This window comes from Diadema antillarum, unplaced genomic scaffold (genome assembly GCF_040938485.1).
Source record: "Diadema antillarum isolate AM-2024a unplaced genomic scaffold, OU_Dant_1.0 seq00000926_RagTag, whole genome shotgun sequence".
NCBI classification, from domain to species: domain Eukaryota; kingdom Metazoa; phylum Echinodermata; class Echinoidea; order Diadematoida; family Diadematidae; genus Diadema; species Diadema antillarum.
The window spans coordinates 23,839-168,017 of NW_027271777.1; the positions used below are offsets into that span (position 1 = coordinate 23,839).

The 144,179-nt window shown below is 39.1% G+C and overlaps 3 protein-coding genes across 3 annotated transcripts in view; 2 read left to right on the forward strand and 1 right to left on the reverse strand.

Annotated features, from left to right (window-relative positions):
• The first annotated feature begins 28,109 nt into the window (after window positions 1–28,109).
• Window positions 28,110–56,469, forward strand: LOC139741380 (propionyl-CoA carboxylase alpha chain, mitochondrial-like). Its single transcript, XM_071651963.1, has 22 exons — window positions 28,110–28,241; window positions 30,443–30,517; window positions 31,444–31,560; window positions 33,390–33,503; window positions 34,349–34,402; window positions 35,217–35,385; window positions 36,908–36,986; window positions 38,845–38,947; window positions 41,169–41,263; window positions 42,381–42,463; window positions 43,816–43,883; window positions 45,615–45,758; window positions 48,060–48,203; window positions 49,020–49,095; window positions 49,630–49,740; window positions 50,415–50,517; window positions 51,651–51,756; window positions 52,515–52,613; window positions 53,282–53,335; window positions 53,962–54,102; window positions 55,443–55,520; window positions 56,148–56,469. The coding sequence occupies exons 1-22, from the start codon at window positions 28,164–28,166 to the stop codon at window positions 56,214–56,216; spliced, it is 2,160 nt and encodes a 719-aa protein (XP_071508064.1). The 5' UTR covers window positions 28,110–28,163; the 3' UTR covers window positions 56,217–56,469.
• Window positions 56,470–73,490: 17,021 nt separating this feature from the next.
• Window positions 73,491–116,805, reverse strand: LOC139741381 (uncharacterized). The gene is made up of 18 exons (XM_071651964.1): window positions 116,559–116,805; window positions 99,390–99,431; window positions 95,854–95,927; window positions 94,204–94,272; window positions 91,069–91,138; window positions 87,886–88,024; window positions 86,414–86,479; window positions 85,435–85,558; window positions 84,613–84,712; window positions 83,343–83,401; window positions 83,075–83,139; window positions 81,381–81,530; window positions 80,755–80,797; window positions 79,556–79,670; window positions 78,224–78,311; window positions 76,061–76,130; window positions 75,153–75,256; window positions 73,491–74,216 (listed from the first exon to the last, which is right to left on the reverse strand). The coding sequence occupies exons 1-18, from the start codon at window positions 116,803–116,805 to the stop codon at window positions 74,093–74,095; spliced, it is 1,749 nt and encodes a 582-aa protein (XP_071508065.1). The 3' UTR covers window positions 73,491–74,092.
• Window positions 116,806–137,477: 20,672 nt separating this feature from the next.
• Window positions 137,478–144,179, forward strand: part of LOC139741379 (translationally-controlled tumor protein homolog) — a 22,530-nt gene continuing 15,828 nt past the window's right edge. The window contains exon 1 of the mRNA XM_071651962.1: window positions 137,478–137,583. Within this exon, the coding sequence (XP_071508063.1) occupies window positions 137,556–137,583 (28 nt within the window). The 5' untranslated portion in view covers window positions 137,478–137,555. The remainder of the gene's footprint in view (window positions 137,584–144,179) is intronic.

Consider the following 144,179-nt stretch of genomic DNA (forward strand, 5'->3'; position numbering starts at 1 on the left):
CAGTTGAGTAATTTTCATCTTTATTTCAGCATTTTTTGCTCAATTTCTATTCGCGCATCCTCGTGTCTGTACCACCTACCTTTTAAGCTGGTATCTCACTGAGCGGCGAACGTTTGCGAACGTAGCGAATTTGAGATTCGCCAACTTTTCTGACGAATGTTTGCGAAAAATCAAAGTTCGCTTCTGCCATTAGCGACAGTTAGCGACTTTTAGCGATGTTTAGCGACAATTAGCAACACTTTAGCGAATGTTTGCGAAAGTGTTTGCGAACACAGGTGGCGACTATTAGCGACTGTTAGCAAATGTTAGCGACAATTTCGCAAATGTTAGCGACAATTTTGCAAATGTTAGCGACAGTTTTGCAAATATTAGCAACTGTTTGCAAATCCTTTGCGACAATTTTGCGAACCTAGAAAAGTACCAGGCGATTGTGTATAGTAAGACCCATAAAACGACATAAAACCTTCCACTGAATTCAGATCTCTTGTGACAACCGTTCAAGATGGATTTCCAAGATATGGAAATAAATTTCTGCCAAGAAGAGGCTCAAGGTGTTGCTTTCCTTGAAGAGCTGCTTTGTCAGGCTGCTGCTACAGCTATTCTCTCTAAAAAAGAAAGAGTGAAAATGTTCACTCTTGAAGAAGTGAATAACAGAAAAGAGTGAGTTTCAAGTGAAATTAGAGTGATTTTGGAGTGAAAATGTTCATTTTCACTCATTTTTAAGTGACCTCAGGGATCACTCGGGATAACTCCAAGATTTTCGAGTGATCCCTGAGGTCACTCCAAAATGAGTGAAAATAAATATTTTCATTCAAAATTCACTCCAATTTCACTCAAAACTCACTCTTTTCTGTAATTCACTCCTTCAAGTGTGAACATTTTCACTCTTTCTTTTTTAGAGAGTTGTGCAGCATAAGAGAAATAAAATAAGGAAAAACAAGAAAGGAAGAAGAAAAGAAAGAGAGTCAGAGAGTGCTTGATGCAGAGGACAGACTTTAGTCAATATGAAAAGCTTTTGAAGCAATTACAATCATGATGGAGATGTCAAGAGCTTCAAGAACTTTCTTAGAGTGGAACCTTGTCTGTTTCAGAAGCTTTTATATAGGAACCATGTGGTTACTTGTTCGCTAGCAGTGGCGAATCATATAAAAACGTTAGCGACACCGTATTACGACCGTTTGCGAATTCTTACGAGTATTTTGCGAATGTTTGCCAATGTTTGCAACTGTTAGCGAAAATACAAATTCGCAAAGGTTCGCAAAGAAATTTTGAACATGTTCAAAATTTCTTTGCGACAAGAAAAACTGTTTGCGACAATAAAAACCGTTTGCGAACTTTCTTGCGAATGTTAACGAACCTTTTGCAACCGTTTACGAACCCTGGCGAATTCCCAAATTCGCTACGTTCGCAAACGTTCGCCGCTCAGTGAGATACCCCATTTATATGAAGGGATAGCGAAAAGTAATTACCATCACAAAGACATATCTTCCTTTGAAAGGGGCTGGTGATTATACAATGAGACACGAGTCAATAAGCCAGTTCAGAGATAGCTCATGTGCACATGGGTACAAATGACCTTTCATTTTTCTCAGTTGGTTAGGCACTTCACTCAATTCAAAGCGACATAATGCAGCAGCTTGCCCAACATAGCAATTTATGGAACTCATATTCCAACAAAGAATGAACCTGTGTAGATGAAGTGACCAGAATGATTCGTCAATCAACACTTTGGGAAGCATCTATTTCATTGTGCTGTTTTGAATACATTAACAAACTTTTTCTGTTAACATTGCCAAATACCAGGCTTGCTGTCAGGTGGATGTACTGGCAGGCGCCATTTATAAGGATTCCATGAATAATCATAGCATTACAGATGCTTATCTCAGTTAAATTAAAAACCAACCTGTCTCTCAGTACAAATGACCCTTTTCTGCTCATGCTCAAACTGGAACCCCGAACTGGCTTATTGTCTTCCTATCTGAGCGGCAGATCCAGTTTGCCACATGCTTCAAATATTTTTGAGCGGCGGCTTCGAACATCTAGCAAAGGAAATAAGACGGTTGTGACTCCATTCTCCAGAACCTCCTTGCTTCCATACACACCCATTCACTTCTGTGCAAAGTTAAAGTTTTGTACAGAGGGTTGAAAATAGAGCAAAATCTGAAACCTGGCTGAAAAATTAATGTTTAATTTAATGAAACTGAATTATGCTGTCATTTTGAAATTGCCTCCAACAAAATTGTAAACTATTCAGCTATTGCTCATATCAATGTCAGCGTTATCTGATATATAGTTTTTGAACTATTAAGCATCAAAAGTGGGAAATGTTTTTTGTAACACCTAATATTTAGGGGTGTCATTTTCCAATATGTAATCGATATAGTAAGTGGTTTTTACATAGGATAGCGTTGTGTCTTGGAGTTTGAGTTGAGTTTGCATTAATTAGTATTTCGGCCCTTAATTATCGATCATTAAAATCCGTATTTTTGTGTCTCATTCTGTTCTACATTTTCTGAATTTTGAAAGCAAAATAAAATGTGAACGACATCTGTTTGGTCAAAAAAAATATGAATTCAATGATATTTCTATAAAATGGTTTTCCGAGTTTTTGCTGACTGTTGAGGTGAGATGCTTGAAGTAGCAAGTATTAAGTACTGTAAACATGACGTTAGTCATTCTTCGATAGGATGGATTTACTTGATCGATATCTGAACATATGACGCTCGTGGGGTGAAGACGTGTCTCGCAGCTCTCTCCTCCTCCCATAGAGTTTTTATAGAATTTTGGACTTAGACAGAGGCCCCGCGGTTTTAGTTCGGCTTGTGCATCGCGATGGCTTCACAAACGGGGATAAAGCGGCCACGTCCTCGTTCGAGCACTAAAGGTGGAGCTAGCCCAATTTACAGCACCCCGGAGAGTCCTACACTCCTCCCCTCCATACAAAGACTCCTTGAAACTCAGCTTCAAGCTCAGACGGAGCAAATTCAGGAGAATATCAAGGGACTGGAAATGAAAATTGCAGCGGAGGTTCGCCAGATAGACAAGAAGTTAGTAGATTTAACGAAGGCAGTTGGCTTCAACGCGGAAACCCTAGAAACATTACAGAAAGACGTGATACCAAAGATACAACATAGAATGGAAGAGGACAAGAAATCTATCGAAGAGGAGCTGGACAGAGTAAACGCCTACATATGTAGGGAGAATTTAGTGTTCATTGGAGTACCGGAAGCTGAAAATGAAAATGTGGAGAGCGTTTTGGCCAAGTTGCTGTCGGAAAAGCTACAAATACCCCGCGAGGAAGTGGAGCAAATTGAGTACCAAAGGGTACATCGTCTACCGGCCGCTGCAAGACCGCGCCCTATCAAAGCGCGGTTTCTGAAGTACAAACAACGGCAGATGGTTCTACGAAATGCGAAACACCTGAAGGGAACACCCATCTACATCACGGAGGATCTCCCCAGACGGGTCAGACGCGAACGGCAGTCCCAGTTACCGGCGCTAAAAACCGCCCGGGCGGCAGGCAAGCTCGCGTACTTTTCCCGGGCAGAACCTTGGAAGTTGTATGTCGACCGGGTCTTCCTCCCAAAAGAGCAGCAAGTGAGTTTTGTCGAGCGCTGGGGGAAAGGAGAAAGGAGGATTCAGCTTCGCACCGAGCCTGCAAGGAAGAACCGTCCCGACACTTCGGCAATGAGGCAGCAGCAGCCGCAGCAAATGGATGCAACCGCAACTACAAACGAAAGGATGGAGGTAGGAATCAGCCGGGAAGAAGGAGGGCAAGTGTAACTTAGATTATCTGATTTTGAATATAATCTTAGAGCATAAATTCTCATGATGTTTTTGAGGAAATACCGCCATAAGAATGTTTTTGAGCAGCCGCCGCAGCAGTAGGTATGAAAGACGCCTGACGGAGGAGAAATGACAGATGCAGGTTAGGGATTAAACCAAGTACTTAGTTTAGGATGTTGTTGTTGTTTTTTTTTTAATTCTACGAAAGAGACAGTTGATAGATTAATAGTCTGATGAAGTTTTTGATGAAAATTACCGAAGAAAAGCAAGTAAGAAGCAACAGAGACGAACACAGGAAAGTTTGGAACATTACTGACTGGTTTTTAGATCGGCTAGGCAAACGATAATGTTTTCCCTAGCGGAAAAATCATCGGATGTATTCATAAGACATTTTCACACGACGAACTTCTGAACTCCATCGATATGTGTTCTGGTATCAGAAAGGTGGTAAACTTAAATATTTGTATTTTACCCTTTTTTCAAAGATATTTCTTTTTTTTTTCTTCAGTTTGAACTGAGGAACCATGCACATTTATAAAGGGAGGATGCATTGGTCTGGAATTTGAGTTCATTATGTAGAGGTGTGTTAGAACTGGATATAGCGAAAGAAAGGTATGTTTACGTGCTTATCTCCACTTCAGTATTAAGAGAGAGAAAAAAGAGTAATTCAGTTGGAATAAATGGAAATGGAATAGTTCAGGCATGTAAACAGTGCTACAGGGAATATATGTATATTTGTTCTGGAGAGAAGCAAGAGAGATGGGAGGCAATACGTTTTCAATTGCAAAAGTATAAGGAAAAGCTGTTGTTAGTTTTTTTTTTTGCGGGTATTATACTGTTTTGAAGGTTGAAGTAGTTAAATAATATTTAATTAGAAGACGAGCTGCACGAGATAATTAGACCTTGTTTTCAGATTCTCGTGAAGCTAAATTCGTGGGAGGAAAGAGTTTCTTCTTGTCCCTTTTGTTTTCTATGAATGCGTTAAAGATAAATATATAGGTTGGATGGGATCATTGTGATAGCAGGGAGACTCTGAGGAGTCTGCTTGCATTAGGAGTTTAGATTTTGGTCTAGTGATTGTTGGTAGAAGAGGTTTTTGGAGTGGAAATATTTTTCATCTCCCTTTGAAAAGGACATGCATATTTTTACAAGCTAGGCGTTGTAAGTACATACAAGATAACGAAGGCACATTATTTAGTATATCAAAACGAATTGCGGTATATTTGAGTTGTTGCGTTAGTAGACTATAGTGCGCATCATTAATTTATAGTAATATGCGCACAGGTAATGTTTGTTTGTTTGTTTGTTTGTTTGTTTTTTCTATGTGTGTGCTTGTCTTGTTGGGGCTCAAATATCGATACATCTAAGCCAGTGCCCCCTGGTTGGAAGTGTTTGTATCGTACAGGATTTACACTCCATGAGTTATTTGACCGGTGGGCTTAACTATAGGCACCTATGTTTTTGTATTTAATGGTCGAGAAAGAATGCATCAATGAAGGGCATTTCGCATCTGTATAGTTCCTCAGAAAGTGTATCCACGGCAACCAGTGCACACAGAACGGGTTTAATTGATTGGATCAACTGTCATGCTAATTAGAAAGGCTCGATGCCGGTGTTTTTGACTTGGGGTGCCACAGAGTTTTAGAAGAGGAATGTGCATTAATGATCTTTGAAAAGGTCATGTACATTCTTAAAAGGACATGTGTTGCAAGGGTAAGTGCACATCTATTGATACTTCAAGTCAGTGCCCCCGGGGTGGAATCTGTTTGTGCCGTACAAGACTTACACTGCATGAGTTACTTGACCTGTGTATTTAGCTACGTCTATTATTTTCTGGTCGAGAAAGTATGCATGAATAAAGACCATTTGGTTTAGAGTGTATACTCCAGTAGTCCCTCAGAAAGAGTAAGATCAACGGCATCTAGGGCACACAGAACGGGATTATGTCATTGGATCAACCGTCATGTTAATTAGAAATGCTTGATGCCGGGTTTTTTATTTTGGGGGTCACAGAGCTTTAGAAGAGGAAATGTGCATCAAGGATTATGCAGATTTTTCGTTTTGAAATGATTCCGGGAGGGGTGGTTCTGGGAGCGGGAGCTTTTAGTTGATGTAAGGGTGGTTTTGGTATTTGTACAACTCGGTACAAGGTGTCTGGGCCGTTATAATGGCCTATACTCTGCATGTTGTGTAATTTGACCTGGGTGCTTAATTATGTTTCTTAGGTTTGAGAAAGTATGCATGAATGAGGATCATGGTATAGAGGGCATGGTTCCTCAGAAAGGGTAGGATCAATAGCGAGCAACCAGTGTGTATACACCAATGTATGTCAGCAAGAGAAACGGGATGCAGTGCACATTTAATAGTAAAAGTAATAATTTGTTGCAGATAGCGTTAACTGGTTATATACAGTGTATATGATGAAGCAGTTAAACAGAAAATTAGCACACGGAGTTGTATAAGGCAACCAGTTTTTTTTTCTTTCTCTCTCTCTTTCTCTCTCTCTTCCAGATTGATATTAAGTTAAATTGGTGGACTGGAAAGATTTCTCATCCCCCTCCCCCTTTTTTTTCTTTTTTTATAAATTAGTTCTAAAGATAAATAAGTTAGGAGGGATTTCGGAGTAGCAGGGAGACTTCGAGGGGATTTCTACATTTCTTCTTTGCTTTTTCCAGATTTCGGTTTAGTTGAAAGCAATGGTTGCTTTTGGAGTGGATTTTTTTTTTTCTTATCTCCTATTGAAATGGTCATGTACACTCAAACAAGCCATGCTGCTGTGTAAGTGCAAATTGTGTAACAACGCATATGCAGTATAAAGGAAATGGTTTTTGGTATTATGGTTGCAATAGTGCACATCAGTAGTATTATGATGTCTCGGGTGCCATAACTTAATTCTATTGTTTAGGACAATAGAATATGAAATATGAATATGAATATGAATATGATAGATCGATGAGTTATGAAATATGAATATGGGATATATAAATATGAAATTATGAGTATGAATAAGATATAAAATCAAATTAAAAAATTAATCAAATAAATAACGTGATAGGAGAACTGGAAAATGAATGACGTCACTCATTTAAATATTCATAATGACGTCAGGAGCTTTATTCATTTGCATAAATGACGTCATAGGTTGTTTTGAGAAGAGAAAACAATAAAGAAAAAAAAAGGTGTATAGTGAATAGAGGGTGAACGAGTTGGGGCATGAAAGTGACGTCATGACATAGAACGCTGCATGAAGGTGTATGTCAGGAGGATGTATAAATTCTCGCAGTCGACCATACTTGTTATCACTTTGCAAAAGGTTGGTTTAGTCATAAGAGGTATATCATGTCTCAGTCTGACGTTGATCCTGATAGTGAATGGTGCAAGGAGTTTCAAAAAACTGCGGAGAAAGCAGACCTACTCATGCTGATAGAGTACCTTACGTTGGTGGAATTGTTCAAGGAACTGAACAAAACCCCATCGAGCTACATCGACCAGTTAGTGTCGGACGACCCACAACTGAAAGTTCGACAAGCGGCTACGTACTTGGACCCTCAGAAGGTAGCCAAGTATTATCCTCATGCAGCCAGGGTGATGTGGATGAATCCAAAACTGATGGATCCATGCATGTTTACGGAGTACATGAAATATCTGCTCAGGAACGAGACAGTGGAGGATCTGAAAGAGAGACGGGAAAAACTGGCTCGTCACCTCGAAGGACTGGACGCCGCTGTGCGCGTCGTGTACCGTGCTATGGGGGAGGAGAGCGACCTGTCAGACAGCGTCATGAAGACATCATCGCTTTAGATACTTCATGGAGGGATGTCTTGTCAATCATCATTCGACAGACTACTACAAAATCCTGTTTAAATGTGGATATGTCAAGAATATTTTCCACTAGTCAACGCATCATGGCATTGGAAGAATTTGAAAACGTGGAAATTGTCGAGCTAGAACCAGACGACTCATTCGAAGATTTCGTCAAGATTATACTTTCAAACTGTATTGGAAATGAGACACGAAAGAATGTACTGGAACGTGGAATGACAGCCGTTTGTTATTTCTTGAAAATGTATATGCTTTCTAACCTGGAGGAACGATGTAAAGATGAACTGTTACTCTTGTTCACGAATGAACTGCGACGATATGATATACCATGGCCCTGTAAACCCCCCAAACGTAGTAAATTGCACCTGATAATGCACGTTATATTAGATGGGTTCTGTCAATTGTATACTGTGGATGTAAACAGAATAGCAACTTAATTTCATGTGTAAAACATTTATACGTATATTTCCGACAACTTGACTTTTTTATGTAGACTAGGTGATCAATAAACACATAGCATTAATGTACAAACACTTGCTTTCTTCATCTTTTTATATTCAGTGTCTTTTAAATGAATGGGGTGAGTGACTTGCTGTTCATTGATGAGTTTTGTCAGAGGAGAGAGAAGACAGGAGCATGGCGTCGTTAGACAACTTATTACGTAAAATCTATTACACGGCGTCAAACCAGGGAAGTTTTTGTGGAGCAACTAACTTGTGGAGAGCGGTTAGAGAACGAGGAATTGAGAATGTACCTCTTGAAACTATCAAAAGGTGGTTAGAAAAGCAAGACACGTACACACTGCATGCGCCTGCGAGAAAGAGGTTTGTGCGAAACAAAGTTGAGGTGAGAGGGGTCGACGAAATTTGGGAGGCTGATTTAGTCGATGTTCAGAACTTGAAAAAATATAACAATGGATACAGATACTTGTTAACTTGTATAGATGTGCTGTCAAAGTTCGCCTGGGTCGTCCCACTCAAAGATAAAACGGGGAAGAATATTGTTCAAGCTTTTCAGAAAATTACCAGTGGCGATCGCGTTCCCGAGATGTTACATACAGACAAGGGAAGTGAATTTATGAATAAAGAAGTCAAAAAATTCCTTAAGAATCGAGATATCCATTTCTTCACTACGGAAAATGAAACAAAGGCATGTATTGTGGAAAGGTTTAACAGAACCTTAAAAGCACGAATGTGGCGGTATTTCACTTTTTCTAATTCATTCAAGTACATAAACATTTTACAACAACTGGTCAAGGGGTACAATTCTACATTTCACACTAGCATTCGGATGAAACCGCTGGAAGTAAACATTGAAAATCAGCAACAAGCCTTGGATGCTCTGTACGGGGACAAACGTCACAGACGAAGAAATGTTATTCCCAAAGCGAAAAACTCTTTCCAATTCAAGATTGGGGATCAAGTTCGTATAAGTAGAAATAAATTGCGATTCGAAAAAGGATATGAAGCAAACTGGTCTGAGGAAATATTTACCGTCAGCGCTCGAAAGTCAAGGCGGATTCCAGTGTACAAACTAAAAGATTACAATGGAATTGAGTTAGACGGCACATTCTACCAAGACGAAATTGAAAAAGTGTCTAAAGCAAAGTATGAATTATATTCCGTTCAAAAAGTGTTAAAGACCCGAAAGAGAAAAGGAAAGAAACAATACCTAGTTCGGTGGAAGGGGTATGGCAAAGAATTTGACAGTTGGGTAGATCGGATTGAAAATCGTTAAAAGTTAAAAGTTTCGCATACAGCCCTCATTCTCTCTATTGCGAGTGAAAAAGGAAGGTTGACATGGGTTCGCAATTTTACATTACTCTACCGAGTAATAGCTCAATGAAATATTTTCCGGAGAACAAGACATGCAGATATTCAACTAAATTGCACAGACCACTTACTCTAAATGAAGACTACGAGGTAGGGTTAGCTGAAATACAGTTTCAAAATTCATGGTACAACGTGAGAGAGGACAACAATTGGTTAGAGATTGTTACTTTCGACGAGAGTGACGGAACAGACACAGCCGTCCCACTGTCGTTCCGAGTAAACATACCAACTGGATACTACTTCACTGGTGACGAGCTGTGTGATGCGATAAATGATGTTTTGCCAGACCGACTTCAAAGAAATGTTGAATTTCATTACAAGAAGAAATCAAGACGCTGTAAAGTCGAAATACGAGAACACTTAGAAATATTGATGTCATGTCATCTGGCTATGATATTGGGTTTTGAACGTGAATGCCGAATCACTGAAACAACGATGAGTCCGTTACCAGTAGATGTCCATATGAATTTTCATACATTTTATGTCTACTCTGACATTGTTCAGTTTCAACATGTGGGTGATGTAGCTGTTCCCCTTTTGAGAACAGTCGCGGTGGTACCCAATAAGAGGCATGAAAATATTGTCAACACTTACGCCTCTCCACACTACGTTCCTCTGAAAATTTTCAGTTTTGAGACTATTGACATTATATTAACTACTGAAACGGGTAATGTTGTTCCATTTGAACGCGGGAAAGTCATAGTGAAACTACACTTTCGTGAGCGCTCTTCGAATCTATCTTGAGAATGGTGTATGTTAGATCATTTGGAAGAAGTGTCAATCATTTGTCTAGACCCTTCCATTCATATCAACGTGGTATGGGTATTCCCGTCTATAAAGGAGCTGCGATACAGCGAGGTCATGGACTGGGAAGTTTAGTAAAAGGCTTATTTCGTTCCGCTACCCCATTACTAAAAAAAGGAGCAATGGCGTTGGGACGAGAAGCTATGACAACGGGAATGAATATAATGCAAGACACATTAAGCGGTCAATCGTTTAAAAAAGCTGCTAAAAGAAATGTTTCAAAAGCAGGCAAGAGAATGGCTCACAAGGCTCTAAATGGTGTAAGAAGGAAGGTACAGAGCGGAGGAGGTAAATTTATTTTGGTTAAAAAGAAGCAACGAGGTCGGAAACGTGTCATTCGAGTTAAAGGAACCCGTGCGAAAAGACGTCGTCTTGATATTTTCGATTAAACCACGCCTATATCCTTCGTGTAATAAGCAATCATCATGTCTCTGCTTCACGAGAAGAGCGACGCCTGCTGCAAGTCAGAATTGGACATTTTTTCTGTACCATTCACGCAGATGAGCATCGTGAAAGGACCGTGGGTGGAATATCACCCAGTAAGCAACATCACCGACTCCGGCCCCATCGAATTTAATATCGCCGGTACTGCTGAAGAATATGTGGATTTGTCACAAACCATGCTCCATGTACAAGCAAAAGTAGTGAACCCAGATGGAACCAATCTAGCGAACGATGCGCAAGTTGGACCAGTCAATCTGTTCCTGCCTTCACTGTTTAGTCAGGTAGACGTGAAACTGAATGAAACTTTAGTGTCACAGCCATCAAACACAAATGCATACAGAGCGTACTTGGACGTGATAACTCACTACGGACCCGATGCATTGTCTTCTCAGATTACTCAACAACTTTTCTACAAGGACACTGCTGGACATATGGATGTTGGGAACCCTTTTGCAACGGGAGGAGATGCTAATTTAGGACTGAAGAAAAGACAGACGTTCATCGGCACGAGTAAACCGGTCTCTTTAATTGGCCCGATATATGGAGATATCTTCTTTCAAGAAAGGCTTTTACTCCCAGGAGTGGATATCAAAATTAAACTCATTCGTAATAAGGATGCCTTTTGCTTACTGTCTTCACAAGCTGTGATCAAGTACAAAGTTATGATTGAAAAGGCCTCCCTCTACGTTAGAAAAGTAAAAGTAAATCCATCAGTGATGCTCTCACACGCCAAGATGATCGAGTCTTCACCTGCGAAGTATCCTATCAACAAAGTTGATGTACGCTCTTTTACAATTTCATCTGGAAATATGTCAGTGAACAAAGATAATCTCTTTCTAGGTCAAATTCCAAATCGGATTATCATTGGATTTGTTGACAACGACGCCTATAATGGGAGTTACATGAAAAATCCCTTTAATTTCAAAAATTTTCATCTAAGTTACATTTCAGTTACTGTCGATGGTGAACCCTTACCAATGAGACCCCTCCGCCCCTAGCTTTGGAGAGGGAAATGGTCAAAACTTCATCGAGGCGTACAATACTCTGTTTCTAGGAACAAATCGTCTATTTACTGACAAAGGGATTGCTATAAATAGAGAGGAGTATGCTAAAGGATATACATTGTACGCGTTTGATCTCACCCCTGACTTAAGCGACGGATGTCACTTGAATCTAGTCAAGGAAGGAAACGTGCGACTTGAAGCTGGATTTGACCAAGCTCTACCCAACACCGTAAACTGTATCGTGTACTCTGAATCTCAGGGACTGATTCAAATCGATAGAAGCAGAAACGTCGTCTACGATTTCAAAGGGTGAAGAAAGAGAGGGGAGGACTATTACATCAAATCACCTTATCTGTCATGGATACCCATCAGATTACCTACGCTTTGACTCGTCATCAAGCTACCAAGGCGTATTTCAGGGGAGTTTATGCCCTAGATGAGATTCCCCGTGTATTAAAGCGGGAAAAGAATTGTTGCATCGTGAATTCAGACACGAGTGACAAAAAGCGGTTCCCACTGGTTAGCGGTGTATTTTGATGGAAACAAAGGACAGTTTTTCTGTTCATATGGGAATCCGCCCTCATTTTACGACGATCGCCTAGAAAGATTTATGGAGACATTTGCAGAAAAGTGGAACTTTAATACAAAGAGGCTTCAGGGAACTTTTTCTACTGTCTGTGGTCAATATTGCATTTACTATTTAATCAAAAAATGTGAAGGGAAAAGCCTGCGAGACATTGTTAATGTATTCGGTAAGGATTTGCATTTAAATGACGAAAAAATTAATTCGTGGTTTAATCGAAAATACAATTCAGCCTTTCCAACGCATGATATTGGTTTCACATTCACTCAATTTTCCCGTAGTTTTGAAGATCGAGAAGTCAATACTTAACACACACGCACACACACACACACACACACCCAATAGTCACAGATGCATGTATTCAGCACTGGCTCTAACTCAGATTCATTCATGGCTGTGGAGACACGTTATGAATTCATTCATGCATACTAAATATCTATTCCGTATTAAGAGGTTGAATTCAATACACAAAGCTGTCTCTTTAATAACGAAAAATATGAAAATATTTTTGTATGTAAATGTGCTTGTACTTGTTTTCTCTTTTTTAATGGTATGAGATTGTTGGAAAAAGTGTTGTAAATGTAAGTTTACATCTTTGAGTATACTACGTAACGACCGTAATAGAATGTGTACATAATCCTTTCACATCCGTGTTCTATTCATCATTTATTTCAAACGTAATGTAAGAGCTAGTCACTTAATCACTGACCATGTCAATATTCTAAGGTCATCTTAGAATATCCACATAGGGTTACTCTCTTTTCACCTCCTTGTCTCATGCACTATCCATTTCAAACGTAATGTAAGAACTAAATAATGATAGCATGCTCTGTAAAATAAGTGATATCAATTGTACTGAATATGATTTCACTCCGAAACCAATAATCACATGATCAAATCTTAGAATATGGACATGTAGGCCAACTCTTTCTTTCACCTCGCTATTTCATGCAACCGTACACTCATTCCACTCGTAATGTAAGAACCAAATGAAGGTAACAAGCTCTGTAAATCATTGTATTGAATGTGATTTATACTCCGTTTACAATCAATAAATATTACATATTATCCCAATCGATGTACAAAATCTTGTTATTTGTTGTCCTATATACATAGACATAACGAATTAATGAGAAAAGTAAAAGAACAGACACACAGAAGATTATTTCGAACTAAGTACAATCTATGTAGGAAAGAAAAAATGTATCTAGGTATCAACCACATTCTTATAATCAATACAAATAACTTTAAGCATTATTTTTTTTTTCTTTCAAGATGGTCTTGTGCATACTCCTTTGCTAATTATAATGATGCACAAATAATTCGCAGGAACAGACACACACAATTGAATTCTCAATATATTCCTCATAATTTCAATATGAGATAAGCCCTCACAGCAACGATTTGTAAATACAGATAGCGAAAGGAAATGAAATAGAAAAAACAAAAAATAAGCAAATCAATCAATAGATAAGCCTTTCACTCATTTTACGTTTACAAAGCTGATGCCTCATATAATACATAAAAGTCAAAATTTAAAATTATTGTAAGTCAGTTCATCATATGATTCAACATAATATGAAGATACTTTATCAGTCTACCTAATGTATCGTCTGACCATTTTTAATACTCTTCCGGTCATTTGGTCATTCGGCCTTTTGGTCATTTGACCATTTGCTCATTTGGTCATTTGCTCGTTTTTGTTTCAGTGTGAGTTATATGGGAAACTGAAAAAATTACAGTCTCCATCACACATTTTCAGAGGAAAAATATATACATTAATCAATCTAAGTAATAGTAAAAACTATATCTATTTACAATCAAAATGATATCACAATATTTTTCAATCCGTTTATGAATATGCAGTCATATTCACCATAAACAGAACCCCTGTGTAATGGGGTCTAATCCTCATGGGATTAGAGAATAGAAGGGGTGACTGAAACCATTATTTATTAGGGGGATTAGAAACTAACCCATTTTTTGCTTTGAGAAATACCACTTAAACTCTCACGTTTAGGTTTGTCTTTTGCACTACCACGTACTCGCGGGGCCACCCTTTCTTCACGATCTACCCGACTTCCTCCTTCGTCTGCGCTGTCCATACGCTTCCACCGTTGTAGGTCCTGTCTCCTCTTAGGATTAGTGAGAAATGTTTCTGGAATATTCATCGCTGCCAGTATGCGCATGAATTGTTCGCTACCTGTGGGAGAATATCCTCGTCGTTCACGGAAAATATCGTACATCAAATCGCAAACATTACTCCCACGAATTGTGCGCCCATCTATGACAAGCTGACCCGCAGAAGTCCAACCAATGCTAGGATTGGTTTTCAGTTTCTGTAAAAGATGAGAGGCTCGGTTGACGTAAGATTTTGGAATATGTCGAATAATTTCCAGTTCAAGCGGATCAGGTTCAATATGTTCGGGCTCAGTTTCTGTCACAGTCGATGGTTGGTCGGGAGAATCTGCGGACGAAATGTCTCGAACCTCAATAGACAATGGTTTCCTCGCAATTTCGCCCGACTTTAAAAAATTCTGTAGATATTGCGAATACATATTGGCTTTCTCATGAACGTCCAAATCATTCCTCTCTAACACCAAGCGCATCTTTTCGTCCAGTTCATTTCGGTGGTGGTTCGATGACGATGAAGAAGCTGCTTGCAGTGTTTGTAACATATTAGGCGGAACAAGGACCATTTTGCGTGCGTGTTCCATGATTGTCTATACAGATTATTTCTTTCCGGTAAATGCTGTCGCTAGTGCTCCCACCGCTGGAACCACGAGTCTCATCAATAGGGGTAAGAGAAATCCACCGCGTTGAGTTAGAAGTCTCTTCCTTTCTCTTAATGACGTGGACCGATCAGAGAGCTTTCGTAACTTCTGTTTATGTTTAGACAGAGTTCGCTTCTGTGTCGGTGAAATTTTGATATTACCGTTAATGACGTTCACGATGCATTCGCAAATGGCGTCTATCAACCCTCTGTCAGCGGTTTTCAGCAGGGCCCTTCGCTGTTGAGCTGTACAGTGTGCCAATGTCTTCAGAAGAACCGCATGTGTCTTGATACGACGAGACATTTTTAAAAAATAACGAGGTTAAGATGGGATCGTGCTCTTTATACTTTAGGAAGATATGCGAACTGCGTTTCTCCAGGAAAAATATTAGTTCTCAGTCTGAAGTCTTCTGGCGTGTCGGGTTTCAGATCAATGAAAAGGTAGCCATATTGTTCGTGGGTAGCATCGGCATACGCATCCTGGAAATACTTGGTGCGGCCTGGATACATTTGACGCCCTAAACATGATACTTGCATTTTATCTCTACTATTCTTAAACAAGCAATAATACTGAGTATTTAAGGAAATTGTCCTAGACTCTTTTCCGTTTCTGTACATATTTTGGGTTAGATAAATCAAACTTACATTTCTATGGTGACATCCCTTTGTAAAAAGAGCAGCCACTTTTCTACTATCACTAACAACATCCATCAAATCATCAATTATAAATAACGTGGGTCGTGCGTTGTCAGTAAATGCATAAAAGTCTTCTGGTAGGTTTTCGTGAAATTCAATTTGAGGAATCTCATGCATCATTTCAGCATAATCCGTTTGAAATTCCCCATAAAACCAGACAATTTTTCGAGGAGCAGGGTTAAACATACGCTCACGCTGTTTAATTAGTCTTTTGACAAAAGAAGTCTTTCCCGAAAAAGTTGGTCCGACAACGCACATTGTAAAGGGATGTTTTAGACGGACATCCATGGTAGATCTGTAATCAAAATCAACACGAAAATACTATAAGAGTGCAAACATTAAAATACAAATATTTGAGTTCAAAGTGAATGCGATGTATATTTACAATATAGAGATGTGGGTACCAATATTCATGACTTAAAGCTAGGAGCAGTTAAAACAATTACACATGTAACTACTGTCCCCCATCAGGAACGTCTTCACATTCATCCAGCTGAAATATAACTGACGCTTTCTTCAGAGCTAGAAGTGTTTAAATGGGATAAAATTACAGTCGAGTTTGTCATGCCTTGTTTCTCAAGAAGAATGTCGAGAGAAAAACTGACAAAAATAACAACTATCAGTAAAATGGTAATCAAAATATTCATACGACACGTGTTGTACGGAATACGCCTCACAAAGTCACGATGCATTCTTAAAAAAATCATACTATCCATTTTTTTTTTTCAACACTATCTCAACCTCAAAAATAATACAACCTTACAGATCTAGAGTCGGGGACTAAATGAGGCAGCATTTTTTTACACCGGTGTATATAAAATACTGGTTATGAAATATCCTTATGGCCATATGGTAGGGTTTTGGTTCCATCTCCAACTCGAACCCTTTTAGTAAAGACTACCCTGTAATCTTTTTTAGATTCGATTGTGTGAATCGTCTTGGTTTTGGTGTCTCGGACAATTTTTGATTCATGAATGGTGCGTATTTCATCGCTTTTGGACATAACGAGTTCTTTGAGTGTGTCATGATTAATGACCATAGAATTAGTGTGGTTCAACGTGAACCCCCGCACCTTGCACACTGTGTTTCCTTTGTTAGTTTTGTAACTGTAATTCTTCGGTCCACCACACACCCACGTGTGAATGTATTCATCATTAGTGGGGTCGATTTCATTTGTGAGATCACCTAGGTAATCGCCAGTCTTTGGGTCAAAGGGTTCGAGGGACTGATTCGTCTTAAAAACAACACTATCAGTATCATAATAGAGCGCCCTCTCTTCTAAGATTTCCAGAATTGAATACAGCTTCAATCTAGCCATTGCCGTTGTAAAGCTCGCTATCACTATATTAGTATTAACATTTTGCTCTACAAACCCGCGGGCGTTATTGTATTGCACTTCTATCATGTCTTCATTGATAACCCACATGTCATGGACTGTAACGGAATCATCTCTAAAATACCGTAATAGTTCCGCTGGTGTTTTGACATATTTCGTTTGCTTATGATTATTCTTTTCAGCAAGTTTACCCCATAATGTATTTAAGAGCAATTTTGAAATGGCACGCATGCCCGGATTCTTCTCGATACGGTCAGGATCTAACGATACTCCTTCGTGATTGTGATATTTTTGAATGTAATTTATCCTATCGGATTCTGTCTCGACACTAGCTGGATAGCCCGACGACTCTTGCTTTATTTTCATGAAAGTATCGATATATTCCGCAAAAAGGCCCCCCTTGCATTCCCGTTTGTCATACTTGGTATATCGATCGAAGTGCCATACTTCAGAAATTTTGATATCGTAGTATCCTTTTTCTACTGCCTTTTTTACTTCTTCTGACACCCAAACGCCTTTAAGCGCTCTCTCGCGGTCCTCGTGCGTGCACCGAGTTTGGTTCAATGACTCTGCGCATGTAGCACACAGTGGGAAGGTGAGTTTACCCGAGGATCTGTAGGGGAGGACAGGGTGATACAAATCTTTGGGAGGAGTTATCTCACACTGGATGAGGCCAAACATTTTCTCGAGGGGTGGAAAGTTTGAGCGGATGATTCGAGGGTGGCCAATGGGGTACTTTCCAAATTTGTTTATGAATGGATACAGAGAAGTAAAATCATAGTATAAAATTTTTTCACCCTGTTTTGCCTCATCAAAAAGTGAGCATCCATCAGTCCTACCACCAAAAAAAGAATCTCTTGGATTGAGGGGATTTTTGAATTTTTCGTGAAGATGCTGGACGCGGGCTTTCACAGCAGGATCTTTGATCTGCATGTCCCATTCATGCTCCCAGATGTAATGTACTATGTAACCTGCATTTCGGAGACGGTAGATTCTTTCCATAACTTCGTTATGGAGTTGACTCATTGATTTGTTACATCTTTTGTTGATTGTGAAGGGGTTAAAACATTGACTACATCCATGGTAAAAACAACCTAGAAATTCAAAAATGTGCTTTTCCTCCCCTACCTCGGCATACCCGTCCACATAGCGGCCATGAACCTTGCGCTCCCCACCAGTAAATGCATATTTGATATCGATCCCTCGTTCCTCAGCTTGATAATGTAGCCATTTTCCAGCTTTAAGCGAATGACGCTTAGGGTTAGAATAACCGTCGTGCGGAATAAGGGCTATCTTGTTCGGTTTTAGAAAATTACTCCTGTAGAGATAATTACACGCGCTCGGAAGGGTGAGGCTGCGTAAGAAGGGATCGATGCCATCGGGATTAGCTTCTGTGGCACTTATTGTCTTGAAATGCAGGCGAAATAATTTACAACTTTCATGCAGTATTTTTACATCGCTCTTGCAGTACCCCAAAATTTCTTTTTGAAAATCAAACACAAAATTGTCAGGAAGGCTATCGTACCATGCATCAAATTCTGTCTTCGCTTCTTTCATCATGGTGTTTGTCCCGAAATATTTCTTATCGGGAATGGGACCAACGTAATTTTGATTATCTTTTACGTTAAACAGATGTGGGAAATATCCCTTCTTCAGCTCTTTGATACCGAAAGTTTTTGGAAGTTTGGCCAAGCCCATTTGGAAGAAGTTTAAGCTATCTTTAATTACGATTTTGGGGTCTTGTGTGCTCAGACACATGATCTTTCCTCCATTCATTATGACTTCGGGGATTATCCCTTTACGAACGAGGTGATTAAGAAGGAAATATGTGTCATACGCCTTAGCGTTGTGTGCAATAGCTATTGCCTTGTGGTTATCTTCTGACAACAACCATGTACAAAATCGTTCCAGGGTGTCCTCCCCCTGAAAAGTGATCTCTCTTCCTTCATCTACATTACCGCACCAAAGACAGCCCCACCCATCGGGAGTTACACCATCCATACAGTTACTACAATCCCAGGTAGCGTGTACTAGATTAGGAACATGAGAAGTGGTATTCTGGGTACATTCAAAATCAAAGAAAATATATCTCTGTGGGTCTGGCAAATCAGCTTGCGTGGTAGGTTTTGATTTCTTTTTTTTTCTTTTTCATAGCTGCAAGTTCTTTCTCAGCCTCTGTGGGGACGTAGTATTTGCTTTCTTTTGTTACTTTCATGTAGCATTCATGGGTGGGTCCATCGACATAATCTTTACATGTTTGACAAAATATCTTGGAACAGTCATGTTTATCAAATATGCCTGGAAATACTTCCGAATCAAACACGCGCGCACATTTTAGGCATTTACGACGGGTCTTACAGGCAGTTGATCCCTTGAAAATTGTCACCGAATGAGCTTTAAAGCATTGCTCAGTGAGGAACGTCATGTTACAATCGGCGCACGTTCGAGGATCGCGTTTAATGGGGTCAGTGCGATTGCAATTTGTACTGAAACAATCGTAGCAGGTATTACAACAACTGTGAGTTCTGGGATCGTTGTAAACTTCATGGCATTCTTCGCACAAATGCTTGACACACAAGAATGCAGAAACATTTTTGACTGAATACTGCTCATGTCTTGCGAGCCTTCAGGCGATGGGGCTGATGGCGTGTTATACACGTAGTTGTAATAACTCTGCTTCATTTTTCTCTCGTTCTTGTAGGACTGTTTCGTCTGGTTGACAAAATTGTGTCTGTTTCCTTCTCAGAGGGAAGGAGTATATATAACCATATATATATATATATATATTATACGAATGCACTGTATGTATAAATCACACGTACTCCTGCACACCTTCATGCAGCGTTCTATGTCATGACGTCACTTTCATGCCCCAACTCGTTCACCCTCTATTCACTATACACCTTTCTTTTTTTTCTTTATTGTTTTCTCTTCTCAAAACAACCTATGACGTCATTTATGCAAATGAATAAAGCTCCTGACGTCATTATGAATATTTAAATGAGTGACGTCATTCATTTTCCAGTTCTCCTATCACGTTATTTATTTGATTAATTTTTTAATTTGATTTTATATCTTATTCATACTCATAATTTCATATTTATATATCCCATATTCATATTTCATAACTCATCGATCTATCATATTCATATTCATATTCATATTTCATATTCTATTGTCCTAAACAATAGAATTAAGTTATGGCACCCGAGACAACATAATACTACTCACATCAACGTATAAAAATAAACAGGTGATGGGGTTTATTTGTTGGTTGGTTGGTTGGTTTTTTTTTTTTTTTTTAATGATTGGGCACATCTATTGATACGTCAATGTCAGTGCCCCTGGGTTGGAATCTGTTTGTGCCGTACAAGACTTACACTGCATGAGTTACTGACCTGTGTGTTTAACTACATCTCTTATTTTATGGTCGAGAAAGTATGCAGGAATGAAGAGCACCTTGCTAAGAGTGTATTGTTCCTTAGAAAGAGTAAAATCAACGACAACCAGTGCACACAGAACGGGTTTATCTGATGGGATTAACTGTCATGCTAATTAGAAATGCTCGACGCCGGTGTTTTGACTTGGGATGTCACAGAGCTTTAGAAGAGGAAATGTGCATTTATGAATATGCAGATTCTTTCGTTTTGCAATGTTCTGGAAGTAGCCAGAGGTTTGGGCGCGCGAGCTCTATTTCATGTTAGGGTCGGGTTAGTATTCGAATATCTCAAGGGTTATACCAGAGGTAATGAAGTTTGGGTTTTGTAGGCACAAGGGTTCACGGGTATGAGCACTCGATAAGCCAAGGGCTATCAGTATGACATTTTGTAATGCATGCATACTCCACACGTGCAGATAAGTTTGTGTTCTGTTTGTTTAAAGCAGTGAACAGATGCAAGATATATAAACAGGGAAGGTTTCATTTCTTTTATGTTTTAATCACAGATTTTTTTATGTTACTGCCTAAGGTCTTGAAATGTGTGTTTCGGGAAATGTGTGTATCAAGGTATATAAACGGGGTACTTTTCATTGCTTTTGTGTTTTAATTACCGATGTGTAAGTGCAAATTGAGCAACAACGCATATGCAGTATAAAGGAAATGGTTTTTGGTATTTTGGTAGCAATAGTGCACATCAATGTATAAAAATAAACAGGTGATGGGGCTTGTTTCCTTTTTTTGCTTTCTCTATGATTGGGCACATCTATTGATACTTCAAGTCAGTGCCCCCGGGGTGGAATCTGTTTGTGCCGCACAAGACTTACACTGCACGAGTTACTGACCTGTGTGTTTAACTACATCTATTATTTTCTGGTCGAGAAAGTATGCAAGAATGAAGAGCACTTTGCTAAGAGTGTATTGTTCCTTAGAGAGAGTAAAATCAACGACAACCAGTGCACACAGAACGGGTTTTTTGATGGGATTAATTGTTATGTTAATTAGAAATGCTCGACGCCGGTGTTTTGACTTGGAGTGTCACAGAGCTTTAGAAGAGGAAATGTGCATTTATGAATATGCAGATTCTTTCGTTTTGCAATGTTCTGGAAGGAGCCAGAGGTTTGGGGGCGAGAGCTCTATTTCATGTTAGGGTCGGAGTAGTATTGAATATCTCAAGTGTTATACCAGAGGAAATGAAGTTCAGGTTATGTAGGCACAAGGGTTCACGGGCATGAGCACTCGATAAGCCAAGGGCTATCAGTATGACATTTGGTAATGCATGCATACTCCACACGTGCAGATAAGTTTGGGTTCTGTTTGGTTCAGGTTGTGAACAGATCATGCAATATATATAAACAGGGAAGGTTTCATCTCTTTTATGTTTTGATCACCAAATATTCATGTTACTGCCTAAGGTTTTGAAATGTGTGTTTCGGGAAATGTGTGTATTAAGGTATACAAACAGGGTACTTTTCATGTCGTTTGTGCTTTAATTACTGACTTTTTATGTTTCTGTCTATGGTCTTGAATCAAATGTGTGTATCGGGAAATAACTCAGGTGCAATGTGTTTAGGGAGGAAAGCCGGTTAAATACATTCTAACATGGATTAATGGTTTGGATGGAGGCCATTGGTCAATGTTGAGGTAAAAAGTGCTGGGTTATATTTTGGCGGGCAAGGAAGACTTATGTTTGGGGAGCCCGGCTTGCGTAAGGGTCAGGTTGTATTGAACAACCCATGTACTCCTATGAAGTTTGATAGGTACGCATATACATGTATGATGTGTATCGGTATGAAATTTGTAATGAACGCAAGTTTCTTATCTGTTTTATGCAGTCACAATAGGCACGGTATACAAATAGATGGAAGATTAATTCGGTCTGTGATTAATTATTGATTTTCTAGGTTAATGCCCCCAGTTGTGGAAGGTACTTTCGTGTATTTCGAGTTTCATCATGTCCGGGCGTGTCGTTCTATGTGTGAGTCCGGTTATTATAGTTTGTGTGTTTATGCTATTACGTTAATTAGTTACGTTTTGTGCTGGATTTAGGGGCGTAGGGAGATAGCATGGAGGAAAATGTATGTGGTAATAATAAGCACACCTTTGTGCAAGGGAGGCGTGGTTTTATGGACTTGGAATTTTTTTTTCTTCTTTTTTTTTGGTGCGTGTGTATAAGGTTTAGGTTTAGTGTATACGACACACGGGTAGTGGGGACGTTATGCACATCGGTGAGTAGGGTGATGATTAGTTTTGGGTTGCGGTTATTGTTTTTAAGCTGTAGGGATAATGCTGGCATGTGGTGAAGGGCATTATAAATAAGTTTTGAGAGGATTTTTTTTCCTTTCTTTCTTTTTTTCTTGTTGGTAAGAATTTAAAATATGAATGGAGGGGTTTTTTAACGCAATGTAGTGCGGGGGAGGAGGAGAGGCTGCTGGAGGGTACTGAGCTTCATTGGTGTCAGTACGTGGATTGTAGGGTTATATTTCTTTTTATTGGGGATCCAGGTGGGGAATTGGTTAGATAGGGTAGGTTTTGCTGGGTAGGTATAAGGGTTAGGGACGAGTGCGTTTTTTTTTTCTTCTTCTTCTTCTTCTTCTTCGTTTGTGGGGTTTTTATCACTCTTTGGTTACCAGGGGGCATTTCGTGGTGGATGGTGAAATGCACATCAAATTTTTGTTACGGATTGCTGTCGTGGTCACTCCCGTCAGTAATCTGAGATTCACTTTTTTGTGTGTATATGGCGCATAATAGAGAGGGGAAAAGTAGTTATGTTTCTTTAAATGTTAAGGGATTAAGAGAAAAGGGTAAAAGGCAGAGAATTTTTGCTTGGTGTAAGGAGAAAGGGGCAGATTTTATATTTTTACAAGAAACATATAGTACAAGAGATGTAGAAGATAAATGGACATCGGAATGGAACGGTCAATGTGTTTATAGTCATGGAACCTCCCATAGTAAAGGAGTTTTGATTTTGGTTAATTCGTTAGTAAAATTGGAAATGAAAAAGGTGGTAAGTGATGTAGAAGGTAGATATATATTGATGTATTGTAATTTGAAAGGGTTAAGATTGATTTTATGTAATGTGTATTTTCCTGTTAGAGGAAAAGAAAAAGAGCAAATACAAATGATAAAGAAGTTAGAGGGACAATTGAGGGAAATGAATAGAGAGGGGGTATCTGTTATAATGGGAGGGGATTTTAATATGATCCGTAATGAAGAGTGTGATTATGTTGGTAGAAATAAGTCAATTTGTCAGAGTAGGTTTAATTTGGAAATGGATAATTTTATGGAAGTATGGAATTTAGTAGATATTTGGAGGAAGAGAAATCCAACAAAAAAGCAATTTACATATAGACAGAAAGTACCATTTATGCAAAGTCGATTGGATTATTGGTTAATTTCAGAAGATTTAGTAGACTTTGTGGTTAAATGTGAAATTATGTCTTCAATTGCTCCGGACCATTCCGCAATAGGGTTAGGGTTTTTGGATATCCGGGAAAATCAAATAAGAAATAGAAGTTCTTATTGGAAATTTAATAACAGTTTATGTAATGATATGGTTTATGTTCAGCAAATGAAGGAAGAAATTTTGAAATTAAAGAGAGATTTACAGGAAGAGATTCAGGATAAAAGAGTACTTTGGGATTTTTTGAAATGGAAAATTCGTCAGTTTACACAAACATACTCTAAGAAAATGTCTAAAAATAGAAAGGAAAGTAGAGAAAAATTGGAAAGAGAGGTAGCAGAGTTGGAGGATAGTCTGATATCTCAGCCAAATCAAGAAGTATGTAAGAGACTTGAAGAAAAAAAAGGGGAATTACAGGTTAGTTATGATTATGATAAGGAAGGAGTTAAGATTCGCTCCCGCGCCTCTTGGTATGAAGGAGGAGAAAGAGATGTGAGATATTTTACGCAATTAATGGAGTCAAATAGAAGAAAAACTAATATACAAAAATTGATTAATGAAAAGGGTGATATTATTTATGATGAAACTGGTATAATTAATGAAATTAAGGATTTTTATAGTAGATTGTATGCTAAATCAGATGTAGTTTTGAATTCAGATAATGTGTTTTTTTCTGAGGATTTGCCCAGGTTATCCGAGGAGTCCAAAGATTATTGTGAAGGGTTAATAGTAGAAAGGGAGTGTATACAGGTGTTGGAAAAAATGAAACTGAATAAATCACCAGGGAATGATGGGTTAACGGTTGAATTTTATAGAACATTTTGGCCGGTTATCGGACAATTAGTAGTAGAAGCTTTAAATGAAGCGTATCATAATGGGGAACTATCGGCTTCCCAAAGACAAGCAATGATTATTTTGATTGCAAAAGAAGGTAAAGATGTTTTGCAGATTAAGAATTATAGACCTATTTCTTTATTAAATGTGGATTATAAAATTCTTTCTAAAGTTTTAACAATGAGAATTACAGAGGTTTTAGAGGAAATTATAATGGAAGATCAATTGGGGTTTTTGAAAGGTAGATATATAGGTGAAGCAATACGTATTATTGATGACATGATTTTCCATACTTCCCACTTTAAGTTACCAGGTTATTTGGTTGCAATTGATTTCGAAAAAGCCTTTGATTCCGTTGCTCACAGTTTTTTACAACAGGCCCTGTTATATTTTGGTTTTGGACCTGTATTCCGAAAATGGATTTCTACTCTTTATAATAATGCTCTTAGCTGTGTTTTTAACGGGGGTAAATCGACAGGGTATTTTAAGATAGAAAAGGGGGTTCGACAAGGGGATCCACTGTCACCATATCTGTTTATTTTATGTATCGAAGTGTTAGCGCATTCGATAAGAAAAGACAAGGAGATTTCAGGGTTATGTTTTGGAGGGAATGAAGTTAGACAAGTGCTTTATGCGGATGATATTACATTTTTGGTACAAGATTTTGAGTCAATCAAGAGGATTGAATTTATTTTTGATTGTTTTCAACGGGTCTCTGGACTTAAACTTAATAAAGATAAGATAAAAGTGTTAGAATTGGGAAGTAGTAAAGATAGTACTTATGATTTTTCTTTTGGACAAAAAGTGACGGAGTTAAAGATTTTAGGGGTGTATTTTACTTTGGATCCAGAGGTGAAAGAAAAATTGAATTATAAAGAAATACTTAGTAAAATAAAGAAATTATTAATATGGTGGAAGCAACGAGATTTGACATTAGTTGGTAAAATTCAGTTATTGAAGACTTTTATTTATTCTAAATTGATATATGTGGGGTCTTTAACTCCTTTGCCAGAATGGGTATATAAAGAATTGGATTTGGTTGTTTGGGAATTTATTTGGCAAGGGAAACCAAAAATTAAAAAAACTGTGTTGGTATTAGATTATGAACACGGGGGAGTAAAATTTATGCATTTTTCATCATTGATAGACGCTCAAAGAGTAATGTGGGTTAAAAGGTTATTTTATGGTAAACAAGAAATGAAATGGAAACAATATTTTCAGTTTGTTACTAAACATATTGGAGGTAAATTTATATTTTGTTGTAATTATTTTATTTATCTTTTGAATTTGTCTATACCGGAATTTTACAGGGATCTGTTGAAAACATGGGTGAAAACAAGGGATTTCAGGGGTAATTATAATCAAATAAGGAAGGAAGTTTTGTTTAATAATAAAATGGTTCGCATTGAGGGAAAATGCAGTTTTGATGAAAAATTGTTTTTGAAAAAATGTTTTAGATTGGAACATATAATGGATAGGAATGGTAAATTATTTTCGGTTGAATATTTTTATAATAAAGGATTTAATTATTTGAATATTTTGAGTATTCAAAAGATATATGAAGCGCTTCCAGTTGGTTGGAAAAGGAATATAGAGAACACAGAGGTAGAGAAGAATACAAATGTAGATGAAATGACTTTTATAAGAAATGGGAAGGAAATTCCTCTGGAAAAGATTACCTCTAAAGACATTTATGTTGAATTAGTGAAGAAAGTAAGTGATGATTCTTCGGTGATAGAAAAAATGAGAAATTTATATTTTTGTGATTTTTCTAATAGAGATATAAAATGTATATTTAGTAGGATAAGAAGTAGCACTTTGAGTTCTGTTTTGAGGGATTTTCAATATAGATTATTGCATGGAATATTGTATACAAATTATCAATTATTTCAGTTTAAGTTCGTAAATGATAATTTATGTTCTTTTTGTCATAAAGAGGAAGAGACGTATAAACATATATTTTATACATGTGATTTTGCTAGGAAAGTTTGGGGAAAATGTAGTACTTTCTTTGAATATGTTGATTTGCAACAGTTGAGCTGGGAAGAGATCTTTTTTGGTATAGAGCTACCAGATAAAGGAAAAGCTCAGTTAGTTAACCATGTTATAATTTTGGTGAAGAAATTGCTTTTTTTAGGAAGGAAAAATAAGACACCCCCAACGGAATTTTTCATTAAAAGGTCTATAGAGCAGGATAGGTTAGAAGAAGAAAAATTAGCAGTTATACGTAATACGTTGTCAATACATTTACAAAAGTGGGAAAACTGGAAAAAGAATTGAGAATTTGCTTTGCGTTTATTTAACAGAGTATGGTCTGCCGTACATCCACCAGGAAATGCCTTTTCCACGCACTCGTATTAAGTGTTATAATGTAAGTCAGGACACACAGGTTTCAGTTGCTTTTGAGGTTTTGTTGGGATGGGGGTTTTGGAAGGGGGAGGGGGGATGGGGTGGGGTAGTAAGAGGGAGAATGGACGGGGGTATTGAGTAGTGGGGGGGATGGCGAGGGGGTTGGTTTGTTTTGTTTTTTTAACAAAAAACTTCAATCAATGGATATTGATATTTTAGGTTGGATTGTATGAAAGCTGAAAAGAAATTATTTTTGGGGTAAGTGATTCAGTTAATAGAATTTATTATGTAATGAAAGAAAAAAATTGTTAAGAGATTGAGGAATTAATAATGTAAAATTAGAAAAGAAGAGATGTTTATATATGGATTGTGTATATTGATTGTGACAAATATGTACCAGAGTGTATCAAAACATGTTAAATCAATGTTAAGTTTTGATATCAGTTTTGCATCCATTGATGAAAAGGACTATAAAATTGGTCCGGAGATTTCTGTATCAATTTATTTGTATATTATGTTTCCATTGATGAAGAATAAAATATTCTTTAAAACAAAAAAAAGAGACGACTATCAAAGTGGCCCAGGAAGAGAAACAGGCCCCAGGTGCTGTAATTCACCCTAATTTTCACCGGTAACGTTTTGTATTAGTGTGCATTAATTAGTATTTTGCGTTAGTTTGCATTAATTAGTAGTTCGCATTGAGTTTACATTGAGTTTGCATTATTTTGCATTAGTTTGCATTAGTTTGCGTCAATTAGTAGGACCCAGTCGAGGGTATGTGTCCTTTTTCTCTTAGAAAAAAAAAGAGTGATGGATTTGGGGGGATTCTTTTAGTCCTATTCCTTTATATCGATGTACATGTGAGACGTCAGGTAGTATGCACCTAAACTTTTGAAAGCCAAGGATGTTCACTTCGGCGGTGGTGACACTATTTTCGTCACGTGATGATGAAATCTGAAAAATAAAGACCACTACTCTTTGTATCGATCAGCTAGCAAAAGCTCGGTATAAGTATCGATCCGGTTGATGGCCTGCTGCTGGACACGCTGGGCAAGAATACGATGGCAGCCTACGTCGGTCTCTCGAGATTGCCGTTGAGGCGCGGAAAAACGTTGATTTTGAAGAATTTACATCATAGGGTTTGTATTATTTTTTTATAATTCATAAATTTGATTTCTTCTCACATAATGCATGCATATTATTCACATCATAAGTGCTTGCGAATCAATAATTTGGTCACGTTAGAAAAAGTTGATTGTGGTCCCACATATCGTGTTTCATGTAGGCCCCTTATCACTGCTTATGTATTTAATACTGGGCAATTGTTACTGTAGGCCTAGAAACTACTGTGAAATAACGTTAGTAGACCACTCTAGTTTCTGTTTCTGTTCCAGTTCCGTCGGTATATCCTACTCAGAATTAAGTGTACTTCACTAACGTTGTAATAGTAGTGTATTTTTACTAGAACTCTTAGACCATCTAGAAAGTTCTAGCTAGATCTATTTCTAGTCTACTGTCTAGACTAGTCTTCACCGGAATAAATATCGAGACACTTCAAAACACAACTCTAACGTTAGGGCTCTTTACACTGCATAGTACAGTCTAGTCTTACACTTTAGGCCTACTAGAATCTAGTAGGCCTACAGTAGTAGAACCTAGGTTCTAACGTTAGTACAAGTAGATCTAGTAGTATAATACTCGACGATCGACCTCTCTAGAGCTAGTTAGAAGACTAGCTAGGTTAGTAAATTTAAATAAAACTAGACTAGATGTAGACTAGAGAGACTAAAGTTTCTGTTTAACGGTAACTTTAGAATATAGAATTTAGTAGAAACTAGAATATAGTATACACAGTCCTATCTGCCTATCACTGTACATACGACGGTCTCAGGTTTCTACACTTCAACTAACTCAACTGCGACCAGCCCGAACGCGAAGCATTTGGTATAGGGATTCTAACCATGATAACTGTGTTCACACTGGTACAAGGAGCTCCCCGGCCAGGGTTACACTTCAACCAACTAGCAACCGGCGCGGCGGAACCAAGGGGTTGTAGGGCCGAGATCTATTTGTTGAAAAAGAGGGGGGGGGGGGGCAGTGAGCCCCTCGGCCCCCTACTTTTTTTTTTCACAATAGGGCCTAGTTAAGTACATTCATTAGGAATATCTACATAGGTTCTAACCACTTTGGGCCAAGCTTTTGCTGAACTTGCAAGTTGTACCAGAGCGATTTTCTTTTTTGTCAGCTGATGAAACATTGAACTGAAATGGTATGTGGGAGTGCAGGTAAGACCTTTTTTCTTTTTTTTTTCGTCAGCTGAAGAAACCCGGAAGTGGAATCAAAAAGTTGCGCTTGCGCACCAAAAATATATCGGACCAGTAGGTACCCAGTTTGCATTTTTTACTGGTCTATTCCTGAAAAAGTTACTGGTCCGACAGTGATTTTTACTGGTCAGGGACCGTCGGAGCAGTGCCAGTGTGCAGCGTTGCATACAGTAGGTTGACCATACAGTATACTACTCATCGACCGCTTTTTGATTAAATATCTTGTGAAATATCTTAGAAAATATTCCTCAGTTTCACCTTACTATTATTTCACCATGGCAGAAAATATCGCAGATTCATATTGCAGGCTCAGATTGTTGATTTGTATTGTACGCACAGAATTCTCAGTGACAAACACTAGTGACATTTTTTACTGTGCACCATACAAGCTCATCATTTTAATCGACTGCCTGTTCTCCAATGATAAAGCATGTAAATCTAGTGAATGGCTGATATGTGTTAACGTAAGTTATGTGTAATTACTAACAGGATTTTCTTCAATTGTTTTTCCTCCTTTTCCTCAGGTTATTTACCTGTACCCTCCTTATTTCTCTTGATTTGTGTTTATGTTCGAATGTGCCAGTGTATTGTTCCCCATCCTATGCGTACTTTATATAAGAAAGCCATTGGGCGAGGGTGTTCGATCCAAAAATAGGTGGTCAATGGATAGTAGACTTATACTATACACGTGTACATGATACATGGTACATGACTCCGGCCGTGGATACAGTCACACCCATGTTGCTTGATGGCGGAGACGCACGTGGCTGTATACACTGCCGACAAGTAGTGTTTGCTTACATGTATATGAGCATGTAATTGCTTCATTAGTGACCACGTGAAATGCAAATTTTAGTAAGATAAGGTATATTGTGGCTACCAAAGGCCACGAGACAACCATTCACTTAAATCTTGTATACGTATAGATATGCAAAAATAGATATTATATGCATGTATTATATGCCCACACATGTACATGTATTAGACAGCTGCGTCCTACTGTATCTCTCATACAGCCAAGTCAGAGAGCAAATGGCCAACTTGACCACATCCGCTGTTATACTGTGGCGCCTTGGGATCCAAATGAACCAGTGAGTATGCTCTTTTCTCTTGAAATACTCAGCCATAGGAAACAATTGGGACAAGATAGCCTGTGTTACAGGAGGAGTCCATACGTACACTTACGTTGCCCCTGCATTGAAAATAGTTCCAGGGCCCCTGCAGGGAGGTGTGATCTTACAACATAGAAGTTGGCAAAAAAAGATTAATAATAATAATAATGATAATCAGGAAGACCTTTTAAAATATATGCCAAGTTCAGGTCCCTCCTAATCATACTGTTGCATGTGTTTTGCCTCTCCAGGTAGGTACAATGTATCCTGCTGCAGAGCCATTACATTGCTTTCTATCTGCTCTTTCATCTTGCCACACTGTATGTTTTGCCTCATTCGCAATGATTTGTAGATTGTCATCCAATTCAGTTCATGGTTGACCCTTGCCTTGCTTTGTTCGGGGATTGACACATCTGCTGAAGTGCTTTCTTTGCCAATCGGCATGGATGTGTGAAAACCAACATGCAATGAAGAGAGATTACTGAATTCACTTGATCCCTATTGTGTCATCATGACCTACCTGTTGGTCTGAGACAAAATGTTACACCTGGGCCCCGTTTCATAAAACTTGTTATCAGTGACAACTGCCACATTTCTATGACAAATTTGCTCTCAGCCAATCAGATGCAAGAATTTCAGTGGCTTGTAACAACTATCACAACTTGTCACTGATAAGTTTTATGGAACGGGGCCCTGAACAGGCTAACTTACTTACATTTAGGTCATGTTTTGAGGAACTATTAGAATGCGGATGAAGGAGCACAGCAAGTCACAGCTAAGTGACTAGCACAGAAAAGGGTAAACTTGACCTAGGAATCCATCCATCAGACACTGACAGTAATGAGATAGTGATGCATATTTTAACAATAAAGTCTTTCATGAGTTTGATGATCTTGTGATTCCAGACATTTGACAAGGTCATGATAGCAAACCGTGGAGAAATCGCGTGCAGAGTGATGAGAACGTGTCGAGCCATGGGCATCAAATCTGTCGCCATCTACAGCGAAGCAGATGTCAATGCAGTGAGTATGAACCGTTTTGTCCCTGATTACAAACATTGATGGCTGTCAGTGTTGATAGAGTTCAGCTGACTGATTTTGATGTTGCTGTAAGATATATTACTTTTTTTACAAAAGACATCTTGCATTTGTTATACCTATCATAGTGCACAATATCAAGCATTTGAGTATACTACAGTTGTAGCTAATGCTAACTTTGGTTACAATATAAATTCTGAAGGTATGAGCATGTGCAATCATTTTTCTATGTTATATGATTGCAAAATATTAAGTATAAGGCACTGATGAATGTAAATGCACACACACACACACACAAAATGAACGTAACATGTACTCAGCCATATCAAATTTAGTTGGAATTGAAATATCATTTTGAGGTCCTGTCACTTAACATTATGTGAAGATGATTATATATTTTTTCTGCATTTTTTCAGGCTTTACTGCACCCTGAACTTCTGCACGACACTGAGATATTCTATCCAGGAATCTTAACTGCACATATTGAATTGTGAACAAATGCATATAATATATCAAAGTGCAAATACCAGGGCACACATGTATACCATATACCTTGACTATATGGTCCCAAAGGTCATGTGTTTTACATCCTGGATGTGTTTGAAATAGGGTCATGCATATGCCACATGCAAATCATTCTGCATTTACAGATTGCTCCTGTACATCAAGTTTAATGACTCTATTTAAGTGTCCACACATGGCATGTATAAATGTTTCTTTCCAAATTTCTCAAGTAAACACTTATCAGTTTAGAGAGAAACTTTGAGCTGAACTTTATATATGTCACGTGTGACACACAGCATTTTATTTAAACGTGAACAGGAGGTGTGCATGTACATGTAAGTGTGTGTGGTGTGTTGTGTGTGTGGTGTGTTGTGTGTGTGTGTGTGTATTTGAAATGCAAACACTTGAGGCAAGTTTACTTAGTAATTACTGATCATGATATACGTTACTACATAGGAAGTTATTGAATTTCTAACACAATCTAGACTAGTTAAACTGAATATGAATAATCTTAATTACACCAATTTAGATCCCATGTATTTCTATTGCTCTGTCTTTCTACAAGCTGAACAGCTTCAAGCTGAACAGCTTGGTAGTGCTCAAGGTTGATTTAAGCTACCACAGAAAAGGAGTAGATTAGAGAGACTCATACTTGTAGCTCATGTAGCTCATGTTCTTTCCTGTAGCAGAATTGTGGTAATGTAGCACATTTGCTATCTACAGCATGGCTGGCAAAGTAAGTCTCAAGTGCTTTACAGAAAAAAGGACAGTATAGTGGGATGTTTATGTGTCCAAAGATTTCAAGAACAAGGCAAAAATACACAACTCAGTTAAACATTGAGAAGTGTTATTTTTTTTATCACGGTCTGTCATGATTAAAGATGAAATATTCTCAACAAATTGTGTTTCTAATGTTCATAAACTGGATATGTCTGATTTCAAGACATCCATACAAGCCCTGCTTCAGACCAAATTTTCTTGCTATTTTTAAGGCAAATGTGTGAAAGCTGTTGAGATGAGAAAATTACCATTTGAAAAGCTGCATTATATAAAGGGTGGTACGATAAAAGACAATTCAAGTACATGTTTTTTTTAACCTATTCCAAACAGTTTATTCAATTTGGAATGCATCTCTGATGGTAATCCTGATCCACCTTCAAGTTTCCTTCAAGGCAGTGTAACTTTCTGTGAACCCATTTCTACCAGTATCTGATCTTGTGATGTTGGACAGGAATTATTAGGTAAAGCTATAGCTTTGGTATGGTTTCCCCAAGCATATCATTGCTTGTCTTTCCATTCTACTGTGACAGCTCCACGTGGAAATGGCTGATGAAGCAGTTTGTGTTGGACCAGCTGCCTCCACAGAAAGCTATCTCAATATGGACCGCATCCTCCAGGCGATAGAAGAAACGGGCACCCAGGCGGTGAGTAAAGCTGCAAGAAAACATCAATTGAAGGACTAGGGTGAATTCATAGCTTCTGTATTTCACAAAATAGTCTTTAGTGCATTCTGTCTTTTTATTACCTACCACTTCAATTCCATTGGCTTTCTGTGAGCTGTTGAAAGTATTAAATACCTTAAGTAAAACATGTTGGTGATAGTTATCTACCCCCCCCCCCCCCCCCCCCCTTAAATTACGTTTGTACAATTTTCCGTGTTGAAAGATTAGACAGCCTATCGCTGCTTGGAAAAGCCCATGTTGTAGAATACAGTGAATGAATATTTTTTAGTATCAATTTGTGAATTGCTTGGAGAACAGAAATATATGCATATAATTTTGAATTCTTTCCTAAACAGTTCCTAACAAATTCTGGTATTTCATTCAGAATTATATATAGAAATGCAGCTTGTAATTAAATGAAGTGTGAAACTTTTCTTTGCCTCCTAATTTCATCTTGGAGCTAAAGTCGCACCGAGCGTGACTTCAAAGCGTAGTTCATTACATGTCTCATTGTAATGCTTTCGGACCCAAACATGTGTTTGCATGGATTTCAAAGAGCTGTCACTCCATCTACATCACCTCTCTGCAAAAGCCACTGCAACGTGTGTGATGTGTGTGGTATGTGGCTGATACCCACTTACCTCAAATGATAACAAGTAAGCCATTTGTGTAGAAGTGCCATGGTTAGAAAGGAGAATCCTGCTAATGAAGTAAACCAGGCTATGTCATGCATTAAGCATACTTTATCAAACATTTTGCAGAGCATTTGAACACTTGTCACATGTGATTTCTCTGTCTTATTTGACTTTTGCATTGACTTCTGGCAGGTTCATCCAGGATACGGCTTCTTGTCAGAAAATATGGAATTTGCCAAGCGATTGGTAAGTGTTTACCCTTTAAAAAAAGATCTGACTAAACAAGCAAAGAGAAACGGTGTATCCATATTATATGATTGTATTGAACTATTAGAAGATTCACTTTCACCTGTTGTTTTCATAAAGTAGAAATGCTACATTATAGTTACCTGCACCTTGTTCTTTTAGTTTCACTATGCAATGCATACTTCTTTCTTTTTTCAGTTGCTCCTCAGGTGAGAAAAGCATGTCTTTATTGAGGAAATTAAGTGATGTCTTTTCTTATCTCAGAACTCATAAAGAAGCCAAGCATATCCCCCCCCCCCTTTCACTCTGCAATATAGGTACATAGTATGTACATTTTCTTTATCAGGACCCCTTCATTCAGGGGGATCACCATATGGATGTTATGTAGTCCTAGGAGTTCATACATATGTGTGTGTGTGTGGGGGGGGGGGGGGCTTCTGAGAAACCATTTTCAGTGCCCGCTCAGTACGCTTGCAGTCAAACATGAAATTTGTGCTTTTTGTCTTTAGTATCACACTTACAATCTAGATAAGAATTGTTGTCCCCTCCAATAACTGTTAATTAATTTATGTGCTGATAATATCTACCAGAGTCCATTGCATCACAGTGCCCCCTTTTTTTATCTTTGCACCCCTCCCCCATGCAAATACTTCTGTTCTGTTGCCTTTGCTCCTATTCAATGGGGCTGAAATATATTTTGTGTGTTTTTTATCTATTTTTTTTTTTACTTTTATGGTTTAATTTCTGGATGACTATTTTGATTTAGATGATGTTCGAATGGATAGTTACCAGTGAACTTGACTCTTTCTTTCAGGCCGATGCTGGCGTTGCCTTCATTGGTCCAGGCAGCCGCGCCATTCAGGCGATGGGAGACAAGATTGAGAGCAAGCTGGTTGCCAAGGCAGCCAATGTCAACGTCATCCCGGGATACGACGGGGTGGTGAAGGACGAAGAGCAGGCGGTGGAGATTGCAAATCAGATCGGTAATCATGACAGTGGAATGTGCTTGGGGTTTGTGAGATGCTGCTGTAATGTAATCAGTTTCAGAATTCTATGCTTTTCCTAGAAAAGCTGAGTATCATCCAAAGACAATCAATCTTCTGGCATGATAAACCCTAAAGCGTGATACCAATAAGCCAGTTCGGAGTTCCAATTTGTGCATGATCACAAAAAAAGGTCATTTGTACCAACAGGCATGTTGGTTTTTAAATTCATTGAGATAAGCATCTGTTATGTAATGATTATTCATATAATCCTTTTAATATAAATGCTGCTTGCCAGCACATCCACCTCACAGCAAAAGTGGTATTTGGCAATATCAATAGAAAGAGATTGTTAGATACAATCAATGCAAATTAATGAAATGGATGCTTTCCCAAATGTTTATTGAGAGGTCATTCTGGTCATCTGGTCTATGCAAGTTCATTCTTTGTTTGAACAGCATTGATGAGTTCCATAAATTGTTATGTAAAGCTTATGCTTAATCGCTTTGAAAACGAGTGCCCTCTAACCGATTGAGAAAAAACAGAAAGGTCATTCGGACCAATGTGCCCATGAGCTAACTCCGAACTGGCTTATAGTCATTGACAACCAGAAGAACAGGGTGATGATGTCATGTCCAATCAGATGTACTGTACACTCTGGTGTATTTATCTCCTTCATCATGCTGTAACCTCCAACAACAAAACAAAACAAAACAAAAAACCCTCCAATGACCTTTGTCGTTACAAAGCATTTACATTAATTATCTGTATGTCCCATCGCAAAGCAAATCAAGTACATTAAAGGGTTAGTATGGTATTGGATGAGGTGAGGATTTAGCTTTTAACTTTTTGCAAGATATATAGACTCCTCTTTATGAAATGTTTAAGAGCATACAATTTTAAGACAAATTCAAAGTTAATTTGACGAAAATCGGTTTTGAAATGGCCGAGATATACAAAAACAAAGTAAAACAAAGCAATCCTAATAAAAGATGGGTCCCACTTTTTATTAGGATTGCTTTGTTTTTGATATCTCAGCCATTTGAAAACCAATTTTCATCAAATAAACTTTTAATTCCTCTTAGAATCATACATTCTTCCATATTTCCTAAAAGGTTTCTCATTATTTCAAAAAACATCATTAAGAAATGCAGGAAAAGTAAAACCCCTCTCAACCGAAACTGTATCAACACTTTAAACTCTTTATTGACTGCATGCCAAACTCTTTAAACCTTTGGTTTAGTGTGACAATTTCCTGGGAACTCCTTGCAGGGGATGATAGTGTTTCTTTTTTGACGTTATTGAAAATGTAATGAATTGATTAATGATGATAGATTGGCAACAAACTGCTGGTAAAGTCCAAGATTACTCAGTGTGTATGCTATAGTTAAAATCATTCTCTTCTTTCATAAACTTTTTAGTCCAACATAGTCTAAATTCCTGGCAGCGGCTGTTTGTACTGCATAATAGATACTATGTGGATGCATGTACTTATCTAGTTTCCTTTGATGCGGTTTCCAAGGTTACCCTGTGATGCTGAAAGCCTCCGCTGGAGGAGGAGGAAAAGGAATGAGGATAGCATGGAATGATGACGAAGCAAGGTAGGAAGAACATTGCAATAGAATATATTCAAGGACTTTTTTATGCCTCCGCAACGAAGTGGCCGGAGGCATTATGTTTTCGGGTCGTCCGTCCGTCCGTCTGTCCGTCTGTCCGTCCGTCCGTCCGTCCGTCCGTCCGTCCGTACGTCCGTACGGCCGTCCGTCCCGTTTTGTTTTTGTCAATATCTCAAGAACCGTGTGGTGGTTTTACATCAAACTTGGTATGAGGGTATATCCTTGGGGGATAATACTTTGTGTGGATTTTAGGGTCACAGGGTCAAAGGTCAAAGGTCACAGGTTATTTTGTGAAAAAAAAATTGAAATTTCATGTTTTTCTCCATATCTCGCAAATGGTTCAAGGTATCTTCATGGAACTTAGTATATATGCTTGTACCGATGGGCAGTGATTATCTAGGGAAGTTGGGGGTCATGGGTCAAAGGTCAGGGGGGTCAAAGGTCAAGGTCAACTCCTCAAAATATCACTACTTTCCTTAAAATGCAATATGCCTGAAGGTTTTTTTTTTAAAAACTTGATGTATGGCATGTATTACCCAATGTATATATTTGGGGAAGTTTCTTGCCAAAAGGTCAAAGGTCAAAAGGTCAAAGGTCAAGTGAAAGTGCTAAATTGCACTTTTTCCTCCATATCTCGAAAGTAACTCGAGGTATCATCATGAAACTTACATATTTATGCATGTTCAACCTAACAGTGATTCTCTTTGGAACTGTGAGGTCAAAGGTCAAAGACCAGGTTTAGATAATGCTATTTTCCCATTTGATACTGAAATTATACTTTTTCTCAATACCTTGAAAATTACTCAATGCATAAACTTATAAAAGGGTCAAAAGTCAAGTAAAAATCATCAGTTCCCCAAATACCTGCACTCTGACATTTTAATCATTCATCCAATTGAACCTAGTTCTAGGAAAGTGAACATTCAGCACATTTGTGTCAAACCTGTCATTTTAATATTTTGCCAATTGTGTGAAACTGTCATCACACATTGTCAAGACATTGTACTATAGGCCAGAACCATGCATTATGGCGGAGGCATATCAGTAGCCGTAGAGATATATCTAGTTTTTAATTAAAACCAAAGTCTGGATTTCATGCAGTTACTGTACTTACAAAGAATTGATATTAATTCTTTAGAAATGCATGCTTCTACTTACAAAACAACCGTCTTCATAGGACTGTTTAACAAGTCACAGCATCATGACTCAATGTCAGTAAAATGAGACCTTTGTCACTTTGAAAACATGAACATGCATTGTCTACCTTAATTTCAGCTTCTGTACTTCTTTACTCTTTGTTGCTCTAGTTAGTTTCCTTTGTCATGATTTATAATTTTTTAGTGTGATTATGATTTACTTTGCATGATGATATTTTTGTGTACCAGGTTTTATCTGAAACTAGGTAAATTAGTGCAGTCTTTTAATCTGATTTTTTTTTAAGGTACTGTTTACCATGGAGAGCAGTGTGTTAGAAAACATTTGAGATATCATTTGATGCATAAGTTTAGGTCAGTTGTATCACAAAACATCCTACCATGTAAACATTTTGCAATAAAGCCTTAGATATAAGGAGATATCAGTATTTTTCTCAATAAACTGTAAATGTAGACAGTTTTGTCTAGAAACATTTCTGTCATAACTATTGTTCATATTTTGTATATTCAACAATACTTAACATTGATTACACTGATTCAAATTTTTACATTGGTTGTTTCTCCCCCTGCCTCACATTTTAGAACTATTTTGAAGCACTAAAGCTGGGTTTTTGTTTCATCTGCAAATATTAAATAATGCCTTTGAGATTAATCTTTTTTTGTGTGACATTTTCTCATGAATCTGACAGAGAAGGGTTCCGACTGTCGTCTCAAGAGGCAGCCTCCAGCTTTGGGGACGACAGACTGCTGGTAGAAAAATTCATAGATAATCCAAGGCATATAGAAATCCAAGTAAGTATCAATGCCAGCGCAATACTTGCTCACATTTAGATGTCATTTGTCCTCATAATGGTTACTACTCAGAGGAATTCATTTGACCTCAGGCACAAAAGAAGAACATGAAACATGTCTCAATTCCATGCAATTAAAAATGTGTGAAATTTGTCTTACCTGGTCAAGTGCAAAAGAAAAAAACAACTTGCGTAAAATATCTAATTTTACAGTAACCTAACAAGGTAAAAGTGTTTGAAATACATGTATTCTCAATTTCATCCTAACCACGACAAGCCTTTCTGTTTTAAAAGAAATGAACCAAACAGTGAAACTGAAAATTAGAAATATGACTGAAAGAAAGAAGAAAATAAAGCTTTGACATTCAGCAAAATGATGGAATAGGAAACCAGCCCAATCTGACATTTAAAAGAAAGTAATTATACACAATGTAAAAAAGGCTATTTAGTTCAGTGAAGACGGATAAATTCAATCTGAAGTTTATATCAGAAGAAAATAGTTTTTGGAGGGTAAAAAGTGATTTCTAGTGCACTTCTTCATCACTAACATATGGCGCATAAGCCATTTCAGAGTTAGCTCATGGGCACATTGGTACGAGTGATCTTTCTTTTTTCTCAGTCGGTTAGGGGAACTACATTCATTTTCAGAGCAACATTATGCATATATAAGCTTTATGTACCATTTTATTGGATTCATCAATCCTGTTCAAATAAAGAATGAACTTGCATAAACCAGATGACGAGAGTGATATGTCAATTAACACTTGGAAAAGCATCCGTTGCATTATTTTGCATTGAATGTATTAACAATCTCTTTCTATTGATTTTGCCAAATATCTCTTTTGCTGTCAGGTGAATGTGCTGGCAAGCAGCATTTATAAGGATTACATGAATAATCATTACATCACAGATGCTTACCCCAGTGAATTTAAACACCAGCATGCCTGTTGGTAGGAATTACATTTATTCTGCTCAAGCCCAAAGTGGGGAACTCTCTACTGGCTTATTCTCTGTAGACTGCAGAGTGATTTTCTATAATTGCAAAAAGATTTCAGTGATAAATTGAAAGATATTGTAAGTCTGCTATTTTGGTGTTTACTTTGCTGTATATCTTGTTTCCTCTTCTTTTGTTACATGTCTAGACCTTGTATTAATTTGCATTAGTTTGCTTTTCAGCACTGCCTTGCAGTCTGACATTAATTCAGTCATGTTAATGATATTCAGTTGTCACCTTCATCCCCATTGCTTCAGATACCTTTCCTCTTCTTCAGTTTTGTCACCTTCATTCTTTCTCTATTCAGGTGTGTTCATTCATTTCATCCCACACCTGATTCTTTAGCTGAGCCCAGACAGCTCCCATTCTTACGTAATCACTCCCTCCTACTTCTATCATCTCATGCCCTTCTTTACCTATTGGTTGATTTATTGAATTAGACTGCTCCACTTTATTGAATTCCTCCACTCTATTTATTTCTATTGGTTGTTGTAGATAATTTTGATATATGTAAATATTGTCTATGTAAACTATGTTCCTGCAGAAGTTTGCTAAGGCTGCGTTCACATAGAAGTATTCGGTATTCGCTATTCGCTATTCGCTATTCGCTATTCGGGCACCGAATACACCATCACCCGCACTGTCAACTCACCATCCCATGCAGTGAGGATTTCTTCCTCCTACATCCCAGCAAATCTTATTAACAATTTCTAAACTGCATCAAAATGTCAGTCTACGTGCTTATTTTTGCTAAAGGGCAAATCCAGACCAAATGTGTCATTATTTCATAAACGAGAGACGGTATACGCTGCAAGAAAATCGAACAAGCTCGATTCCCACTTTGCTATACTTTTCGCAGCTAATCGGTACTTTCGAATAGTGCCCTCCTATGTGAACCGGTGTGAGGAAATCCTATCGTTCGCTTCAAGCTATTCGCGTGCCCTCGAAAAACGAGCCCGAATACCCGAATAGTATACTTCTATGTGAACGCAGCCTTAGGGTGAGTTGCCCCCAGAATAATCAGAGCACCACCAGACTTCTTTGACTTCAGTTCATCTTGTTTGCGTCATCTCTGAGTTCTCAACATTTAGTTTTCTTTTCTTCTTCAAGTGCATTGAAGTTTCAAGATTGAGAATGTCGCTTGATAATTTCTCAACATTAGTTTCGACTCACTACAACATGATCAGGGATTTGATGGAGCTTTTTTTTTTTCATTTTTTCATTTTAGGTACTGGCTGATTCACATGGCAATGCAATTTACCTCAATGAAAGGGAGTGTTCCATTCAGAGGAGAAACCAAAAAGTGATTGAAGAAGCACCAAGGTTTGAGTACATTTCATTTCTTTTTATTTTCCCTGAGCAGTCTTAAATATACTGTAAAGGGTGTTGCATCATACTGAAATGTCCGTTTTTGTGTTGATTTCAGGAATTGTGCATCACAATTGATAAAGTCATATATTTTTGTTGTTATTTTATGTTGCAATGTTCCAGATAATTGTACCAAAATTATGCTTCATAATCTTAGCGGCTAAGATTTTGTTGTAATTGATATTCACCAATCTTTATTGTGTAAGGTCATTATTATGAATAATTACTCCCTTTGAAAGTAATCTGAATTTTTTTTATTTCAGCAGGTAGCTGAGTTCACATGTTACTTTTTTCTCATTACTATTTTCAAGATCAATCCATGATTCCATTTCATCTTGTTTGTCTTGAGCTGCAGTATATATGTTCCATCTATGAAATATTACATTTTCCATTTTCTTATATATTTGTTTTTTGTCTGTATCTGATAGAGGAGAGGAAAGCAAACTTGAAGTCTTGTATGATACAGTCATATCAATCACAACGAGAACAGACACCTGTATATTCCTTCTCTGCTCTTCTGATGTCTTTGTTATAGCCAGCGTGGATGTGATACAAGTCAATCCATTTTAAGAAGAATAAAAAAAAAGATCATAGTAAAACAATGTTAAAAATGGCATTAAAGATGCTTTCTAGAAGCAGTCTCCTGAGACCACTTTGTGAGACATGTGATATGTATGTAATTATCACTTTGCTGTATATGCCATACTAGTATATTTTATGAGGTTTTTATTTACGCGAATTTTTCAAGTAGGTTGCCATTTCCAAACGCATGAAAATATTAACTCTGATGCCGACGTGAATGTAATATGCACACATACATTTCTCTGTTCATCCTTGTACTCCAAGATATCAAATTTAGCCACTCCCAAAATTGTTGGGAAGTCCTGATCTACAAAAAAAAAAAATTGACACTTGCTAGATATATGGCATATATAGTAATTTCAATCAAGGGCATCCAGAAGAGCTAAACGTAATATACACCTTAAGCAGACAAGAGCAGAAACATGAGCAGCTACAAAAACAGACTGACACATATTTCAGCTTCTGTTTGTTGCTCTTTTCATCCTTACAGTACCTTTCTAGATGAGTCCACCAGGCAAGCCATGGGTGCCCAGGCAGTGGCCCTGGCCAAGGCAGTGGACTACAAATCAGCAGGTGAGGATATCACATGTTATTCAACACCCACAGAAGTAGAGATTCTTGCTATCCAATTGGTTGAATCCTCATCATGTGACATTGGCTTAGGACCATTGCATGCTGTTGCTGTATTGTAGAATGTGCAGTTTTTATCAAGCAGTTTTGGACAGCGCAGTCTTACATCATTCCTTTACATTTACTCCCCTGTTGGGTCTTGATTAACTTTAGAGTTTGAACCTGTGCACTCCTGGGATACCACAGTAAACATGCTTTTGCAGTGTGCTCTCAATCAATGAAAGACACACACTCAATTACTGATCACTTCTTCATGCAACTGTACCATTTGCCTTTCATGAGAAATGTTTTGCCCTTTCTGTACTGTAGTCAGATATCAGTGTGGACCACATTCTTATGAAGTATTGTATAAAAAAATAGTGAATGGTCTTTACGTGGTCAATGTGCAGTGGTATAAGATTTCTCATTTGGTGAAAGACGTGGTGTTCTATTCCACTAGGCTCTGCTTCATTTGATAGAGCACCTTATCTTTCACCAACCAACAAGTCTGTTATGAATATTTGTGTTAATTTGCCATCTGCATTAGGAACAGATGTAAGGACATTTTGGTGTAAGAACAATAGTTTGCCTGTGGCTAGTGAAAAAATACATGGTAGCACGTGAACACATACATGTATGATAATTTAGAACACTCACTGGGTTATAATATATCTGTGTGTGTTTTTGTGTCCCCCCCCCCCCCACCATGGGATTAGATCCCCATCACTTCTCCTTAGATATCTGCCTTTTTACCAGTCCTCAGCTGTAGCTTTAATACTGCTCTGAGTGGGGTGTCCCCTAGGGTAGCAATCCACTGTCTGTGTGTTTTCTCTTTTACCTAGAGCAACTGCCATGGGCCAGAGCATAGTAGCCCAAAACTTGCCTCAGGACCTCCCCAACATGATGTTCCTGCCTTTTGAGACATAAATGGAAAATATCCTGCTGCTGCATGCAGCCTGATCCAACTTAGCTTACCCAGTACTGGATGTGACGCAAAATTTCTTCTATTCACAGCGAAGTCATATTAATTTATACAGTGTACATATTTCCTTCTCGAATATTTACATGTATACTGCGTCTCCTGCAGCACCGGCTATACTTTAGCAACTGTCAGTCTATCTGTGCTGCTCTCTGTCTATCTTTATATGTTTGTCTTAAGGATCGTCTGTCCATTATTCAGTATTGATATCCGCGTGACTGTACTCAGAAAATTTCACGTTCTGGATGTTTTTTTATGTATTCTTATTGGTGGCTCTTCCTCCTTGATAATATTCAAGATTACGTCCAAATTATTTTATCTCTGCTTATCTGAACAGGTACTGTTGAATTCTTGGTAGACTCCAATCGAAACTTCTACTTCTTGGAGATGAACACAAGGTTACAAGTAGGTATTTTCATTGTACACGAAGTAGAATAAGTCGTAAGCAATATCAGCATTTTGTAGCCCTCTGCTTATCTGGGTGTACAAAATACAAACATGTGGGTATATGTACCAAAGTTTTAAAATGCTGGTACATATTTTTGTTATGCTTCCGCAACGAAGTGGCCGGAGGCATTATGTTTTCGGGTCGTCCGTCCGTCCGTCCGTCCGTCCCGTTTTGTTTTTGTCGATATCTCGAGAGCCGTGTGGTGGTTTTACATCAAACTTGGTATGAGGGTATATCCTTGGGGGATAATACTTTGTGTGGATTTTAGGGTCACAGGGTCAAAGGTCAAAGGTCACAGGTTATTTTGTGAAAAAAAATTGAAATTTCATGTTTTTCTCCATATCTCGCAAATGGTTCACGGTATCTTCATGGAACTTAGTATATATGCTTGTACCGATGGGCAGTGATTATCTAGGGAAGTTGGGGGTCATGGGTCAAAGGTCAGGGGGTCAAAGGTCAAGGTCAACTCTTCAAAATATCACTACTTTCCTTAAAATGCAATATGCCTGAAGGTTTTTTTTTTTTTTACTTGATGTATGGCATGTATTACCCAATATATATTTTGGGGGAAGTTTCTTGCCAAAAGGTCAAAGGTCAAAAGGTAAAAGGTCAAGTGAAAGTGCTAAATTGCACTTTTTCCTCCATATCTCTAAAGTAACTCAAGGTATCATCTTGAAACTTACATATTTATGCATGTTCAACCTAACTGTGATTCTCTTTGGAACTGTGAGGTCAAAGGTCAAAGGCCAGGTTTAGATAATGCTATTTTCCCATTTGATACTGAAATTATACTTTTTCTCAATACCTTGAAAATTACTCAATGCATAAACTTATAAAAGGGTCAAAAGTCAAGTTAAAATCATCAGTTCCCCAAATACCTGCACTCTGACATTTTAATCATTCATCCAATTGAACCTAGTTCTAGGAAAGTGAACATTCAGCACATTTGTGTCAAACCTGTCATTTTAATATTTTGCCAATTGTGTGAAACTGTCATCACACATTGTCAAGACATTGTACTATAGACCTATTAGGAGAACCATGCATTATGGCGGAGGCATATCAGTCGCCATAGCGATACATCTAGTTTTCTACTTAATATAATTTCCTACCTGTTGTGTGTCACTCAGACAAACTGCCAAGTGTAGATATCATATTTTTATGTGTGTGGGTGTGTGTGTGTGTTTGTGTTTAGGTGGAAAATATTAAAATAGTTTGAACTCTACATTTCATACAGATATTTCCCATATTTGCCAATATCAGAGAAAAACAGTAACTTTAATCTTCTAAAATTGTGTTGCCAATTTAAAGATTAGTTATGACCTCAGCATCAAGAGGCTTTTGAAACTTCCGCAATGAAAACAAACAATTATATTTTGAGCAACGAATGGTTCAAGCGAAAGATAATCTTTCACTCTGCCTCATGAAACGCTAACAAGGAAAAGTGAAAGTTGTAATAAAAAGAGATGGCACCTAGGCCAAACATTTTGCACAAAGTTTAGATCAAATACAAGTCTCTGAATACTCGGGTCTGATTGGCTGACACCTGACTTATGTTTGATTTTTCTGACTTAAATTTGATTGCATCTTTAATGCAACAGTACCCGGACCACAAAAACAAATATTTAGGGGACTTAATGGGTTGATAATTGTAATTCTTAAATCTGTTTTAATGGTTCTCATACCAGGTTGAGCATCCCATCACAGAGTGCATCACTGGGGTAGACCTGGTCCAGGAGATGATCCGCGTTGCCAAGGGCCACCATCTCCGCTACTCTCAGGAGGACATTCCCATCAATGGCTGGGCCATTGAGAGTCGTGTCTATGCAGAGGTGAGGAACACTCTGCAGGCATTTTTGTGCCTCCGCCACGAAGTTTTGCCAGAGGCATTATGTTTTCGGGTTGTCTGTCCGTCCTTCCGTCCGTCTGCAATGAATTTTGTGGACAGCGGAACTAAAAAACCTTTTGAGGTATCCTAATGAAACTTGGCATGTATATATGTATTAGGGGGTGAAGTTGTGCCTATCAACTTTTGGGTGCACATGCTCAAGGTCTAAGGTCAAAAGGTCAAGGTAAAATACGTAAAATTTCACTTTTTCCACCATATCTATTCATCGCCTGAAGATATTTTCTTGAAACTTAGTGTATACATGTATTACCCAATTAAGATTCTATGATGAAAGTCTGGGGTCATGAGGTCAAGGTCAAAGGTCAAAAGGTCAAGTAAAAATATAAAAAATTCACTTTTTTCTCCGTACCTTGGAAATTGTTCATGGTATCTTCATGGAACATAGTATATATGTATACATGTATTGACTGGCAGTGATTATCTAGAGAATTTAGGGTTCATGGGGTCAAAGGTCAGGGGTCAAAGGTCAAGGGCAACACTTCAAAATGTTACTATTTCCCTCATACTTATGCAGTGCCAGCAGGATTATTATGATTATTTTTTTCTTGGTGTATGCATGTGTATAACCCAATAGAGATTATCTGGGAAGTTTCTTTTTTTTTTCTTTTTTTGCCTCAAAGTTCAAAAAGTCAAAGATCAAGTGAAAGTGGGCAATTCCGCGGTTGGTAATGTTACATTTGAACAAATTTAGATATTTGTTTTTACTACTAAATTACCATTTATTCATTTCAAGTCAAAATTATGTCAAAAAATGTTCATCCTTCCCAGGTTTATGATAGAGAAAAGAATGAAACAATCCAAGAAATATTAGAATTGCTATGGCAACCTAAAGGGCTGGTTAGTAACGTTACGAAAAAAAGGACATGACAAAAAAATCAATGTCTTGTTACAAAAAGTGTGCAAAAATTCATGTTACTTCAAACAAAGTGTTGCATTGATTTCCATTATGGCATCATGACAAATGTTCACGCAAATTTTTTTAGCAGTTCGACCGATAATTCTTTAGCTAGACCCCCAAAAGCATGGTTAGTAACGTTACGGTTAGTAACGTTACGGTTAGTAACGTTACATTTGTCAGGAGTGATTCTGCAGGTCATTTCACCCTTTTGTAATTTACAAAATGTCACAGGACTTCTGGAGTACTTAAATGTATTCATCTTTTACCCTTTAGCAAAACTTTGAGGAAAAACTGTAATTTGCATTTAAGTGAATTTCAGCATCCCCAGTCCCACATGTACATTTTAAATGATGGTTTTAGATCTCGCAAAATCAATAGATACGAAAAATAAAATCTACTGAATTTGAAAGACCTTAATGATTGATGAACATCCATGGCATTAGTTGATACCTATATTAAAGAGTAAGATAAATAGGCACATTTCTTTTATCCATGTCATGTCCACCTAACTGCGGAATTGCCCAAGTGCTGAACTAACTTTTTCCTCCATATCTCGAAAGTGACTCAAGTCATCTTGAAACTTACATATGTATTTATGCATGTTCTGCCCGACAGTGATTATCTTATGAATTTTAGGGTCAACGTCCAGATGAAAGTGGTAACAATTTACTATTCAATACAGAAATTGCACTTTTTCTCCATACCTTGAAAATTACCCAATGCATAAACCTATGAATGGGTCAAAGTCAAGTTAAAGTCCTTAAATCTCCAAATATATGCTCAACACATTTGTGACAAACTTTTCATTTTAATATTTGGCCAATTTTGTGAAAATGTAATCACACATTGTCCACATGTACTCTAAGAGCTATTAGGAGAATCATGCATTATGGTGGAGGCATACCAGTCGCCATAGCGACATTTCTAGTTGCAGTTTGGAATCCATTTGGTTTTATTTCAAAAGTTGCCTCCCCCCCCCCCATTAACAATACCATGCTAGGATTTACCCTAATACTGTATACGCCATATATTTAATGAGTCTAAATTTTTGCAAATGAGGACTTCCCGACGATTTCACGAGTGGTTAGATGGTGGTTATTGTATATTAATGATTTGACTTTCAGAGTACAGAGTGTCGGGTCTATTGATACTGTCAAAAGATTTTATCATGTTTTTCAAACTCAGTTTAATATTAAACTTGACTTCTCTTCATGGATCTTTGAAGCTGTCAGGGCATGTAGTACTTGAGTTATTTGTGATTCTTGTGAAACAAGGAACTCCCTTGAAATGATTGCTGTCTTCATCCCTCCCGTTTCGTTGAGACAGGATCCTTACAAATCCTTTGGTCTTCCGTCTATTGGTCGTCTCCACCGCTACTCAGAGCCACTCCACCTGGACAGAGTGAGAGTGGACAGTGGCATCAAGGAAGGGAGCGAGATCAGTATTTACTATGACCCCATGATCTCTAAGGTAGGTTGCTGACCTTCTACGCCCATTGGTCTCTGATGGCCGAATTCAAAGTCACCTTCTGTATTTCTGTCTTGTAACCACCAGAAGGAGAATTACAGCTTTCTGTTGTCTTATATGACATGGTTACTGTTCATATGGGAGTTACAGTAGGATGATATTTCCTGTATGTCATTATTGACCCATCTTATCATTGTGTGACCAGAGAACAACGCGAATTTATGCAATTCAAGAAAACCATGCCTGGGAGAATGACACAGATGCTGGGAGGTTCATAAGTATAAAGCACACCTGTGCGCCTTTGCTTCTTTCTCCAGGGCGCACAACGCAATGCCACAGAAATTCTTTCTCTACAACAGGCTGATTTTTATGAGATTTTGGTTAAATTTGGTTGTTGTGATTAGAAATCATACAATATCAGTTACAAATTCCTCTCCCCATTATATTCATAAAGCCCTTTGTTCATTCAGAAGCTGTCTGAAAGAACTACAATTTCAGCCAGTTTACTTAGAATGAGATGTGGTTTTCATTAATAGTAACCATACATAGGTTGCACAAAGTAATGTCCTTGAGTGAACATAACTTTAGATGAAACCAGTGAATCAAAGGAGACAAAAATGTATCGGCCCAAGAATAAAGGGGCATGTCATCAACATTTTGAAGAGTGAAACGATGGAAACGAATGGGCAACATACAAAAGATGTCATCAATAGGAATAAAACTCGGACAAAGAGCTTTAAAAATTGATGTCTTCACTTTTTATCTCTGATGGAATATTTCAGCACACTTGGTTTATTCTACCATCTATTTTTTTGTTAGTTGGTGACATATGGTAAAGACAGGAGTGAGGCTATGGACACCATGGTGAAAGCTCTGGATACATACGTCATCAGAGGTAAGAATTTAATAATCATAGTCCCATTATTTGAAATTATGCATGTGCACAGAGTCAATCTATCTCATAATGCACGATTTAAATATGAACTATATGGTTTTGCATGAAATGCCTTTTGTAGCAGTTGTTTGTTTGTAAAAGTTAATATCACATGACAGTTCAATGTATTAATTACAGCTGCCTTATCTTTCCATCTGTGACCTGAAATTCATAATTATAGGCTTATCTCTCACTATACCTTTTAGTATTGCTATAGGTATAATCATTTTTAGACTTAGTAGAAGTTGTGATAGTAGTAATGTTAGTATTAATGGTAGTAGTAATAGTATTAGAAGTAGTTGTAGTAGTAGTAGTAGTAGTAGGAGTAGTTGTTATCAATTTTTGCCTATGAAACACTTGCAATGAATAATTGTATGCAAAGGATGCAGCCACCAAAGTAGATAAATGTGGTTTCAGAGGACTTAATGAGTTTAAGCTGGGATAAGGATCTATTATGGCCTTTGTTATTTCCTCTCATCCCAACCCAACCACCAGGAGTGACCCACAACATCTCACTGCTGCAAGACGTCCTGGCCAACCCTCGCTTCCAGTCGGGCGACATCAGCACCAAGTTCCTGCAGGAGGAGTACCCAGAGGGCTTCTCAGGTGAGGCAGCTCATCTTGGATTACCCCAGGGTGAAGTCAGAGTGGATGCATGGCCTTCCAGTAGATCCGGGGCTAATCAGTAGGTCGCCATTCATTATATGGCATCACAGGCCTGTGGAGTCTGGCAGTGATAATGAGATTGTGGCACAACCAAAATATGTGTATGAAAGTTACAAAACCAATGCTCTGTGGGTTTACATTGGATCCATTAAAAGTGATCGAGTAGATGATGGATGGTGTGATCGAGGATACAATTCTCTCATCAATCAAAAGACTGATTGGTTGATTGATAAGTTAATTGTTGATCATTGGATCGACAGATTGCAAAGTTGTGTGGTTGTGAGATTGGTATTCTTAAAAAGCTGATGGATGGGTGGGTGGATAAATCAATGGGTGGATAGACAAATGGATGGATGGATGGATTGATTGATTTACTTTCATGCCTGTCAATGCAAAGGTGAGACAAGTCTTCCTACCCTATTTTTGTGTCCTCTTCCAACTCTTGCTGCGGATTTGTTTGATCTTGTACATTATTAATTTATTATACCGACATTGGTGGTGGTGGTTGTTGTTGCTGTTGTTGTTTCATTTCATTTGTATGTTTGATTAAGGCTAGCCTTTGAAATTAATTTCCAGTTGAATGATGCCTCTCCCACTCCCATTGCTTCATCTAGGCTGGAAGCTGAACCAAGCTGAAGAAACAAACCTGAAGGCAGTAGCCAGCTGTGTGTACATCCTCAGCCAGTTCAAGGCACAGCAATTCCTCAATCAGACCAGGTGAGAGAGCAGAAAAACAAACAAAAACAAAAGCATAAAAGCTTCTCCTGGCATCAGATCTGTCAAGGTGTCCAAATCATTGAGCCTAAAGCAATGTGCTTAGTCTTTTTCAGGACACGGCAAAGAAAGAATGGTGAATGGTACATATAGGGCTTCAACATGCATCAGTACCAAAGTTTCATTTTTGCACCATCTCTTTATGCAAAAATCAGCCTGCAAACAGCTTATAACAGATTCCTCTCTCATTAATGTGTAAAGATATTAAGCTAAGCAATCTGTCATTCTAAAAAGATGATGCAGTGTAAAATTGGGCCTAATCTGTTGACATGCTGTTAGCAGTGAGACATCTGTAAATTCTGAGTAGGTGATAACCCCATTGTGTTGTGATTAATTCATCACATACTTTCTGTTTAACTCTTTATGTGCCACGGAGGAAACCCCCTGTGTGCCACATTATTCTGAGACAGGAAGGTAGTCATGCTTTGAGAAAGAATTCTGTTATTCCAATTTGTATAACTTCTACAAATTTCTGTTAAGATGGGCATAATAGCAAGCAAAGTTAAAGAGGAATGCCAAGCTTTGTTTGGATATAAATTGTTTGACAAATTTATGTTCAATTTTTCTTTTGAATGACCACTTGCTACATTACTGTAAAGGCATGACTTCTGCACATAAAACCGTGACAGTAACTTAGAATGTACGAGCAAATGTAGTTGGGAACACAGTTTGATAGTAATCACCACAAAGAATGCAAGCCGTATATGAGAGGAACAAAAGCACGAGACAAGCTTTCATTGTGGCACGGGATTAGCAGTGATTAGCCGATTTATCGATCGGTTTTGGCGGCTTCGTTTGTTGAGCAGAATATGCGAACGTGGCACATAAAGAGTTAACACTTACCCAGGTATTGTGCTTTGAGCTCCAGTTAGCATGCTGGAGTGCTTTGTTTGCAAGTTACCTTGAAACTTCTTGTCAAGGAATACAAATGATCTCGTCCCCCTGATCCCTATTGTATCACCATGGTCTTTCTACTGGACTGAGAAACATTGCTGCACCTGTATTCATACTGATTGCACTATATCCCTGTATGATTTGTGTTTTAATGCCACAATCTATCTCTTTGTGTTTTCTAGAGTGCCGACCTCCCCAATGACATTTGGAGATTGTCACTTGAGTCTGGTGATAGGTGGAGAGAGACAGGATGTTACCGTGGCGATGGAGGGGGAAGGAAGGTTAAAGGTAAGACCCGTTCATTGCAGGGGGGAAAAAAAGAGTCAACAAGCCTTTTGTAGATCAGAATTAAATTCTGATTGCAAGTAAAATGTGGGCTGAAAATATACCCTATGATAGTCACAGGGTAGAGTACAGAATTGGACTGTGTATCCTGATGGTGTTAGATCCATGGCATAAGATCCATTTCACAAATCAATCTGCTTTACACAAGTGTTGTCAATATAATTGCATAGTTACATTCTCAGAATGTGGCTTCCATTGATGCTCCTTTGGTCTCACTCAAGTGGCACCTCTGCCAGATACAATAGGGAGCTCTAGATTTGCAGCACGGATGCTTGAGACGACGCTTGAGCTGGACGTTCTCTCCCCGCGTTGCGCTGAAAAGTAGCTTTAGATTATGCTGGGACCCAACGTATAAAAAATAAAATGGCGCCCCATATGATCAGTACATGAAGTATCTCTCTACGTCGCAAATTCTGCGGACGTAAAAATAGCCAAGAACGTGTAGTGAAAAACTCAAGACGATGCGAGCTAAAAATAGATCGACTTGACGCACGCTTCTGCGCATGCTCAGAACATGTTTTTTTCCTCTGAACGTCCCGGTCGCGAAAATATAAAGCTCCCTAATATATTTCTAGAGACAGAACTCTTTGCCAAAGAAGCACTCAGCACCATAACATGTACCTTTAGTCCAGTTTGTGTGTAAGAGAGACCTTCATGACTGACTGCTGGCCAATGTTCTCTGTCTCTCGCTAATTCATCAGGTGACCATGGGTGACCAATCGCTGGACGTCAACATTGACTGGTCAACGGCCGATGATGTTATCACACCGACAGTCAACGATACTTCTCTGTGTTTACAGGTGAGCTTTATTTCTCTTCTACAACCTTCTCCCGTGCAAAAATTCTAACTTGTGTTTTTGGAAGTAATTTCACCTCCATTTGTATCTGTATTTGTAAAAGGATGTTTATTCTACATTCAAAGATCTGTACTACTTTGCCACTGCAGTGTAGAAATAAATGCATGGTTTAAAGGGTTATAGGCTGCATATTTATTCATTCCATTTTATTGATGTAGCATTAAAAGGGAAATGCTGGTCTAAGAAAGTTTTATATCTTTTTTTTTGGGGGGGGGGTGCTTCTCTTTTCTCTTTTTTGCTTTAACTACACATGCCAATGAAATATCTGAAGCATGGGTATAATTTCTGTGAAGCAAAAACATATTAGAAATTGACAGAATTTATCTGGTATATGACTTCCAAGTTTGACTTTGGTGTGTTTTTGCAGTTTAGTGATAATTTGTTCCGTGCTTAATGCTTCTCAATTATTGGGTCCACTTTATGGAAAGCCTACCCATGTGCATACAAGATTGCATAGGACAGGTCAAAAATAAGCAATGACAATCGTGACTTTAACCACTCGCGAAATTATCAGGAATTCCCAATTCGCAAAAAAAATCAGACTTGCTAAATATATGGCATATGCGGTAAAACTTTGCAGTGTACAGCGTTTGCAAATTTGTTCATTTTAGGTGATATCATGTGACGGTACAGGAAATATTCAACTCCAATACAGAGGCACTGTGGTGAGTTATAGCATTGATTGTTTTGTTTTGTTTTGTTTTGTGTTGTTTTGTTTTGTTTTGTTTTGTTTTTGTGAATTGCAACTTAATTTCATTGATATGTGACATGGTGTATTGATTAACATAGTGTATGTACATTTTGATTTGAAAGGCTGTGATGTGCTTTTAGTGTGTATGAATTATGGATATTTAAATGCCAATTGATAATGATGTTGACATATTATGTTGAATATTAAGGCCATATTGTATGATGTGCTTTTAATACATATGAATTATGGATATTCAAATGCAATAATGTTGACATATATTGGATGTAATTTAATTGTAGAGTCTATTTTACTTTTGATTTTACTATACAGTTTATGACTTCGTGTATATCCATATGGTCATCTATCTCAATTCTTTGCACCTCAGACTGCATTACTGCTTTGACGTTATGGTAATGTGCCTCCACATTGATGAAAGAGAAAGTAATTTGTCACGTTACTGATTATTGGGGATAGGCCCTATCAGTGGACTCTCCAAATTTTTGAAACATTAAACTACCACAAAATATATGATGTAAGATGTATTGTGATAACATAGCAGACATCACAGATAACTTTGCACCCTCTGTCTTCTTGCACAAGTTCTCCATAGCTGTGATGCGACAAGAAGCAGCCGACCTTCAGGCTCTGATGCCAGAGAAAGCCAAGCCAGATGTTAGCAAGGAGGTTGTCTCCCCTATGCCCGGCAAGCTTCACACACTCCATGTAGAAGTGGGCCAAGTGGTGAGTGTCGGCCTTGGGTCAAGGGTCATATTTACAATGAACTTACTATGGAACAGTGTTTCTTAGCAGATGGGAGCATGTCTCCCCCATGCCTTGCAAGTTCCACTCTTTCCATGCAGAGGTGTGACGAATCATGAGTAACCATTTATACCCGGTATTCGATTTCTAAGACCAAGCCTCTACATTTAAGAACTCCGGTAGTCAAATGTCCTCGGATCAGATTTTGAGACAGAGATGGTCACACACTCCAAGGGATATCTACGAATGTAATGGGTTTCCAGGAAATCTGTAACCTCGGTAGAAGATCAACAATTCCATCCTTTGTCTCTCATTCTATCATTCATATTTTTTCCATCCATCTCTCCTCCACTCAATCATCCATCTCTTCATTCCATCCTCTTTTACTCTTCCATTCAAATTTCCATCTCTCTTTCATTCCATCCTTCATCTCTGCTTCACCCAATGTCCTATCTGTCTTCATCTTCTGTCTCTCTTCACAATTTGTTCTTCTATCTCTGCTCCATTTTATCTTCCATCCTTATTCCATCCTCCATATCTCTTCTATTCAGTTGTACATCTCTCCTCCATTCAATCACATATATCTCTCTGTCATTCTATCCTTCCTCTATCCCTCATTCTCTTTCTCCTCCATTTCTCCTTCATTCTCTCCTTCATTTTTCCTTCATTCTACCCCTTCCCCCTCTCCATTTATTTTCCATTTCATCAGCCATCTCTCCACCATTCCATCCCACACTCTTCCTCCATTGAATCTTCTATCACTCCTTATTCCATCCTCCCATCTTTCCATTCCATTCTCCATCTCTCCTCCTTCCCATTATCCATCTATCTTCTATCTCCTTCATTCTACCCCGTCTCTTCTCCATTCAACTCTACACTTTTCCATTCCATCCTCCACCTCCCCTCCATTTTACCGTCCATCTCTCATTTTTCCATCCTGCATTCTTCCACCATTTAATCTTTTATCTCTCCTCATTCCATTCTCCACCTCTCCTCCTTCCCATTATCCATCTTCTATCTCCTTCATTCTACCCCGTCTTTTCTCCATTCAACTCTACACTTTTCCATTCCATCCTCCATCTCCCCTCCATTTTACCGTCCATCTCTCCACCTTTCCACCCTGCATTCTTCCACCATTTAATCTCCTGTCTTTCCCTCCATTCCATCATCAATCTTCTTCCCCTTGTCCTTTTATTTCTCCGCCATTCCATTCTCCATTTCTCTATCCTTATTCCATCCTCATCTTTTACGCATGCAATCCTTTCTGTGATCCATCCATTTATTCCTCTGTCTTATCTCAATTCAATTTCCTTTGCCTACAGGTTGGTGAGGGACAGGAGGTGTGTGTGGTGGAAGCCATGAAGATGCACAACAGTCTCTACGTCTCCAGGGATGGAAAGGTGAGATCATACTGAGAAGTCTTGATTTTCATGTTTCCATTTGGTTGGATCATTACTTCAAATTTACTGAAGCATGCTGTCGATCCAAGGGCTGGTTACTCATGACAGGGAATACTATGTGATGTGGAAAATTTCATGAATTTTGCATGCTGCGACACTACTCTCAGAAAGTAAGAACATGATTTTTGAGAGATATTGAAATATTTGCGAAATATTGGAACTACTTTTTAGCGGTCCCCTCCAAATTTTCAACCTTACTTGAATTATCCATTGTATAATAGATACATTGATTAATTCTGTATGACTTGGTTTAGATTTTCCTACTTTATCACACAGCAATTTACGTACAGATGTTATTATTTGAAATACTGTGCATTCAGATAATCATGTTGTGTTTATGATTGTGTAAAATTTTGTGTTGGAAATGGGAGAAATGAAGAGAAATATGCCGAAGTACTCACAATCATTGTCATCACTTACACTTGGACGGTCATCAAACTAATGCCAAATCATAAATCAGTCCACAAAATGTCTACACATTACTACTATAGGACATTCTTTTGGATAATCTAAATGTCTGTAAATTGTGATGGTCATCCGTGTCTCTATGTCCATTCCCTGCTCTAGGTCAAGACTATCCACTTTGTGGAGGGAGACAGTATCGCCGAGGACGATGTTATCATTGAACTGGAGTAAGCCAACGTGAAAGACTTACCGGGTGGAGGGAGTAACTCCTCATCTTCTATCCAACCTTGGAGTATCATCTTGGTGCAGCGGTGTGTGGTGATTGTGACTGGAGCATGTGCAAAACCCACAATATCATCAAGGGTCAAAGGTTATCTTCTCTCCCAGAGTGTATTTCCTAACCATCACCTGAAACTGGAGGCAGTGTTTATACTTTCCAGCAAGGCTAATGTCTACATTAGCGGTAAAGGTTGGAGTTTTGTGTTACAAGGAGCAATAAATGTACGAAGTGTGAGTACAGACTTATCTTACCCAGCAATACATAAATTTTTTTTTACTGTTTCGTCCTTTTGAGAAAAAAAAAAGAAAGAAAGTGAAGTGTTCAAACATATACCACCTGTATGGAAGGCACTCAAATGCCTAAAGTTCCAAATATTTGTATTGTGTGCAGTGTATGGAATTCAGACTATCAGTGTACATCTTTCACGTTTGGAGTGGCAGTTATCATAAAGTCCATCATTCAATAAAAGCATCCAAGAGATTTTACCAAAGAGGAGATTTGTGATGTATATGATGACTATGTTGTGTTTAGTAACCCTGAGATGGCTGTTGCCATGACGACATCACGACAGTATTTTGTTTCAGGCATATTTGGTGAAATGAATGCTTATGAGAAATTCAACATAATACTTTCATGTCATTGGCAGGAATCTACTAAGGTGGTTTAACTGGTTATGTAAATTTGGGGTATGTTTCATCCTAAACAGTAAGAAAAGTTGAATAGTGACTGTGGGCAGAAGCAAGGTACAATGATTTTGTACTTTTCACTAGAGGGCATTATGTGAACCACCTTCGTGAAATCAAGCCATTATGACTAGGATATGCTGAAGGCACAAATAAGTTAGATGGAATAAAGACACAATTTCTTGGCACATTGCATCTGACATGCATCCTGATGTGAATTTAAATTCTTGCATCATACATGACACTGTGACAAAAAGAGGGGGTAAATGTTAATTGTCATAAGATGGCTTATGCCTGTAGAAGGAAGAATCAATTGTTAAAAGTTTAAAAGCTAATCCCTCTGAGCGCTAACTGGTCTGCCAGTACAGTATCAACAGAGTCTTTCCGTGGAAATTATGTGAATCCAGTCAAGTCTGCCGTTGTCATGACAACAATGTGATGCCTTCATGTCAAGACAAGAGAGTCCTCACACAAAGCCAATGTAAATCAGAAGCCTAACAAAACTATGATGATGATTGTGAAAGCAAACAAAACTAACAGTGAGTAGGTAGTACAAGTTCTGCCAAATATAATCTACCTCTTGACAATTGTTATGTTCAACACTTTTGCATAGCTGGTGGATGTAAGTTTTCATTATATATTTTGAGGTCAGTATGGAGAGTTTGTTGGACACCATAAAAATGGATTCTACCTATCTTTGCTTTCCATTTCTCACACACCTGTAAAAAGGCATCCTGTGAAGGCATCACATGAGACTGAATGCCAGTGGCCATGAAGATCATTTCTTGAGCTTCTGTTTCATTGCAATTCTATTTCAGTGCAATTTCACATCTTGTTCAAGTTGACGGAAATGAATAGAATGGAATCAGATAAGCAGAAGCACAGAAGTTCCATCAAAATTGCACTCAAAGTGGAAAGTTTTGGAGCCATAAAATTTGCATGTTTTAAACCAAATGAAATGGTGGTTCCTTTCTCACGGTTTATTGCCACTTGGTCTACTATCAGATGGTCTACTTCCCAGTTTGTCTAATACCACTATGGCTAAACTCACTTGGTCTACTATCAATTTAATCTACCGGTAATGCCCGTTTGGTCTAGTTCTCACTTGGTCTAATACCCAGTTTGCCTACTTATTGTTTTGTCTAATGACTAGATGGTCTAATTGCAGTTTTGTCTCCTTGGACTTTTTCCCATTTTGTCTCATAAACTGTGGGTATTAGACGAAATGGACATAGCCCATCTGGAAATAGACCAACTGGGAATGAGGCTAAGTGGCAATTGGAATAAATGGTCATTAGACTAACTGGTTGTAGACGAAACAGGACTAGACCATGTGGGTTGAGACTACATGGCTATTAGACGAAGTGGGAGTAGACCAAATGATAAATCACCCTTCCTCACATGTATATTGAAAGGAGGGATGGTGTCATTGTTGCGCACAAGTACGCCACAATGACCTCGAGCTTTGAAGGCACCACCCACAGACAATGGACTGGTCACTTGACAAACATTGCAATGTTTCAGTTGCTAGCATTCACACTGCCCAAAAGATCAGGAAGATTGGTGGGGTTTGGGGAAATTTCCCTAGTTTGAGTGGGAAGTTTTGTTGGAAGTTTACAGTCACACTGGCAAAATTTTGACATCTTAAAGATCACAATATTTTATCATGATCTTTTGCCAGTGTGACAACGGCTTTACATACATTTTTTTGATAATAGGTAACTTGGATGGATTTAGATGATAATACTTGGGAGAGATTATGATAACACTGCAATTAAGAAATGTTAGCACTTTGATGGTAGATTCAAATCGTCATGAATTATGTCACTGTCTAGTTCCAGGAAATTTGTTTCAAGTATACTGCACCTTTGTGAGCTGGGGGAACTCTGACCTTGTGGACATTTTGGGTGTTGTTCTGGTATGGGCAGATCAGTTTGCGATTTGAGATGACTTCATTGCTGAGGTAGATTGAATAAGGATTTTAGATAATTATGTTGGATGAGATTGGTGTATCATTGTTGAGCTTTTAAATGCCAATGCATTTCAGTTGTATTTGTTGGGCCAGCACATGGGCAATGGGCAGTGTCACATGGCATTAAGTTTTTTTGTTAATGTATGGAAGTTAATGAGTAGAGTTGCTTAAGTATTCTTACTAAAGAATACATTGTGATATTTGGTGATGGTATTTGAATTATAGTATTTAGGAAGGCAAAGACACACACTGAAAAGCTTCCGTTGATGGTTATGGAAATCTGTATGAAAGGAGGGTGGTTATCAGAAACTTGTCCATATAATTACCAAAGAATTCAGTATCATTCTCAGCTGTTGCAGAAGGTGAAATGGCAGTAAGAGCCAGAATTTTATGAACATCAATGACTACTTGAAAGTATTCTGTGAGGAGATGAAATTATGAGAATTTCAGGCCAGTTGAATTATTGAATGCCTGAATACAGGCCATTCTAGCTCTGCCTTTTTGCCCTGACTGTGAATGTAATACAAAATCAGTGTGAGTAAAAAACAAAAAAGTGTTTGAAGATTAAAATGGTACAGCCCTATGGAATTTGGACACGAGCATTTTCTAAACTGAAATGCTGTTGCTCATGTAATTGTTAATCCCATTCAGCTGAATATATGTTGGTTGATTTCACTATCTCAAGGACATGTACATGTAGCACAAAGCAATACTGTGAAATGGGGGATTTTTCTGTCACAGTACTGAGCTCTGCCCCAAACTGTACTTATGCTTTTAAAGAGATGAAAGTACTGACACCAAACCATACAGACATTTGCCGAGGATGACTGTTTCATATTTTTGTTTGTTTTGTAATTAATGGATGCCCTCTTTTTGTGTCCAATTTACGTGACATGAACAATCCACCATGTAAGAAATCTACACATTTTAAGGGAAATTTTACTACAATAAGGATGGCATGGCCATGGTCTCCTTACAAAGTGATGCAAGGAACAGCAGAGCTTCCAAATCTCTGTATTCTGCAAGAGACTCCCTGAAAACTTAAATATCTCTGTGGTGTTGTGACAAAGGGTACCATTGTTTGAAACCTCCCTGTTTGGGAAAGTATTTGAAGTACTTTCGTTCGTGCAAGAGTACTCGGGAGATGTGTCACTCTGTCAAAGCCTCCTTTCTGAACCGTTGATCACGTCTTCCATTGTGGCAAAGTCCTCGTCTTTAGGGTGTGGTGGTGCTCCGCTGGGCTCTACCCTCACAGTGATGTCCTTCCCAGCAAACTGTAGATTCCTCCAATAACTGTCCCTGATTCTCGACATTGCAGCATCAAACATTGCGTTCTCCTTTTCGAGTTTCTCCTCCACTGATGGCCTCTGGCGATTTGGTGGGCATCTCTCTCCCGTCAGCTTAGCTGGCAAGTAGACTCTTGTTAGAGTGCAAGTGCATGGGGGCTCAAAGATGTTCTACTGGGTTTAGAGCAGAGTCACCTGATGTGTACAATGTCACGACTATAGCGTCCAAGTTCATGAGTTGAAAAAAGCAGGTGTAGTAGAACTTGTTGACCGCATGATTTGGGTTGAAGTCGGGGTGGCCTTCCACTAGGAAAATCAGAGCCCTCTTCCCACTAGCAACTAGGTTGGCAATCCTCAGCGGGCATGCCATGTCGCTCATGTATGATGCAATGTTGTTTGCAGAGTGGAGGCTTCGGAGGATGGCTGTTGCTCTACTCTTTTTCCAGGATTTTGGAAGGAGCAAAATAATGAGAAGAGAGGAAAGCGAAGTTATTGTAACATGTAATATGGATATCATAAGAAACAAATAATTGCTTGTGTAATCAAGAATATAGATGAAAACATACATAATATACATACATAACCAATCAAGAATGTCCTCATAACTTAACCCATATTGTGAATGAAATGCAGTGCCTTTAAGGGCATATTCACATTATGTGATAAAACCTTAAATTGGAAATTAAACGCTCTATCCTGCTAGGGAAGTGTGTGTTTAGAAAACAAAGCATCAAACAGGTAAATCATCACATTCTTCATAGCAACCAGGATGAGATTTAATGTCAGACTTTAAAATCCGTTTCTAAAGCAGACATACACACAAGGTTATATGTCTGCTCCTGGACGGAAGGATTTCAAAACTAACCTGCTTGTGAAGAAATGTTCTTAGTCTGTGTAGTTGCTGCCCTGTAACAGTGTGCATGTGATGTCCCAGCTTGCCCCTCAGTGAGAGATGTAAGGATGACTTTATTGTAAAAGCAAGATAAAAATAAAATGTAGAATAAAAATGAAAATGAAATAACCACGATTAAAATTCATTGCTTATTGGGGCGTATGCACATTATGATATATTAATCACAGTAATGATGTATATGAGTAATTCAAAAAACACAAGCAAATAGTCTTTATAGGGTTTTGTAAATGTTCCAAATAAAATGAATCACACATTGTGTTGCATGTTTTGCAACATGTCAGTCATGAGTCCATGTTCAAAATCATCAGAAATAATAATGAGGATACTGTGTCTTACTTGAATTTATCTCCCCCAACTCTCAAGATGGTCTTTCTTGTAACCGGTACTTGGTGCGGTTCCAGCTCCAAGTATCCCACTGGAGTTGTCAGATATCCAGGATTGAGAAAGTTGACTGGGCAGTCATTAGTTGGGAAGAGATGGTCGATTTCAATTCGTCTGTGGATGGCCAAAATTTCTTCACCAACTCTGATCTTGTTCTTGTTGTCTGCTGAATACAGAAGCTCTTTCTTTCCAAGTTTTTTCTGCCATCTCTGTGGTGTAGTGCATACGTGTTGAGCAGAAGTGGCTGTTGTCGTTGGGTTTTCACACCGAGTTGTCCTTTCTCGGAACGTGTGCTTGGATGAGCCCCTTGTATGATGCTGCTGAGTGGTTACCCTTGTTCGGAGGCTGCAACATCCCAGCGTTCATCCCAGGACCTGAGGAGAGATAAACCTGAATGATATCATTCAATTAAAAATTAGCATTTAACAATTAATAGCAATAACATAACTTTTGCAAAATTACTGAAATCTGTCCTATGTATGCATCTATTCTTATGTTTGGTCGTGAATCAATCACATTCCATAGTACTGTAATAGCTAAAAATCTCATCAGAAACAGGCGCACTTTGAGTTTGGGATGACCTTCTTTCAAGCATGGGATGGTTGCGAGAAGATGATTTTGGCAGTAGCATTACAGAGGTGCCACAGGTGATCGGATGATTTTTACCAACCAAAATTTGGTCGGAGCACTCAGCAGGCAGCGACCACAATGTCATCGCAATTCAGTGCAATGGTGTGACATGCCAGCAAAATGGTGAAATACAAATAACAAGTGGCCTGTTTATCCAAATTTCTTTCCATGAAATTTATACACATAGAGGTAGGTGTCATCTTCTGCAGCATCTACTTCCTCTGTGACAAGATTCCTTCCCTTGTATTCTGCCATGTATTGTCTTTTTCAACCCTCACTTTGGAAAGCAACCCTTTTATACCTGGAAAAGACTAGAAAGAATTGTACATATAGAGTTAACTATACAAACCCTAGTCGCTTTTTTTTTTTTTGGCAGCGACTGGGCTGTGTATAGTAAATGTACAGTACATGTATGTACCTGTAGATTGATGAATGAATTTTCTTTTAACCCATTGGAGACTAGTCCCAAGTATACTTTGGTAGATTTTTGTTTAAAGGGATCGTACAGTTTTGGTTGAGACCTAATTTTAGGTTTCTAACATTTGAAAGAGCATGTAATTCTATGAGGAATTCAACTTTTATTTCATGAAAATTGGTTTTGAAATGGCTGAGATATCCAAAAAAGAGCGATTCTAATGAAGTGTGGGACCCTCACTTTATTATGATCGCTTTGTTTTACTTTGAATTCCTCTTAAAATGGTATGCTCTGTACTATATCATAAGTGTTTTCTTGTTATCTCGCAAAAAGTTAAAAGCCCTATTCTTATCTCCACCAATATTGTACCATCCCTTTAATATCACCTGTTAGGATGTTTGCGACACATAGTTGCTCTGTGGAACCTCCTGATTTTGATGCATGAAGTCAGCAGCCCCTGGAACAGTGTGCATTTTACATGGCGTGACATATACTCAACTTGGTCTGCTGTTCTTGCAATGAGATACAATGCCTGGAAAACCCGTTATAAATAATGTAACCCATGAGAGTGTAACCTTGGCAACCAAGAATGGGGAATAGTGACAATCACAAATGATTGACAGACAGTGCCACATTATTCTTACCATTTACATTTATCTCTGACATTATGGCCCGAATTCACGAAGGTGGTACAAATGAAACTATGGAGTGCCAAGTGTCGCATGGATTATTTCGTTACGAAATCAGTCATTTCGTCTATGAAATGATTATTTTGTAACGATATGACAACATTTTGTAACCATATGAACATTTCGTCCACGAAATGATAATTTCGTTATCGAAACGGTCATTTTGTCGACGAAATGACAAATTTCGTAACGAAATATTCCATGCGACACTTGGTGCTCCATGGTTTTTGTCCATGGTTTAAACCATGGTTTCATTTGTACCACCTTCGTGAATTCGGGCCTTTATGTTTTATAGTAATGCTTTTGTAGTACAGTGAGTTGGAAGTATTATGATGTAATGCATTGCACTGATTTAATTTTCTATTTTGTTTTCATGCAGAAACTGGCTGAAATGTTTGTGATGAACTATTACCAAGTTGTAGCTCTGGCACAATAATATCATTATCTTTCTATACACACCACCAGACCTGTTATTCGAAGACTTTGTTTTTGATGCATTTGATATTACAAAAAATGTACTGAGCGCTACCAGTGTCAACAAAGTATATGATTTTGTATTTGGACTTTTTGAAATGCCAGATGGTACACTATAATTGCACATATGGTATATGATGTAATGATTAGTGTAAAGTACATACTTTTGAATGTGAATTATTTTCTTGCAATTACATGGTAGCCCTCCCTCCCCCCCCCCCCCCAAGAAAAAGAGATAAATGAATAAAAGCAAAACACCAAAATTTCAGTAACAAACTAAAGTACTGCACAGACAGGAAGCAATATTTTCCATTGTTGTGACTGCTAGGCTAACAATGGTAGAGATAATAAAACCAGCGTGATTCAGTTGCTGGACTGAGGCAGTAACTTTGTTACAATTACAGCCACCACGTCCCCCTCCTAGAATATAAAGAGTTTATAAGTCTTTATATTAGTAGTCATAATTAAAGTTCAAAGGAAGCGATGTTGGAAATCTTTTATGCACAAAGGCTATTGTCCTAGAATCCATTGTTCACAGAAAGAACTTTGAAACTGCCTGTTCTGTGAATCACCTTGCAAGTTGAGATTGATATGTCATCAGTCGTATATTTTTTTCGCAGTATTTGTAAGTCTCTACTGGAAATGGACTGGTACAGTTGTGCATGTACATTTAATGGCATTGTATTCATGTTCATGTTCATGTGTCAGTGTTTTGTTTTGTTTTGTTTTGTTAAGTTTTGTTGTGTTTCCATCTTTTCCTGTGTACATGTACATCCAAGGCAAAAGTTTGTCAATCCAATGTCTTGCTCTCAAATTGCACAAGGGTTGACCAACATAGCAACAACTAACATGTCTACTATATACAACTTTATTTCCCACTTTGCTAATAGAAATAGATGTTAACACCATCTGAACAACTTCTTGCACTTGATAAAAATCACTTTCATACATGTATTGGAACACAATTCTTTATCAATATATGGCAAAATGCTGCATGTATTCAGGACACTAAAGTTTGCCTTTGCAGTAAATGTTATGTGAAAGGCAAGGGATACTGTGAAACATGCTGAATCAAAGTCAGTAAATGTGCTACGAGTTTCGTTTCGCTGTATATATATTTTTTTCAAATGGCTATATACACTGTATGTGAAAAGTCTTATGTGATACTAAATACCTTTTACACTGTATGGTTCAGTGGGAAGGTCATCCCAGTGTGTCTGTGGAAATGTGCAAAATCACCAAAAATAGTGTGCACTAACTTGTAAAACTGAGAGTATATTGTAAGCATCATTAAAGAAAAAAACTGATGTTAGAAATGATGCCGGACAAGAAGTCTTTAACCTTGCAAGATATTAAAAGTTCTAATCTGAATATTCATGTTTCGTTCTGGTTATGATGAAATAGTAAAGCGTGAGGCATATTCAGGCTGATTGGAGGTATGTATAGTGAATGATACTTTGTTCCATGTTGTGGGATGTCTATATAAAAAAGAAGAAGAAAAGAATAAACTACACAGTGTGGTGTTTTGAATAGTAATTGTCTGCATTGAGAGATAGATTAATGCATATTGTGGAGATGTGGTCCAGTGGATTGTCCCCTGCACTTTGGACTAGAAAGCCCTGGGTTCAAACCCTGCCACGACACTTGCATCGTAGAGCGAGACCCTTTACCCACAGTGCTCCTCTCGGCCCACGCATAAATAAATGGGTGCCTGGTTGACAGCTGAACATGAAAGCGGTTTGATTTACCACTTTGGTTGGTGTGTGTGCCATACACTGGCAATCTGGGTGGCATACTGTAAAACGTGATATATTCGTGGCAGCGAATTGGAGGCGATGGCCTTTTTCGTGGCATGAAATTTTTGCGACTTGCCACTGGCGTTCAATGCATATAGTGTAAACAAGAACTCTCGCGTGCATTTTAATTATCGCGAAATTAAAATGCACGCAAACATTCCTCGTTTTACAGTATTCAACTGAAGTCCGTGTTCATACAGAAAACAAACAAGCATGAGGCATGTAATCATTTAACCATCTTCTACCTCACAATAATAATTATTATATTCCACATACTAAGAATCTTGCTATAGGATTGGTCAAGAGCTGATCAAGTGATAAAGCGTAGTTTTGCCCATCACATCACCTGAGAAGAACTAGGTCACTTGATAGTACACAGTACACGGTGCAACGCACTTTCCTTTCATTGTTTTGTCATCTATAAAGACAGCTGTTTGTTTTGCTGATCTCTGGCAGTCCATACAGTCTTAACGCGAGATGAGTATGCGCGAAATAAAAGTGCGTTGCACTGTGGACTACCATTTAATTAGGTCACTTGATAGTACACAGTGCAACGCACTTTCACTTCAGTGCCGCGCGGTGCGTGCAGCAAATTCATTGTTTTGTCATCTGCGCGCACATGTAGCCTAAGCCCTAAGGGTACCTAAAGACAGCTAAAACGGTTTCAGATGTGGAATAAAGTGGGAATTTCTTGGACCCTAGATGTGGAGAATAAAGCAAATAATCAACTTTTAGTTTCAGGCAATGAGACAAACTATCACTTCCTCGGCGATCTGAATGTTTACGCTATCTTTCCTCAGCTGCGCTTCGGAAAGATAGCTACATCCAGATCGCCTCGGAAGTGATAGTTTGTCCCATCACCTTCACCAACGTTGATTATTTGCTTATTATTGTGAAGCAATGATTATTATTATTGTACCGGTAATATACAAATAATTATCACACAGTCATATACACTTGTAACAAGCAAGCCTTTTAAAGGGGAAGTCTAGTCCAAAAATAAGTTAGTCTGATATAGAAAGAGTTCAACCTTACGAGTTCAACAGTAAAAAATGTGACTGAAATTGGATGAAAAATAAGGAAGTTATGAAATTTGAAATTTTCCTAATTTCTGCAAAACAGTTCTTGTACAGTCGATATGAATATGCATGTGAGTGAGCTGGCCATGTCATAACCTCACAATTTTCACAATTTTTCACTGATCGCGTACAAAAAAATGATGAAAATTCAATGTTTCTGTCATTGAAGTCTAAAACATGTTTAATATTTTTGAGGTTGAATAACTAATCAGAATAGTGATCAGTTAGATGTATCAGGATTTGAGACTCGGGCATGATTGCCTTTGAATGACAAACTGGAAATTTCAAAGTTTTATGCACAAACTATATGGCAAGTTGTGAGGGTATGACATGCCCACTTTGCCATTTGCATATTCATATCGACTGTTCAAGAACCGTTTCCTAAAAAATTAGCGAAACTTCAAAATGTCATAACTTCTTTATTTTTCATCGGATTTCTATCAAAATTTTACTGTGGAACTCGTAATATTTTACTCTTTCTTATCAGACTAACTTATATTTGGACTGGATTTCCCCTTTAAGGGTTTCACTCAACGATTGGAAAACTAAAATATTGAAAAGACTCACTTCGATACCATGAGATTGGCGCAGAAACATTAAACGTGCATGTGCTCACAAACACACACACACGCATGCACACACAAACACAAACACACACTTGCATGACAGAATATAATTATTGTAGACAAATAAGACATTGGTATGATTTAAATGCTTATACCAGATAATGGCAAGAGAAGTGTCTCATACAGTCTCTTGATATATTTATTCATGAACACAAAAATATATGGCTAACATTGATAAAACATGATTTACTGTACTTCAAAAGCATTCTCAGCGCCCATTACAGTACCTGAATATGATAAAAAAACACATCTCTGCAACTGCTGCTGATCGGCAAAATTGTCTTCAGAATACAACCCTGACAAACTTACATCAGCACACTGACAGTACATTCATTACAAACTTTGACAGCACACTCTCATTTGTTTGGGGTTTACAAACGCTCCTTAAAGCATAACACAGCTTTGGTGCAAGCAACATGCATTTTGTGTACAGGTATCACTCTTTGGTAGGATTTAACAGATTTCATACACTTTGCCAACACATTTCTGTATTTTTAGAAAACAAGAAGAACTGGTAGAGCTGTATTTGTATTGCTAGTTACTGTTGCAGCAATTATATTTAAGCAGTGGGAGCAAGACTTCTTCCCCCAAGGCAGATGCTTAGTCAAGAGATTTGAATGAAATGTCATAATGTACAGCAATATTCTGACATTAAGAACAAGGTGTCTAAACTGAAGTAATGCCCATACCTGAACATTAACATTTGTTCCTCCTTCCCATACAGCTGGCATGACTTCAAGTGTCTAAAGTCAAGGTAATGGCCATCCCAACGTAAAAAGATTTACTCCTCCTGAGCCAGTTCTGCTGCTTGGCATGACTGCTGCTTTGCATGCAGTCACTGTTCACCTCATGAAAATACTTTAATAAAGGCAGATTTTAAGGTTTGAAATAATTTTTCTTGAACACCATGATCATTTATCGTACTAGTTACCTATTGCCATATCTGCACACTTGCTGCATGTTACACACATTTCCCTGGAAAATGCAGCATCAGCAGATCCACAAAAAGTGGAGGAAAAATGTCTTTTCTAGACTTGCATTATGTAAGTTCAACAAAGGGAATTAGCACATTAAATTAATGTTTGTTTTGTTTGCTTGTTTGTTTGTTTTTTTTGCCAGGGCAATCCTAAAAAAAAAAGAAAAAAGGAAAAGGAATGAAATTATGAACTCGTTGATCAAACTTGTAATCATAAAGCGAGTGTCTTAGCCCTAGCTGCAGCACAACACAAGGGGAACCAAATACTTCACTGCACATACCATATGGGCGGGATGACCCAGGAGACTTGGGGCAAGTCACAAGTTGATCAAACTTGTAATCATAAAGCGAGTGTCTTAGCCCGAGCTGCAGCACAACACAAGGGGAACCAAATACTTCACTGCACATACCATATGGGCGGGATGACCCAGGAGACTTGGGGCAAGTCACAAATATTTGACCTATACACTTAAAGACTCTACGAAATAATCATGTTTCTTTAGAAAGTTTCATAAATCCAATTATAAGCCATTTCATAGCATGCGTGTGACCTTTCAGGTTATGAATGATAGAATTAATCAGAGCTAGATGGACATCAGTAACCACAATTCTTTTAATTGCTCTTAGAGCTATGAACATGTGTGAATAATGCCTTTTGTCTCTGGCTTGGAAAATAATACACCATTTCAACAATATTCAGTATGTGCATCACAGAATTTCCTTTGAAAAAAAAAATATAAATAGTAACAGAGGCAAGGTGTACAAATATCTGCACTCATAATATAACACTCGTAGATCTGCTGTACTTACTGGCAAGCTGTAAAAGTGGTAACTTCTATGCGATTGATTTTTCCAGGTGAGCCAACATCAATGAATTCCCTTGTTTTAAATAAGATATTTCTGTACAAAATCTAATATCTCTAACAGTATTTGCAAGTTGTTATTTTACTTTACCATTCAGTCAGTACACTGACTTGTTTTTGTGACTTGCAACAGCCATAGACAGAAGTGCTCAACACTTTTTCGCCCATGGCCTCATGGTTGCACAAATGACTTTGAATCATGGTTTCCTCCAGTTTTCATTATTCTCCCTCGAGAGTATTGGCATGAGTGTTGATATGCATATTACATCAGATACACAACTAGCACTTCTAGACAAGACTGTGACAACTTGTCGCAACATTGACAGATGCAACATGAGCACAAACACTGACAGTATGAACTTAAATACAGTCGGGCGTGACAAAATCTCACCAAAATACAGCTTTATCATAACATTTCACTAAATTGACATTAAGAACACATGGGATATTTGAACACCTGGGAAGCACAGCAAAACCCTGTATGATACAAGTAAAAACAAAGCCTTCACAAGTACATACCACCCTGGAATGTAAAGACATTTGTCATTATACTACACAACTAGTGATTAATCACATCAGATACTACATTGTATAGAAAAAATTGCTGCTTAAATAGCAAATCCCTCGCAAATCTCTAGAAAATGTTAATGGAATTATAAATTTGTGTCACCTTGAGTAGTATCAAGTTCAAATGAACTTCCTATCAATTACTCACACTTACAGTTTGTATTTTTGTCTTTGTTCAAATTAAGGACGAAAACATTTTTGCATGACCTCCAGAGCCGGATGTGACTTTTCAGCATTGGGGGGAGGGGGGGGGGGGGCTGCAATCTGGAGAAAATGTCACTCAGAAGTTGTCACTATTAAAAATGTCACTAAGGCCAATTCTGTGGTGTTGTGTAATGTTAGACAAGGTCAATTTACTTTGATTCAACATCTACCATACTTACCAAGTGCAATTTTAGAGGGATTATATATTAAAAACTGCAAAGAAGTCAATTAGTGTGACAGACCACTGCATCAATATAAAAATAGTACATTTTTCTGTAAATGCAGGCTTCAAGTAGAGAACCCTAATAATTGTCATACTCAGCCCATAAAAATAAAAATTATTATGTGCATTCATGTACCTTGTGCTTATCAAACCCCCTGTACCCTGTCAGTACCACTGGCCAAATCTACACTCAATGATTTAGAAGAATTTTACCAAAAATAGTAATGGTCACACTTGCTTTTCCTGGTTGAGCTCCAAGAGAGTATATGCCTCAATTTCTATGAATTACACTTCAAGTTCTTTTTCTTTAATATCTTCTATGACTGAATTCTATAATACATGATATGGAACATGTTCCCAATAAACAACAATATTTGCACTGGCAAAAAGGATGGCAAAGGATTCTGCTGACATTCTAAACCACTACTTTGACACAGCCTGAGTCTAAAATCATTATGAAACTAATGAAACATAAACCCATGAAGATAATACATCAAAAAATACAAAAATACTGTGATAAGCCAATTCCATGTCTAAACACTACAAGATGTAACAACAAGACCAAATACAAAATAGACTATGATATATATATATATATATATATATATATATATATATATATATATATATATATCATTCAAAAAGTTTATACTATATGACATAAAAATTCACTTCATTTCAGTCATAACTCTCTTCTGTTTCGTTTTCTGTGTCTTATTTTCTTCAATCCCCCAGATTGGTTAGATCGATGTTGACTAAAGTTCATGAAAGAAGTGTTGCATTTTCGCCACTTTTTCATTCTACAAATAGTGAACCCAATCTTGAAGAGATCGACTGAATAACTGACAGTGACTGCTCCTCAGAGCTTCACCATTCTGCACAATTCTGAGGTACTTGGAACACATTGTATGGCAGCACACTTGTCAAAACGCACCATTTTCATTATACATATTGCAAGTACTGATAAATCATTTCCAGATCATTCATCCTTTCCATGCAACATTGCACTGATTAATTACTCTCTTCATTACAGATTGCTTCTGAAAAATACACATTTTTCTGGGAGGCAATGCAAATATATGACAGATATAATAATTAAATCACTTTCCACGAGACCAGCCATCACCCTTCCCTAATTGGCCAAGGACAAAATGTAGTCAAGGCTGAGTGGAGCTCAGACAAGATCATTCAAAAACAAGTGAACACATTGCTACGGAATCCCACGCAATAATTGAAATTTTTTCACAGATAACAAACCAGAACCACCTGTATACTGACTTCACACTATTAGTCCCTCCCACACTTACATAAAATCCTCCTTACATCCTGCCATGTGTCATTAATATTCATGAGCCTCCACAACATATACATATTCACAAGATGTTGGCATAACTGGGGTAACAGTTATGAGTTGTTTCTAACACAGTATCAATCCTTTGCTGCACACGTTCAGTCTATTAAAAAAATAATAATAATAATAATATCACAGAAATGCAGCAAAATATTGCCACAGGCTTCTTTGAGCCACTCCTGCTGAGTTGGAATGTATGCAAAGACTTACAAAATTACATTTATTGTCAGAGTACGCACTTCTTTTAAAGTGCAATTCATTCCATGTCCAAGCTGACTGGTATGAATAGGATAAAATCAAACAGAATGGTCAGAGTTTAATCAAAGTCAGACATAGCAAGTTATGTGAGTGAAGTTTCACATGTTTCAAACCAATGTCACTCTGGTGTCTCTGAAACAATGTGAAACATTAAAATTCTAGAGCTTTATCAGTCATACCTGAATATAATGAAAATTTATCATTGTTTTTAACATTTCACTCCATTCAATAAAGTCAGCTCGAGTAGAATTGCATATCAATACACATCAGCACTATTGTATCACCAAATATTGCAACAAGAGATAAAGCAAACAGTAATGTCCCAAGAAACAGTAATTACCAGCGAGGAATGTGTCAAACAAATGGCAGTTTCTTGAGTTTTAAGGGCAGTGCATCCCAATGGGAAGATAAAATTGTATGCACGTATCACATCAGGACTAAACATAAAAAGGATGCAATATTCAATCGCAGTTTCCTGATGTCCTCAACCATGCACAAATGCAAAACTAATTACCTACCTGCGTCTCTTTTGTTTGCTGTGTGTGTGTGTGTGTGGGGGGGGGGGGGGTGTAGGAAGGAGACTGCTTAAAATATCTATCGTATCTCTGCTTGCATTTTTCCTTGAAGACAGATACATCCTACATATAGATCTTGTAGATAGACCACATTTTTTTTTAAGTACAAGACTGACAGAATCCTTCATAATACACTCATTGTTTGATGTCTATCCCTGTACAAATTAACAGAATATTCAAGTTTAAGAAAAATGAACATGCCAGTTCTGGGTGTTTTCCACTCATACACAACGATAATGCAGTGTATCAGTAGCTGTACTTGGCTGGTACAGCACCATTCCATGCTATGCTAACTAGCCATGATATGTGTATAAGGCTCTTCTTCCCTGTACAATTCATTTGATTCTGCCAGTCTGCTGCTGTAAGGCATATTCTAAAATCAACAGCCTGAACCACAACCCCACCTCTATAGAATTAAAGCAGGAAACAGGTACTACAGTTTCTAGACAAAAAAAAAGGGGGGGAAATAAATCTAATACACTGTAGGCAGTAGCTGATTTGTACACACACCTAAATCAAAGTTGTTGGCTTCAGATGAAGAAGTTACTATTGCTAAGCATCAGTATTTTTTGGCCATTAACATGAAGCCCGTGGAGAAAATATTGCCCTCACTCAAGATGTAAAGCAATATGGAAAGCAATGTATTCTACTCATGTTCTTCATTAAAACAGGAGAACAGCAACACAAAAACATAAAATGCATCTTTGGCATGATATGATGTCCCTAAAACTCAGTTACAATATGCCTCTCCATGGTTTTATGAGCACATAACCTGCAAATACATTAGCAGCATAAACCCATACACCAAAATAACTTCACGTAATACACAGTCTTGTACATAAATTCAGAATTTCCTTGCTTGATAAATGCACAATATGCAACAATTATCACTTTTTTTAATTCATTAATTATTCAATATGGAAATGAAAAAAAAAGACCATCAAAATTGATTGGCAAATAAATGAACAGATGAATAAATTACAAATAAATAAAAATTAGCTTGCACAAATGAACAAATGAATAAAATCTTCAAAACTTTCACATTTTAAGCAAAACGAGGTGCCTACTAGAGTTTTAACAAGCTGCCTCCTTGCCACTTGCTCTTTTCCTGAACAAGCTTCAGGGGTGTCGGTAAGATTGACCAAGTTGCCTTCTCACTCGTTCTGTATGCACAATGCACCTACAACATAATTAAACAAGATGCTCAATGGCCTCAATAATAACGCGCCTTGGTGAAATTCAACAAGTTCCCATCTCTCTGCATGTTTAACCTTCAATGTAATTAGCATAAACCAGCCACTCTAAAAAAATGCTCCTCTGTGGAGGCTGTCTGTATTCAAATATCTCACATGTCTGTGATGGGTTTCAGCTAGGCATTGGATAGAATTCATGCCGGTTTGATGTCATGTTTGTTGGCAGGATGCCACTTCAAATTCTTCATTGTGCGAAAAAGGATGAAACAGACCTAAAATGATGTTGTCCCAAAGAAGCAAAGAGCCATCTTATCTACTTACGCTTAAGGAGATACACACAAATGCATGTGTGGGACTACCATGGTCTCAACCAATGAGCCATATGGTCTATGAAAGATATAATGAGACTATCACAGATATTTACACTTCCAGTTGAAAGAAAAAATTAGAATATGTGGAACTGATTAAAAGTACATGGAGTTGATAAAAGGATGAATCCTTACACCAAAGGCAAATTTCACCATGTTGTTCTTTGGCAGTCAACAAAAACACTTCAAAAAAAAAGGGGGTGGGGCAATCTCTCCTCCCTTAACGATATTCACCACATATACCAGCATCCAAAAGTCCACATTGAGAACCAAGGGGGAAGATGAGGAGGGATTTCTCAACACATTCAGGAGAACCACTCAATGGCAGTGAGAGTGATGTCATAGGCGACAGCAAACAGGAAGTAGACTGCGATGGCATAGTGCGTGGGGTAGACTAAGCGGTGCACTGGGTACGGTACCCTGAGGCTCCTGTTGGGGTAGACGGGAAAATAATGTGAAACATGCAAGACTATGCCAACTCTAATGTCTGAAGAGAGAAAGCTGAGAAAAGGGCATAACTGGCCCTCTTCCAACAATTCACTTGTGATAAAAAGACTATTCAAAAAAAAAAAAATGATACGATCATATCTTCACTATCAGCATTGTATGAAATACAGCTCAACTACCTTATTAGTCATATTCTATGCTCAGAACATATGTTCATATCATGAAAAATCCAGCACATGTCATTAAGATTATGTCATCAAGAAGAAACTGAAATAGCAGCCTATGTGTACTGTATACGCTATAATTTTCGCGTACATAAATTTCCGCGAATTGCCGCTGTCACACATTTTCGCGAGTGGTTAAATTCGTAATTGGGGGACTAGACAAAATATGAAGTGGCAAAGAAAGTGTGAATTTTCAACTTACTAGCAAATAAGAATGATACTAAAGTTATACACTGCATGAAAAAGACTTGCCAAACTCTGTGAACTAGTAAGTTAGAATTCAACATTTTGAAGTGGTTAAGTCCATCGCACTAGATTTCTGACGAGTGGTCCCCTAGATTTCTGACGAGTGGTCCCCTTGCGATAATGGATTGGCTCTCTACAGTATTCGTAAGTAGACGTGGACGTGCGTAAACAAGCTTAGCCAGTATGGTTTGTTCGGTAAGCCGTGACATGGTATACTAATATTACTAGTACTGAAATGTTTGTATCATCAAGGCAAGGGATTCATTTTGGAAGGTAATATTTTCGCTTGTTGTTAATTTCACGAATAGCTCCCGACTCGCGAAATTCGCGAAAAGAAAACCCCCGCGAAATATATAGCGTATACAGTATCATATCAAAAAACATATTCAATCAAATAAAGGAATATATATTTCCAGAACATAAAACAAAAAGAAACATTGTCACTTACCGATATTTCGCTGAGTGGCTCTTTCGTATCATGAGAAAGATGAAGAGACCCGCCTCTAGATTAAGAAGCAATGATGCTATCTTGTCTAGCATCGTTACAAAGCCCTGCATCAGAAGATAAACAATGTAAAGAATGCCATCAAAGTCACTCCAAAGTTCACATCCTTCCAAAATATGCAGACAAAATAACAAATGTATGCATGGGTAGACAATATGCATGGAGTGTAGAGTGCCACAGTAATAACAAGTAGATTCCATCCAGATTACATGCAGAATCCATTGCCAGGCAATGTTTGTACAACAGGCAGCACATATGTGGTGTGGTAAAGTTATTGCAGTAACTATACCATTGTGTGAAATGTTGAAATCTCATTATCTTGGCCTGTACCAGGGCACAACGTTGTACATTCATCAGCTCCTAATCGTCGATTCATGATTTCTCCAAAAGTTTACAGTTGATATGGAACCTAGTCTTAATTCCTGGGCAGTTAAGAGTTATATGGTATTGAGGTTTAGGGGAGAGGTTTCTGTAAAAGTGGATATTTTCACACGAATAATTTTTTCCAATCTGCCAGGTAAGATGAATTTAAAATGTTTTTAATCCTGTGCAATCAAGACATATGTAGTTGTACATACAGCAAGCAAAAATCTTGACGTTTTGATTTTCGCGCTGGTTTTTGGTCAATCGAAATGTGTGAAAATCTCCACACCACAAAAACTTACTCTTTAACAGTACCCTTCTCCATAACAGGAGTTTCTTATATCAAAAGATTTGAATTATGTTCTGCAACAAGAAGATATCTTATCTTCCAGACATTGCCAATTTGCTGCTGTCACTCTCTGAGCATTTTAGGCATGAAGTAAGAGAGGAAATGAGATGGAAACAACAAAAAAGCAAGAAGTGCGCACCCTTGGGTCCAGCATGGCCACAGCAAACACCAGGCCAAAGACGAGTAGGCTGAACAACGGTCGACATATCCTGGACATTAAATGAAATCGGCAAAAGGTCTAATCACTGTCAGCACTGTAGAGTCACATGCATTTCACGTTCAAGTCATGTTACACAAAAATATTATACATGCATTTCTCACAAGGTGAAGTCAATACCAGTTAAAACTGTGTAGTGCTTTCTGCCAGTGTTTTCAACCAGTGCTTACAAAAACAAAAAAAAACCACACAAAAACAAACAAACAGATAAATAAATGATTATCAAGAAAAAAAGAGGGTCCTGAAGTAAGGAAAATCTGATACACAGTCACCACTCAAGACGAAGGGGAAGTACGTAATCAAGAATACGCCCAAAATAGGTTGTGCAGATCAGATACATATTAACAATGCATCAGCTACCATTCTTTCCTACATTTCTCTCTTCTCTTTTTCCCCCCTCCTGGTCATACCTTCATCTTCAACAAAGAAAAATTAATTATTAGCAAGAAAAAAGAAGAGGGTCCTTAAGTGAGGGATATCTGATACACAGTCACCACTCAAGACGAAGGGTAAGTATGTAATCAAGAACACACAGAAAATAAGTTGTGCAGATTAGATACATATTAACAATGCATCAACTACCATCTTTCCTACAATTCTCTCTCTCTCTCTTTTCTCTCTGGGTCATATCTTCATTCACCTTGATTACAATTTCCTGCAGCCATGAGAGAAATTGCCTTTCAATGTACATTTGCACCTAAGTGTGTCAGATAACGAAACTAAAGCTATTCTGGAATTAAAGTGAAAACAAAGTTCTGGTAAGGGTTTGAGAACCCGTCTGGAACCATTTCATATTTGCTTGCAATATGTCGCAAGAGTCTACAAAGAAACTCTGACCTGGCTGACGCAGTTTGCCCGAATGATGAGTCGTTTTGGAGTATTTTCAGAAAAATAATATAAGTCGGAAAACCGACTCTTATTCCAGAAGGCTCCAGACTAACTCGGTCTCAGGGAAAACTTGACCCTATTTCTTCAGACAATTTACACGCAGTTCGTGATTGCCATATTCTACTGTATAATACCAAACGAGGTCTGACTGGACAGACAGGAAAGTGCGTGCAAATCCTGTACAAAACAAATGGACAGCACGCGGTCCTCAAACCTATACGCACATCACCTTAGTTGCTGAGATGCGCGGGTCTTTGAAGTTTTTGCTGTTGTTTATCAAGCGTCTTTGATTGTTTTTACAGGTGCTTGAGAGGCGCACACTAATTTTGCATGCGCGCCAAAGAGGTTTTTGATGTGCGCGTTGTAACAACTCGGACCATTACTGCAAGTAGCCAGAACGCGAAGCGCTACAATGTAGTTTATACAGGCCGCTCCCATAGTACAACACTGTACAATCCAGAGGGACAACCAATACAACTCAGCCCGCCGTCAAAGCGAGGCCGAGTTATCCCCGAGTCAGAGTTTAGCCTGACCCTGTTCGGGTAAGTTCTGAGACTGAACCTTTTTGGTTAATATTTTGCATTTTCATCGTTACCCATCGAATATCTTGTTATTACAGCGTTATTCTGGCAATTTCCTAGGCATACGTTCACATTTGGGAGCGAAATTTGACAACTTTTGCAGGCATACCAGAACTTTGTTTTGGCTTTAAAGGGAAATGTTTCCTCAAACTGATAACGGAAATATGTGGATTCACTAAATGTAGAGAAATGGTAATGATACAAGTGGTCAAAGTTTTGGAAAACTCTCACAACTTGTTCAAAGGTTATAAATTTAAGTTATTACAGCAAGTTTTGGTTAATTAATTCCATGCCTATATAATATCGGGACTAAAACAAGTTGTGATGTCACAATACAACAATACTTTGAAAATAATGAAAAGAATTACACACAAGTACTGTTTCTGACAGATGAAAAGTACATATTCCCTCAACTATCTACTGATATACCTATTAAAGGCAATTCTTTTTCTCCATGCCTTCTAGAGGTACTAGGTCAAGTGCTCTTCTAATGTCCTGGTAAAAATTATCATCCTTTTAAACCTAAATTCCATTATCATTTGTCATCAGTGGTCTTCTGCTATTTCAATATTACATATAAACTTAATTTGAATATGCCATTATTTGGGTAGATTACCTCTTTGGGCAATACTTGATCTTTGCTGGTACTGTATTGCCTTTGTCCACCTTGTCCCATGCCATGAACGCATCGAGCCATCCGAGAACTTGTGAGGGGAGATAATACAAACACAATTCAACATCATTAAAATGCAGACAACACTTGATTCTCAGCTACTATCCAAGGATCCTACCAGCACATCTCTGATAATCTACTCACCTCTCTGATTCATCCTTCTATCTTATGCTTTCTTTTACTATGAGTTGTTACTGTTTTTCTTGTTTGGTTTTGCTTTAGTCATTCAGACTCTTCCTGGAAATAACACTGTTCGTGCAGCACAATGGCTTACATTTAGATCAAATATGGAAACATTAGACATTTCACATCCTTTGTTTGTTGTTGTTTTTTTCACATAATTGCACTGTAGTACAGACTATCATCAACTTTTCAGTTATTGCTCGAAAATTATGGATATCACAGCTAACACTACAGTAATAATGCCGGAATAATAGTGACATTGGAAAGGGCCACTTTGATCACTATTTACATAAACTTCACATTTTGGGACTGAACAAAACTACAACTTTCGAGAGTGTGATGATAGCAACCAAATGGTGAGATACGACAGAGATATTTAATAATCATTTCACAGCAACTTTTCATTTACTGTTAGAGACTTGAGATTATTACAGCATATATTGGCATTGATATGGTAGCATAAAATTTCATTTTAATAGTGTTTGAGACTGAAAGATACTCCATTCATGGGTATTACTACAGGCAGATTTCTTTCATTATATCAACATTTCCTTATAACCAAACAAATAAACAGTAAAAAACATAGCGCCCTGTATCTTTACTTCGTTGTAACCAGAATTTTGTTATAACCATGTTCATTGTAATAGGAGTACACTGCAGTAATGATCATGTGGAAGCCAGGGTTCTTGAGAGTACCTTTGATCCTCATCAATCCTTACTGTGCTTCATTCCCCAATCACCACCGATGCCTGAAAACTATGTGTAAATGTTCATGAATAGAGATTACCTAATCCCCCTAATCCCCATATGGCCTTCTGTTGGTCCTAGGCACAATGTTATGGCTGAGTGGATTAGCTAACTTGCAAGTACACAATGTAAGGTCAAGTTTGGAGGAATTATCTACTAGCTACTATCTACTAGCTTGGACACATAAATGGTTATATCTGTATTCTCAAGTGAGAGTCACAGCTGTCATAGGCAGCCTACATTAGCATGATAATCATCCTCAGCCAACAGTGAATTTGGAGATGACATGACTGCTGGCATCAATATTCACTTCACAGTTTGAGGTTCAAAGATACCATGGCTTACATGAGTGTAATAATGCTGACCCAATGGTGAGATAGGACACAGTTATACTGATCATTATGAAGAGCTCTACCAGAACAGCCACCCAGGTGTACTGGGGGTAGTCTTGCTCCAAGATCTAAGGAAAAATAAAAACACAAACAGAGGGAGACTGACCAGAAATGAATAGAATAAATTAGTGGAAAAATAAGCAAAGAAAGTGGGATTCCATCGAGATGAAATCCCATTTTCTTTGCTCATTTTTCCATGAAACATAAAAACAAGACAAGTTTGAGTTAGAACCAGCCTTTTAAAGGGACTGTACAGTACTGGGTGAGGTAGGGATTCATGTTTTGAACATTCCTAAGTGAGATAATGAAAAGCCTCTTATGAAATCTGAAAGAGCATGTAATTTTAAGAAGGATTCAACGTTTATTTGATGAAAATTGGTTTTCAAATGGCTGAGATATCCCAAAAGTGCAAATAATAAAAGGCGAAATGCCACTGACAACTTTATTAGGATCTCTTTGTTTCACCTTGTTTTTGGATACTTCAGCCATTTCAAAATCAATTTTCATTGAATAAACTTTTGATACCCCATAGAACTGCATGCTCTTTGACATCTCATAGAGTGGTTTCTGAATATCTGGCAAAACGTTAAAGCTAAATCCTCACCTCGACCAGAACTGTACACACCCTTTAGAGCCCTAGTAGCTTTATCATATACACAAGTAGAAAATTCAAACACATAACATATTTTTTGGTCTCAGAAACAAAGAGGATGAAATTTAGTTCTCTCATGTCTCAAAGATAAATGTTTTATAGTAATGGAAACACGTTAATCTACACAGCTCCTAAAAACAAGATTTTTGTGGTCTGGTGCTGTTACTGTGTGTTACACTAATTTATTACTGCTATTCATTATCAATGTTTCACAGGGTAGAGTACAATTTTTTTTTTTTTTAAGCCATTTGTAATTGTGTGCTTCAGTTGTGGAATGTCCAAGTGCATATTAATAACTGGATCTTTAGCTGATACTTGAATTGGCAAAGTTCCTAATTTTCTCTCATATTACAATTTTTAAAATGAAATTCGTAGTTTTTGTGCAGATTTAACTATTTTCAGAAGCTTCATCTAATCTTAAGGGATACAGTGAAATAGATTAAATTCCTCCTGGGCTAGATTGGTTGGGCAAAATTATACACAGAGACAAACACACTTACTGCTATGAGTGGAATGGTTGATATTTCTCCCTCCCTGGCTGACCTGCAGATTATAAGACATGTATTGAGGAAAAAAAATAAATCATGCACGTCATGAAGATTAACATGACTCTAAAACTCCACGATATGTCATGTAATTCACAGGTTTTGTCCAAAAAATAAAGTCTTCAGAAAAATTTATTTTTGGCAAATTCATCAGACACCACTAGTGACTTATGACAACAGGAGAACCTCATATCATCCGACTTCATCCTAATATACTATTACAAGTTTAAGCACCATTTGAATGGCATTTTTTTATTCTTCATGCAGGTTTTGATATCAAAAAGAGACTGTCCATACCACAAACCTTGTTGCAAAAAGACTGTGTAGTAAATAACCTGCCAACAGCATAGACTATACAGTAGATGGTTGCTACAGTCTATTCACCATTGAGGATGGACTGATTTTGCTGCAACAAGCATTTCCCATAGACACCTGCACAAGTATACTCGGGAATCGTCCTCAACGGGTTAAGAAGCTATATTGCCAATTGACATTCAATACTCCATTAAAGTGATAACGTTTGCCCACGGTCTCAGAAATTCTCAGAATCTTCTCCGAGAGCAATATGACATTCCACTCACTTTTCTAATGACAAATCTTCTGCACATGGTGAGGCTGATGGCGTGGTGAAAATCTCCACTATCGTAGTGTTGCCTGAGATGAGAATGTCCTCAGTGACGTGAGTTATGCACGAACTGAGTTGAGGAACAATATCAAGTACTGCCCAGCACCTGTCCACCAAATCAATAACAAAAAATATCAGACCTGTGTGCACGTACTGTATATAGGCCTTCTGATGACATACATCAAAAAAGATAATGTCTCACCAGGTTTGTTAGGCAATCTGTAATACACAATAACAGATCATGTTTGCTTTGAGAAGCAGTTAATAATAAATCAAGGCTTGCTAAGCATAAATACACAAGAACAGATCTCAGACTGCTAAGTAGTCTATAATATAAAAGAAAAGATCTAAGTTTCCTAAGCAGCTTGCGATAGACCAGAACAGATCAAGTTTGCCAGGCAGTCTGTCATATACCAGAACAGTAAAGCAGTCTGTTATACACCAGATCAAATCCAAGCTTGCTAGGTCTGTTAGGAATGTCTTCTACATTGTTGGTATTGGGGAAGGGGGTCAATTTGACACCACCCCCCCCCCCCAGATCTCGGCCGCCGATCACACGATCGCCGCAAAATTTTCCCTGAATATAGAGCCGGATGTCAACTACAAGATTACATGGTCATACAATAGAAAAATGTTGATTTAATATTTTTTAATATATTAATTATGTATGCAAATTTATGCATGAAATCATATTTTTACCTATAACTCCATCAAAAAGACTGAAGGATTGCTACATTTTTGTGTCAGAGTTCCTCAAGACACATCAAACAATTTTGTTTTAAAAAAGCGCAATCAAAATCATTTTTTTTTTGCTTTTCATTGTTTTGTTAATTTCTGATGAATTTTAATGTTTTTTTCGATCTTTTGTTTTCTATTGTTTTTTCCCCAACATTTGTTGCAGGCACTTTTTCAAGCTTATTTACATCAGAATTGATTAATTTCAATGGTTAAAAGGTGAAATAATCTAATTTATATCAATTAAACAAAAAAATACAATTTGCATTGGATTTGCACACGAAATCATGAATTTGAGCTGTTTTCAGGTTGACATGCATATGCCAAACATTGCGTAACTTCAGAACGGTGTACCCAGTCGTCGCAACTTTGGTCTCACAATATGCGGGAGACCAAATTTCATGAAAAAAGTCATGAAATGACGCGGCAAAATCTTTGCGCGTTGCGGAATCATGGCGCGAAATATCGAGGGGGGTCAATTTGACCCCCCCCCCCCCCCCCAGTTAAAATAGGGTTAACCCTACAAAATTATAATGTGTTGCTTGAAGTTTTATTTATCCATTCTTCCACTCAGATTCCTAAATTCCCTAACAGAGAAGTGTAAAATATGGCAATTGCTTTTGCAAAGGATAGTCTGGTTGAATTGAATGACAACTTCTGTTGAGATGCCATTTGATGAATGATACTATGATGTCTGAAACAACTTTTAAATTGATGTTTACCATAATGGAGCAATCTGGCTTTTAGTGTCGCGCTGTTTTTTTCCCTGACAAAACACTTCCATATACATCATAAATTTGACATGAACCGTACTCCTTAAAGTTTGCATACATTCACTTATTTTGAAAGATTATCACTTGTAATTCCTTCCGACCATGATCAAACAAATAAGGTGCTATCACAAAATTTACTCACCACAAAACATTTAATACCATACATGTTGTAAGACCAGCAAATACAGTCCACCAAAATAATTGAATCTGTAGGACAAAAGAACAAGAAGATGAATCACAAGTTTGAGTTGCTTTCATTTGTTGTTGTTTTTTATTCAGTTTATGTTGCTATTTGTTACTGTTTTGTTTTGTTTTTCAATAGCACTATATATTGTTCATTGCCCTTATCCACTACGGTAACAAACAGTCCAAAATTCACCACACAAAGCCAAAATATAAGTTGGACTAACCTGTTTTCTTGAGTAGTCTATTCTGGCATACATCATTGGCATTACATTGCACACACCACCTGGAGAAAAGAGAACAAATGTGATGGTAATGTAATGGTAATGTGTTGTATGCAGACACAGTGTTATAACTTATAGCTGTACCACTGCAGCTTTATCCTACATACAACTTCCAAATATGATACAAAAGGAAAACATCAAATAGTGTTACATTTATCACATTAATTTGTTTCTCTATTACTTTACTTGGTTTGTTTCTTTGCTTGTTTGTTGTTGTTGTTTTTTACCAGAAGTAATGTCTACAAAACAACATTACATTGATTTAATAAATTGTCTATAGCAATACCTGCCTTCTTTAAAGTAGAAAAACAATGTAGCCATGTTTGAATTGCTATTTACTTTTAGGTCTCAGAACAATATTTTCATGAATCATGGCCACTGCATGACAAATTAAAGGGGATGATGAATGCAAATTGTACATACTCCAAACCCATATTTGAATTAAAAGAGATATGAGACTGAAGAGACAGGGCGATTAGGCTTCCTTCAAAGTTTGCAGCCCTAAATATGCAAATCCTCTTTAATGTTCATTAGAGTTCAGCCAAAATGGCTTTTGAGAGTTTAAAGAATGTGTTCCACGCCTCATCCAAAGCTCTCTCCTAGAATAAAGCCTCTTGTGGATGAAAGAAAAAAAAAACAGCTTTAGTGCTTTAAAACAGTTCTTAAATGTAAGTTGGGGATGAAAATATCCAACATGAAAAATGTTAATCATATAATCAATGCTAAGTATTGTTAAATTTACAAAATGTGAACAATGCTTTTATTAAAAACTTTTGTTGGGGGATGTGATGGTTTATTGAGAAAATTAGTAATATCTCCTTATATTCATGGCTTCACTGCAACATTTTTGTACTTATAGGGTGTTTTGTGATACAAATGAACTTTACACACACATCAAATGTGATAATTCAAACATTTTTTTTTTAAATAATTGCCTCCAATGATATTTAGTGGCTGTAACAACAAGGACTAAAGGCATTTGCAATATTTCCATTTTAGTATTTTGCATTGTCAAAGCTACTTTCAGCTACCATAATGAGAAAGGGTTGCATTCGAAAGAAAAACTGTAACAATGACACCATAATGTTGAGGTGTGTCTAAAATAAAATCTCATCATTCACACATGCAGCCACGACACATGCTTGCATGTTCTGCAAGAGTGTGTAGAGGATGCTCTGTGAAAACAAGATGACTATTGTGGGATGTTCCTCACCTAGAGCCACTGTACCCATGAGGAAAGGTGAACCCATGTAGTGAAAGTCATTGGTGATGGTGTTGGCTACTGCTGACCCCACACCAAAGGTCACCACCACCTATCACAGGAGGAAGAAAGTAATAGTATCAAAAACAGGCTTTGCACACCACAGTCTTTTCTTTCCATTTTCCATATTTCTCTATTTTGTACAAACTCTACAGAGTTAACTTCAAAAGGAATTTTGTTTGTTATTGTTGCTTTCATTCTTTTAATTAGTGTCTCTGATTAAGTGTCACTGACTACAAACTTATCCCTAGGTAAGAACGAAATTAGACAAAATTTACATAGGATCTAAAATTGATAAATTGAAATCTACAATGATTTGTAAATCTGATGCTGTCTGGCACTCAGAGCTTACAGTTTTATCCCCTTTATCTCCCTGGAAAGCATACAGATTCCAATAACAACAGCAAAGAACAAGTTTGCTGGATTTGCGGTTTTGATTCTTTTTTATTTTGTTGTTTTTCAAACATTCTTTCATTCCATGAAATCTGGTGCTAACAAAGATATTGATGCCAGCAACTTTCTTCTATACGACATCACAACAATATCACATCCATAAAAATTTCTAACAGGTGTCAAGCAAGATGACTGAACATTGATGTAGAAATATTCTTCAAGAGCAAAGGAGCAAAGTTTCTAGCCTCATGGCAAAAGAAAAGGACCATTAAGCAGTGGTTCTTCATCATGCATGATGAATGCACTTTGCCATGGGAGGTATATGTAAGTCATGCAGTATGAGCATCATCTCCTGAGCCACACCCCAAGAGGTGGTCTCACCGTAGCAACGAGAAGACCTCCCTTGGCCAAGGTGAAGAGGGAGACAACAGGTTGGATGATGCGCTGGGCAAAGACGATGCTGAAGGACAGCAGCCACACAAAGACTGGAATGATGTAGAGATGTCTGCGTGGTAGATAGTCGGGACAGATAAGAGAGAGTAATTGTCCGCCTTGCTGAAATTAAAATTCTTTGGGATGCACAAGAGGTACAACCCCAACTGACGGTTGTTTCATTTGTATGCAAAACACCAGCACAGAATTCAGACTCGCCTGGAACTTTTTGTGGAGCTTTGATTAAGCTCTGTGCTCAACATAAGGGACATCAAACTTGGTAAAATTGACTGTGATTACGAAGGTCTTGCAAGAATTAGTCTAGCTTTTTAGACCCTTTTCTCCACACAAGATCAATCCTATAGGAGTGCAGGGCATTTCTGTATGATCAACATCCAGATTCAAATGGCTGTGCACAGGAAGATTAAGAATACCATCTTGACTTCCTGACAGTCTAGCATATGCCTCATATTGTAATATGAGTGGTACAATGTAGGTGAGGAATGTCTGGAAATGAGATTATCACAGCAATTACCACAAACATTATACTCATACACTATGTACACTGGAACTGTCATGAAGGGGAACTAATGCTTGCATGTAATGTATAGTATCCACGGATCTAACTTCAGTTCAACAGTCAACTTCATTCTACATGTTGGTATTACCAGTGTAAGATGAAAAAGACTGATTTCATGTTGAAGAATCAAGACACGCGAAAATGAATGTGACATACACATATACATTTCTGTTCAGTGCAGGACTCCATGATCGCGAACTTGACCACTCGCAATATCGTCGGTATGTCTCGATTTGCAAAAATTTAGACTCGCCAAATACATGGCGTATACAGTATTTCACTCAAAAAGCCATTCCATCATATGAAAGCAAAGGTATTCCCTAAGAATTTGTACAATGAAAAACTCACTTGACGTGGAGCAACTGAGCATAAGCCTCACTGCCTGCCAAGGCATAGCTGATCAAAATAGAAACACTGTATGGACAGAAAAAGAAACATAAAAATATATAGGAAAATTGAAACTTTTATCACGACAAAGGAACTTCCTTTCTACAAACTGATTATGTTAGCATTCAAGAAGTGTGCTAAACATGATGCATTTTAAATACTTTTCTCTGTGCTCATGATGCTTGCTCAACAGAATAGGACAAGTACAATCACTGATGTTATCCTTTGTGGAGCAAATAAAGCGGAACTGATCCCACTAACAATAACCAGACATTGGAAATGTCGACGGGTCCAAATCAACCAATTTTTTTAACCCGTTGAGGACGAACTGATCTTGCTACAACATGCATTTCCCATAGACCCCTGCCCGAGTATACTCGGGACTTGTCCTCAACAGGTTAATTATACCTCTAATTGGCTCTTGAGCAAGATATCTCATTGGACATTATCTCTTTGACAATAGCGTCTGAAACATTAACTTCTTCACAAAACACCTGTAAGACCAATACCTCTCCACAGGATTGATACTCCACACTATGAATACCCTTTCTCTTCCCTTCAAGTCAAGTTCAGGCCATGATTTTATCAAAGTGGAAAGGAAATGATTTCAGTTAGATTGTCCGGACAGAGTGGTTACAACAAGAGAAGGAGAAGGCAAATTGAGTATTGTAAAGATTGAATTGTCCATCATGAGAAACTCAGTGCTAAAGAAAAAGGAGATCCACAAGAAAGATGTTTATATCAAAATTGAAATTAGATACTTTTTTTTTCACAATAAAGGAGAATATCCAGTGTGACATCATATATTGAAATGACATTGTTGAAGTGTCCAAGAACAGTGCTTTACAACCACACAATGACAACAAATAAGCCAGTTCGTAATTAGCTCATGTACAGACTGGTACAAATTTTCTAATGACCTTTCTCTTTTCTCAGTTGGTTAGGCACTTCACTCATTTTCAGAGCGACATAATGCATAAGCTTGCCCGACGTAACATTTAATGAATTCATGTTCAAACAAAGAATGAGCTTGCGTTTTAGATCAGGTGATCAGAATACTCCATCAGTTGACAAGTTAGCAGACATCCATTTCATTGTTTTGTATCAATTGCAAAATACCATTCTTGCTGTCAAGTGGATGTGCTCGCAACCACCGTTTAGATAAGGATCACATGAATATTCATCGCATCACAGATGCATAGCCTATCTCAGTGAATTTACAAACCAAAATGCCTGTTTGTACAAATGACCTTTTTCTGCTCATGCGCAAAGTGGAATTGCGAACTGGTTTATTAACAGCGACTTTATTGGGAATTGCCTCTAGATGGGAACATAGTGACCAAAGAAGGCAAAGCGACAAAGCCAAATCACCCAATGGGAGTGACTTACAATTAAAGAAGGAGAAAATATATCAGTGATAAAACATGACTTACAACTGGAGGAGAAGGACAACGTCAAAGGCCTGCCTCAGCCCCTTTCCCAGGAACAGTGATCCCATCATGTGTAGGTTAGGCTTGGCCACCTTCCTCGCCACTTTCCTCAAGGAATACCTTGAGGCAAACTTGGATGCACCTGCAAAAGGGAGGGATGGAATGAAAACAAAGAGACAGAGAATGTGACAGGAGACTTCCTCTCTCTATCTCTGCCTCCACACAAATCGAGTCCTATCTACAGATTTGCAGAACCTAATATCCAGCATTAAATCAGCAATGAATCAATCAGATATTGATTGAGGCAAAGTATTTACCCAATGAGGCATCAGTCATGCTATACCGTATGTCCCAAAAAAAATTACAACGGGGCCCTACGCAATGATATCTTTAAAAACATTGCATCAATCTAAATACAAATTCAGGGTATGAAACTATAACTCATTGCCCACATCTTACAGACTAGAAATGTCGCTATGGCGACTGATGCCTCCGCCATAATGCATGATTCTCCCAATAAGTGTATAGTACAATGTCTTCACAATGTGTGATGACAGTTTCACATAACTGGCAAAATATCGAAATAACAGGTTTGTCAGAAATATCTTGAATGTTCACTTTCCACAAACTGGGTTTGCTATAATTGTCTATTAAAGAGTGCAGACCAACTGTACACATATTTGGGGAATTGAAAATTTTTACTTGACTTCTGACCGACCTTATTATAAGTTTATGCATTGAGTATAATTGTCAAGGTATGAAGAAAGAGTGTAATTACAGTACAAAATATATCTTTTTTTTCCCATTTAAACCTGACCTTTGACCCTTAACCTTTGACCTTCTGGCTGGAAATTTCCAAGAGAATCTCCATTAAGTAATACATGTACATACATTAAATTCTAAAACTAATAATGCAATCATTGCATAGTATATGAGGGAAATAGTAACATTTTGAGGAGTTGACCTTGACCTTTGACCCCATGACTATTGACCAATGACCCCTAAATTCCCTAGATAATCCCTGCCAGTCAGTACATGCATATGTACATTGTACCAAGTTCCATGAAGATACATTGAACCATTTGCGAGAAAAGTGATATTGCAACATTTTCACCTAACCTTTGACCTTTTGACCTTTGACCTTATGACATGAAACTCTCTCTGGAGAATCTTCACGCAGTAGTACATGTCTACACTAAGTTTCAAGAAAATAACTGCGGGCATTGCATAGATATGGGGAAATAGCAACATTTTTAGCATTTGACCTTGACCTTTTGACCTTTGACCTCTTGTCAATATCACTAAAATCTACTCAACTAATTGTCCCATCATACATCATCCTTGGACCAAGTTTGGTGAAAGCTGCTTCATCCAGTTTTGAGTATCACGTAAACACATAAATTTTAGGATTTGACCTTGATCTTTGACCTTTGACCTCTGTCCAATTTCACTGAAAAACTTATCAAGTAATTGTCCCATCATACATTATCCTCCAACAAAGTTTGGTGAAATTTGCTCCATCCAGTCTTGAGTTATCGCGTAAACGGATACAATTTCTTGATTTGACCTTGACCTTTGACCTTTCACCTTTAGCCGATTTCACCCAAAATCTTATCAAATCATTGCCCTATCATACTTCATACTTGGACCAAGTTTGGTAAAATTCCAGTAAATATTACTCAAGTTATTGCGTAAATGAAAGTGGACGGACGTACGTACGGATGTACAGACGTACGTACGGACGGACGGACAACCCGAAAACATAATGCCTCCGGCACCACTTCGTGGCGGAGGCATAAAAACCCCATTCGATTTGCTTCAGTGGTCAAAGAGAAATGAGGAATTTTGTAGAGGATGTCGGGAATCTCTTTTGTCCAAGTTCTGTCTATTGTTCACACACAAAATCATCGAAGTGCTAAACTTGGAAGAATCAGACTCATGACATGCTTTACTACAATCCCCATTTCTCTGTGACCGCTTCACCAAATCGAATGGGGATTTCTGCAAAATAGAGCTAAGATGTTGTGTTTTAAGACCCTGAAGTAGCATTGAAAAAAAAATAATCATATTGGATGTTATCAATGCAAAAATCTGATTGTAATTTTTGTGGGACATACTGCAGTATGTCTCTCAAAAATTACAATCAAATTTTCGAATTGATAACATCCAAAATGATCAACCTGACTAATTGCTACTTCGGGGCCTTAAAATATAACATCTTAGCTCTATTTTGCAGAAAACCTCATTCAATTTGGACAAGCAGTCACAGAGAAATGTAGATTGTTGTAAAGCATGTCATGAGTCTAATCTTTCCAATTTTAGGAATTCAATGCTCTAGTGCGTGAATAATAGACAGAGCTTGGACAAAAGGGATTCCCGACATCCTCTACAAAATTCCTCATTTCTCTTTGACCACTGAAGCAAATCGAATGGGGTTTTCTGTAAGATGTGGGCGATGAGTAGTTTCACACCCTGAATTTGTATTTAGATTGATTCACTATTTCTAAAGATATCATTGCTGGGGGTCCCGTTGTAATTTTTTTTGGGACATACTGTATACCATCTGAGGAGATGCACAATTGATAATCCAACATAAATTAGCTCCAATGCCTAGAGTATACTACACCTTGGGGTCAACTCATAATGCAGTTCCAATAATGCTTTCACACTGTCATTCATTAAACTTGCCTGTATTTGAGAGCCAAATTATACCAATGCAAACCAAAGGCAGAAGCATTTCAAGGAAAACCACATTGTGGCTGAGACAGACAGAGTAAGTGAGATATGAGAAACTTGTCATCATACATGTATATATTTCTACCTTAATAACAAAATACTATAAAACCAGAAACATTCACGGCATGAAACTTTTGCAAATTGGAGCCAATGGCCTTTTCGTAGCATGAAACTTTTGCAAATTTTTGACAATGTAAAAATTATGGGCACACCATACTGTGTAGACACCAAAAAAAAAAATCATATGCATTACACTTTCACAAATTTTGACTATAAAAAAATTATACAGTATTGTGCAGACAAAAGTTTTGTGTGCATTTTACATGTACTTTTGCAAATCTTGGCTCCTAGCAAAATTAGCAAAAGTTTCATGCCAGCAAAACATTTCCAGTTTTACAATTTTATAGTCATTACGGTCTGGATGGGTTTGAACCAAAGACAAGGGATTACCACTATGAATGGGTTCATCATCATCTGTCAGGTTTGTTAGCGGGACTTGCTGCTCCTCAAAACTCAGTCCCTGAAAGATGAAAGGGAGAACTCAAATGGTACAGGTATGTCAAAGCACATACAGTATATAATGGTACATACATACGCACATACACATGCTCACATACACACACACACACACACACACACACACACACACACACACACACACATATCATGATAGAATTTAGAGAGACTATTCACTCAAAGAGAGAAAAAAAAATCACATATTCCACAATTCAACACATCAAGAGGAACACAAACATGTACAATTTAGGTCCCCATTTGGATCCATCCCACCCCCTTCCCTGGGTCCCCAGGGGGGCATCCCTGATTCCGCCATGAACAAAGTCAAAACAACAGTCATCAAATGTAACTAACTCATAGTATTAACTTAACTCTATCACTTCTGGTTCTAAAGCAGAAGATCTTTAAGATTCCTTAATTTGGAGGGTTGGGGCCCCTGGGGCCCCAAGGAGGACAGGGTGACCATTTAAAGGAATGAGGATTCTATCCCCCTTGGGATGCTATCATGTACCTGCCAATTTTAATGAAAATTCATTGCGGGGTTTTCAAGAAGAAGATGAAAATGTACAACTTGGGCCCCCATTAGGACCTCTCCCACCCCCTCCTCAGGGTCCCAAGGGGGGCACCCCTGATTCTGCCATGAACAAACTTGAAACTGCAGTCATTAAGGTACTCACTAGTCATAGTAATAACTTAGCTCCATCACTTCTGGTTCTAGAGAAGAAGATTTTTTAAGAATCCTTAATTTTTTTTTTTTTTTTTTTTTTTTTTTTTGGGGGGGGGGGGGGCTTGGCCCCCACTCCCCCCTCCCCCCACCCCCGGTGGGGCATGGCGTCCATTTGAAGAAATCGAGATCCTATCCCCCTAGGGATGCTACCTGCCTAGTTTGGTGAAAATCCGTCATAGGGTTTTCAAGAAGATAAAAATGTAAAAAGTTTAAGCACGACAGATGACGGACACCGGATGAAGAGCGATCACAATAGCTCACTTGAGCCTTTGGCTCAGGTGAGCTAAAAACACGAGTCAAAAGCAAATTACTGTATAAGTGCTTTGTTGTGTTGGTTTGTTTGTTTATTTTTTGTAGCAGTTTTCCCCAAAGGATCAAGGAATAGAATAACAAATAGCTTATATGTTGTATGTGAGTTTCCCACAGCCACAGAGCAATTGTAGTTAATGGGACACTGTCCCTGTGGATAGTAAGGAAATCAATCAAATCTCAGCCCTATGCAAACAGCAATCAAAGTGGAGAAATGAATTTAACATGGATAGAACTCCCTTTTAGTGTGACTGAACAAACAACCTTGTCACTTGAGATATATGGATACATAAATTATTTCTACAAATATCCAACCTCCCCCCCCCCAAAAAAAAAAAAAGACAGAAAAAAATATATATATAATTTATATACATGTGTGTGTGTGTGTGTTTGTGATCAATGCATACTGTAAAGAAGCAAGAAAAATTTGTAGCACGAAATTTTTGCACACAGGAGCCGATGGCCTTTTTCGTATGAAGTTTTCTGTGAATAGCCACTGACATTCAATGCTTTATAGTGTCGACAAGAACTTTTGCGTGCATTGCTCTAGCACAAAATTAAATTGCCCATGAAATTTCCTGGTTGTACAGTAATTTCTTTGATGGTAGATGCCCATTTTGTAATACGTATACACCTAAAGACTTATTGGTTCTACTGATTTTTGTGGTGGCAAAATATGCATGTATGTGTTTGTCTCTATTTTAATTTAAAGAAAGTCCCACCTGTTGGTACATGACAGTTACAATAAATATTATTGACATCACCTGGGAAATTATGTTACTCTGCCTTGGGCACCTGCTTCAAATTTCAAACAGATTACACTACATGTACAATGATTCTAATCCTTCTCTTTGCATCATCACTTGCCACTCTCAAGCCCTCACGTCCTCGCCCTTTGCCCCCACCCCCCCCCCCCCCCCATTTCCCCTACCTCTTGGTAATACTCTCCCCTTTCCTTCTCTCACTCTTGCCTCACTTTCTCTCCTAGCTGTTCTCACACTTACCCTTCATCTTGAACTTTGCCCCTTGCCCCTCCTTTCCTCTCCACATGCCTTCCCCTCCCCACCTCTTTGCCCTCTTCCTCTCATCCCTGACATGCCACCCCTCAATTTCCTTCTCACTGAGCTTGCAAATAAGATCCTACACCTCTGAGGAATGTTACAATGAGGTTTGAATAATTTATTGATGGGTCGTTAGTTATTAGTCCTCTAGTGTTGTAAAACCTGAGCTATTTTTACCAGACTGCATTGGGTAATACACTAGCACCAGAAAACAGTTTGCACCAGAATGTGTCATATAAAATGTAGACATCAGTATAAGTACTATATTGTTCATTTTTCTTTATTTCTGGTTAGCTTGTGATGATTCTAAAGTACCCCCCCCCCACACTCACACACACCCAAACACACACACACACATGATTTGACTAACATGAAAACGATTAAAACAAACACATGAGCCATAATGCATGAAAAGACAGACTCTGATATAAAGTTATTATACTATCATGAGTCAAGAGAATATATTGAAAGATACAATGTAAGCCCTTGTTTAAAGTGGTTCCATGACATTTGCTCCTGCAACAATTGCTCCCATGAAATACCTGCACGCCATACCTGCACGCTAAGTCAAACATACCTACCTATCCAAAAGCATCACCCTAACCTTAATCCTAATCTTCACATCAAACTAAACCTCACACCCAATCATAAACCTAAGCCTGACCCTAAGTCTTTTGGAGAAAATAAGGCCGGAGCAGTCGTTGCGGGAGCAAATGTCGCATCACAGTTTCAAGTAACTGCTGTACTATAACTTATTCATTTATTGTCATAGCCATTTTTGCCAGCAGACCATGACCCCAAAAGCTATTGCACTCATGACAGATTAAAAAAAAAAAAGACGTCTGACCATTGCATTCATGTTAAGCTCAAAAAGTTATTTCATTTACAAGTATCATTATGATACTCTTAGTGCTTCTCTTTCTTCTATGATGACAATAAGTAGATAGATCAACAGATGTAATGTATAAATACCTTGTGCTTCTCTATGTTGTAGGCATGGACCCGCTGGAGCACATCAACAAAGAAGTAGATAAGAAGTGCCTGGAAATATGAAAAAAAACCACAAATTTCTAACAGTGACACATTTCATGAACTTCAAATATATTCTGCAGGAATTTTGGCAATACCTTAATAATGAAGGAAAGTATTTCAGAATTTGCAAAATCTGCTTTTAAAAAAAATAACTAAAAAAAAGATATGACCAGATGCATTTCCTTTTCTTTTCTTTTTTGCTCAAACTAAAAAAGAAAAAAAAGCTTTAAAAAATTGAAAACATTATAAAAATATACAGTCCGACCTTGTTTATCCTGCAATTATTTTTACGGATCTCTCTATTATCCTGATATGGATTGGCACATGTCTTTGCACTTTCAGTGGAAAACACTGTAGCTAGAAAAAAAAAACACAAATCAAGAGGTAGGTGTCTTCCCACTTGTATTGAAAATCATTTACATGTTATCTCAGTTACAAAACATGCAATTACCCTGTTATACAGAGTTGTACATGGTCATAGTAAAGAGTAAATCAACAATGCCTTTATCACAAACACAATATGCTTAAAAGAGTTGTGCTTCAGCTTTCAGTTTCTTATCCAGCCATATCTTTCATCCGGATGGGTGCCAGTCCAGACATTAATGGAAAACCGAGGATGGACTGCAAAATGAAACCTTCACTGGAATTTTTTTTTTTGTTAGAAAGTGAAAAGGATTCCTGCACAAAAAATGCATCGACTTTTGTTTCTTTTCCTCCCCCCCCCCCACCCCTCTCCCACCCTAATATTTGCGAGTAACAAACAGTGTTTTCGATCTACTGCAGCTGTTTCATGACAAGCAATCTCACTTAAAGACCGCATTATGTAAACTATCACCGGGCATGATTAGTTGTTCCCACAGAAACACATCCACAGAAGGCTTCCCCCACGGCTGACAATAAATTACAAATGCATAATATCTGAGTAAAGCTTGCCCAGGAGAGGAAGTTAAAGGGATGGTAGAGTATTGGTGGAGATGTGGATTGAGCTTCTCTTACTTTTTGTGAGATACTAAGAAACCACTTATGAAATGTTACAGAGCGTACAATTCTAAGAGGGATTCAAAGTTATTTGATGAAAATCGCTTTTGAAATGGCTGAAATATCAAAAAACCAAGTAAAGCAAAGCAATGCTAATAAAAGGTGGGTCCCACCTTTTACAAGGATCCCTTGTTTTTTATATATCTCGGTTATTTCAAAACCAATTTTCATCAAATATTGTATTTGCATAAGCTGTTATTTTTGTGGACAGATATTTTCGCAAATGAGGAGGTCACAGACATTTTCGCGAGATGTTGTTTTCACAAATGAATACCGACACTATAGTAAATGTACTATTCCTCTAGCTCATGGCGACATTTTCGCATGTTGTTAAATTCCTGATCCAACTGTGATTCACGAAATTTGCAAAAATTAAACCCTCGCGAAATAACAGCTGATATCGTAGACTTTGAATTCCACTTAGAATTACATGCTCTTTCCTATTTCATAAGAGGGTTCTCATTATCTCACAAAAAAAAAGGATGCAAACCTGAAGTCCCATCTCAACCAAAACTATACCATCCCTTTGGATACGAGGGAAACTCTCTTTACCTGAACCACAAAGCCAATGAGAAAGGAGACCACAAATGGTGTGAAGCCGGAATGGGCCAGAGTGACCGGCAGGCCTGTTTGGATGGCAAAGGAAATTAAAAGAGAGATTGCAAGAGATGGATAAAGAGTGAAACAGACAGACAGACAGACAGATAGTGACAGATCCACAGAAAGAGAAAGAGAGAGGGATGGACATAGGAAAGGCACGGAGAAAGACAGATGAAAAATTAGAAGAGACAGTGGAGCAATATTTGCAAAGAAAGAGGTGAATGAATAAGGAGAGAGAAGGAAGGAACAACATTATACAAGAGAGAAGAGAGAAAAAAAAGCATGAGGCCAAATGAAACTGATTGTATATTTTTTTTTTCTTTTTTTTTTTTTTTTTGGGGGGGGGGGGGGGGGGTTGTCAACACAATGTTATCTTCCTGACACTCATATTTCCACATGTATCCAGAATTCTTATCTGGTCTTTGAATGCAGACATCAACACTCCCAATTAGATTTTCATGTTTGTTTATGTTTTTTCACACTTGGTAACACTGCCTTGGTAATAGAATGGAAATATCCAGAAATCCAAAAGGTCAGTCACCAGCAGTTCTGATGTATGACAAGATTAAGAAGCATAGTTCCTTCATAACTCACCAAATCTCAAGGAATTAATCCACACTGATTTTTATGTCATGATCAAAAAAGAGAGATCAATACAATGAACACAATCTCTCACAATGCTTATTTTGATAGTAAAGTACATAATGAACATTATCTGTTTGTCTTGGTTTTCTCACGATTTGTCACTTACATCTATCTTTATGTCTCATGAAGAAAGGGAGATAGCAGCAAAGCAAGTACGATACCAGACAGCACTGGCAATGTCAACACAGGCTTTGAAATATATTATCACACCAGGGAGGACAAACAGAGTGAGGAGACAGTGAGATGGACAGGTCAGATTACATCTATGCAAATTACTCAGAATTCCCTGAATAACCGGCTTTCAACGGTGAACGGGAAGTGGCTGTTCATGCAGCTGCAACGGTGGACAGCAAATGCTCTAAATCCGCAAAGCATAAGATTCTTTTCGCCTTCCCAGGCAGCGAGAGGCTCTGCCACACGCGATGTTATCGAAATAAAACAGATCAATGCCCTCCAGAGCACAAATATTTATTGCACACACCATGGTGATGAGAAATGACTGTTTACTTGAAAGGGACACTGAATCCACATTCTATCATGATTTGTTGAATCTAAATGGCATCTGTAATTGACCATTTTAATTTCCTTAAATTTGGAAGGATTTTGTCAGTTAGGTCAACCAGTTCAACCATCCTTGATGATGGACAGATTTTGTATCAAAAATAATTCATCTCTCTCTGTGCCTCCCCTTCATTCTCTTCTTTTGTGACATGAAAGTCACACAAATCATGACTTGTGTGTTTCTACATTTGACAAGCTGCTAAAACCCAAAGCATTCAAATCTCAAATCTTGAAAGGACTACTAATTTGACCACATTCAGCAACAAAAATCAGGAGGAAAGGCCTTTACCTCTACTTTTTCATGATTCTTTTTCATTCCAGAAAATCCACACCAAATAGCCAAGTATTTATATTTCTTAAATTGGCACACCAGAGCCACTCAAAACTCTGATGCTACAGTAAAAGGCCTTTATGAAGACTACAAATTCACCAAACATTGAGCCTGAATATCTCTTCTGCAAGTGGTCTCCTGTGTTTTTCTTATTACCACGAAATACTATGTTACCCAGATATTTTGCATCACTACATTCACATCTTAATTTTACCTACATATCTCACATTTTTAATCTAAAGAAAACATCTGTACACCTACAATGTATCTGTAAATAGACTGTACTTATAAGTCATGTTTAACTGGTATTCATTATCTAAGCATGTTGCATTCACAAGTTTGTTACCCAGTATATCATTAATTTTGTATGTCATATTTGAACCCTCATAACCCAAGGGGGAGGGGTCAAAAGAGTCAATAAAAAATCTACAAATCTACAAAATTTTCACTCTTTACTCTTCTAGGAAATGATATAACAGGAAAGATTGATCAGTCACAACAGTGTTGTATCTGTAGCAGAGGAATATAAGTATTTTCAGGAAATGGTTTGAACATTTTCCAACTTTCTGAATTGCTCCAAGTCTGTTCAGTCCTCACATCCATATACACAATGCAAACAGACACACCTATCAAGATTAGCTTCATACAATTGGGATTACATACACAATTTGTTGATTTTTGTTATCAATGCAGCCCCCTGTTGCAGAGAATTCTTGGTATCACCATTACATAGAAAACTTCTTCACGTATGCTAAAAGCCATGTCACAGATGCACTGTGTGATTCCTTTGTGCCATTGTCACTTCCTGTTGTTTTGCTCGCATCTTAGTTCCAATGCAATCCAATAATAATAATGATAATAATGATAATAATAATAATAATGATAATGATAATAATAATAATAGTAATGATAATAATGATGATAATATGAAATATTTAAATGGCACTTAATACCAACATGTTTCAAAGTACTTTACAATTATCAAAAACAAACTAACAAACAAAGAAACAAAGATATACAAATAATCAACTATACATAATTATCAGTTCTGTTCTAGAAATAAATAGGTTTGAAGTTTCTTTTTTGAAACTGTCCATGGAGGTGGAGGACTGAATATGAGTAGGGAGGTTGTTCCAAAGAAGGGGGGGAGGCACCATAACGGTTGTGGGTGTAAGGGCCAAGTGTGAGCTAAGCTCAATGCAATTTCTGGCTGCTTTTCTTTAAATGAGGGGCTACTTTTTTCTTCGCTCAGAATTCAACTAAAAAAGTTTAACATTTAAAAATTGTACTGATTTGTGGTCACTTGAGTCATAGTTAACTACTCCAAGGCTTCAATGTGCTGGTCACATGATGGAAAGCGAAAAAATCTTCAACAAAAAATACGGGTGCTGCTCGTCATTCCGAAGGTTCGCTATTCCGAAGGTTCGTTATTCCGAAGGGTCATTAATTCGAAACACACAAATTCCCTATACCTAGAGGTTTGTTAATCCGAAAATGAAAGAGGGTTTGTTAATCCGAACATTTGTGGAGTTATTCCGAAGGTTCGTTTTTCCGAAGATTCGTTAATCTGAAAATGAAATTCGGAACAATGAACCTTCAGAATAACGAATCTTCAGACTAAAGAGCCTTCGGAATAACAAACCTTCGGAATAAAGAGATGTAACCAAAAATACCCCTTGATAAAGTTGGAATGTGGCCTGAGCGCATATATGCAGCCAAAGCCAGGGCAAGTTTGTCCCCTGAGCTATCCCATAATGCAACTAAACTGCTGCTCTATGCGAGGAACCTAGGTACTGGCAATACCAAGATATACAATAAACACTTGCATTCAAAGTCAAGGTAATCCAATCTCAATAACTATTCTGCAACAAGCTTAAAATTAAACAAGTTCTTGAAGCCAAATATTAATTCCAACTACCTCTATGATAGACAAGTTTTCTATGACACTTACCTAGAATACCTGTACCAAGAATGCAGGCAATGGTCACAAAATCTGAAAGAAAATGACACAAATGAGTTCTTTGAGGGACATTCATAATATCTGCCATTAGATTTGTCTAAGTATTTTCAGAGATCAACATGAAGACCCACACACAAGGCTATGAATAGTAAAAGGATCAGTACTTGCTGGATTGAAAAGTGTTCTCTAAGTGTCCTGGATAAAACATACGAGGTCAACGAGGCTTGCTGCCCATGTAATCCCATATCCCCATCCGTACAACAATCACCGCTAGCTACAAAGTGTATTTAAACCCTGTAATGTGGGCATACCATGACATGGTAAGGCTGGCCTAGCTTTGATATTTTCGAGAATCCCCATAACAAATTGTGTATTTAAGTTTTATCACTGATCTCTGTGTTTACATATATGTACACACACAACCGATGAATCTCAACTGAAGTCAACCATTAAAGGGAAGGTAAACCCAAAGAACAATGTGGATTGAGTGAAAGCAGCAACATTAGTAGAACACATCAGTGAAAGTTTGAAGAAAATCGGACAATCGATGCAAAAGTTATGAATTTTTAAAGTTTTGATGTTGGAACCGCTGGGTGAGGAGACTACTAGAGGATATGACGTATGAGTGGACAACAATACAAAGAAAATATAAAGGAATTTCAACAAAAATTCACTTTTCTAGAATCATGCAAGAGCAATGGACCAACCGCTTTCAGAAAGCAGGGGGAATAATTGCTACCCTTAACATATGTCAATATCAAGTTGATGGAATTTGTAATTTTCATGAAAAATGAATTTTTGCAGAATTTTCTTTATATTTTCTTGGTATTGTTGTCCACTCATACGTCATAACCTCTAGTAGTCTCCTCATCCAGCGGTTCCAACATCAAAACTTTAAAAATTCATAACTTTTGCATCGATTATCCGATTTTCTTCAAACTTTCACTGATGTGTTCTACTAATGTTGCTGCTTTCACTCAATCCACATTGCTCTTGGGGTTTATCTTCCCTTTAAAGCTGAGCGTACAATTTGACGCACATACCAAATGTATTTCGCTAACTGTGCATGGTGCTATTTGTGGCTTTCAAATGTACTCCGGTGGGCAGCAAAAGAATCAAGACACCCATAAATCCCCACACTACTACATGTAGGTCTATAACTATTGTTGCCTATTTGGTTTCAAGGGTCCACTACAAATACAACTGTAGGTCTTTAAAGTTAGCAGTATTTGCAGCCTTCTTTTGAAATTAAATCCTCCTCAAAACCATGAATTTGGCCCTTGGTATAGCATGTGCCAATCACTTAAAGGAGACCTCCAGATGCTTTTCAGATTCTTACATTTGAACAACTAAATATTAGTCATACTGAGGACAGAGTTTCAGAATTTGTGATAATTGGGATAAAGAATAAGAATATTTTCAACATTTAGGGCAAATTGCAATGAACAAGGATGATGACATGGCAGAGTCACCATAAGAATGCATGAGTTGGGGCTCAAGGAAGCAGAACAAAAGAAGAAGGCAAGCATAGATTATACACAGGTGAACTCGCAAGCAAACAGTATTGTAATGGAATTACATTGCTACATTTCTGAAATTATGTGAACCTCCTATGTCGTCATCATTGTTCTGTGTAATTTGTTTAAGGTTTTTCAAAGTATTGTTTCTCTGCTCAAGAACCACAATAAATTCCACAAATCTATAACATGGTGTTGTCAATTTATGTACAACATGATGTGAAATTATGAAAATCGTCTGGAATGTCTCTTTAAGCATTTGTGACCCGCTATAGGGTGCAACAAAAGGATCCTAAAGTCGCGGGAGGACAATTTTCTCAAAATGACATGACATTATTCCCCTACTCTTTTACTTTAATTTCATATAGCACAACTCATAAAAGTACTCGGTTGCGGAGATACAGTATCAATGATTTTATTAGCGCATGTCAAGTGGTTGAGGAAATTAGAGTTTCGAGAAAAACGCCTTCAAAGTTTTCCTTCCGATGCTATCATGATCAAGGGGAGCGAGACGGTTTTCAACGCTTGACAATAGAAGGTATGCTCACGATAGCGACCTCTGCAATATTCATTCAAGCTTAGCGGCAACGGTCTACACACGACCAATCAGTAATCAGGATGCCACGGACTGACCAATAAGATCACTCCCTCGTTGCTAGGGGCGGAGTCTAGCTGCGGCGCTAATTCCAAATCTTCGGACACGTTTCTGTTATACTGAAAGTCAGAAAATCCTGGCCCAGAGAAACATATTGATTTCTTGCCTTTCATCTAATCATTTAGCTTTAAAATTTTGGCAGATGATAGACAAAACATAAGCCTACAAAATTATGCCAAAAACAGAAATCCGGTTGTTTTGACTAATTTTGATGTGACTTCAAACTCGATTTTCTCGGCTCAGCCGTCAGCGACTTTATAATCCTTTTGTTGTAGCGGGTCACATTTTGTCTCCACCTCCTCCAGGGTAAGTGTAATACATGAATAGTGAGAGTGCTAGACAAAGTTTTGAAGAAAAACAGGTTCACTTGTATCAGGTGCAATCAAAATAGTTTCACATCTTCCATAGATGTATAACATTCACATTCTTTTATTCTAACCTCATAGAGCAAAATAGATACTGTAAAAATTGACATTTTCATTCATCATGTAGGTGCTTGGCCTGGCAATATGAATTTCACACAGTTTGATTTCACAAAACTAACACATCTGAAGTAATAACAAGTAAACAATTCATGTGTTTGAATTTGGGGGCAAAAATGTGTCTCCTGAAATGTGCAAAAATTCCACTTTTACAGTACATTTGTAGATGAGAGACTCTCTTCCATGAAAGAAAGCCACAAACATACCCACCATAATGCACTATGGCATGGTAACATTATTACCACTTCCATTAATTTCAGTGTGCCATCTTTTCACACCCTTCTACCACATACATGTACGCTGCACTGTATAAATTAAAGACGTGTACACGATTGCTCTTAGACATGAGAATATCATGTGTTTACATTCAGTTTAATAACATACACTGGACATTCTAACACACTAGCTGATTTCTCTCTCTCTCTCTCTCCTGAATGTTTTCAACATTTATAGACAAAGAGCTTTTAAATCAACACATAAACTGTCTCATGTGATATTGAAGCAGAAGACAGGTCAACACCTTTGAGGCTGTGCTTAATAGCTGTCTTATTTCAAGGGACCCCCCCCTTCCCACCACTTGTTTCATGTATCATACATGTAGGGTCCACTTTTTTATGGGTCACACTGTCTGCCAGTAGGTTGGCTACCTGGATGCCTAGACACGACTTCTCACTCTTCCAGCCCAATTCAACCGTGTTCAGCTGCAACTGTGAGGCGTAAAGCACCGATCAATAATTCCTCAGGATAAAGGGGGGGGGGGGCAGTTAGAACCCTCAATGCTGCACCGTACTGTGCCCATCTACCGGGAAAACACCCACAACAATCGCACTCTGTCGCTGTTATTAGATCAGAGTCAGCCTTAGTGTTCTGCATAATTATAATATGACTTCAGGTGGACAGCAACACCACACTGCCCCGCGACTCTCGCGATTGAAGACACAGCCAGTGGGGACCGGGGTGAAAATAACACTTTTTAGCGCTCTGCATAATTCTAGCACCAACTCTTTCCCATTGCAACAACTAAATTACAGAGGATACACAATTTTCCAAGCCATGTCAGCCATTGACAGGCTTAGGGAAATACAATTTGTACAAGAACACTGAAAGATTTAATTCAGTGTACATATATTACATGTATGCCACCTGAGTGCACATTCTTACATATCTATGCATCATAATAATTTGAAGTCTCAAAAATGCTTAAATTAGAGCATACATACGACAACGTTGGGTTTTGTTTTGTTTTGTTTTGTTTTGGTTTTTTAATGCAGTCTCAGAATATGTAGTGTATCTTATTTTTCACATTTCAGATGATATCCATTAAATTTTTTACATCTGGGTCATTCCATGGGGTTGGGTCTTCTCTAGATTTTCATGTTGTGTAGGGAATAAAAGTCATATTCTGAAAAATTTATCAAATAATTGTCCGTGGTTTGCAGTTATTCTTGGAGAGAAATGTGTGAAGAATTATTTGATGAAAAAAAAACAAGCCTGTGTACAAATGTATTTTGTCTATGACTGTTTCACTAATGATGTCCCATGGTTTTTTGTGGTTTATGTTGTGACATAAATATATGCCATTTTCATGGCAATGTAAAACAGGAATAAACAACCTTTCAGCATTATGCCTATCATCATTAAGAGAGGCAAGGTGACTTCTACAAAGACTGTAAGGCACATAAACATTTGTAACAAAATAAGAACACCAGAGCATCTTCAAGCAACCTCATACCTATGTTACAAACGATGTCCATGGCAATTTTTGTTGTAACATAGGTATAGCATGGTTTTACATACACTTCCAATCATAATATAATTAGAAACTTTATTTCTATAATGAGATTTATATTTCAGGAGTATTCTTATCCAAAAATTAGCATCAAAATCCTCCAAATAAACGAGAAAATACGGAACATATCACTGTACTTCAGTGCGATGTCCGGCCTCTTCGTGTAACGTAGGTAAGGAAAGACGCGTCTCGCGATAAAAAGAAGAGCTACTAACTTCAGCAATCGTATTTATGTCACTGGCAGTCCTCCCCCAATGGCAGAAAAACTACTCACAGCCAATATACACCTACACCCACTTGTACCTGGACAGCGCAAGATCTGTTTTTCTGCCGTTGTCCATGTAACGTAGGTACAGGAGTTTTAATGTTTCTGATGTCAATTGGTAAGCTTTTACGCTATTTTACGAAAATAATAACATTTGTCATATTCTGTAACTCTATTAGAGGAAAAAAAACGACATCTTAACCTCTGAACTGGCCAAAAATACTGTGGACGATGATACTGTAGTCCCACATACTGAGATATTTGTTACAGGTTCATGTTCATAATTTTGATTGCCAAATTTTCTGTCCATGCCGGTCTCTGCAAAAGAGGCATATATTCCTCTCTTAGAAAACCATACAAAAGTATATCAGTGTATCTTCACTGCAATATAAAATTGTTTTACCTCCTGACTATTGTGAATTTTTGGACCCTTTTGTCATTAGGTATCTACCAAGGTAGACGTGCTAGAGAGTATTAATCACTATATACTAGTTAGAAAACGTAGATGTCCAGACTGCATCTGAACTAGAGAAATAGAGTTTGCCTTATTTTGCTGGTGATATTGAGGGAACTAGGAGCTGTGAAATTCTTTCTCTTTAACAGATTTACTTCGAAAATGTCAATGTTTTCCTTCCAAGATTTCACTGATCTGTTAGATGCTCTGATGAAGTTGCTAACATTTCACAAGGATTCACCATTTCCATTCCATGTTCACCCACTGTGAAGTCTCAAAGCTAAAATGCCAGTGTCCTATTCAGTTTGGGTAGGTAGTGGGTAGGAAAGGCTTCAATAAAATTATGAACCCCAATCAAAATTGGACTATTATTGCTCTACACTATCATTCAAAAAGAGGCCTAGTATTATTTTGGGAGTCTATTAAGGACCATAACCGTAAACGTAACCCTGACCCTAGCCCTAACCTTAGCTAGGACACTGGGGGCAGCGACCTGCCCTTCCTACAGTGTAGCTTGCATCTGAAAACAAGTTTTTAGCATATATAATTATATTTTCCTATGTTTTACATGCTATATTATTATTATTAATATTTACATCATTTTAAGCATAACCCATTTTTTTTTTCAATTTTGGTGGGAGGTACACATGGAACTCTAGCTAATGGGTATACCAAGAGGTAGAATGTAAGCAAAATTGTTAAAATTATTTAATTCCATTCATAAACACACAGATACATCAACAGGAATATATAGTCAACCCCGACAAAAATTTTCTTTTAATTTTTTTATTCTATTTCTCTTTACACCTTTTGTTCAGTTTTTTTTATGAATCTGCCATGGCTCCTCCTCTACCACCGCTACGTGTTAAACTACATGAAAGAGTGAAAAGGACACATCCACAGCACTCCACAAACAGAGAGGAAGCCGACAAAGCAACACCCAAGAAGAGCGAATGTAACAAACTAGACAAGAAGAAAACTGCACAGAGGGAAAATGGACAGAAGAAAAACAAAAATCGAGGGCTAAATGGACATTGGACAAAAGAGCAGAAATTAATTTCAAACAAAGAACATGGAAAAGACAAGAAGACTTGTCTGATTTCTCTTTATTAGTTTTCTTAGTTAGTTGACAACTAGTTGATGATGTTGTTAGTGTATATTAGGTCAAATTGTGTAAAGCTTCACTTTCTTCTTCTTCTTCTGATTAAGTCTGCCTTCTTTCATATCAGAGTTACAAAGAATTGAAGTCTGTGTAACATAGGTATTGTTCCACAGGTGTGCAGTAGATATAATTCCAAAGAACTGTTACAATAGTGTTATTTGTGGGAACATACATAAAGTCTATATGTGTAGGTTTTAACATCTCACACCACAATAAAGGAAATCAGTTGATATGTCGTAGTGTACCTATGTTACAAAGACATACTGTCCGTGTAACATAGGTAGTACACCGTGGGCGAGGTTGTTGTCTGAAAACCCCTGATTATAACAATAAAATCATGTTTTCACTTGAATACCCATACAAATCACTTGCTTCAATTGTGGTGCTTTTAAGAATATTGTCATTGTATCACTCTTGATGAAAAAGTTAAACCTTTGATTGAAATTGTTAATGGTTTGTAGAAAAAAACATGTTAATAAAAGTGGCTTGCAGTTGACATCAGAACATACAATCTTACTAATAATGATCTCATGCGCCTGTTAAATAACATGTTGATGTGCTATGGACGAAAAAAACGTGGATGTGTTCATTGTTATCATTTCAGAACACAAAATGATGAAGGATGTCAACAAATGAAGTCCGTGTAACATAGGTATTTTGCCATACCTGTTTACCCATGCTGACTGAAAGTGTGCGAAGTAATAAACAGATTTCTAGTGGAATATGTTGAAGAATGGGAGTAACAAATCAGGGGGAAAAAGGAAATTTCAATTTACCCAACTTGAATTTTCAACTTGTATGTCACAATTTCAGTCCCAACCCCATGGAATTGCCCATCTCTTCAATGAAAACAATCAAATAAGCCACTTCAGAGTTAGCTCAAGAAGACGATGGTATGAATGACCTTTCCTATTTTCTCAGTCCATTAGGGGCACTTCACTCGTTTTCAGAGTGACATACAATGTAATGCGTTGATAAGCTTCATAACAATTTAAATGGATTCAACAATCCTGTACATAGAATAAACTTGAATAGACCAAATGACAAAAATGATCCTTACACTTGGGAAAGTGTCCTTTTCATATTTTTGCATTGAATGTATTCTATTAACAATCTCATTCTATTGATATTGCCAAACACCACTTTTGCTGTTAGGTGGATGTGCTGGCAAGCAGCATTTATTGGACTACATGTACATGAATAATCATTACATCACAGATGCTTAAATAAAATCCCAGTATATTCAAAAACCAACATGCCTGTTGGTACAATGACCCTTTTTCTCCTCATGTGCAAAGTAATAAGTGCGAACTGGCAAGTCTTTTTATTTTACATACAATAAAAGAAAAAAACTTAACGACTTTCCCTATGACTGCCGAAATCTATGTTCTCCTGCCATTACATTCCCAAGTTATGCATTCTCTGCAAGACATCAAGATGTTTGAAGTGTTCCTGGGCCTTAAAAATAAACAGTTGAAACTAACTGTAAGTTGTCAAAAGCTCAACATACAGAGTTGTCCAACAGACCAGGGAGGTGGCACATGTCCCTGAACAGACTCTTGCAGTCACCTGTCTAGCATGCACACATGTACACATGTACACTCTTTCATTTCAGTGTTGGACAAATCAAATAAGCCTTAATCCAGCAGCATTCTACATGCTGATGTTTAAATTGGAGAAGTTCGCAGATGTACTGTAAATTTCAAACATCAAGCTTTTATTCACAATAAACATTTTTTTTTTAATGTGTAAAACCCTGAAGGCAGGTATTTTATAAACTGCAACAAACAAATTACTCTCTCATTTAACTCCACTTTAAATTAAACCAAGCTTTCTTCATAACAAATAAAGACCCATTTCATTATCACGTTGATGCTAACTTATGAGCAGCAGAATTAAAATAAAAGTGCTTGGACAATAAGTTCCTTTTTGTTTGGGTGATCTGCTAATACTGAGCCCTTTTACTTATAAAGTCAATGTATTCCTTCCTACACTGGTCGAATAGAAGTTAACTTTTAATGCTTTTAGTATAATCTACAAGTGTCAGAAAAATTGTTGGAAAATCTTGATTGCTTGAAATGCTGTTCTGTACACAAGCACAGTACGAATATGTTCAGCGCATACACTTAGGGTCTAACATTTGGTCTGAATGTAGCCACACAGCGGCTCTTTCTATGGCGTCGTTGAAAAGCAAAAATTTGTTGTTGTCTTTTCTTCTTTCATTTTCGGGTAGAAGCTACGGCTAAATTTCCCTTTCCTATCAATTATTTCTTTATGGTTTTCCTTTTGCTTAACTTCCATTTAAATCCATTTAACTGTACTTTCTCCCTAATTGCATGGCCAGCGGAACGGGGGGGGGGGGGGGGGGGGGGGGGGAGGGAGGGAGGGACACTTAAAGGAAATAGATAGAGATCTTGAAGTGTGATCATGGTAAGGTTATGTTTTTCCAGTGAAGACCCTTTTTTTTTTGCTTGGCAGCTAAAGAAATCTGGAAGTGGAGCTGAGGACCTTTTTCTTTTTAATTGCTTGTTAGCTCATCAAACCCGGAAGTGGTTCCCCCCCCCCCCCCCACTTTTGAAAACGCTCCGCCGGCCCTGAATTGTTCTATGTTTCCTCCATGGGTTGTTTTTCCTCCCAACTACAAGGGTCTTTCCTTTCTATCCTCTCCAATATCTTTTTACGTGTCTTTCTAACAAATCATTTTCTTTATCTCCTTTTCAACCATAGAATTCTTCTTTCCTTCCTCTTCATCTTTGCTTTCATCCACTTTTGATTCATCTCTCATTCTATTATTCTACCTGGTGCTTTTCTGCCTTCAATCTATATTTTCTCTTCACATGCTTTCCTCTTTTCATTTCCTCTTTGCTTTCCTTTATCATGCAAGTTTCTCTTTTTTTCTTTCCTTCCATTATCTTTTAGTGTACTCTCTCTTTTGTAAACCTTTTGTTCCATTTTTTTCTAGGTTTTTTATATTCTTCTATTACCTTTTCCCCCTTTGCCTAGCCTTATAGGCTTTATATTCTTTCACCCTTGTCTTATAACCACATTTTTCAGATCTTCTTTCATATTCTCACACACACACACACACACACACACATACACCCTCACACAAAAGCACATGCACAGCAAACACACACACATACACACACGAACAACCCTAACTATACACAGCCCTGTCGCTGTACACAAGTGTCGCAACAGGGCTATACATACGTCAACGTGTACCTAAATAATGGATCCATGCAAATCACTTTATTCCGTAGCGACAACGCGAGTTTGAATTTATTACGCCATATTTGTTACTCAGACTATATAGTCATAAATTTGATTTAGCTGTATTTTGTTTGTGATCAATATTGACATACAGAATTCACAACTAACCGAAAACGCATATTTAAATATCGTATACATTCAGGAAAAGGCAGTGATTCGAAATGTTGTCGCAGCACTGCAAAAACATCGGGCAAAAGGAAAAGGTGGCGCTGTCGCCGATCGTGCAGGCAAGACACTAAAGTAGCATGTGCGCACGGAGCACTGTCGTGGTTCCAGCTTCGAATTTGGCTAAATTGCAACATACACATGCATCATCTTTGTGCACATTTGCATCATTCAAAGCTGGGGTATTAGTATTGAGTTGTATTTAGAATCGTGCTCTGATGGTCAGCTTTCTGGTTTATAAATGCAATTTTTGCTCAGTTTACATTGCATGAAGGCTAAATACGGACTAATACATTATACGACAGGCAAGAACCTTGTCCTTGAATACTGCGATGGCATCCAGCGCCATACCTGTGCCCCTCCCACGAGTGCTGGGTGGTCATCTGGGTCATGTCCGGCTGTCCTAAAGTTAGAGTTCTTGTGAGTCATGTTCCGGCTGGGGTGAAGATCCCTCAAACTGCTGGAGAACAGAACAACTGAAGGGCACGGCGGGCTGATTCTTGGTGACTGTCTAGTGCTCAATGGGAAATCAATGGAGTGGGGCCCCTTAGGCAGTTGGCTGGCATACTTGTTACCTTCCGGCAGCTCCTGCATCCTGTCTCGCCTCCAACCGTCTCGACTTCGTCTTGCCACTAGACCCCGCGTCTCAGGACGAGAGAGTGAGGCTGATCCTGCGCAAGTCTCCTTCATTTTAATCAAAGTTCAGCGCAAGTCATGACATCGCCAACTTGGCAACCTTCAAGTCCTGTGGCGATAGGGGAGCAGTGAAGCAGCAGATGCGGATACACTGGGAGCTGCAGTCGTAAACCTACACACAGGCAGTTTAGGACATGTGGTCGCTCTTCACTGGACCAAGGCAGCAGTGGAGTTCGGCAGCCTTCTGAGCGACAGAGCAGCCCTCTTCAGGATCGCTCTGCTCGCCTCCTCAACAAGAGGATGGGGCTAGAAAAGGTGCCCTAAACATAGCCTGCCTCATCTCACCCTGGCCAGCATACCGCGGCTGGAAGGGATCCCCCCTTAGCGGTCAAAACACAAGAAAAAAGAAAACAAAGCGCTCACCCTAGCATCATGGAATGTGAGAACTCTACTTGATGACACAAAAGCAAACAGGCCAGAGAGACGCACTGCACTGGTTGCCAGAGAACTGGCTCGCTACAATGTTGACATAGCTGCTCTTAGCGAAACACGGTTAGCAGAAAAAGGTCAGCTAACTGAAACCAGTGGTGGCTACACATTCTTCTGGAGTGGGCGTAGCAGTGAAGAGAGGCTGGTGTTGGATTTGCTGTCAAATCCCTCCAGGTGCAGAAACTAGCAAGCATCCCTGTGGGACTCAATGAACGTCTGATGTCAATGCATCTCCCACTTGGAAACAAGACAAGTGCAACCATCATTAGTGCCCAAACCCTGATGAGGTCAAGGACAAATTTTATGAGGAATTTGATTCTATCATCGCTTCTACAAAGTCTGAGAAGCTCATCATCCTTGGTGATTTCAATGCTCGACTAGGGGCCGACCATCATGCCTGGCACAATGTACTAGGAAAACATGGCAGCATGGAAACTGTAACAGCAACGGGCACCTCCTCCTCAGATTCTGCTCCTCTCATGACCTAGTAATCTAGGAACAAGACTTCATGGATGCACCCTCGCTCGAAGCATTGGCATCTTATTGACTATGTGATCGTCAGGGCAAGGGACAGGCAGGACATGAGAGTGACTAAGGCCATGTGTGGTGCCGACTGATGGACAGATCACCGCCTGATCATCTCAAAGATGAACCTCCTAATCCAGCCCAAGAGAAGGCCACAGGGCCAGAAAGTAAAAAAGAAACTGAATGTCAACAAACTCACAGACCTCAAGAAGCTGCAAGACTTCCTAGAACACATGCATAACCACCTAGCAGACCTTTAAACCAGTCTAGCATCGAGGATCAGTGGGCAACCTTTAGGGATGCTGCTCACTCTGTCGCCCTTGAATGCCTTGGCCCAGCCACTAGGAACCATCAAGACTGGTTTGATGAAAACGACAGAAATTCAGGAGCTCTTAGATACAAAACACAACCTTCTACGTGTACATCAGAATGATCCCTCCAGCATGGCAAAGAAGGCTTCATTCACCAATGCCCGCAGCAAGGTCCAAGCAAAACTACGCCACATGAAAGACTCCTGGCTTAGTGCCAAGGCCGATGAGATCCAAAGCTTTGCCAACAGGCACGACATGAAGAACTTCTATGATGCCCTGAAAGCAGTCTATGGACCAAAACCATCTGGATCATCCCCACTTCAGTGCTGATGGTTCTACGCTGCTGACAGAGAAGAAGCTGATCCTAGAAAGATGGGCTGAACACTTCAACAGCGTATTAAATCGACCAGCCCAGATCAACAACGAAGCCATCGATCACCTCCCCTAATGTGCCCTTAAATCACAAGCTTGATGTGCCCCCCTTCAGAGAAGGAAGTCGACACAGCCATCACGCAGCTGTCTAGTGGGAAAGCCCCAGGCTCTGATTCCATCCCTGGAGAAGTGTACAAAAAGAGAGGCCCAATCACCCTCATTAAGCTCACCGAGCTGTACCAATCCATGTGGAACAAAGAACAATTACCACAAGAGTTCAGAGATGCTACAGTTGTCCACATCTACAAACGGAAAGAAAATCGCCAGGCCTGTGACAACAATCGAGCCATCTCCCTCCTGTCTATAGCAGGCAAGATCCTGGCCCGAGTCCTCCTCAATCGCTTACTGGAACATCTGGAGCAGGGTCATCTCCCTGAAAGTCAATGCGGCTTCCGTGCAGGTCGAGGGACCACTGACATGATATTTGCTGCCCGCCAGCTTCAGAAGTGCATTGAGCAGTATCGTGACCTACGTTGTATACACAACCTTTGTTGATCTGACTAAGGCCTTCAACAGTTAGTCGTGAGGGACTCTGGAAAATTATGGGAAAGTTTGGCTGCCCACCCAAGTTCATCACAAATGTCCTCCAATTTCACGATGGGATGACTGCCAAAGTTCTAGACAATGGTGAGCCCTCCAAGGCCTTTCCAGTGACAAATGGAGTCAAGCAGGGTTGTGTCCTGGCCCAGACACTATTCAGCATGATGTTCTCTGCAATGCTCTCAGATGCCTTCTAAGACTGCAAACTTGGCATCAACATTAGGTACAGGTCAGATGGAAAGCTCTTTAATCTTAGGCGCTTGAAGGCCATCACGAAGGTGAAGGAGACCGTCATCAGAGACTTCTTGTTTACCGATGACTGCGCACTCAATGCCAGTGGTGAGCACGAGATGCAGCTGCAGATGGACAGATTTTCCTCTGCCTGTGACAACTTTGGCCTTACCATCAGCACCAGCCCCAGTACCACAAACCAAAAATTCAGGTGAATGGACAGACTCTCCAGGCAGCAAAGACCTTCACCTATCTGGGCAGCACCCTCTCCAGTTGTGCCATAATTGATGCTGAGCTCAACAACAGGATCTCTAAAGCCAGCAGTGCTTTCAGGAGACTCAGGAAAAATGTTTGGGGGAGGAGAGGGATCAGCCTTTCAACAAAGCTGAAAGTCTACTGCGCAGTTGTCCTGACCACACTCCTCAATGGCTGCGAAACTTGGACTTTGTACAGGAGACATGAGAGGCGAATCAACCACTTCCATATTCATTAATATGCGATGTCTCCGCAACCTCCTTCGCATCCGCTGGGAGGATGAAGTTCTGGACACAGAGGTACTGAAGCGGGCAGGCATCCCTACCATCATTACCAACATCCGCAAGGCCCAGGTGAGATGAGCAGGCCACATCTCCCGCATGTCTGACAACTGCATCCCAAAAAAGTTCTTCTTTAGGATGAAGAACTCACTGATGGGAAGCGCAAGGTGGGAGGACAAAAGAAGCGCTTCAAAGACCACCTGAAGCTCTATTTAAAGCCCTTTTTACACTTGTGTTTCTTAACTTCTTACTTTCTCTGACCCAGGACTATTGTTAGTCCTGTACCAATTTTTTCAGCTTTTAAAAACTCACCAATAAATCCCATACTAAGCTCTTCTACTGGGCTAAGGAGAAAACTGACCTTTTTATACTTGTATTTCTTAGTCCCGTACTTTCCAAACCACATGAATATTCATGATTATGCTGTACACTGTACAAGTACATGCACGCACCGGCAGCACTTGATTACCTCGTTTCTGATTAGTCAGTGGGGGGTCAAACTTCGTCTCTGTCTCTTAGCCCCGGATTATTTTTTTGTTCTGTTTACACTCGCTTGCTTGGCACTGCAATTGCGGGGTTAGCACCGCAATTGCAGTGCTAACCCTGCATTTTTGCAGGGCCAGATAGTACGGGATTATCAGTGGGGCTAGCCCACTTTGGCAAAAACAAGTGTAAACAGAAAGTAGGCTAAGGAAAGTCCAGTACCAACAGTGGGGCAGGGGGGGGGGGGGGGGGGGGGGACTAAGCAAAAATTTGCAAAATTGTGTAAAAAGTCCTTAAAAGACTTCTCCATCGACACCGAGTCCTGGCTGCAGATCGCCCTTCCTGGCGCCATGCTATTGCTGTAGGGGCCTGCAGAGCAGAGGAGCAGCGTGTCAAGCAAGCAGAGCACAAATGCCTGATGCGAAAAGCTAGAGCAGCCAAAACCAACAGTTTAGCCCCTACCCACCTCTGCCCTACATGTGGGAGAGGCTCCCTTGCCCAGATTGGCCTCATCAGCCACCTCCAGACCCATCAAGCTAACTGATGTCATTGGTCATCCTCAAGAACGATACACAAACTACATACATTGTACACACCATGCTTATAGTCCCAGCATTTTGATTCACGTGAGTACATTGTAATTCATGAAATTTGAAACAAGAATGCAGACATTTTCAACAGTTTTGTAGTTTTGTAGTTTTGTAGAGCTGTGTTTCGAGGGGTCTCATAAGATTGGTGTATGGATCGGAGCTTGTCTGATGCCATGCTTCGCATGGCGTCTAGTCGGGCTAGAACAACGCATTTATCGTACAGCAAACTAGCTGCGATCGACACAATTCTACATGCTGTGTAAAAGTGTCAAAACGATGAAAATTCCTTTTCTACTGGCCTTGAATCTCACTCAGATACAAATATTCCAGGCGAAAAGGTACAAAGTTTAGCACCCTTGGCCCCTAACGCCCTCATTACTTTACTTACTTATACTTACTGCCCGTTATGCCCACGGGCACTTAGGGCCCTCATTACAAGCGGCCGAATTTACCCACTAGTTAGGCTAGGCCAAGTTTACCCATAACTACAGCACAAGTTTGTAGCAGTTTTCGTTTTTGGCAATTGGGATCAAACTTGTGGAAAGCGACCTTCGCAGAACTCTTCAGACTGAACACAGGGCTTTTTGTACTACTGGTATAGATCTATAGGCGACCTGCAAGTGCTTCAAATCAATGAAATGTGGTGATGTGTCCCACCACCTGTAATGAAATATGAAAGAGCTATAGTAGGTTCTACATTCTATAGGAACGAAATTCTAAAAGGAATTCAAACTTTTAAAATACTTGTATATTTGATGAAGTGGTCTTAAAATGGCTGATCCCAAAACAGAGCAAGGTGGTAGGCTTGGCCTACCCACCTAACCTAACTAAGATCACTTTGTTTTTTGTATGTTGCAGACCCGACTTTGTTTTGGATACCTTGGCCATTTCAAAACTAACATTAAGTTTCATCAAAAAAGTTTGAATTCCCCTTTAGAATGGCATGCTCTTTAAAATTTCATAAAATGGTTTCTCGGAAGTATCTCACAAAAAGTTTTATGCTGAATCCTTTACCTCAACCAAAAATTTTAATACAGTTGAACCTCTATTATCCGGCCTCCCTTTATCCGGATCTCTCTATTATCCGGACGCAATCTCGCCGTGATTTTTTTTTAAATAATTACGGGAAGAAAGGGGGATTCCCAACTCCTTGAGAACTCCTACCCAAACACACATGAATTACATATTACTTCCAATATGATTAACATACATTGCATCAAATTTCCTTCCAAATTGCTTACCTTCAGACATTTCAACATCCCGAAACATCCCCAAATGTAACAATGAAAAGGTTGCAGTATACACATTACTACATGTGGTACTACAATGGGCTATGTCAGTACATGTGTATGTATTATGTACTGTATGTATAAAGCATAGAGTTTCCCGTATCCGGCCAAATCCCTTATCCGGATGAGCCCCGGTCCCGACTTGTCCGGATACGAGAGGTTCAACTGTACATACAATTGAGTAATTATATACCATGCCTTTGACCCTTTGAATAAATACATTGTTTAATGTAGGCTTAGTTGTTCAGGCTTCCATACACTATTATATAACGCCTGAAGAGATCCATTGTCATTTGATTGGTTGTTTCGACATTGGTCATTCGGCCCATTTCACTATGATGTCATCATCCATGCAATTGTGGTTCCATCTACCGTGCAATTTTTTATTACTACAATTTGCTCCATTGCACGCTCGCTGAGAGCCCGGTACACTGCGCGTGTAAAAACGATTGCGTTTGGAGTGTGTGTATGCGAAAGCGCGCTCTAGCGTAAAGCGCTCAGTGAGCACCCTCGCGGTCTAAGATTCTCTCTTGTTTCTAAATTACTGCAACATCAAATGGCAAGGATCTATTTTAGGCATCTATACTGTAAAACAAATAATAAATGTTTCTCATTCATGCAATGGACAGAATATTTTATTCAGTTGGGCCTAAAGATGAAATGTTTGACCCATTCAACTCGGCTGCAACTCTTTTAATGGATCATTTCATCTTTTAGTTACCGTACCTCATAAAATATTCTGTCCATTGCACTCATAAACATTCATTATTTTGTATATAAATGCCTGAAGAGATCCATTGTCACTTGATTAATGATTGGTTGTTTGACCAATTGATCATTCGGCCCATTTCACTACGGTGTCATCATCCATGCTGTGCAATTGTGGCTCCATTTAATCTACCGTGCAATTTTGGATGATTTGCTCCATTGCACACTCGCTGAGAGCCCAGCACACTACGCATGCAAAACGATTGCGTTTGCAGTGTGTATATGCGAAAGCGCGCTAGCGTAACCGTAAAGCGCTCAGTAAGCTAAGCACTTTCACGATCTCAGTCAGATTCTCTCGTTTTAAATCCATAAAACATCAAATGACATTTATTTTAGGCATTAAATAAAACAAATAATGAATGTTTTTCATTTGTGCAATGGACAGAATATTTCATTTGGTTTAAGATCAGATGACATGTTTGATCTATTCAACTCGGGTCAGCTGCGCCTCGTTGAGTGGATCATTTAATCTTTCACCTCATGAAATATTCTGTCCATTGGCATTGCACTCATAAACATTCATTATTTGTACCGGTATAGATTCTAGGCCTACTGTAGTAGTACTTACAACACTGGATGAAGACTACCCCTAGTCCGATATGCTGGAAAAATGTGCGTTCTCCCACCCGCTGCTGTTCAGAGGATACGTCTGAAGAATCTTGCTGGAGAGACTCCTCATCAGTTTCTGATTTCAAGCCATCAGAGCCCAGATCAAGCGCGCCATGATTTTCATCAAACGGAGACGTCGTGGAAATGTCTAATTCGTGCGTGATGTCATAAGTATCTTCTAAATTTATCTCTTCTTCGTCCTCCATAGTGTAGGCCTACACACTTTTTGATGAATATAGCCTGGTCGTCAGCTAGTCAGCTGCTACCTGGCTTTTATAGCTCCGAGTAGAACTTAGAAGCTAGTTTTGGTTAGCTCTCGGACTCAAACTTCGAAGTGTTGTAGTCAGACTGCCTCGCCTTCTACTTCTTCGACGGAGAACTACCTTCTCGGTGCCTTCTTGTTGGCCGTACTCTTTAGATGTGCAGAAGCCAGGTCGATCTGATGAAGCACTTACGTCAAAGGATGAAAAGCTTACGGAAATATGTTGCAAATGGCAGACAAAAACGTCCTCGCCTAAAAGATGGCAAATGGCGTGCAGCATGCATGCCACATCGTCTCCGATCAGCTGGTGGTAAATGCCAATAGGCAATACGGAACTGTACAGCTGGAGTGCATGTATAATGTGTACGTGTGTTGATGTGCTGTACCAAAAGTGCATCCTTTTCTGTGATGCATCGACATGGAGCAGTACGGTTCATCCATTAGCGGCACTAGATGGCGCAAGAGCACGCCTAGCGCCTGCCTTGTCCTTCACCGATCGAGCGATCGGGTCATTATAGTTTTGGTTGAGACCTAATTTCAGGTTTCTAACATTAATTTTTTGATGAAAGAATGAGAAACCTCTTATGAAATATGAAAGAGCATGTAATTCCATGAGAAATTCAACTTTTATTTGATGAAAATTGGTTTTGAAATGGCTGAGATATCCAAAAAAGAGCGATTCTAATTAAGACAGTGTGGGACTCACCTTTTATTGCGATACCACTTTGTTTTACCTTGTTTTTGGATGTTTCAGTCATTCCAAACCCGATTTTCAACAAAACTTTGAATTCCTCTTTAAAATGGTATGCTCTGTAATATTTCAAAAGTGTTTTTCTGGTATCTCGCAAAAAGTTAAAAGCCCAATTCTCATCTCCACCAATACTCAGGATCCATGGGGAGCGCAGCGGGGGCGTAACCCTTTATTTTTTGTTGCAACAAAAGAAATAAAAAGAAAATTGGGAGGGGGCACCCTTCAATTTATATTAAAAGGGGCGCATCCCCTTTGTAGAATTCCAGGATTTGCCCTGACTATACAGTACTCCGCACAGACATGACAGAGGCATAATGGGTGCATGGATCTGACCGAAATCATTTTGATACGACCGTCACGATATAGATCATATTATTATAATTTGTTTCAAAGAGCTATTTTGTGTGAAACTTGGGTGCTAAAAGATATCAATGATACATGAAAATGCCCAGAAGGTTCTCAACCATCAGCCTAGGTCAAAACATTTCAAGCTCTGAAAATATTTAGAATCAATAATGATCAATAGAATGCAGTGTAGTGTCAATTTCTAAAGATCAGGGGCGTGTCAGGGCCAAGGCAGGGTATACCGTCACCCCCCCCCCCCCCCCCCAACTCAGCATCCATGTGTATTTCCAGAGTTGGGATCCAGTGTATACTATAATATGTGAGCAATTTTCAACCTCTTCAAAACATACATCTGTCAAGGTGTTTTTTTCTTAAACTGAACATGATTATTTTGTGTTACGTGTGAATGTATATTTGGAAGGTTACTGCCAGCATGGAATGAACATGATTTCCAAGTTAGCAAGTTAGTGTTGTTACGACCAAAATCACTCCGAGAATGATCGCACAAAAGAAACAATCAACTGATGTTCAGGCGGTTTATTAACAGTGATATTGTGGGTACAGACTCGTAATCGGTTTTCACATCAGTACAATAATGATCACTAGAAACAAATATAAGTCAGTAATGGAATCACTTACTCACTAAATCACGAAATCCCTACAGTTTCCTGGTAGTGTCCAAATACAATGCTTGATGCACAAATGAATGATCCGTGATGCACCGATGAATGATTCCTTCGACGTAAATCCAGAGGCACAGGTTACAATAGTCCGCGTTATAAATCCAGGGTATATGTCCACAATAGATCCACCGTATAATGTTCCCAGCGAAATGTGCAGAATCCAACGACCACGTCCAGTCGATGCGTTGAATGATGATTCACTTTATATTGTCCAGCTAGGAATCCAGCCCGTCACAGCTTTGCCGTAGCAATGTCCGTTGACATTAAAATATGGAGTCCAATGAAGGCACATTAATTCTCTGCAGGCAAAATGTCTCCCAGGCCAAGTATCTCCACAAACATAACAGGTCAGCAGGTAACACAGGACTGACTATAACAAGTCGCTTCAGAGCCAGAAGTGACGTAACTCTCAGAGCAGAGGTGTTGGGTACTCTGCCTACTGCAGAATTTCTCTGGCTTATATACTATCCATTCACCCCCTTCTAGCACATTCTATAACTCTCTCCAACCTACTAGCCAGTCCAAGTTCCAGGAAACCTGGATGACTCACTGCCTAACTATGTACAAAACATCATTACCAAAAATAACTACCAATCACATTGGGCTACAGGGACAGTGCCTCACTCAGCCAAATATGTAAGCACTTCCCAGAAAATTCTGGAAAGGGTGAAAGCATTCTAGATTGAGTGAGTTATAATGTATTTCCTGCTACATGCATGTACTGTATAGCTACATTGTATACCACCTAGAAAATTCTCCACTTATCTGGTCAGCCTGTATGTACTATATCTATACCACATAGAATGTTCTCCATTAATCTGGTCAACCGGTGTACATACACATTAAAACAACCATGCATACAGTACATCATACATGTACATAACTACTATATTGTTGTGTACATTTGTGACACCATCCCCCATGGGAAAAAGAAAGCCTTGCTGTAGCAAGGGTTTCTTTTACCTTCACAATTTCTCATTGTTATTTACAATGAATGTGAGGTAAAGTCCAAGTCAAGCAACAATAATCACATACTATCACATGCCTTTTGGATAGCTGTATTAATTCCATGTTCTCTTTCCATGGATACTATTTACAATGATATTGCTTGGATTCTCGGAGCTTATACAATCATATCAAACTGTTTTGCACACATTAATGAATATGCTTAACACATACACTGGAAATGATATGCGGTGATAACTTTTCACCTTTAATACTCTCTTCATGTTACACTCTTGACAGAGCGTCGGCAATTACATTGTTTTTGCCTGCCACATGTTTGATTTTGAGTGCATATGGCTGCGTCATCATGCTCCATCTGAACAACCTGTTGTTCTTCATTTTGAACCGGTCTAAAAAGACCAAGGGGTTGTGGTCAGTATAGACCGTGATCTCCCCTTTGCTATTTGTCAAGTACACTTCGTATTGCTGGAGGGCAAGGATGAGACTGAGAGCCTCCTTCTCAATTGTGGAGTACTTCTTCTGGTATGCGTTCAATTTTTTTGAGAAGTAGTTAACTGGTCGTTCAGTGCCTTCTTCATCTTCTTGGAGCAAAACCGCTCCCACTCCTACATCGCTAGCATCTATTGCCACCTTGAATGGCTTTGCGAAGTCAGGAGCTGCCAAAACAGGCTCATTAGCAAGGACTGCCTTTAGTTTCTCGAAGGCTCTTTGACACTCATCAGTCCATGTGTACTTCGCCTTGCCCTTCAGCAGGTTTGTTAGGGGGGTGACTACAGTGCTGAAATTCGGTACAAATTTCCTGTAGAAACCAGCCATGCCCAGAAATCTGAGCAACTCCTTCTTGGATTGGGGGATGGGAAAGCCTAGTATAGCCTCTACCTTGGCTTCTCTTGGCAATACTTGTCCCTGACCGACTACATGCCCGAGATACACCACTTTGGCCTTTGCAAATTCACTCTTTGCCAGATTAATCACCAATCCAGCCTCCCTGAGTCGATCAAAAAGTTGCCGCAAGTGTGTAATGTGCTCCTCCCACGTGTCACTGTACACTAGGATGTCATCAATGTATACTACACAGTGGTCAAGTCCGGCAATGATTTGGTTTGTCAGCCGTTGGAAGGTGGCTGGAGCATTTTTCATGCCGAATGGCATTACTTTGCATTGGAACAAGCCATCTGGTGTAGCAAAAGCAGAAATCTCTCTGGCTTTGTCGGTCAAGGGCACTTGCCAGTATCCCTTTAGAAGGTCTATCTTACTGACATATGCAGAATTTCCGACCCTGTCAATGCAGTCTTCTAGTCTGGGAATGGGGAAAGAGTCTGTTTTCGTCACGGCATTCACCTTTCTGTAATCTATACAGAATCTTTGAGACCCATCTGGTTTGGGCACCATGACGATTGGGGAGCTCCAACTGCTTTTACTCGGTTCTATTATGTCATTGTCTAGCATGTATTGAACCTCTTCCCTTACTTTTTGCAGTTTGCTCGGGTTTAGTCTGTAAGGGTTTTGCTTGATAGGGTCAGCATCTCCTACATCAACATCATGTACAGCCAGAGGGGTGCAGCCTGGTTTGTCTTTACACAGTTCTTTGTACTCATGTAACAGACTAGTCACATCTTTCCTCTGATCTTCAGGTAGGTAGTTCAGTGCCTCATCTACTTTCCCTAACATCTCTGAGTTAGACAACCTGGCACTAGAGGGCTCACTTCCATTCTCATCTTGAGCTTCTCCCTCTTCATCTACTTCTTCTTCTACCACCTGAGCTACACCTACCGGCTGACTAGCCTTTCTCTCATAGTACTCTTTCAGCATGTTTATGTGACACACCCTCTGATCTTTTCGTCTGTCTGGCGTACTGATCACATAGTTCACATCATTGAGTTTCTTTTTGACACTGTATGGGCCACTGAACTTGGCTTTCAGTGGTTCACCTTGTATGGGCAGCAGTACAAGAACTTTGTCACCTGGGTTGAAAGTTCGGGCTTTGGCATTTTTGTCTGCCTTTCTCTTCATAGAGTCTTGTGACACTTTCAAGTGTTCCCTAGCTACCTCACAAGCCTTTGAAAGCCTTTCACGAAACTTTGACACATAGTCAAGTAGGTGGACCTCATCATCCTCAGTCATGAATTTCTCTTTGATGAGCTTCAGTGGGCCCCTAACTTCATGACCGTACACCAACTCAAATGGGCTGAAACCCGTCGACTCATTTGGGGAGTCCCTCGTTGCGAACAGTAGGAAAGGGATGCCCTTATCCCAATCCTCGGGATACTCCTCACAAAATGCCCTAATCATTGTCTTTAGGGTCTGGTGGTAGCGCTCCAACGCACCTTGGGATTGGGGATGATAAGCTGACGACTTCAGCTGCTTCACACCCAAACGATACATCACCTCTTGAAATATGCCTGACATGAAATTTGACCCTTGGTCAGACTGCACTTCCTTGGGCAACCCATACCTAGTGAAAAACTGCACTAGAGCATCTACCACAGTCTTAGCAGTGATATTTCGCAATGGGATAGCCTCTGGAAACCGTGTAGACATGTCCATGATTGTCAAGAGGTACTTATGACCCGACCTAGTCCTAGGCAAAGGTCCAACACAGTCGACTAGAACCCGACTGAATGGTTCTTCAAACGCAGGTATCGGAATCAATGGCGCCGGCTTCACCGAATGCTGTGGTTTACCAGCCACCTGACATGTGTGACAAGTCTTGCAAAACTCAGCCACATCCACATTCAACCCTGGCCAATAAAAATGCCTCATGATCCGATCCTTTGTCTTTCTGACGCCTAAATGGCCGCCAACAGGTAACTCGTGAGCAATCCTCAAGATCTCACCGCGGTAACTAGGAGGGACAACAACTTGACGGACCACCGTCCAATCCTCATCAGCTGGCCTATGGGGAGGTCTCCACTTCCTCATCAAAATGCCATCTTTGACATAATAGCACTCAGGGACCTTTTCAGCCTCAGCCTCAGAACACGCCATCTGAGACAAGCCTTTCAACTCAGAGTCTGCCTGCTGTGCTTCAACCAAGGAAGACTTGCTAAACAGCCCATCACTGTTAGCCTCGGAGCCTAATACAGCAACCCCATCATTTAAATCCTTGAAAAAGGTTTCTGCCAACCAAACACCGGAATTCTCCTCCACATCAACAGAATCCGCATCATCTTGAACAGCTCTACGAGCCTGAGACCTAGTCACAACACAATCTGGGAAAATCCCAGGAAATTCCTCCTGCAACTGCTCAGTTTCAGCAACCACCACTGGTTTCTCCGAAACAACTGGAGACGCAACCACCTTGTCCCCAGCCAAGTCATTCCCCAACAAGAAGTCAATGCCTGCCATGGGCAACTCAGGAACAACTCCAACAGTGACAGGACCAGAAACTAGGTCACACTTCAAATCCACTCTATACAGTGGCACTGACATATAACTGCCATCAACAGTCTGAATCAAGACTTTTGCATTCACTGCACTATCTGGTGGAAAAGTCATACCACCACCCACCATCAACGACTGAGAGGCCCCCGTATCCCGCAGGATGACTACTGGCTTACCTGCCTCACCAGAAGTACATGGGGTCACCTCACCATCAAACAAAAAGCTACGATAGCTCTCATCCACCTGCTTCAGCCTATCTTTGAATTTGGGAGATTGACTTTCAATGGCCTGTGTTTCACTGAACGGGACACTGTTTTCGGTAGGACACTTTTTGACATGACAAATCCCAAGTCCTTCTTTGTTTTGTTTTGCAACTTCCAACACTGTGACTTTACATGCCCTGTCTTGTTACAGTGAAAACATTTGATGACATTTGCACTTGTACTGGACCCTTTGTCAGATTGAGGCTTTGGTGCCGATGAAGTTTCAGAACTCGTGCCTTTTTCAGGACCAGCATTCTTTGGATTGCTCGAATGAATTTTGTCTCTCTTATTTCCAGAGAAATTCCTGAAAGGTGGTCTGTTGTCATTTCTGTGGGTCAGCTCATACTCATCAGCCATCAAGGCTGCTTTATGCAAACTTGTCACTTTGTGATCATCCAAATGTGACCTCACACTGAAAGCAACACTCTTTTTGAATTCTTCCAAGAGAACAACCTCACGTAGGTTATCAAAGTCCTGATCCACTTTCAGGGATCTGTACCACCTATCAAACATCATTTCTTTTTCACGAGCAAACTCAACATGTGTCTGGCCTGGTTTTCGGTACGAATTTCTGAACTTGTGTCTGTACGCCTCTGGCACCAACTCATAAGCATTCAACACTGCTTTCTTGACTGTAGCATAGTCACGTGATTGCTCTTCAGAGAGAGATGAGTACGCATCAGCTGCTTTGCCGACAAACACACTTTGAAGGAGCAAGGGCCAAAATTCCTGTGGCCAGTTCAAGCTGTTAGCCACCTTCTCAAATGACACAAAATATGCATCAACTCTGTTTTCCTCAAACTTTGGCACCAATCGAATGTTCTTGGCCAAATCAAATTCAGAGGGAGCCCTTTCATGATTTCCAACAGTCTGTGCATGAGTCAATTCCATCTCACGCAATTTCAGTTGTTGCTCCACTTCAAGTTTCTTCATTCCAATTTCTTTCTCCACTTCTCTTCGTTCTCTATCCCTCTCCCTTTCCATTTCTAATCTCATCTTCTCTTTCTCCAGTTCTAATTCCCTTGCCCTTTCTCTCTCCTTCATTTCCAATTTAGCAAGCTCAAGCCTTGTCTGATCAGAAATTTGAGCTTGATCTGGAATGTCGATTTCTTCTTTGAGCTCCATGTGACCAGCTACTAAGTCAAGAATCTCTGCCTTTCTTGCACCTTGTGGAACATCAACATTCAAATGCTGTGCAACAGCAGTCAAATCACATTTGCGTAACCTTTGCAAATCTCTGAGGGACAAATCTGTCCTCTGAACAAATGCCTGAACATCCATTGTACTGATTGACATTGTCACAATGTATTACATACAATATACAATTGAACAACCAACTCAACTGGTATTTTGTCTGTACCAATATTCTGGATTCCGGAACGTTCCAAATTCTAAATTTTGGCTTAAATTCACTTCCCGGACAAGCCCCCAATTTTGTTACGACCAAAATCACTCCGAGAATGATCGCACAAAAGAAACAATCAACTGATGTTCAGGCGGTTTATTAACAGTGATATTGTGGGTACAGACTCGTAATCGGTTTTCACATCAGTACAATAATGATCACTAGAAACAAATATAAGTCAGTAATGGAATCACTTACTCACTAAATCACGAAATCCCTACAGTTTCCTGGTAGTGTCCAAATACAATGCTTGATGCACAAATGAATGATCCGTGATGCACCGATGAATGATTCCTTCGACGTAAATCCAGAGGCACAGGTTACAATAGTCCGCGTTATAAATCCAGGGTATATGTCCACAATAGATCCACCGTATAATGTTCCCAGCGAAATGTGCAGAATCCAACGACCACGTCCAGTCGATGCGTTGAATGATGATTCACTTTATATTGTCCAGCTAGGAATCCAGCCCGTCACAGCTTTGCCGTAGCAATGTCCGTTGACATTAAAATATGGAGTCCAATGAAGGCACATTAATTCTCTGCAGGCAAAATGTCTCCCAGGCCAAGTATCTCCACAAACATAACAGGTCAGCAGGTAACACAGGACTGACTATAACAAGTCGCTTCAGAGCCAGAAGTGACGTAACTCTCAGAGCAGAGGTGTTGGGTACTCTGCCTACTGCAGAATTTCTCTGGCTTATATACTATCCATTCACCCCCTTCTAGCACATTCTATAACTCTCTCCAACCTACTAGCCAGTCCAAGTTCCAGGAAACCTGGATGACTCACTGCCTAACTATGTACAAAACATCATTACCAAAAATAACTACCAATCACATTGGGCTACAGGGACAGTGCCTCACTCAGCCAAATATGTAAGCACTTCCCAGAAAATTCTGGAAAGGGTGAAAGCATTCTAGATTGAGTGAGTTATAATGTATTTCCTGCTACATGCATGTACTGTATAGCTACATTGTATACCACCTAGAAAATTCTCCACTTATCTGGTCAGCCTGTATGTACTATATCTATACCACATAGAATGTTCTCCATTAATCTGGTCAACCGGTGTACATACACATTAAAACAACCATGCATACAGTACATCATACATGTACATAACTACTATTGTGTACATTTGTGACAGTGTAAAATTGTATTCATTTGTTGATGTCCACTGCCATACTGGCGTCTTTTTGTGTCACGTATGACATAGGCTATCTTAATGATAGAATGATCACATGACCTGATCATGCTTACATAATCACAAAGCAAAACACTAGTACTTGGCCAAGCTCTCACTTCAAAAGAAGAAGATGAAAAAAAAAATGTACCGACCAAACTCATATCCCAAAGTAGTATTACCCACTCTCTCTTTAAAAAACAAAAAACAAAAAAGAGTTAAAATGTTCACTCTTGATGGAGTGAATAACAGAAAAAGAGTGAATTCAGAGTGAAATTTGAGTGACTTTGAGTGAAAATGTTTATTTTCATTCATTTTGGAGTGACCTCAGGGATCAGTCGGATCTTCGAGTGATCTCTGAGGTTACAAATTTTTTACCCTCATGTCACACACTAATATTGGATCCCAACTTTTTGGAAATATACCCATACCCAAATAATCCCCGAGTTTTCGGGAAGGTGCGATATGGGTATATATGCCCCTATATTTCTAGGGGCCCAATTCGAAAAAAAATCCCGAAAATTTGTTGAAATAGGATGATTTTCTTATTTTCCTCGGAAACATTTTTATATTTTGGATAGGGGTACTATATCTTTAACATCTTTCCGGAACAATCCAGAAGCAGGGTCTCGAAAAAGGTAAGTTTCAAACTATCGAAAAATTCTAATGCAGGGCCGGCGCAGCGTTTTCAAAAGTGTGGGGGCCCACTTCCGGGTTTCAGGAGCTAACAAGCAAAAAAAAAAAAAAAAAAAAGGTGCTCAGCTCATCTCTCCCCCGTCCACTTCCGGGTTTCTTCAGCTGGCAAGCAAAAAACAAAAACAAAAAAAGTTTTTCAGAAAAAGCATACCCTTACCGCCGCCATACTTCACGATCTCTCTATATTTCTATTTTTGTGCCACTTACGTACTTCTGGGTTACAAAAAGGTGTGGGGGTCCAAAGTGATGACACCTTATGTATTCCATGGTGCACAAAAAGTGTGGGGCCGCCGGCCTTGTAATATAGAGTCAATGCGGCTTCTTTGAGTTTCCCGTGGTAGCCAGGATTTTCCAGAGGAGATGAATAGGTCAAGAAAACGTACTTTTGATTACTGCGTCCCGATTGGGGGGGGGGGGGGGGGGTTGCACGTCAAGGTTTAATGGTAGCCCCCTCTTTTGATAGATGGATAGTGCCAACATTTTTCAGGCAAGAAAAGCTGAAAATTAAAATTCGTTTTGCAGGGACGGTGTGAATGGCTAAATCGTGTTACAGTGTATCTGTCACCTCTTGATTTGCGTTTTCAACTTGTGCGTCTTCAGTGTGTGCTATAAAGTCTATTATGGAGGTGGACCAAAGGGGGATGGTGTGGGAAGGGGTGTCACCCTCTCACACGAAAGAGCTTTTGCATTCTTAAAAGTGAAATTGAACGATTAGCTTTGCACACTTTAACTGGATTTTTGCAAATTTGTTAATCAAAAAGTAAAAATATTAATAACAAAAATTACTATTGAGAGACAATTTGAATGGCTAAATCATGGCGATCGTACAAAAGAATGTATTATGTAAAGGCCCTTGCGTTTCAGCATTTTGTACAGAATCATCGTAACAGCGCGTATAGTAGCGCGCATTCTGAGATTTTGTATAGGCCCATACATTTATGGCGAATCTCCACTCTTGGGCACTAAATCATGCAATGACTTGAGATGAAGAGATTATAGTTCTTGAATGTGTTTGGACCCCCCCCCCCCCCAAAAAAAAAAAATAATAATGGCTTTAGAACCAAAATAAAGTTATAACATCACGTCAGGTAAACTAGTTTAATTCTTGCTATTAATTGCCAATTTTACACTTTGTTTACAATACTTATCAATTATACTAATTTCATGAATCAAGCTAAGTGTTTAGAAAGCACCATCGATATGAATTGTGGTCATTACAGGATTGCGTCTGGTGATATCTTTTCTTTTTTGCCGATTATGATCACCATACCATTTTGTTGTCATTGCTAATTTTGTTTCATTCTATGAAGGTCTAATAATATGGGCATACACATGCAGGGATGATCGGGGGCGTCGACTCTATGGGGGGGGGGGAATTAGCCCCGTCCCTACGGAAATGTTGGAGGCAGACAAATCATTTGTACCCAATTCCCGAGATGAGGACAAATCTCGAACTTTCTTTATGGAAAATTGTCCAAATACCGCCAGAGCTATGCACCAGATCGTTGAATTGCAATCATAAACATATACAAAAGCTCCACTACTGGGTCCCTTTCGACAGACTTTGTACACTTTTGAGATTGACGCATTTCCTATAATATTGTATCAAAGAGTGTCCAGCAGATCTTTCACTTACAAAAATTCCCTCTTTATGCAGAGGCGTCAATGGGGATGGGGGGATGGTTCCCCCATAAAAAGTATTGGCGACAAACATATCATTTTGCTCCTCCTCGTAACTCCCAAGATGTGGCAATTTTCTTACTTTTTTGATAGAAAACTGTCTAAATAATGTTATTTCACCCAAAGATAGCTGAATTTCAATTCTGAAAATACAAAATCTCCCTCGCGTGAGACGGGGATAGGCCTACCCCCTTCCGTACGCTCCCCGTTCAGTCCTTTCTACTAAATACACTTTTAGATTGACATATTTCCAAAAGTTTCATCTTTAAGTGTGCACCAGGTCTGTTATTTCAGTTTAAAAAAAGGAAAAGTTCCGTGGATGGGAGGAGATATCCCCAATGATTCCCGAAATGAGGAAATTTTTCTTGCGTTTTTGATAGAAAACTGTTCAAAATATATCTTATCCAAAGTGTGCACCAGATTGCAGAATTTCAATTCTGAAAATGCAATGCAATAAAATAAAATAAAATAAATAAAAAATCGTGGAAGGGGATACCCCCCCCCCTTTCGGTGTTTTCCCTTTTTTCTTTTTAGATTGACAGAATATTTCCAAATGTTACATCTTATAAAGTGTGCACCAGGTCCGCCATTTCAGTTACAAAGAAAGAACACAAATTAAAGATCCACCGCGGGTGGGAGGGGATATCTTTTTTCCACCAACCCTTTCCCAGCTTATAGATTCTCATTAAAACTTTAGTATACACTTTGGGGATTGACAGCTTTCTAAATTCCATCAAAACTTTTTCATTTGTATTTAAATTGTAAGAATGCAAAAGCTCACTCGTATGCAGGGACGTCGATCCTGGAGGACTGGGGGGGGGGGGACATGTCAGTTTGTCCCCCAATTTAATTCCCGAAACGATGATCTTTTTTTCTTGCGTTTTGTCCAATATTATCTTATCCAAAGTGTGCACCAGATTGCTGAATTTCAATTCTGAAAATGCAAAATCTCTCTCGCGTGTGAGGGGAATACTCCCTCCCCCCGTTCAGTCCTTTTTCTATAGACTTAGTACAGATTTAGATTGACAGATTTCCAAATGTTTCAGTAAGTGTGCATCAGATCTACATGTTAGGGTGTATTATTTCAATTCTAACAAATTTAAAATTCCCTCATCCTCTTTTAATTTACTCCACCCCCTGCCCGCTCGGTTCCTATCCATTGATTTAGACTCTGCGAGCTTTGGGGATTGACAATTTTCTGAATATTCCACAAAAGTGCACATCAGATTGAATTGTCAATCCTATAAATAATGAAATGCGAAAGCTCCGTCGTGTGGAGGGGGCTACCCCCTCCCACACCCTGCCCCATAACTGCCAGATGGGGGCTGTCTCACACTGACGTAGCCGGGAGGGGGGAGATGGGGCGGTCGCCGCCCCCCACCCCCACTCAACCTCAGATTTGGACCGGGGATTTGGAAGGCGGAAAAAAAAAAATTGCATGCATACTGTATGCATGTACATGAAGCGGGTCTCCCTTTCAACCTTTCATCAAGCAAGATCATATTTTTCTTTTCAATGTTTCACTCAAAGTGTGCCCAGATCGTTGAGTTTCAATTCTCAAAATGCAAAATTTCCTCAAAATGCAAAATCCTCAATGGATAGGAACCGAGCGGGCAAAACCCTCCCCATCTGTGCCCCTTTCCCCAGCCTTAGTACACTTTTCCGGTTTACAAAAAAATTCTGAATAATTCTGAGTGCACAAGACTTATCACTTATATTCCGAAAACTCGAAAGTTCCTTCATGTACAAGAGGAATCTCCCCTTTTAATCAACCCTTTCATCACTCAGTTCCTCCAGATCAGTTTTTTTTTTTCATAATTTCCCAAATATTCCATCAAATATACGTATACGAGATATCGCAATTTCAACTCTAAAAAGGCAAAAGCTCCCTCGTAGGGGAAGGGTAGTGATAGCACTCGCCCACGCCTTCTCCCTGCTCGCCCCCGCCCCCATGCATACAAGTAAACTGTGGCTACACTGCAAAAAGTCTGGTGTTAATAGTGAACACCGAGCTGGTGTTAAATTTTCGGTGCTCATTTATGGTGTTAAATTAACACCTCCGGGTGTCATTTCCAAATGTTATACTGTTTTTTGAAGAGTTTCTTAGTAACTGCACTTCTTGTTGATTTTTAATTTAAACAAGGCGATCAATAATTATTATTATTATTAAAAATTTTACATTAAAATACTAGATTTTAGAAAAAAATGTGAAAATAAATTTACACCAAAGTAACACCAGCTGGTGTGGTCTCTTATTGAAGCTGGACGGGTGTTCAACCATTGATATTTACACCAACAAATATCAAATCAACACCATGTGGTGTCATTTTTGAATTAACACCAGTACAGTGTCAAAATAACACCAGGTACAGTGTCAAATTAACACCACGAAGTGTCAGGTGAACATTTTTCAACACCATCACAGTGCATTTTCAACACCTGTGGGTGTGGTCCTTTATTGAAGTTTGATCGGTGTTAGATTTAACACCCGTGGTATTAAATCTAACACCCATGTTTTTACAGTGTACATTTTGAATATAGACAGTTTTCCAAATATGCCCCAAAATGTGTGCACCAAAACGTATATATGCAATCAGAAAATACAGAATCTCCCTCGTGTAGGGGGGGGGGGGGGATAGGGCTTATCCCCTCCCACCTTCTCTGATTGACAAATTTCCAGATATTCCAACAAAATTAAGTGTGCACCAGATTGTCGAATTTCAGTTCTAAAACTATAAAAAAAAAAAAAAAAAAAATCCCTACTTATGGGAGAGGTATCTTGCCACCTTCCCATTGCTTGGTCCCCTCTTATAGACTTAGTAAACTTTGGGGAACGACAGTTTCCGAATTTCAGATCGCTTTATTTCAATTCTAATAACGCAATAAGCTCCGTCGAGTGGGAGAGGGAATCCCCCTCCCACACCCTCCCCCTAAGATCTATACCTAACTAGACTTTATACATACACACAGATATTATACATACATATTATACATACATGCACACTCGGGATAAGAGCTAAAGTTTTTAACACTTCCCTGAAAAAAAAAAAAAATATTTCCATTATTATCAAACTTTTTAGGGGGGGGGCCGCTGGAAAAAAAAAATCTAAGTATTGCACCAAAAGCTTCCACCAGATCGCTGAATTTCAGGTCTGAAAATGCGAAATCACCTTCGTGTGGGAGGAGAAATGCCCCTTATCTACACCCTCGTGTGCTTGCTTTTTCTGTTTTATTGCTTAACAGACAGCGTTCATGATAATTATTCATTGTAAGAATGAATACAATAAGTTTATTTAAATGATACCATAGGCAAATTGTTCAATGTAATCTACGTCAATAGTAGTAATGCTGCTACCTTAAACAAGTGGGACTGTTTCAAGTCGATATAAAACACGCAAACATGCATAAAATTGCACCATTTACGACATAAAATGCAAATGAAGTTCTCACTGTGGGAGGGGGGACACCCCCCCCCCCCCGCTCGCTCCGCTCGCTTTGGCTCGGTCGCGTTCATGATATTCAGTGTAAGAATTAGAGGCATGATTTACCATTGCAAATGAAACAAAAACCCATCATTAGTCCTTTGAAATAGTTCTAAAATGTGAGTTAGGGATAGAAACAACCACTGTAAAAATTTAATCCGTATAATCAATGTTAAGTATTATTAAATACACAAATGTGAACAATAGTTATAACAAGAACGCTTCTAGATTAAACCAAGGAGGTACTAGGCGAGCGCTCGCGTAGTACCTCCTTGATTAAACCGTCTACAGTTATGGTTTACTGAGAAAAGTACTGATATCTCCCTATATATAGCTTAATTGCGAAAATGTTATATTATAGGATGTTTTGTGATTATATGCATCAGTGTGATATCTTGAACATTTTTAAAATCACTGCTTCCAAAGGTAAACTAGACCTTACTTAAATGATTTAGGCAAATTGTTCAATGATAATCTAAATCAAAATGTACTGTTTCAAGTCGATAAAAAAAAAATGCATCAAATTGCACCATTTACAACACCAAAATGCAAAAAGTTCTCACCGCGTGGGAGGGGGGAAGCCCCCCCCCCCCCCCCTCTCACATTCTCCACCCTCGCTCGCTTCGCTCCTTCGCATCTAACGCCCCCCCCCCCCCAAAAAAAAAAAGATCAAATCCTGGCCATTATTTAGTAGGCCTACACTGTTCCGCCGAAAGTCGGCTGACAGGCAAAAAAAAAAAAAAAAAAAAAAAAAAAAACCAACAAGAACAAAAAGTCTTCATAGTTTTGCTGCCACTTTCATGCAAAAGAGTGGCGGATGCAAACTTCGTTCCCCTTAAAGTGAAAACATAGTAACTTTTGGTAAGGAAGGGTTTGAGAACCCGTCTGGCATGCACCATTTCATATTTGCTCGCAATATATCGAAAGAGTCCACCAAGAAACAATTATACCTGGCTGACGCGATTTGCCGGGATGAGGAGTTGTTTTGGAGTATTTGGAGATAGAAAATTAGAGTTGGTTTACCGACTTATATTCCAGAAGGAATGCGACTTCGGCGAACCTTTTTGGTTATTATTTTGCATTTTCGTCGTTAACCATCGAATATCTTGTTATTACAGCGTTATTCCACACATTTCTTAGGCATACGTGCACATTTGGGAGTAAAATTTGACAACTTTTGGTGGCGTACCAGAACTATGTTTTGGCTTTAAAGTGTGTGTGTGTGTGTGTGTGTGTGTGTGTGTGTGTGTGTGTGTGTGTGTGTGTGTGTGTTGGGGTGGGGGGGGGGGAGAGGAGGACTGCCCAAGCAGAAACTAGAGCACGCACTTTAGTGCGCGTTTGAAAACCTCAAAATGCGCAGCTTGAACTCCCAAGTTAATTTTTTTTCTTCAATTTTTTGTCCTTTTTGTAAATACTACAATAGGCTTTTTACAGGATGTGCCTTCTTTACAAGTAATTTATAAGTTATTTGTCTTCTCACTCTCCCCTCCATTTTTCTTCTTCTCGTTCTCATCTCCATATCCCTTCATTCTTTGTTCACATGTCGTGCGAATATATTTCCGTATGTCTTTGCGTTTTTATTTTTATTTATTTTTATTTTTTCTGTTTTCTTTTATTTTTTCTGAACTATGTCACTCTTATTTCTTTTGTTAATTTGTATGAGACCTCCTGGGTACTTTGTCACCAGTTTTGTGTCGTTCTCATCACTCTTCCCTCTTCACCTCCATTTCCCTTTTCTCTCCTCTCTCTCTCTCTCTCTCTCTCGTCATATTTCCCTTTCTTTGTTTTTTTCACCATATATCGTGTTTATACTGTATATTTCCCCCCTCCCACGATAGGGACTTTTTTTTTTAAAACAGATTATAAAAGTCGTGTTTATAGGGCAAATTTCTAGGAAATTAAACACAGTAAAAAAAAAAAAATCTCTACGAAGGACTATGATTATAACTGAAGGGGGTATATACATTATTATGAACTTTTTATAGAGATAAGAAGGATATACGGAAAACGTGGTACCACATTAATGAAATATTAAACAAAAAGAAAGATAAAACAGAGAAATTAATTATAGAGAAACTTCAGGCTTCTGAGAATGGTGTTAGAAAGGAATGCAAAACACCTCGAGAAATAAGTGAAGGGTTCAATCATTTTTTTTTTTTTTTTTTGCTGAAATCGGGGAAAATTTAGCTAAGAAAATAGAAATTAGTGAAAACGATGATTATACTTTCATGAAAGAAGAAGTTGATAAATCATTTTTCATGTTATACCTGTGGCGGTGATTGAAGTACATCGTATATTATTCTCTCTTTGAACGCAAATAAGGGATGTGGATGATGACATCCCAGTAAGAGTTAATAGTGAGGTTCACACCTAGGTCCCTTTACCTTAAGGTTTTCTAAACCTCGAGGTTTTGTAAACTACGAGGCACTAAACTCCAAGTTAGCGTAGATGTAGACGCATGTAGTTTAGAAAACCACGACAAAACCTTAAGGCGAAGACACCACGACAACACCACAAGATTTCTTAGGGTGTTGTCGTGGTTTAAGCGCGTAGTTTAAGCGCGCTGTGGGAGCGCGCTAGATGTGAACGGAGTTTTGTTAACCACGACGCTCAGTTTTTTCCACAATAGTGCGCAACCCTATGTGCAAACTAGGCGCCCTTTATTTTCTATCGTAGTTATCTTTACCTCGAGGTTTTGCTAACTGCATGTAGGTGTGAACGGCATCGAAGTTTTGTCGTGGTTAGGGAAACGCATTTTTGCGCTCGTAGTTAGTACAAGTTTTTGGATAGGTGTAGACATGGCTATAGTTGATGCTGCTCGGTAACATAGCTCTTCCTTTAGCGTAATTATATCATAAATTTATCAATATCATCTGGCGTATTTCCTGATGCGCTTAAGACTGCTAAGGTACCTGTTTATAAAACGGGAGCTAAAGATGCGCCTTCAAACTATCGGCCTATCTCGGTCCTTCCGATAATTAGTAAGATAATTGAAAAACTGGTTACCGGTAACAGTCGTCTGATGAAATTTTTTGAGGAAAATAAAACATTATACAAACACCACTATGGTTTTGGACAAGGGCACAGTACAAAACTATCGCTGATCAATCTATTAACCAAACAAATGGACGAGGGCTAAGGTTACTATTGGATTATTTCTAGACTTTGCAAAAGCTTTCGATACGATAAATCATGACATTTTGCTATATAAATTGCAACACTATGGTATACAAGTCATGGGTTACAGTTAGAGTGGATGCTCAGCTATTTATCAAATCGATTTCAGTTTGTATGTTATGGAAATGAAAAGTCTGCACAACTACCGATTATACTTGTGGTGTACCACAAGGATCTGTATTGGGACCCACTCTGTTCTTAATTTGTATCAACGATTTGCCACAATCCACAGATTATTTCAATTTTCGATTATTTGCGGATGATTCGAGTTTATTTCATGCTTTTCCATCTGGAACTAAGAATATTGACTTATAGGAAGTTGAACATAGTTTCTTAGACGTTATGAAATGGTGTAATGCTAACAAATTAACAATCAACACGTCCAAAACAAATAGTTTTTAAAAGTAAACGTAGACATGTGGAGATAAATGGAAATATGGTACGCACAGACATTATAGACTGGTATACATTCAACTTTGTTTCTAGGAGTTAATATAGACGAAAACTTATCATGGCGAAAACATATTGAGTGTGTCTCTTCCTCAATGAGGAAAACAATTGGAATCATAACCTAGAATTAGACAACTTGTGCCTAGACAAATCTTACAATTATTATATAACACCCTTATCCTTCCGCGTATGTCTTATGGACTAGAAGTTTGGGGATGTACATATACCACACATGATTATCTTCAATCTATCTTTTTGTTACAAAAGAAATTAGTGCGTGTAATCTGTTTCAAAGGACCTAGGGAACATACTGGCCCTTTATTTCATCGTTTACAAATGCTAGATGTTTACAGACTAATTGGAACTGTAATGTTTGACCTAATCCATCATATTCTTTCCCGCACGATATCTCTGATTATTGTTTTGAAATTGACCATAATTATGATACAAGGTTTAAAAACACTATGAATTATAAATCCATAAGAATCAGATCTGAAACAGGTAAACACGCCTTGTCATAATATGCAGGCAGTATAATTTGGAGAGGATTTCCTCATTATGTCAAAACGATAAACACCCGTAATGTTTTTCGGATATCATTGAGAAAGTATCTGTTATCAATATAATAATGATCCCCTATGAAAACACGTAAATAATTATGTACATAATTCTTCTGTGAATATTGTAAATACGTTATACAATGCATGTATTATAATCTATATCATTGAAAGGACTGGCCTCGACTATAGCCTGCACGCTATTGCCATTTCTTTTTTGCCAAACTATATCTTAACTATTAATTGTTGTGACTTTGTTGACGATGTTTATTTGTTTGTTTGGTAAATAAATCTCATTTCATTACTAATTTCATTTCATTTCACATTTTATGCGACGGTGTGAGATCCTCGGCGAGGGAGCGAAGCGAGCGAGCGGGGGAGGATGGGGAGGATGGGGGAGGGTGACCCCCTCCCACGGTAAAGGGACTTCCGGTAAAAACGTTTCTTTCTTTCTTTCTTTTTCTTTCTTTCTTTCTTTATTTCTTTCTGACGTTTTTTTTCTTTCTTTCTTTCTAATATTTCTTACTTTCTTTCTTTCTTTCTTTCTTTCTCTCTCTCTCTCTCTCTCTCTGTCTGGCCATGCCCTTCAGACGAACGTGCGGTGAATTAGGATACATTGTACACGTACAATGTATACTTAGTAATTCCTTGCTCAAGCCTATCGCGTGCACTTTAAAGGACAAGTCCACCTTCATAAACATAAGGATTGAGAGAATGCAACAATATTAGTAGAACACATCAGTGAAAGTTTGAGGAAAATTGGACAATCGATGCAAAAGTTATGAATTTTTAAAATTGTTGTGTTGGAACCGCTGGATGAGGAGACTACTACAGCTTGTGAGTCATATGCGTACAACAGTATAAAGAAAATGTACAGAAAATTCAACATATTTTCACTTTTTACGCATAATAAAAGAGCACTTGACTTGCCTCTTTCTAAAGGCAGGGGGAATAATATTACCCATAACATTTGTCGGTAACGAGTCGGGGGAATGTGTACTTTTTTTCAAAAGATGAAATCTTGTGAAATTCTCTTTATATTTTCCTTATATTGTTGTACGCATGTGACATCTAAGTTATTCACACACTGCAGTAGTCTTCTCATCCAGCGGTTACTGCACAAAAACTTCAAAAATTTATAACTTTTGAACAGATTGTCCGATTTTCCTCAAACTTTCAATGATGTGTTCTACTAATATTGCTACATTCTCTCAATCCTTATGTTTATGAAGGTAAACTTGTCCTTTAATTTCGCGAATTTCGCGAGCGCCATGATTCGCGAAATTAAAATGCACGCGAAAGTTCTTGTTTACACTATATGCATTGAACGCCAGCGGCACTTCGCGAAAATTTCATGCAGCGAAAAAGGCTGTCAGCTCCAATTCGCGAAAATTTCATGCCGCGAATATATCATGTTTTACAGTATTGAACTCTCTCAACGGACACCACGGAAGTACGTAATACGTATACCAGCCGCGCCGGTGCACACACACACAGTGTGTACCGTGTATTCCTGTGTACGTATGCGTTGTAAGAGTTCTGTGGTCCGAACGTGCAACCGTACGCCGTGTACCAATTGCCGAATGAATCATTCTTTTTCGTCGACGTAACACGCTTAGTGTCTACGAAGTCTTGTGATCCGCCCTGGAATCCACTTCATCCTAGCAAAATGATAGTGTTCAAGGACATCTTTTCTGGTAATTCTCATTTAGAAATGATTGAGCTGCTCGAATTGTATAATTTGAAGTTTTTGTAATTTATGAAAATGTCAATTTTATTTACACTTTTATATCAGAATCTGTGGCTAGTACGAGTACTAGTACTCCGTGCATGAGCGTATTCTCAGTGCTGTGTCGGTACACATCGAATTGTTGTCATTGTATTATACGTGTACTTACTAGGTGTACGATTTAGACCTAACCTCGGGGCGCTCCTTGTCCACAGTTATGCACTTGTCAATTGTAGTCCCGGCCCATGGGTACCCGGGGATGGCCGGGACTTGCAACCAAGTTGGGCGGGGATTTCAGCAGTTTTTTCGCCCGGGTGGGTCGGGAATAGACCGGGCTTTGTAGGGGGAAATTCACTTAATTTGTCCCGGTGGGCCGGGGATGTACCGGGGTGTTGTCGGGGGAAATTCAATTGTTTTGCCCCGGTGGGTCGGGAATGGACCGGGCTTTGTCGGGGGAGATTCACTTATTTTGCCCCGGTGGGTGGGGAATAAACCGGGGCTTGTCGGGGGAAATTCGCTCCAACCAAATGGCAGGCATTTGGGGCGGGAATTTTGGCCGGGATTGAGCCAGATTTTGCTTGAGAGTTGATCATGACTTGTACCATTTCCAGTACGGTAATGTGACCGTAAATTATTTCGCTTGACTAGCAATTCCCCGCTATTGAGGACTCGGTAACGTTGCCCAAAAGTCGCGTAAACGCATGAATCACGTAAGAAAATAGAGCCTAACGCTAGCGCGAAACATGCGCGATTTGCGCATTTCATGGATTTTTCTGACGTGGAACCTTCGATCGTATTGTCCGCGGATCGGCGCTTTTACGCGATTCCATGCGGCCGGGCTCGGTCACACTGCCCAAAAGTTGCGTAATCGCATAATCACGTAACTAAGAAATTTGGTTTTATGTGCTTGTCCGTCAAGAATTTGACCATTTTCGCTGATTTACGTAATGAAAAATCACAGATGAATTGCGCAAGAACTACGGAAAGATCACGCAAAAATATAGCGCCACAATCATACATGAGTTGTTAGTGATACATTAGTGATTCATCGATCAGTATTTCGTAAGTGTTTACATGCGCTTATTTGCGTGTTCTGTTAGAGATACATAGGCCTACGCCAATATTTTTTTCAGTGATTTTCAGTGATATACGTAGGTGTTACAAGCGCGAAACATGCGTCATTATTTATGTCTGCTAATCGTCAGTGGAGAATCGTTGGTGAACGCGATAGCGGCAACATTTTTGCGAACAATCGCTGATATTCCACGCATACTTCGCGCATTGTTCGCGCAAGAACCACGCAAACTACATGTACGCAAAAATTACGTAAAACAGCGCAATACTGCGTAAACTTTTACGCAAAGCCGAGTGTTGAGCTCCTCAAAACCTGGAATTGCAAAGCGCCGATCCGGCGCACTTCAGCTGACAACTACTAAGGTTCCACGTTGTAGACAAACTCATGAAATGCGCATGTATCGCATAAAATAAGGCTCGAATTTCTCATAAGATTCATGCGTTTACGTGACTTTTGGGCAGTGTGACAGGTCCTCAAAGGCCAGGTTTTTGAGCAGCTTGTAGGTATTATGGTACGGGCCTATGATGTAATACCTAACAATTACTCACCGAATGGCAAACAGGACAACGGGGCTGAAGGCACCACCAGCAGGAGTGTAGACGACCGTATGACGGTAGTGTAATGCACCAGGGCACCCGTAAAGGTGAACAGTGTCCTTGTAATGGGTATTGCACTTCCCGAAATGATATGAAATAATATGGACTAACTCCGAATGCACTTTGGGTGTCCGAAAACGACAGTGTCCCATATAAATATGTACAAAATATCCAGCGGCAGCGTGGAGTATCCTCCGAGTGCCGCGGCTAGCACAAGCGAGGGTAGGGTCGATCCACCGCTGGAGCGCTGGATAGAAGAACTGCGCGGTCCCTGGTTGTGGCAGAGTCTGCACACCACAGACAGCTCGCTAGCAGGACCGATGCAGCGATGTAACGACGCGAATCGCGTTGAATGCAGCTACGTAGAAAATATCCCCAGGTTGGAGTGTAGAGCCTGAAGAAAGGGCAAGTCGCGATACGAAAAGGAGCGACTATCGCGTGGTATAAAATCCGAGGAAGTGTAATATTCCGTATGAAATGTAAATCCGTAAGAAATGACAGTCCACGGCGCGAGGTATCGTGCGCGAGAAAAGACGTGGGAAGTAATATACGGACGTGATATGCGGACGTGAGTGACTCCGACGATTAGAACGTGCTCTCAGGGTGAAAGCTAATCGTGAAGTGAGGAAGCGTGGAAAATGAAACAGCGTGATCGGAGAAAACGTGTCACGGACAGGAGCTTTGAGAGTGGTAATTGGCTGGTGAAAGTGTACAGCTCGCCACTAATTGGTAGGTTGTTTCCGTGACAGCAAAACAAGGGGTGTGTTTATGAAAATCCGACTACTGTTGGAATGTGAAATACGCGTACCTCGGCTCGGTAACAAAGGCGAAGAATATAGTGCGCACCTGTCGTGTGCCGGCGCACGAAGAAAGTTCGCGTGGATGTTGACAGAATGCTGCTGTCAGACAGCATAATTGACGGCAGCCAGACAGTAAAAAATACAGAAATATTGGAAACCGCTACATTTAGCCCCCTTCCAGATCGCTAGTGGGGGAGTCATTGAAGACGAAGACTAGAAATGAGCGATCGATTGTAAGAAATGTGAGGGAAGTAGGGGTTGAAAATTTCACGTGTCGAAGTATCTGTATTGTACGTAATGGGCTGGCCAGTGTACGTGCTTACCGCCAGTGCGTGCCGTTCATGTTGGCAGCTCGTGCTGCGGTTGTGCACGTGTTGGCTGCTGCAGTGGTGTAGGCTGCCGCAGTGTCGTCTGCTGCGGTGGTGTGGTGAGCGGGACGCTTGGTATATCCGCCGGAGTCCTGGCAGGGGCAGGCATGGGCTGTTGCCGCGGTGTGGTGAGCTGGACGCTCGGTGTGCTCTCCGGGCTCCTGGCATGGGCAGGCGTAGGCTGCTGCCGCGGTGTGGTGGGCGGAACGCTCGTGGCTGTCTCCCTCCTGGCGTTGATCTCCAGAGTGAGATGCTTGGGATCACGCGTGGAGTTGTGTGGACGAGCGGGAGCGTGGGATGTGGTGTTCCGTTTGCGTCGGGGATTGCGACGCGGGCCGAAGTCTAGTGTGGGCGAACGCTCTCCGAGAGTGGCGACGGGGGGCTTCACCTGTGATATTCCGTATGATGGAGTATAATCCGTATGACGGTAGTGTAATGCACCAGGGCACCCGTAAAGGTGAACAGTGTCCTTGTAATGGGTATTGCACTTCCCGAAATGATATGAAATAATATGGACTAACTCCGAATGCACTTTGGGTGTCCGAAGACGACAGTGTCCCATATAAATATGTACAAAATATCCAGCGGCAGCGTGGAGTATCCTCCGAGTGCCGCGGCTAGCACAAGCGAGGGTAGGGTCGATCCACCGCTGGAGCGCTGGATAGAAGAACTGCGAGGTCCCTGATAGGAAAGGGAGCGAATATCGCGTGGTATAAAATCCGAGGAAGTGTAATATTCCGTATGAAATGTAAATCCGTAAGAAATGACAGTCCACGGCGCGAGGTATCGTGCGCGAGAAAAGACGTGGGAAGTAATATACGGACGTGATATGCGGACGTGAGTGACTCCGACGATTAGAACGTGCTCTCAGGGTGAAAGCTAATCGTGAAGTGAGGAAGCGTGGAAAATGAAACAGCGTGATCGGAGAAAACGTGTCACGGACAGGAGCTTTGAGAGTGGTAATTGGCTGGTGAAAGTGTACAGCTCGCCACTAATTGGTAGGTTGTTTCCGTGACAGCAAAACAAGGGGTGTGTTTATGAAAATCCGACTACTGTTGGAATGTGAAATACGCGTACCTCGGCTCAGTAACAAAGGCGAAGAATGTAGTGCGCACCTGTCGTGTGCCGGCGCACGAAGAAAGTTCGCGTGGATGTTGACAGAATGCTGCTGTCAGACAGCATAATTGACGGCAGCCAGACAGTAAAAAATACAGAAATATTGGAAACCGCTACAAGCTCAAAACTCGGCTTCGCGTAAAAGTTTAGGCAGTATTGCAGTGTTTTATGTAATTTTTGCGTAGTTTGCGTTGTTCTTACGCGAAAAACGCGCGAAATATGCGTGGAATATCAGTGATCGTTTGCGAAAACGTTGCCGCTATCACGTTCATGTGCGATTCATACGCAATTCATTGTGATAAAGCGCAGATTATGCGTGATTTTCCGTGGACCTCTGTCGTCGCGCACAACCACGAATTCTCCCTATATTTGGGGCCTTTGCGTGCCTATGCGCTGAAAGTGCGTGGTTTAGTGATTTTTGAGTGATATTTCCGTAGTTCTTGCGCAATTCATCGGTGCTTTTCATCACGTAAATCAGCGAAAATTCTCAACGGACAAGCACGCACAACCAAATTTTTTGCGTGATTCGCGCAAACTTACGCGACTTTTGGGCAGTGTGACCGGGCCTTGAGGGTCGGGACTTGGCCGGGGATTTCTATGCAAATATGTCCGACTTGTCGGGGACTTGACCGGGGATTTCTGCACAATTATTGCCCGGACTGTCGGGGAATTGGCCGGGGATTTCAACTTCAATTTTGCCCGGCCTGCCGGGGACTTAGCGGGGGATTTCTGTGAAAATTTTGCCTGACCTGTCGGAGACTTGGCCGGGACTTGGCCGGGTAGTGTAACATCCCAAAATTGCAAGTGGGATGCAAGTCCCGGCCATCCCCGGGTACCCATGGGCCGGGACTAGAATTGACAAGTGCATTATACTGTAGGTAGGAGCGCCCCGAGTTGACAGAGTGCATGCTGTCACTGAACGTTGAAAGACAAACCCAAATTTTCGCGGCTCTATAAGAGTTACGTATTTCACTAGACAGAAAGATCCGTCTGTCCGGAGGAGTCTTTTATATTTTTGACGTTATCGCTCTCCTCAGTAACGTGACAGACAGAAGTTGTTAGTACCCATCGCTGTGTGGATGTTCTTAACAAATGTTAACCACTGTCTCTAGAATCTATGGAAAATTGGGTGAGGTACCTCACCCTTCTCGATTGCGTCTAATTCACGGCCCTAGGTCGGCAAATTTAAGCTTGTATAGCAAAATCAACATTTCAAGAATGCACTACACTCTCCAGATTAATGAATAATCTGGACTATAAGTAGCCTTCATCCTAAGAAAATCAGATTTTCACCGAACCATCAAATGAGATCGATTATCCATAGATTGATATGTAACATATACACATAAACAGTGTTTAAATCAGTCCATCTAAATTCATTTTCTTGGAAAAATCTCGCATTTTAATAACTTTTGATTCGCGTACATGTAGGCCTGTCGTAGCGGTGGCTTCGATTCACCCATCATCATATTCATAAGTAGAGAGCTCGCTAGCGCCGAGCCAGCGCGCGGCTGCCGCGCGGCGTCCGCGGGCAGTCGTAAATCACACAACACCTATAGCGACTCCCGTGGGAGCAACCGCGAAGCTCTCCACGGGCTGCGCGATCGGGCAGCCAATTTCACTGAAACAGGCATTGCAAGGTTCATTTCATGTACCGTTCTTACCACATGGGCTCACTTGGGGTCGATAAATCTTCCTTTCAAAACATCAGAAAACACTTCAATTTTAAAAAAAGTGAAGTTCGACTCTGCCATATTTTGCGCAATGTGGATTAAGTACAAGATACACCAAGGTCACGACAAATAAGTGTGAAATTTCGACTTAGCGTGCTAACAGATCGTCCTCCTCGGGCTACCTTAGCGGTTCGTAGGAGACTCAAACCAACGTACAAGGAAGGCAAAAGTAGTTCAGGTTTGTGATTCAAACATGTCGTTTGACATAGGGCCGTATTACTTTTGAAAAGAATGATATCAATGCACCCTGTCATAACTGCTACAGCTAGCGATTATCGCGAAAAGTTGAGCACTGCGTGTGTAGAAAACGATGTACATGCGCGAGAGCGCCATCTAGTGCTCAATGACGCTAGCTAGTATAAGGAGGGGATCCGTGAAGCCCAGACACAGTCTCCGCAGAACATTTCCCAGACGACCAGATACAGACTGATCTTTCGATTTTTCGGTCAAGTATTTCACCCGCAAAAGGCTTACTTTTATACTCTACATACGTCTCTAACGTCAATTACTGTATGGTCGCCACTGCGGTAAGGTCGCCAGACATTCACATCGCATGTAATGCGTGCCACGATCGGAGATCAGCTTGGGCGACGGATTTTCATCACTCTCAAAATACATTCGTAATTCACCTTTTTCCTCCGTAAAAACAAAAATTATTGTAATCAAAATAAAAATTTTGCAAATAGCCTTTATCGCTGGGTGGCACTGTTCACGCAAAGGAGTATGGGACTGAAAAGGGGGCAAACGCCGATTCTGCTTTCAGGATCGTGAGGCCACGCACCGCCGCTGCACACAACGTCTGTACTCTCCTGTCTGGTTTGGAAAAGAGACTAATTGCGAGCAAAAGAGTGAGTGCAAGACCACGTGGGGTAGCCA

Excerpts from the sequence above, each read along its gene's own strand:
- LOC139741380 (XM_071651963.1), top strand. The coding sequence starts at position 28,164 with ATGGCAGCCTACGTCGGTCTCTCGAGATTGCCGTTGAGGCGCGGAAAA. Across the intron at positions 51,757-52,514 it reads AGGGGGAAGGAAGGTTAAAG|GTGACCATGGGTGACCAATC; the intron begins GTAAGACCCGTT and ends CTAATTCATCAG. Across the intron at positions 52,614-53,281 it reads ATACTTCTCTGTGTTTACAG|GTGATATCATGTGACGGTAC; the intron begins GTGAGCTTTATT and ends TGTTCATTTTAG.
- LOC139741381 (XM_071651964.1), bottom strand. The coding sequence starts at position 116,805 with ATGGAGGACGAAGAAGAGATAAATTTAGAAGATACTTATGACATCACG. Across the intron at positions 94,273-95,853 it reads TCATTGGCTTTGTGGTTCAG|GCACTTCTTATCTACTTCTT; the intron begins GTAAAGAGAGTT and ends TCATATTTCCAG. Across the intron at positions 83,402-84,612 it reads CATGGGTACAGTGGCTCTAG|GTGGTGTGTGCAATGTAATG; the intron begins GTGAGGAACATC and ends TCTTTTCTCCAG.